This window comes from Amblyraja radiata, chromosome 13 (genome assembly GCF_010909765.2).
Source record: "Amblyraja radiata isolate CabotCenter1 chromosome 13, sAmbRad1.1.pri, whole genome shotgun sequence".
NCBI lineage: Eukaryota > Metazoa > Chordata > Chondrichthyes > Rajiformes > Rajidae > Amblyraja > Amblyraja radiata.
In genome coordinates, this window is record NC_045968.1 from 17181162 (window position 1) to 17286976 (window position 105815).

Below are 105815 nucleotides of genomic sequence, written 5' to 3' on the forward strand. Positions count from 1 at the left end.
GTCGTCACAGGTGCAGTGGGTTGTGGAGTAGTGGAGGTGCTTAGTACAGTGGTCACGACAGGTGAGGTGGTGGGTTGCGTGGTAGTGCGGATGGATGCTGCTGACCGGTTGCATCGTGGCTTGGTTCGGCAACTTGAGCGCCCAGGAGAGGAAAAGACCGCGACCGTGTCCAGAGACAGGGCCGGGCCGGCCTGTGAGGAGGTAGGGCTTTCTCTTCTCTCCATCATGACGCCAATGGAGCGTCGGGGTCACCAATGTGGTGCGTGGGTCTCAAAAGGAAGCACGAAGTCCAGTGTTTTGAGAGGCACCTTTTATTATGTTCCTCCCGGTTGTAGGGAAGACCAAACAAGAGAAAGATGGCACCCAAACCCCTGCCTTTAAACCCTCTGGCTAAGGGCCGCCTCCGGACTGAACCACTCCCGTGCCGAGGGGTTCGACAGTATGATGGCACGACCCTTGGGAGCCGCCACAATGTTTAAGATAAATGCTGAAGTCACAAACCACGGGAATTAATATTCGTGAATTTATAAAGAGTCAGAAATGTACAATTAATGAGATTTGAATTTAACACTTTAGGATCCTTTTCAATTTTAAACCCACGTTTATCCGACATTCACGCTGAAGCTCAAAAGTCGTCAATTTATAATTGTTTCCGACTTTAAACAACAATTGGTGCAGTGACTGTACTTGCCTTATTGAAGTGTGCAGAGCAGAGAGATTGAAGTGACCATGTCACGTTGAGCTTCCACACGACTGTGAAGGATAGACAGTGCATCTGAACACGGCAACAAGATCCTGTCTCACTGTGTTAATCGCAGAGTGGCCAGAATGTGGGCGTCTCTCTTCCTGAGATGTTGATGTTTCTCAGTTGAGAGTTAAGTTTAGTTTATTGTCATGTGTACCGAGGTAAAGTGAAAAGCTTGTTGTTGTGAGCAAACCAGTCAGCAGAAAGACAATACATGATTACTATCGATTCATCCGTAGTCTACAGATACATGACAAGGGAATAACATTTAGTGCAAGGTAAAGCCAGCAAAGCCTGATCAAACAAAGTCCGAGGGTCACCAATGTGGTAGATAGTTGTTCAAGACAGCTCTCTAGTTGTGGTAGGATGGTTCAGTTGCCTGATAACAGCTGGGTGAAACTGTCCGTGAATCTGGAGGTGTACATTTTCTCACTTCTATACCTTTTGTCTGATGGGAGAGGGGAGAAGAGGGAGTGGCCATGGTGTGACTCGTCTGTGATTATGCTGCTGGCCTTGCCGAGGCTGCGTGAGGTGTAGATTGAGTTGATGGAGGGGAGGTTGGTTTGTGCGATGGTCTGGGTGCGTCCACAATTCTCTGCGATTTTTTGTGGTCTTGTGGAGAATTCTGGATTAGGGGGTCTGTCCACATACTGTGTTTGAGGTGTATTGTGTAAGATTCACTGAATCAAAGGCCAGGCTGAGCTTTGGCGTTGTGCTAGTGAGTGGCTTCACTCCCTGTGTTGTGGTCAGAGACGTGGTCCAAGTTGCAGCATGAGTTATGACACTGGGGGCGGTTGTAAAGATCTTTGCGGTGACTACACCTGTAGACCTGGTTGTAGTTGAAACTTCAGGTGTGCTTGTTGGTTCTGGAGTAGTTGGGGTGGTTAGTACAGTCGTCACAGGTGCAGTGGGTTGTGGAGTAGTGGAGGTGCTTAGTACAGTGGTCACGGCAGGTGAGGTGGTGGGTTGCGTGGTAGTGCGGGTGGATGCTGCTGACCGGTTGCATCGTGGCTTGGTTCGGCAACTTGAGCGCCCAGGAGAGGAAAAGACTACAAAAAGTAGTAAACACTGCCCAGTCCATCATCGGCTCAGACCTCCCTACCATCGAGGGGATCTATCGCAGTCGCTGCCTCAAAAAGGCTCTGCAGTTTCATCAAGGCCCCACACCATCCTGGCCACACGCTCATCTCCCTGCTACCTTCAGGTAGAAGGTACAGGAGCCTGAAGACTGCAACGGCCAGGTTCAGGAATAGCTACTGCCCCACAGCCATTAGGCTATTAAACTTGGCACGGACAAAACTCTGAACAATAATAGAAACATAGAAAATAGGTGCAGGAGTAGACCATTTGCCCCTTCGAGCCTGCACCGCCATTCATTATGATCATGGCTGATCATCCAACTCAGTATCCTGTACCTGCCTTCTCTCCATACCTCCTGATCCCTTTAGCCACAAGGGCCACATCTAACTCCCTCTTAAATATAGCCAATGAACTGGCCTCAACTACCTTCTGTGGCAGAGAATTCCAGAGACTCACCACTCTGTGTGAAAAATGTTTTCCTCATCTCGGTCCTAAAAGATTTCCCCCTTATCCTTAAACTATGACCCCTTGTTCTGGACTTCCCCAACATCAGGAACAATCTTCCTGCATCTAGCCCGTCCAACCCCTTAAGAATTTTGTAAGTTTCAATAAGATCCCCCCTCAATCTTCTAAATTCTAGCGAGTACAAACCGAGTCTATCCAGTCTTTCTTCATATAAAAGTCCTGACATCCCAGGAATCAGTCTGGTTAACCTTCTCTGTACTCCCTCTATGGCAAGAATGTATTTCCTCAGATTAGGAGACCAAAACTGTACGCAATACTCCAGGTGTGGTCTCACCAAGACCCTGTACAACTGCAGTAGAACCTCCCTGCTCCTATACTCAAATCCTTTTGCTATGAATGCTAACATACCATTCGCCTTCTTCACTGCCTGCTGCACCTGCATGCCTACTTTTAATGACTGGTGTACCATGACACCCAAGTCTCGTTGCATCTCCCCCTTTCCTAATTGGCCACCATTCAGATAATAGTCTACTTTCCTGTTTTTGCCACCAAAGTGGATAACCTCACATTTATCCACATTATACTGCATCTGCCATGCATTTGCCCACTCACCCAGCCTATCCAAGTCACCTTGCAGCCTCCTAGCATCCTCCACACAGCTGACACTGCCCCCCAGCTTTGTGTCATCCGCAAACTTGGAGATGTTGCATTCAATTCCCTCGTCCAAATCATTAATATATATCGTAAATAGCTGGGGTCCCAGCACTGAGCTTTGCGGTACCCCACTAGTCACTGCCTGCCATTGTGAAAAGGACCCGTTTACTCCTACTCTTTGCTTCCTGTCTGCCAGCCAGTTCTCTATCCACATCAATACTGAACCCCCAATACCGTGTGCTTTAAGTTTGTATACTAATCTCTTATGTGGGACCTTGTTGAAAGCCTTCTGAAAGTCCAGATATAACACATCCACTGGTTCTCCCTTATCCACTCTACTAGTTACATCCTCGAAAAATTCTATAAGATTCGTCAGACATGATTTACCTTTCATAAATCCATGCTGACTTTGTCCAATGATTTCACCACTTTCCAAATGTGCTGCTATCCCATCTTTAATAACTGATTCTAGCAGTTTCCCCACTACCGACGTTAGACTAACTGGTCAGTAATTCCCCGTTTTCTCTCTCCCTCCCTTTTTAAAAAGTGGGGTTGCATTAGCTACCCTCCAACCCTCAGGAACTACTCCAGAATCTAAAGAGTTTTGAAAAATTATCACTAATGCATCCACTATTTCTGGGGCTACTTCCTTAAGTACTCTGGGATGCAGCCTATCTGGCCCTGGAGATTTATCGGCCTTTAATCCATTCAATTTACCTAACACCACTTCCCGGCTAACCCGGATTTCACTCATTTCCTCCATCTCATTTGACCCCCGGTCCCCTGCTATTTCCGGCAGATTATTTATGTCTTCCTTAGTGAAGACAGAACCAAATTAGTTATTCAATTGGTCTGCCATGTCCTTGTTCTCCATGATCAATTCCCATTGTCAACAGCCCATTATCTGTAATTTACACATTATCAGTTTATTTATTCATGTGTGTGTATATATTTATATAATGGCATATGGACACACTGATCTGTTTCAATGCCTATTATGATCTATTGTGCTGAAGCAAAGCAAGAATTTCATTGTCCTATCAGGGACGCGTGACAATAAACTCTCTTGAATCTTGAATCTTAATACAGGCTGCTGTATCTTGTTTGTACCCAAGTGAAGTTTCTGCAGCTGTGTAAGCTCGTCGAATATTCCACCCGGCAACTCCCTTATTCCGTTTCCAAACAACCGCAATTCCACTAATTTGAAAAGTTTATCGAATAATCTCTTTTCTAGTTTCTCGATCTTGTTTGTGGTGAGGTAAAGATTCGTCAGCTGTGGAAGGTTGTCAAAGATCCCAACATTTAGTGTTTCCAGTGGGCTGCTGGCAATGTCAAGGACTGTCAGATTTGTCAATCCATCCAGAGCTCCAATTTCAATTGTACTTAACAAATTGTTATCAAACTCCATCCTGGTACTGCGGGTGGTTAGTACAGTCGTCACTACAGGCGTTGAGACTTGTGTGGTGGTCGGTTTTCAAGGTGGTTCTGTTGACAGTTGAGTTGTCGGTGTGGGAACATGTGGAGTGGTGGTTGAGGCTGTTGTCATCACACAGATCAGGTCATCACCGCTTGCATCAATAACCATCATGTTGACATTATCGTTTAAAAGCGATATGCTGGAGTTTGACGAAGATTAAAGTGTACATGTCAGAGCAGAAGGTTGGATGAATATCTTACTTTTTTTCTTCAACAATAAAGAAACCATTAATCAAAAGACTGTGTTATGAAGATTTATCTTTCGCGAAGCTCTGAAAGTCTCATGGAGAGCTCACATGCGTAATATGACATTCTGCTAACCACATGTTGTCTCCTAAGTAGTTGGAGGGAGCAATCTCTTGAACGATATAATAATCTGCCACTACATTGAGTCGAAGGATACCTGTGACAGGTGTGCCGCATCCCAAAGAAGAGGGACAGAAGATAAGGCCAAGATCTCGGGAGAGATTCAGCCAGAAGACCAGTTCCAGAGGAGGAACTGAAGACAATAGATCTCGGCCAGAGATTGGCTTAGAGGTTTTTCGACTGACATATTTGAAGATTGAAGACATTATCACGGAATCGTGAGTAGAATCGAATATTATACTTTTAAAGCTGGGAAGCTTTAATTTGAACGGCTTCTGTGTTGGGGATTTGAAAGCTAGTCTGATAGCTTGGAAGTTAGCCAACAAGCTTGTTTTTCAATCTATCTGGAGAAATCCAGATGTCCGACTTTGAGTTGTTTTGAAACCAAGATAAGACACATTCCTTTTGAACTAACGTCATTATTAACTTCGAAAATATTGTGGATGTTGTCTGAAAATCCAATTTGTTATATTTTCTTATCTAATGTTCTGGTGTTTATCAACAAGACTAACGCAAATTGAAGATGTCCTTGTTCTTCCAATTTAAAGATTTGGCAATCTGCCGAGACCTGTTTAATCCATGGAGCAAGAAGGAACAGGTGAGTCAGAGGAACCATAAGGTGGCAGAGCCAGGCAAAAGTATCGAGAAGATGCAGATAATACCCAAGCTGCCTACCTGAAAGAAACCCAGAAGGACAGAAACAAGTTATGGAAACAGGTTACCAAATTAAATTGAAAAACAGAAGAAACTAATAGAATCAGATAAGAACACGATCAAAGTAGAATATAATCTGAGCCAACTATTTAACCTCTGCCATGAGGTTGGAAAGAAACAAAATGTGTTGCTGTGTTCACAGCCACCTCTGGAAGAATGCGAAAGACACACCCAGTGGTGGGATGAAAGGTTGAAGTTATTCAATGATTTCATGGAGGAGGAGTGATTATCTGAAATTATACCACAATTTACGCGCTCAACAGCTGGAAGTGCAATGCAACAAGGTGCTAGAAGGGAAGATGAGAATACACCACGAGATAATATCTCAAATGTATCTACACAAGATCAGGACAAATCTGGTTCTATAGCCAGTTCAGCATCAAGGGTTTCTGCACGATTGGGAGTTGAAGCTGATCTAGCCGCTCTCTCAATAGAAGCGGATGCGTTGAAGAAGAAAAATGAGATTGAGCAAGAAGAAGAGATGAGGCGACAAAAAGAAGAGATGATGCGACAAAAGTACAGCTGGAACTAGACACAAAGATGGCGGTGGTCAAATCAAAGAAGGAGATATTGGAAAGTGAAGGTTCAAGATGCAGCTCTACATCATCGAATGCGATGAACTCTGGTCTGAGAGGAAAAACTGCTCCAAGTGAGTCAGCAGTTGGATCAATTCCACAACTGAGGATTTCACGGCTTTGAACACCCATTGGGGCAATATAGGGCCGGTAAAACTTCATCTCAGCAAATGGGAGCTAGACCGAAATAAACTACTTATCGGGCTACTGAAGAGGCTCGGGACAAACCGACAGCTGAGTACGCTTTTCCGAGGCCTGATACGCAGGCTCGAGCAAACCAGTATGAGCCACAGAGACTTGTCTATCGTCCGTTGCCGCCAAACCAAGGTTATCAGGATGGATTATTGGCATTGACGAATAGGCAAGATGAATTCATAGCTCGACAAAATCCCTCCTTCACTCTACCACCAGTAGAAATTCTTACATATGATGGAGATCCTTTGCGGTATGAAGCTTTCATAAGGGCATTAGAAGAAGGATTAGAAATGAAAATTACGGATGAAAAGGAGCGCTTACGATTTCTGGTGAAGTACACAAGCGGAAGTGTAAAGGCACTTGTAGAAAGTTGTCAAAATGAGCCTGACAGCCAAGGCTATAAAGTGGCATGAAGGATGCTTAAAGAAAGTTTTGGTAATGAACAGAGGATTGCTAACGCATACATGGAGAAGGCCCATACTTGCGAACATATCAACCCAGAAGATGGGGAAGCATTGAGTAATTATGCAATATTACTTAGAGGTTGTTGCAGCTCGATGAAAAATCTCGGCCACATGGAGGAAATGAATCTTGCAAGTAATACTAGAGTCATCATTAGTAAGCTATCCAAAAGACCGAGAGAAAAGTGGAGAGATGAAGCAGGCGGAATATTGGATGAGAAGAAGCGAGTAGCCATGCTACCAGATATGATGGATTTCTTGGAAAAGCAAGTACAGTACATGTTAGAGTCACACCACGGGATTATTGAAAATCATAAACCAACTGCAACTAACAAAGATTCTACATTTACCAAAACTGAAGAAAGATCAAGATCTAAGGAAACTGTTTTGCTACCACTATAATACCTGTGGAAACGACAGGTGGAATGAAGGGAGATATATCTACTATCAAGCAAATAGGATTTTGTTTATTATGTGATGAAGTTGGTCACACCATAAGATGGTGTCGAAGATTCAAAATGAAAGAATATAAAGAAAAGATGGATTTCTTGAAAGAGAAGGGAATCTGTTATGAATGTTTGAAAAAATGACAGATGGTGAGACTGTAGGAGTCCTATAATTTGTGATAAGTGCAAGCAATATCATCCTGAAGCACTTCACACTGAAGAGAAGCCACCAGAGCAAATAGAAGAGAAGGAACGGGAACAAAGAGAAGAAAAGCTGTCAGAGCAAATAGAGGAGAAGGAGCAGGAGCAAATAGAACAGAAGGAGAAGTCAGCTACTAGTGATGCTGTTACCTCGCCTCAAGTAACTGCTCATATTGGGGCCGGGGTAGAAGCCTGTATCTTCTCTATCTTACCAGTACAGGTAAGGAATAGCAAGACGAATGCAGTGTTGCAAACATATTCATTTTTGGATCACGGAAGATCGGCTACCTTTTGCACAGAAAACCTGACGAGAAGGCTGAACATGACAGGAGAAGAAACTAAGATTCGATTGCGTACCATGAATGAAGATAAAGAGAGCATCAGTCATTACATTGCAAGTATGGAGATATGCAGTCTGGATGAAGATAATTTTATACCAATATCTGAAGTGTTTACACATGAAGCCATGCATGTTGGTCGTCAAAATATACCCAGATGTGAGGACTTGAAACAATGGCTTACCTGAAGGATGTCAAAATATCTAAAACAAATTCTAGTGTTGACCTACTTATCGGAACGAATGTTTTGAAGCCATTGGAACCTATACAGATTGTGAGGAGCCAAGGTGATGGACCTTGTGCTATGAAAACCCGACTTGGGTCAGTTAACTATGGCTCCTTGAGAAGGAACAACGAAAACGGGAGCCAGAAGTACTACCCTGCCGTTGCTGTTAATCAAATATTTACTGGTAAATTAGAAATGCTGGTGATGAAGCAATACAATCATGACTTCAATGAAAGTATCAATAAGGAATCTGAAGAATACCAGATGAAGGTACATCTCGTTGGAGCAGTGTCATCAGCAAGTTGTGCGAACTTTGCTTTAAAGACGACCACACACACACACACACACAAAAATAATAATAAATAATTAAAAATAAAGAAGACCGCCGATGTCAACAATGTTCACTTTCCAGAGGAGGTAATAACATCTTTGAAAAATAATTTCTACATGGATGATTATTTAAAATCCATGTCTACTGAGCAGGAAGCAATTCAAATGGTAAAACATCTGACTTCTCTCTGCACTAAGGGAGGATTCACGCTTTCCAAGTGGATCAGCAACAATTGTGAAAGCATTTCACCAGATGATAGAGCCAAAGAAACCAGAGAGTTGGATTTGGACCGAGGCAATCTGCCAATGGAAAGAGCATTCGGAGTTACTAATGTTTCACAATTGAAATATGTTAACACAAAAGAAAATCCTGCGGATGAAACTTCTAGAGAACTGACAGCGAACGGCTTCTTATGCGATAAGAGTTGGATCAATGGACTAGAGTCTCTCTGTAAGCCAGACAGAGAATGGCCAAAGCTTGGGCTGGGATTTGAAATCTCTGCTAATGATCCGGAAATTAAATCAAACATAACGGTGAACTTTATCGCTAAAAATCCTGTTATTCTCTCAAAGGATTTTCGCACTGCAACATTATTACTACAGCACATCCATGAGTTGATCAGACATGGAGGAAGAAGTTTCATGCTATCAAAACTTTGGACTTTCATGGTTGGACTACATTCTGGGTAAAATGCCTGATGTTAAGGGTTTGGTACGCACGGTACGGCTTTAAATTAAAAACAGTGTTTTAATAAGACCAATAATCAAGTTATGCTTGCTTCTAGAAGGCGAAGGTGAAAATGGAAGAGTTGCTGAAGAATTCTGAATGCGGATATATAATGCATGCTATTTTTTGCTTTTGGTATATGTTAAGCCTTCATGGCTACTTTTTTGATGTTTATTAGTAATTGCCTTGTTATATACTCTGAACAATTAGGTGCGATATGTAGTGGCCATTTGGCTTTATTTTGTGTGTCATTAATTATAACATTTGTCTTTAAATTTTAGTCTGCCCGTAATGATGTGGGTGGGATTTATTACGTAGTTGGGGGCGTGTTTGCTGCTGGGTTCTCTTGCGCAGAAGCTGTTAGCTTGTTAGTTTAGTTTTGGAGCTCAACATGGTTAGAAGGAAAACCCTTCGACCATGTGGAGTTTTGCCGAGACATGAGGAGTTTTCTAACGTTTAAAAGTGATATGCTGGAGTTTGACAAAGATTAAAGTGTACGAGTCAGAGAAGAAGGTTTTATTCTCTCACGTCCCAGTTGAAATCCTTACTTGCAGCAGCACAACAGAATATGTAAACATAGTACTCTCTAAACAATGTTATAAACGAGAAAACAAAGTGTATATTTATATATGAATATATAACTATATAAATAAATAAATGGACATATATATGTGTGTGTGAGTGTGTGTGTGTAATATATATATATCCACACACACACAATTTCCCTCCTGGAATGAATACAGTTCTATTGTATAGTATCGTGTGTGTAGGAAGGAACTGCAGATGCTGGTTTAAACTGAAGATAGACACAAAAAGCTGGAGTAACTCGACAAGTCAGACAGAATCTCTGGACAAAATCTGGACATATTACGTTTTGGGTTGGGTCTGAAAAAGGTTCCTGCACACCTTTGGAATGTGGAAGGAAACAAGAGCACCTGGAGAAAACCCATGCGATCAAAGGGAAAAGGAGCAAACTCCATACAGACAGCACCCATATTCAGGATCAATTCCGGGTCTGGCACTTTTAGGCAGCAACTGTACGGCCAATGTACTGCCCCATAGTCTTGAACTGAATTAAAACATACAGTAGCTGTAAAGGGGGACATAGCACTTAGAGATTTAAGACTGAAAATGGATAGTTTCTTTTTTTTAGTAAACAAAGTTATCAACGTATGATTTTTTGTGTGTTGGAAAACAAAATATAGTGGCACAGCTGGTAGACTTGCTGCCTCACACGCCAGAGATCTGTGTTCGATCCTGTCCTCGGGCACTGTCTGTGTTGAATTTGTACATTCTGCAAGCATGTGGGTTTCCTCCCACATCCCAAAGACGCATTGGCTTTCGAGGTTAACTTGTCTCTGTAAAATTGCCCCTTATGTGTCGGGAGTGGGTGAGGAAAGTGGGATAATAGAACGTGTGAATGGGTAGTAGACAAAAAAGCTGGAGAAAATCAGCGGGTGAGGCAACATCTATGGAGCGAAGGAATAGGCGATGTTTCGGCTCAAGACCCTTCTTCAGACTGATGTCGGGGGGGGGGGGGGGCGGGAAAAAGAAAGGAAGAGGCGGAGACGGTAGGCTGTGAGAGAGCTGGGAATGGGAGGGGAAGGAGGGAGAAAGCAAGGACTACCTGAAATTGGAGAAGCCAGTGTTCATACGGCTGGGGTGTAAACTACCCAAGTGAAATATGAGGTGCTGTTCCACCAATTTGCGGTGGGACTCACTCTGGCCATGGAGGAGGGCCAAGACAGAAAGGGCGGATTCGGAATGGGAGGGGGAGTTGAAGTGTTGAGCCACCGGGAGATCAGGTTGGTTATTGCGAACTGAGTGGAGGTGTTGTGCGAAGCGATCGCCAAGCCTGCTTGGTCTCACCGAGTTTAATCATACGCGGAATAAACCAACCACATTTTTGTTTGGAAGTGGAAAGAAATAAAGTGTAAAAAGAGTTGAGGTACTTATTATAATTTTGCTGCATGTCATTGTGGTATATATCATGTCTTGATTGGTGAGTATGTTTAGTTTGTGACTTTATTTGAAGCAGAAATAATATGTGAATGCTTCATTGAGCATAATTCCGACTGGTAACTATGCACTTCGTCCGAGCACATTATCGCACGCGTCATGCAAGCCGTCTTAAATGACCACATAAACTGTCATTTGGCAACCTAAAAAGCTGCATAGGTTGCCCGGCTGGAAGCATAGAAAAAAAGTTAAGTGAGAGCACTGATTCAATTCCTTCCATTTGGCATAGAAATTCATGACAAAGTGAGATTTAAAAATCATGTTATATTGTGAATTGGGGCAGTTTGTTATTTGGATACTTAGGCTATTTAAAAAAATATTTTTAGACTTTTCTTAAGAATAGGATATATGTTTAGATTTAGATGAATTTAATTGATCGATGACACTGATATGATTTTTTTGTTGGATATTTACTATTTGTTTTAACGTTACAATAATATTAAAGTTCTGATCTTGACAATATCACATTTTTGAATTTTCAAGGCAATCTGGGTGTTTATTACTATTTCCGTCTCAACGGTTAATTTTGTAATTAGGTACTTACCACCAGGGGCACCAAGGAGATGGCAGCCCTGCCCGGCAGTCTGTTCTTCTTTTCACTCTTTTTGTTATTTTTTAGTTTGTTGAAAGTTTTTGTTTTAATGTTCTTCGGTTTGTTTGGTGTGGGGGGAGGGGGGAGGGGTTCAGGGGAAACTTTTTTTCAAGCTCCTACCTTCCCAGAGATGTGATCAATTTTCAGATCACATTCTCCGCGCTCTGCGGCCTACCATCGATGGAGCTGGAAGCCTCCTCGAACAGTCGTGAACCCTACCGCGGGGCGTGGACTTACATTGGAGCTGATCCCTTGCCTGGGATCGCTATCTCCACGACCACCATGGACTTACTATCAAGAGCTTGCAGTCTCGGGAGAGGCCAATCGGGAAGCTCCAACGTCACGGAAGGTTCAACCAGCCCCGACGCGTAGTTCGATCGCCCGGCGCGGGGGAACTGACATCCCCCCGATGCATGAGCAGATCGCCTCGATGCGGAGGGCCAAAATCCCGCCAGCTACGGGAGTCAAGATCGTCCAGTCAACGATGACCACGACCGAGGAGGAACTAAGGGAAGGACTTGAACTTTATTTTGCCTTCCATCACAGTGAGGAATGTGTAGGAGTCACTGTGGTGGATGGTCATGTTAAAATGTGTTTTTGAGTGATCTGTTACTTTTAATTGTATGCTGACCTGGCCAATGAAATTCCTCGTATGTTGCAAAACATACTTGGCGAATAAAGTGTGATTCTGATTAATTAGGTAATTAACTAATTATATACTTTAATTTCAGGCCATCCAAGTAAGATGTTTTATATTTGTTTCAGAATGCTTCAATCTATAACTGAAAATTTCATTCAATTTCTTAATTTTTAAGAAATTCATGGGCTTTTATGTCAATTGACTGTCCTCGATCACAGCTTTTGGGACGACAGATGGCAAAATGGGCTAAGTGTTCGGCTGGCAACCGGAAGGTAGCCGGTTCGAATCCCGCTTGGAGTGCATACTGTCATTGTGTCCTTGGGCAAGACACTTCACCCACCTTTGCCTGTGTGTGAATGTGTGTTAGTGATTGGTGGTGGTCGGAGGGGCCGTAGGCGCAGAATGGCAGCCACGCTTCCGTCAGTCTGCCCCAGGGCAGCTGTGGCTACAGAAGTAGCTTACCACCACCGAGTGTGACTGAGGAGTGAATGAATAATTCGATGTAAAGCGCCTTGAGTATTAGAAAGACGCTATATAAATCCCATCCATTATTATTATTATTTTGTGTTGTCAATGGAAAACCAATAAGGAACAAGATGCTCATTTCCAAGTATGAAAGTGACCGTAACCTTTTTAATACTGAAGATATGAAAGTGAATTAGGTATCAAATTAAAATTCTTGTCATGCTTTATCTGATGGGATAAATTACAGGCTTGATTTTTTAAATCTTAAAATTTTGTAACGTTCCTAATCTCTGGCGAGAAGGACCCGAAATGTCACCCATTCCTTCTATCCAGAGATGCTGCCTGTCCTGCTGAGTTACTCCAGCGTTTTGTGTCTATCTTTGGTTTAAACCAGCATGTGCAGTTCCTCCCTACATAGTTTTTTCTGAAATCCTTGTTCTGTTGTGAACTCGGCATGGTTGTCAGGCCGAGCCCTACAACACAATAAATTAGTTCTCATTGACCGTTCCATGCTGAAGTCTTCCAGTCAGCATTTTGTCACATTATTATCTATAAACACACACACATATATATATTGTGTATGTATGCGTGTGTGTGTGTACTGTACATACATCCACTCAATTGCAGATGTTGGTGTAGATGCTGTCACTGTTGTAATGTAGTCACTGTTCTGTCCGTGTTGTAGTACGAGCTGCTAACACCACCATCAGTGAGAGTGAATGCTGACCATGAGGGGGGGTAGGGTAGATTTGACCCAGAATCAGGGAAATCAAGAACCAGAGGACACAGGTTTAAGGTGAGAGGGGCAACTTTTTCCACAGAGGGTGAGGGTATATGGATCAAGCTGCCAGCGTTAGTTGAGACAGGTACAAAAGAACATTTAAAAGGCACTTGGACAGGTACATGGTAGAGTTGCTGCCTTACAGTAGAGCAGTAGAGTTGCTGCCTTACAGCACATCCAGCGCTAGAGACCCGGGTTCAATCCTGACTACGGGTGATGTCTGTACGGAATTTGTACGTTCTGCCCGTGACCTGCGTGGATTTTCTCCGAGATCTTCGGTTTCCTCCCACACGCCAAAGACATGCAAGTTTGTAGGTTAATTGGCTTGGTATAAGTGTAAATTGTCCCTAGTGTATATGGTAGTGTTAGTGTGCGGGGATCGCTGGTCGGTGCTGACTCGGTGAACCGAAGGGCCTGTTTCCGTACTGTATCTCTAAAACTAAAAAAAAATAAAGTCCTAACGTGTCCAACCTTTCCCTACAGCTCAGGCCCTTGAGTCCTGATAACATCCTTGTACATCTTCTCTGCACCCTTTCCAGCTGAATGACACATTTCCTAAAGCAAGGTGATCAAGACTAAAACCAATACTCCAAGTGCAGCCTCACCAACATCATGTACAACTGTAACACAATGTCCTCCTTAACACCCTATCTATCTCTGACACGACTTTCAGGGAACTATGGACCAATACTCCTTGAGCCCTCTGATCTACAACACCCCAGAACCGTTGCATTCACTGTAAAGCTCCTGTCCAATTTGACTGAATTAATTGCCATTCGTCAGCCCACTTGCTTAGCTGATCAAGATCTTGGAGTAATTCTTGATATCCATCTTCACTGTCTACAATACCACCTATTTTAGTGTCGCCTGTAAACTGACTAATTATGCCTTGTACATTCTCATCCAAATCGTTGATACAGATGTCAAACAGCAATGTTGGAATTGTTTAAATTTAAATATATTCACAGATAATGCTTGGTCATTCATTGCCAATCTGGATAAGGGCTGTATCCTATCCTTGAAAGATCATTTAAGTTGATCATTTTTCAAAATTTTATGATCAGAGCAAGTTTGTGCATGGGATTAAGTAATCAGTATGTACAGAAGTAAAAGGTCAACTCTTTATCTGAGCTAATTCAATGCTGGTAAAAGATTTATAATTTGGAAATGTTGTCATAAAAGGTTGATTTTCAATGAAGTATAATTTTTCACCAAATGTTCTGCTGACAATGTGAGTTCTCCCACTCCGCACAATTCACAGGCTGACCAACAAATACATTTTAGATTTGTTAAAAAAAATTTATTCTTACAATAAATGATAAATAGCAGAATTTATAGGCCTAATATGATAACAATGGAATTCTTCATTCTTAACAGCATTAACAGCATTCTTTTGTTAATTAATGCTCGTTAATTAAATTACTATAAAATATCTACATAAAGACATAGCTACATCGAATATTTTATACATCAACTTTTCAAGTAAATCAAAATAAGTAGTATAAATTAGATAGAAAATTTCAAGTGTATGTACAAAAATTGTAAAAGATCACAATGCTCAAAATGTGAAACATGTTGGAAGGGTAGAATTGGTTTTATTTGACAAAGTGATTTGGGCATTATTTGCAATTTATAGTTTTGAGCCTGGATGGCATCCAAATTATTACAAATTTAAAAAAAAAAACAAACATCTAAAATTAAAAAATCCCTGAGGGACAAGGTTAGCTGAATTATCTATTCTCAACATTGTGGCAATTGATCATTTTCATTATTTATAACATTGTTTCTGCTGTAAATTTGTATATTATTGAATTTCTTTGCTCCCATTATCCTCCAAATAAACAGAGTAAGCCCAAGAATTAATTGCCCAGGAGACACAGTTCTTATTCAATATACTTCTTATTTATCAAAAAATACAATTTCCCAAAATTCTAGTATAAAGTGAAAGAGCAATTTTTTGAACAGAGCAGCTGGCATTGAACTGGTTTGTAAAAGAAAAATACATCACTTAAAACTGAAAAACTACGTTGATGGTGTTCAAGTGCAGACACTGACATTTAATACAAAAGGTCAAAAACATAACAAGGGGGAATTGGTCTGAATTTTAAATAACATTTCAGAAATGCTTCTGTAATGTAAGGATATCCAGTTGCATTTAAGATTCAAGCCCAAAATATACGATCATCTTTCACAACAGTACTGAAGTTATTCCATTTGTTGGGATCAAGTCTTGATGCTTAAACCATTAAACACATTTATTGATGTGGGGTGGAAAAGATTAAAAAATACCCTGTTGTCATCTGGGGGTGCACTTACTCTCTCTTCCATCACCAGGTGATGAGTAATATCAGAACACTTTGACCAGCTGAAACCACTCAATGCCATTCTTTTAATTAGTGATAACATTTTAGCACAAGAATTGTGAGTTATTCCAACTACTTAACTTCTGAACACTTAGACCCCTTAATTAAGAGCTAGCATCAAAATATCGTTTAAACAGATTCACATGAGACTAGCAATCTCTACCGACATAAACAGCAAACCTCTCACCAATTTACTGGAGCCTCAGGGAAACATCAAAGACAATTCAACAGGAAGCCACGAGAGGGAGCAAGTCGGATCAATGAAGGCCCGGTCACAAAGTCAGCGTGTAGGACGTTTCACAGGAGTGATGCACAAAATGGTATGTAGGCAGTTGAAGGCACAGTCTTCATTGGGGCAAGAAAAGATTCAACATAGGAGGGCAAAGTGATAGATGGACAGTATAACACACAACTTACTGGCACAAAGCTCAATATCAGTCATTCAGCACTCAGACAGCAGATGTTTGGATTTGGTTCAAAGGTGGCAGTTTGGCCAAAGACATCAGAATAGCTAAATATGAAGGTATTCATGGTTTAGATAATAACTTCAGTAGAAGATGAGTTGAGGAAAAGGTGTGATGTTACAAAGATGGATCAAGAGTTTTATTGTCATGTGTCCCAGATAGAACAATGTAATTCTTACTTGCAGCAGCACAACACAATATGTAAACTCACTGTTGCCTCTCACTGCTGGGAGTGGGTCAGTTGTTGCAGAATGAGTGGGAGGGAACAGAATGTGTGGTGGCTCCCGATAGACATTGGAGCAAGTTCACATCCTCACTGCTACCACAAAAACTTGCTGTTTGGTCTGAACTCACCAAGTAAATCAATACACATTCAACCTATTAAACCACTTTAAAATTAGCACTTCTCTCTTTCCTATGGGATATGGGGAGAAAGCAGGAACTGATTATGGATGATCAGCCATGATCATATTGAATGGTGGTGCTGGCTCGAAGGGCCGAATGGCCTCCACCTGCACCTATTTTCTATGTTTCCTCCCGATTTTTAGATAAATGCCTAAACAACAAATATTTTTGCATCTGTTAACAGTCACAAATACTTTCTGCAATTTGCTGGTGTACCATAAGTATGTCCACTCATGCTGTCCCTGCCCTGTTCAATGCTGGCTGCAGGGGGGGCAACTTTACTTTGCGGCACTAATTACCCAATCTGTCCATTTCATCACAAGACTCGCTCACAGGAATAACATTGGAAAACTGATCATGCCCACCTTAATCTTCCACCAATGAAGGTTGATAGACGACAAAGTATGGATTGCACACTGTGAGAGTTGCATAATTGCTAGCACCATTCACCCTGTGCACCTGCTAGATGACAGTACAACGCTGGTGGATCGAACAGGCTTTGGTAAAGATAATCACTGTGAAACTCCTGCTTGTGTGTCAACTCTTGCATGGGAAGCACTATATTCCAAAAAAGGACAGCACAAAATAATGTAGTATTATTCCCAGTGACTGAAAACTAGTCTCGGCTTTCTATTTGTAGAAATTGAACTGGTATTCAGAGTTTAGTCGACTGTCTGCTGCCCTGGAACTTTCTCTGCTTCTCTGACTTTCAGCACTCTTTGTTACTCTTAAAGTATTCCAATCTGATATCATTTTGCAGCCTGAACACTACTGAATGGGGGGAAAAAAGACACAAATTGCTGGAGTAACTCAGGCAGTATCTCTGGAGATCATGGATAGCTGACGTTTTGGGTCAAGACCCTTTTTCAGACTGGGGCAGGGTCCTGACCTGAGATGTCACTTATCCAGAGATGGTGCTTCACCAGCTGCGTTACTCCAGTACTTTGTCTTTTTTTTTGTTAACCTTTTTTGTCTCCACATTAATGGAGAAATCTTGTTATGGATGTTATTCCAAACTACAGCTTATGCCATCCATGATTAATTTACCCCCCCCCCCCCTAGATATTACACAGTGCTATAGTTTAACTATCGTGTCAGCAAATTTACTGAGTCTCAAGAGGATGCAGGAAGTGGCCGCAGGAAGGCAGTTGGTGAAATACCAAGTGGGAAAGCAGTTTGTATCAGCATTGCTAGCCCCCCCCCCCCACATCTTACTAGGAATCAATCAACCCTCCATAAACGGTAACAATGAAAGCAGAGTCTTAAACATTCATGACCTCTAGAAAAATATTATAGACGACAGCTACAATATCTGCCCATACCCTCTCCACACACTGACATCTGCCCTGCCTGTACACTACCACGCCGGGCACTTGTCTGAACCGTGCCCTCCCCACTGACAGTGTTCCTGACCCCACTGACACAGTCCCTGTCCCCATTCCCCCTCCAGCCACGATGCTGTGTGTGGAGAGGGTGGTCATCTCTGGGCCCACGTTGTACGAACCACTCGTGCCGAGATGGAAACGCATTGACCGTCGGACCGTAGACTTGAACATAGATGATGATTTCTGATATATACACCAGTGTTATCTGCACAATCCTATTCTCCCTACACCCCCCTCCCCCCAATTAATCCCAAATAGCTAGTGTTGCCGGTATGAAGCGCAGTTGGTTGGAAGTACTTAGTGTTACGTTATTGTAAGGATTTGACATGCGCTATTTTCAGTGGAGGGTTTATTTGCTTCTGTGGTGGTCTTGGGTTTGGGAGGCCAGTTGGGGTCGATTAGCAGCTCCCGTGCCAGGTACCGATATCTGGCCTTTGGCTTTCGGCTCCCACCACCGAGGACAGATGAGAAGCAGCTCTTGTTCCCTTGCTCCAGCACCTCCTTCAAAAACACAGAGAATAGGTGAAAATTACGATGCTGATCTTTAGTAAAAGAGTCACGTTTCAGCTAAATGTAGACACGAGGAATTACAGATGCTGGTTTGCAAAAGACAAAGAGTGCTGGAGTAACTCAGCAGGTCAGGCAGCATCTGTGAAGAACATGGATAGGTGACGTTTCACAGAGTGCTGGAGTAACTCAGCGGGTCAGGCAGCATCTGTGGAGAACATGGATAGGTGACGTTTCACAGAGTGCTGGAGTAACTCAGCGGGTCAGGCAGCATCTGTGGAGAACATGGATAGGTGACGTTTCCAGAGGGCCTTATGGCAGCAGGTTTAAACTAATTTTCTGTATGGTGATAAAATAGTAGATCAAACTATATTTGTAAAATTAAATTAATGGGATTAATAAAACCAATTCCTTTTGAATATGAAAAATATTTGGTTTGATAAACAAAGTTTCCCTGCATATCCATAAGCCTATCTAAATGCCTCTATGGTATCTGCATCCACCACCACCCCTGGCAGCGCATTCCAGGCACCCACAACCCTCTGTAAAGAACAACCTGCCCACATATTTCCTTTAAGCTTTGCCTCTCTCACTTTAAAGCTATGCTCTCTAATCTTTGACTTTTCCACCCTGTCTCATCCACGCCTGCATCATCTTTCTCAACCAACTTCACTTCCAGGGCAAAACAGAAAGCTGCCCTTTTATACTTCGTGACAATATATTAAACACAGATATACTGAGCTTCTACATGTTATAAAATGCACAAATGGAAATGATGCTAATGCAGAAGTACAGCCTGTAAAAGGTGAAAGCTTGGTAATTTCCTTGCTTTAACTCTGCACCTGACAACCAAGATCAAACAGAACTCACATTCCGTGGGGCTGTGTAATGTGGGGGCCATCACCAATGCACAGTAGGGGGGAAATCATCCTTTGTTTGCACAACAATTTAACAAATTAAATCAAACCATGAGAAAAAGGAGAAGAGCAACCTGCTGGTTATTGGCCGTGTGCTGGTTCAATCCCAGATCCTTCCTCTTGAACAGGAACTTCCACGGGGCCAGATCCAGCAGGACAACCTGAGTGGTACAAACGGGAAGTAAAACGGAGAATTAAAACATTATCTTATGGAAGTAGCCCAACAGGTTATTACAGGAATAGGGCACATTTGGCAAATGTCTGCAGTCATGTCTTTGGTGAGATTTTGCATTTTAATTTGGGGTATTAAATCTTTTCAAAAGAGAAGTATTGCCAATTAACTTTGGTGTTGAGCTGTAAAGAGTCCAGCACCAGAAGCTACTGCCCATGGAGGCAAGCTGCTGGCAACATTGACTTTAGAAACTATCTGATAATTAGAGTTAAGATTCATCAAAGATACATGACTTTAATGAAACAAAACGGAAAAGAATGTTAAAAAATTGCAGACAATTTTTCCTTCAAAAATTCATTTGGGAAAGCCTCCACATTTAAAAGACATTTGGTGCATAGATGGGAACAATATGGGCCAAACGCAGGCAGGTTGGGTTAGTGCAGATGGGACATCTTGGTTGGCTTCAACAAGTTGGGCCGAAGGGCCTGTTTCCGTGCTGTGTGCCTCTATGGTTAAAAATGTAGTGAATGCCAGGAAGAGTCACACATGGATCTCCTTGTTCCATCATTTTTATAGTCGGCAGAGTTTTACAGAGAAAATTTACTGCGTCAAAGTTCAACCAAAACACAGGATATGCATGGGTAAACTAGATTAGCAGTAGGGCATGAGGTGCTCTATGAGTTTATGATGGCTCTCATTCTGCCACAAGTGGTGTCCATTGTCAGTTATTTAGATAATAATAACAGACCATGTCATTATTATCCCTAGACTGACTTTCCACACAAAGTTAAATAGAGAAATAATATTTTAAATCTTGCAAAATTCTTATACATTTTGTGGTGCAGTATTAAAGCAAATAAAAACATAATTCATGCAAAAATGGAATGGAGCTTAAAGGAAATGGCCAAAAATATCTCTATTTTATATAGATTTCCACTTTGTACTAACTGAAAAAGATGATAATTAGATCTCACATTATTAAAAATAGATGACAGCACCATAATTTAATGAACTATTTTAGAAACATAGAAAATAGGTGCAGGAGTAGGCCATTCGGCCCTTCAAGCCAGCACCGCCATTCATTGTGATCATGGCTGATCATCCACAATCAGTAACCCGTGCCTGCATTCTCCCCATATCCCTTGATTCCGCTAGCCCCAAGAGTTCTATCTAAATTCATCCAGTGAATTGGCCTCCACTGCCTTCTGTGGCAGAGAATTCCACAAATTCACAACTCTCTAGGTGATAAGGTTTTTTTTCTCACCTCAGTTTTAAATGGCCTCCCCTTTATTAGACTGTGGTCCCTGGTTCTGGACTTCCCCCAACATTGGGAACATTTTTACTGCATCTAGCTCGTCCAGTCCTTTTATAATTCTATAAGATACCCTCTCATTCTTCTAAATTCCAGTAAATACAAGCCCAGTCTTTCCAATTTTTCCACATATGACAGTCCCACCACCCCGGGGATTAACCTGGTGAACCTACGCCACACTGCCTCAATAGCAAGGATATCCGTCCTCAAATTAGGGCACCAAAACTTACCTCAGTGACAAATGACACAACGGCATTTATTATGATTATTATGAGCATTAGAATTCTCCACTCGTACGGGACACACACCAGCTGAAAGATAATTTGATTCATTTTAGTTTTACTTTCCATAAACCATTTCCATTTACTCCCAATTCATTTCTACTTCATCAAATACCTTTGTTTATTGATTAGAATTTGTAGATTAAGAGATAAGTAAAAATGCTAATCACATATATTTACATATATTGCATAAAATTAAAGATGAGATAAGTGTTGTGATGTGTATCCTGTTCCTCTACGCTCAATACATTGTTGATATCACTTTGGAAATGGAGTTAGCTCATTTATAATGAATGAATGAATGAATGAATGAATGAATAAGTTATTGGCCAAGTATTCACATACAAGGAATTTGCCTTGGTGCTCTGCCCGCAAGTGACAACATGACACAATTGTGTTGGTATCATTGTGTAAATGCCCTGCTGCTGCAGTAGGGATATGAATGGGGGTACATAACAAGGGAATAAGAGTCACTCTTGTTACAATTTCAATGGCCAAGACACTTCTTGAAATAATCACCATTGTCTATTTTAATAGTTTTACCCTTGATAACCCTAAAGAACCTGTCCCACTTGGCGATTTTTTCAGCGACTGCCGGCATCATTGACTGACCTATCAGGTCACTGATGAATTTGCGGCGTGACAACGTTTGACGCGCTTGTTTGTCGTAGCTGGATTTTGAAATGTTCAAAATCTTTTGGCGACACTGATATGATGCCGGCAGTCGCTGAAAAAATCCAAAACTCTCCAATTGATCTCCCCACCTTCCTCCAGAGCTAGATTCGGTCCTTCGAGCCAGCACCGCCATTCAATATGATCATGGCTGATCATCTAAAATAAGTTCCCCGTTCCTGCTTTTCCCCCCTTATCCCTAGATTCTTGCCCGAAGAGCTAAATCCAACTCTCTCTTGAAAACATCCAGTGAATTGGCCTCTGTGGCAGAGAATTCCACAGATTCACAACTCTCTGGAAACATCGTTTTCTCTTGCTTAATGATGAGGGGGGAAAAAACATACCAGCGAGTTCTGAGGCCAATATTCTCATTAAAGCAATTGAGAAAATACTATTATTTCAAGGGAGGAATTGCATGCAAATAATTTTGGACTGGTTTAAGTCAGCTGTATTCTCAAATAAAACTAAATCCAGCTTTCATCCTTACCTCAAGAACCCAATCAATGACTTCAACGGGATACAGCATTATGAACAGCATAATGATATAAAGAACCATCACCGTCACCACAAAAGGATCTGTTACAACAAAGAAAAGCTGCATGGAGTTCAGCCGGCAACTGTAACCTTTAAAATGTGAAGCCAATCAAAGAAAACAATACAAGTGAGTGAAACCATACTCTTCAAAGAAAAGCACGGCAGAAGGGTGGAGAGGTTTGGGGACGGAATTCAAAGGGTGGAGTTCAAGTGCGTCCATAGTGGGGTGAAAGATGTGTTACACAGAGGTGGGAGGGAAAGCTCTCTCCAAAGTGTAAAATGGCTGGAAGTGAGGTTGAGATGAAGCTATAACTTAAAAACTAACAGTAGCTACAAGAATACTCTGGTATAGCAATGACACCAAGTCTGATGGGCTGACATGACTTCAAGCAAGAGCATCAGTTCTGGGTGGGTTTGCAATATCGCAGCCAACAGCTTTTAATCACGTAATCCCATCTACTAATAGATCTGCAGGAATAAAACTGGAAAAGGTTTGGAAAACAAGTGTGAAAAATTAAAAATCTCGGAGCTGCTTGAGCATGTGACTTGGCAGATCAGTTCAGTTGAGTTTACTTTATTGTCACGTGTACTGAGGTACAGGTAAAAGCTTTGTGAAAGGCAGGTCAGTCGGCTCAGGGGCAATGAGTGAAGAGAACCTGGTCAAGGTTAGGATATGGAGGTAAGAGTTTTCATCAGTTTTATTAATGTTATGCATTTCTTCATTTACCAACATTAACAAATGGTTCACTTTATTCATCAACAGAAAACAGGCATTCTTTTGGTGAGTTTAACCAGGAGAAACATACCATTACAAAAGATCTCTAGCTTAATTTAAGAGCTAAATCAATAATGCTACTTACAGTTTTCATAAGAAGGCTGCCGGAATGGTTTTCCTTTGGAAAACACAATGGCCACTATGAGGTACTGAAAACAGGAAATGAAAAACACAGTGGTATTTTCATAGTTCTTAATATTCCTTGCATCTTCAATATCTGTGCTATTGTACGTTAGCGTGATATTCAGCTTTGATGAACTGCAGGTACTGTAATTAAACAAAATACATTTCAATGTTAACACCATGAGGTTGAAAAAGACACCACTGAATGAGAGAAGTGAACTGTATGTGATCACCAACAAACCTTTTTGGTTCAACATAAAGCAAATGAAATTATTTACCAAGATCCTATTCTGAATCACTTAATCTGATCTTATATTAACCATGAGATATTAAAGAATGTGTAGGAAGGAACTGCAGATGCTGGTTTAAATCGAAGATAGACACAAAGTACTAGAGTAACTCGGGAGGACAGGCAGCATCTCTGGAGAGAAAGGAATGGGTGACGTTTCGGGTTGAAACTCTCTCGAGATGCTACCTGACCCGCTGAGTTACTCCAGCATTTTGTGTCTATCTTCACTTTAAACCAGTGTCTGCAGTTCTTACACACCTGCACTATGAACCTCATTTCACAAATACAGCTCTACTCCAATGTAATCATTTTGGACTTACTCTGAATTTGGTGTCCAGACCTCATACCAGGTTTGTTGTTTGACTGCAAGGAACGATGTTACCTGGAACACCGCGCTGATAACAATTTGGGACATTACTGAAAATAACAGTGAAGCAGAGATAAGGCCAGACGGAAGCTTTTGTGGAACCAGCTCTTTCCAGGCCGCATTCAAACTCACTACATCAAAAGGGAAGATTAAAATTAGTTTTCTCCACTGCTCAAAACATGGCAATTAAATACAAGATATCAAACATCTTTCAGTCCAGAGTTCCTTTCCTGATTCTTGGATAGTCGTCTAAGTAAATACTAAAAATATTTTATAATAGGTTGAATTTAAGTTTTCCAATGAAGAAGAAACTACAGGTGCTGGTTTACAAAACAAAGACACAAACTGCTGGAGAAATTCAGGTCAGGCTGATCCACTGAGTTACTCCAGCACTTTGTGTCTTTATAAGTTCTCCAATGGTTATTTAATTGAAAAGAAGTATTATTTAACGTGATAAATTCCAGACAGGAAGATCCCAGGAATGAGTAGGTTAACTTATGATGAGCTTTTGTCGGCACTGGACCTGTACTCGCTGGAGTTTAGATGAATGAGGGGTCCTCACTGAAACATACAGAATAGTGAAATGCTTGGATAGAGTGGATGTGGAGAGGATGTTTCCACTTGAGTCAGAGAGTCAACCAGTGTGGAAACAGGCCCTTCGGCCCAACTCGCCCACACCGGCCAACAATATTTCAGATCAGTCACTAGTGGGAGAGTCTAGGACTAGAGATCACAGCCTCCGAATTAAAGGATGTTCTTTTAGGAAGGAGATGAGGAGGAATTTCTTTGGTCAGAGGGTGGTGAATCTGTGGAATTATTTGCCACGGAAGGCTGTGGAGGTCAAGTCAATAGATATATTTAATGCATAGATATATTCTTGATTAATACAGGTGTCAAGGGTTATGGGGAGAAGGCAGGAGAATGGGGTTACGAGGGAGAGATAGATCAGTCATGATTGAATGGCGGAGTAGACGCGATGGGGCCTAATGGCCTAAATTCTGCTCCTATCACATAACCTTATGATAATCTCTGATTATCTTTGTAGATTTTATTCCTTCACCGGGCCTGGTGTCATTGGCAAGTCTAGTAGTTATTACTCTAATTGGCCAGTGGTACTGGCCACCATCTGGAGATGCCATTGCCACAGTTCTATTGAGAATAGAGTGCCTGAATCAACCACAATGCAGATATAACTAAGTGTTTGCATGTTGGGATGATGTGTGAGTGATAGGCAGTACTGGCGGTGGTATTTACATGAACACCACATCCTCGCTCTGACAGGTATCTGTGCATTGGCGAGCATATATTTTACTGTATTTACAGTCATAGAGTGATACAATGTGGAAACAGGCCCTTCGGCCCAACTTACCCACACTGGCCAACATGTCTCAGCTACACTAGTCATAGAGTGATACAGTGTGGAAACAGGCCCTTTGGCCCAACTTGCCCACACCCGCCAACATGTCTCAGCTACACTAGTCCCACCAGCCTGCGTTTGGCCCATATCCCTCCAAACCTGTCCTATCCATGTACCTGTCAGTTAGTACATGGCCACTATAAAGTAAGAGAGTATTAGGTGAATGCAGCCACTGGAATGACACTCACTGTATCCTGAATAGTGCCAGCATCAGGTGGCTGCCCTACACATCCCCTCACATCATCCCAACATGCAAACACTTAGTTATATCTGCATTGTGATTAATTCAGGCAAAGTACCTGCACTGGGCTCTTAAGATTCACAATGTTTGGAAAGATCTTACACTGAGCCATGATGGTATGAATTGTTGCCAGATATCTAATTTCACCCTCTCACTTTATCAAAAGACACAAATTATTTGTCATAATATCATAAGTGATAGGAGCAGAATTAGGCCACTCAGCCATTCAATCATGGCTGGTCTATCGCTCCCTCCTAAACCCATAGATAGGGCTCTTGAAGATAGCTAGCTAGGGCTAGATAGGGCTCATGAAGATAGCTAGAGAGAGCTCTTGAAGATAGCTCAGGAATGGGGTACTGATTGTGGATGATCAGCCATGATCACATTGAATGGCGGTGCTAGCTTGAAGGGCCGAATGGCCTACTCCTGCACCTATTGTCTATTCTCCTGCCTTCTCCCCATTACCCCAGATTCCTGTACTACTAATACTTGTACATGCTTTATGACTAAATAAAAACAAAGCTGGGAGTAATATATCCATCAAAATAATGAATATACCACGAGTTCTGACAAAATCATTGACTATGTCATCTATTAAAAGAATCAACAAACTATGTAGTTTGATAAATGTAGCAGTTTTACCATACTCACTGGTAAACACAATGACCAGAATGATAGCCAGGTCGATGAAAAGGAACTGCAAATCCCCAAGGTTACTCAGCTCCTGGTTGAGGTAGAGAGGGCAATTAAACAACCTGACTCCAGACAAACATACTAGTATGTATTCTTTATTTAACAATTCTCTAGCATGTTAGCTTCATCTAAAATCAATACTTACAGAATAGAGTAAGGTTACGCTGAGATATTGAATGATACTGTACAAGGCCATGAACTTAAACACACAGAAAGATGTCATCAAAGCTGCACGTCCTTCCCTGCTGGACATAAAACAAAGAGTTATCTTCATCTAAATACAGGCAGCAGAACAAGCAAACTGTCAACGTGAAATACTGTATATGCTGCAAATCCTTGGCTAGTCAGGCAGCAAATGTGCACAGAAAACCAAAGTTAACGTTGAAAGGCCTACGAGCTTTCCCCAGCAGGCGTATGATAAGTATGTTTAGTGGCAGAGAGTGGCTGTGTGGCACCAAGCATAAATGAAGGGACAACGATTAACGTTTGTCTTAGGGCAGTGAGATTAAATGTCAAGGATAGCGGACGGAGCAAGTTAAAATAAATGATGGGCTCAAGAAAGAAACAAAACTCAAGCCAACGGAAGTATAAATGGGAACGGCAGCAGCAACAAGTGCTCCCCAAAACTGAAATAGCACAATAGTCATACTACACACTTATTGAATGCAGTAGAAGCTGTTAATGTGTAAAGTGGTCACTAAATATTTCCACGATGCTTCTGTTCACAGGTGAGCAAGCTGGAAGCTTGTACTTCAATCCTATCCTGGAAACTGGGTATTATAGATTTTAGATAAATCTATAATAAACACATATTCCCATTCACCGTGGCCTTGAGACTGTTAGATTACACAAGATAACTCGCTCACTGATAGTCCTTTATGAAAACAGTCCAGCTAGCCACACCAGGAATGGTCTGTTGGCAAACATATGAAAAGGGAGCGACAATAGACCATTTGTTCTTGCGATAAAATTTAATTGACGACCTTAAAAATGACATTTTCGCAGCCCATTGCCACAAGATCAGGGGTGATGGTGGAGACAAAGAACAGTACAGGAGCAGGCCCTTCGGCCGACAATGCCCGTGCTGAACATGATGCCTCTGCCTGCCACTACATTCCCTGCATATCCACGTGCCTATCTAAAAAAAAAATTTGCCCCGCTCATCTCCTTTAAACTCCTAAAAGGTGGAGTAAAAAGTAGTAGAAAACCTATTTTCTTTAGCAGTCATAAGTGATAGTAGAATTAAACCATTCGGCCCATCAAGTCTATTCCGCCATTCAATCATGCCTGATCTATCTCTCCCTCCTAACCCCATTCTCCGGCCTTCTCCCCATAACCTCTGACAACTTTAGCGCAGTGAGCGGTAAAAAACTCAACTCAACCAAGAAGAACAACATACCAAGTCTAGGTGGATCTATCCAGGGAACTCTTGGGCACAGAAAGTTACCTGATGAGATTAGGGACGCAGGCAATGTTTGCAAACTTCGATGTGAATGGAGATGCTGCAGAAGCTTCCAGTTCTGACAGTGAGATTCCACCGTGGGCTTGTTTGAGGGCCTGGAAAAACACACGACGTAAGCATTGTAAGACATTGCCGCAAATGCAGGTAGACATAGTGATAATGCAAAGCCTGATGAAGCCACTTACCCCACAGTCATTGGCACCATCTCCACACATGCCCACATAGTAGCTGGTGGGATCAAGGCAGATAACAAAGGTCAACATTCACAGTTTACTAGATATACATTTTGCTGATGAAGCATTGAAAATATTTGGATCACACAAAACAAATACTTTAAAATAGTCAATAACCTTTTCCAATTGGGTAATGGACTATTGATGGGATTTGCATCAAAACTGATGGTTTATCTAGAAAAACCCAGTTAACGTTTACATTTGTATACAGAACCAGGAAAAAAATAAAAAGATACACAGAAGACTTAAGATTGAAAAGGAAATTAATTCCAAAGGATCTAGAGACAATAATGCTATAGGCTTAATGTATATATGGTAAAGGAATGGTGAACCAGTAAAACACGATCCCTGTATGTTTAGTTTTAGTTTAGTTGAGATACATCGCGGAAACAGGCCCTTTATCCCAAGTCCACACCGGCCAACGATCCCCGCACTTTAACACTATCCTACCTACACTATGGATAATCTATATTTATACCAAGCCACTTGACCTACAAACCTGCACGTCTTTGGAGTGTGGGTGGAATGTACAAACTCCGCACAGACAAGCACCCCTAGTTGGGATCAAACCAGGGTCTCTGGCGCTGTAAGCTTTGTAAGACAGCACTCTACTGCTGTGCCACCGTGCCGCCCTGTGCAATGTGAAAATGCCCTGTGCGTTACTTACTCCATGTTCTGGAACGCTTCCACCAGCTGTGTCTTTTGATTGGGAGCCATGCGAGCAAATACTGTGCCATGTAGTAATAACTGCAATTAAGAAGACTTCATTTAGGTGCATAAGGCGAATGTTATCCCCAGTTACAATGACCCTGAAAACATTGTTTCTCAATGACTTACCTTTGAAAGTAGATCCTGAAAATGCTCAGTGACAACAGAGAAAGATTTGCCGTCCATAGCAAAATGGTAATGGTTCTTCTGATGAGGCCCATCGCCTGAACCCTTATTTTCCATTTTAATATCAATGATCTGGAAAGGAAAGGTATTGGAAATGAACATTGATTTATAACCTATTTTATTATATTCTATTTAATATATGAATACAACACCTTTCTAAGGTATTCATTAGGAGGCAGTTCACTTCACCAGTTGATTTTTTGATTGATGAGACATTTATTCTACATTTCCCTATCATCTTTGACATCTTCCTTTTGTCATTAATGTGGCTGTTCATCAGGGTCAATGGGAAATTCTATCTCCATGCAGCAGCCTGGGGCTCGGCTGGACCGAGCGCTGCTCCAAGAGTCCCAGCACGTGGACCGAACGCTGCTCAAACAAGCCCAGCACATGGAGTCAGCATCACATTTAACGCATCAAAACTCAAATATTGGGAAGTAGTTTGATATCTGCGGTGCAACATCTATACCCACAGCTTGTCTCAAGCTGTCCACTGAGATAGGGTGATTCAGTGATGTGTGGCAAGATTTCAACAGTGGAAACACTATGTCTTTGACCAGATTTGAGGAAAATCAAATAAAATATTATTACACAAAAAACAAGTGTTCAGATTGCTTTTGCTGAGACTAATCCTGGTCGTGACACGCAGGATGATAATGGGTGTGGTAAAGGTATTGAAACCCATGTCCATATCTTTGCAGTCCACATTATTACATTTGATAAAGCATTCACTAATCTATAACTATAAAGAGTTTAGTTCCTTCCTTTGAATTAATTTATACATTTATTGTGAAGGTTAGTATTTTGCCCCAGTTGTCACACCTCTGTAGCCGACTCAAGATGTTTGGAAGCATCGTCCGTGTACAGCCAATGGATCTGTGCAACTTGCCCGTCTTTAGGAGGTAGAGCCTCTGCGATGATCACTTCATCCTGTGGTAAAATCATCCCGCAGTTCCTGGCCACAGAGACAGCTGTTAACATGTTGTCCCCTGGCAAAATATAGAGCGGTGTTAGAACAAGTGTACCCCCGCACCATTCACTCAGACAATACAAGGCAACAGAATCCTTCATTTTTTATTCTTTAAATACACCTCATTTTTATTTTGTTTCACATTTTTGGTGCTGCCAAACAATCCTTATATGAGGCATTTCCCTAATATAAACGCAGGAAAGAGCTGAACAGTCCCGTGGACTATCGTAATGTCTCCTCAAGGCTTTTGAATAAAACATCAAGGTCTTTGCTGACTGGCCATCCGGGTTCCTCCAACACTTTGTAGGTCTTTAGTCATTATTATCTTTGAGTTTGGTCTTCGTTCCTCTTCACTGGTCTTCACTCCACAGCTCCCACCTGCTAGTTGTCGTTAGGGTGAAGCAGGTCGGGCCATTTACTCCACTAAATGCACCTTGTTTGACACAGCAAGACACATTTAGCTGAGGACCCACAGCCACTGCCAAGGAGCAATCTCACCAGTCCCAATACACCCGCTGTATTTCACAGCAGTCCCTTTCCAATGCCCATCCACTCCCCTTGAATTACTTTAGCCACTGACCTACACAAGGGGACAATGCTTACAGCGGCCAGTTAACCTGCCAGCATATATTTGGGATGAGGGAGGAGACACAGTGTGTCTGACAGAAACCCATGCTGATACAGGAACGTGCAAACTCCAGATAGACAGTGCCTAAGGTCGGCATTAGACCCAGGCCCCTGGAGTAATAAGGCAGCTGTTGTAGCTGTGTGCCACCAGGTTCCTGTAGCGTGGCATTTATATATAGCAATGTTACACACTGGTCACTGTGAGGGACACGGTCGTTATCGAGGTTCTGTACCTGAGGGGAGAAGGCAGGAGAACGGGCTAAGGAGAGAGAGAGGTAGATCAGCCATGATTGAATGGCGGAGTAGACTTGATGGGACGAATGGCCTCATTCTGCTCCTATCACATGATCATATAATAAAGCATGGAGTACATTACCTGTCACCATAACGGTACGAATGTTAGCTCTTCCGAGTTCTTTAAGCACTCTCGGTGTATCAGGCTTGAGTTTATTTTGCATAATAATGAGTCCCATGAACTCCATGTTGCTTTCAATGGCGTCCCTGTTGAGAACACAGCCTTGAGTGAGATCTCCATGTAAGTTACTGGAGAGTATTCTGAGGGATAGGATATACAGGCATTTGGATGGGCAAGGGCTGATTAGGGATTGTCAGCATGGTTTTGTACGTGGGGGGTCATGTCTCACAAATCCAATAGATTTTTTTGAAGACGTGACCAAAAAGGTTGATGAGAGCAGAGCCAGAAAAATCAACACTATTACCTGCTGACATTCTGTACTTTATGCCACGTTAGCCTTGATCCTAATTTCTTGTGGGCAAGTGCTATGACTCTAAATCCTTGTTTTGTATATATCTTCAGCACCTCAGCAAAACATTCAGGAACTGAAAAAATAAACAAAGCCACCATCAGAATATTAATAATCAATCTATTTGCAAGCACAATATAAACAAGTCTACATACAATTCCTGCTTAAATGAGGAATTAACTAATTTGAAACAAAATAGATCAACATCTTCATTATGGTGCAGTCAAATGGAACACATTAAGGATATGTAAAGTAACCTTTATTCTAGTAAACAGTGCGTTTTTTGTGACGATACGTTTAGTTTAGTTTAGTTTAGTTTATTGTCACGTGTACCGAGGTATAGTGAAACATGTTTTCTTGTCTGCTATCCAGTCAGCGGAAATACATGATTACAATCGAGCTGACAAGAGTACAGATACAGGATAAGGAAACTAACATATAGTGCAATATAGAGTCAATTCAAGTCAGATTAAAGATAGTCCAAGTGTATCCAACGACACAGATGGCAGCTCAGGATCGCTCAGCAGGGTTTTGGCACAGCGCACTAACCGCTCCAAATTACCAAGAGATTTTCCATTTTTTACCATTTTTAATATTACAAAAAGATGAAAGTTCAAAAAATAAAATGTATTATATTAGACGGTCAAGCCCATAAGCACCTAACGGGATGACAATCCCCACAGATACCAGCAGCAAAGGAATGTTATGCTGACCATCTACTAAACAACCACTGCTTGGAACTAGCAGCAAAATGAAATACCAATACATTTGTGTAAGTTTAGTATCATTTACAGTGCTTCGTAATAGTTAAAAGGAGTTGGCAATTAGCAGTTTGAACGTTACCTGTCTCTGCTTTGCATAAGTTGGCAATGACTTCGGGAGCACCTTTTAAGTAGGCGTCCATTTGTTTTCCACCCAGTACCCTGGCTACAACACTCATTCGTTGCAGAGAGGAGGAGAATGGAAACTGCCTTACTATACCTATTTCATACGTTGTCTGAAACAAAAATAGTTCAAATATTCAACATCATTACTGCTTAGAAATAAAAATAACATCTGAGAATTCTTTCAGTGTTATACTTACTGGGAGATCAAACATTTCCTGGAAAAACAAAGAACTTTGGTAAATATATTGCATTTCCAATTTCCACTTAACACACCTTTGAAGAAATGCTGGTTAAATTTATTGTTGAGTTTAGTTTATTGTCACATGCACCGAGGTACAGTGAAAAGCTTTTGCAGCGTGCTACCCAGTCAGTGGAAAGACTACACATGATTACAATAGATTTATATTCTGAATGTGGAACAGAAGAAACATATTCAGAGTACGGGTTATAATGGTAAAAACCTTCAGGCTGTTTTGTGTAGTCTACACTTTATGTTTAATCGGGTAGATTAATAGTTGAATTATTAACAAGCTCAAAAAGTACAAGAATACATTTTTCAAGGATACACAAGAAACTAGATGCTAGAATCTTGCACAAAAATAAAAGGCTGGAGTAACTCGGCGGGTCAGGCAGCATCAGTAGCGAGACTGGACAGGTGATGTTTCTGGTCCGAACTCTTCTTCAGAATGTTTTTTTTAATGTTAAATCAATGTTAAAAATATTTTAAGCATATCGATGAAGTTAATCATCAAACAATGCTTTAATCATTAAAGATAAAATGCCCGGCATTCGGAATATATGTTTATTGTGGTATTAGAGGGAAGATGCTCGATGTAGACAGTGGAACAATACGAGTAACATCACTGCTCTACACAGACCACTGGTAACATTAGTGGGCTAGAAAGCAAATAGAACTCAAAACAATGAGCACATGCTAAACATAGCCGGTATGCAACATTCATAGAAAAATTAATGAAAGGCACAAATAGAAATGAGTGGACACAATGCAGTCGCCATTACAGAGACATGCCTGTAATTGACAAAGGCTGGGAATTTGCAGACATGTGTACTCGCTTAGAACATATGTTCGCTGATATGACAATAGACTAGTGATAAACAGAAAAACAGATGAGGTATGAAAAACCAAAAAGATTAGCTAATGTGGGACCCTTACAAGATGAAACCAGGTAAATGACAATACTGGGGAATGGTGGAGAAATGGGGGAAAATAACTTGTTTGGGCAACACAGAAGATGACATAGAAAAAGGCCCAGCAATACATCAATGGGGCTAACACACATGAGAGTTCATAGAAGTTAGCAATTGGCAAAGATTGGTATGGGAGGAATGAATGGAACTGAAAGATGACCCCAGGACCCGGTGACTTGCATTACATGGATGCAGCTACGGAGATGGGTGGATGCATGGCATTGTGATGAGAAATTCCAGAGATTCTGCTACGGTTCCAGAAGAAAGGGAGACAACTAATGTAGACCCACTATTTAAGAATAGAGATCAAAACAGGAAGCTATGGACAGCAGTGCAGGTTGTGCTAACAAAGCGCTACGTTTTTATGGGCAGCTCGGTGGCTCAGAGGTGGAGTTGCTGCTTTACAGCATTTACAGCGCCAGAGACCTGGGTTCGATCCCGGCTACGGGTGCTCTCTGTACGGAGTTTGTACGTTCTCCCCGTGGGTTTTCTCTGAGATCTTCGGTTTCCTCCTACACTCCAAAGACGGACAGGTTTATAGCTTAATTGGTTTGGAATATGTTAAAAAAAAGTGTCCCTATTGTAGGATGGTGTTAATGTGCGGGAATCGCTGGTCGGCATGGACTCGGTGGGTCGATGGGCCTGTTTCCGCGCTGTATCTCTAAACTAAACAAAATCACTTGGCACACGGTATGACTATTCTCCTCAACCCTTCTTGTCTGTTAAATCTTTCCATTCACATTGATGATCCTCATGCTTCAGTCCATCTTCTGCAGCTTTCCGATGATTCTGTCGATGCAGCCAGCGAGACAGGGAATGACATGCATATGAAAACGCTTCATGATTTGCAAGTGGACATTAGGTCATCTAAGGAGTTAGAAAGATCTTCACAGCACCTCAGGATTTGTCAAATGACTGCCCTTTGCTTGGCTCCAGTTTACAAATGCAACATAGCTCTTGCATATTATGGGAGTTAACAGATGCTGGAATCCATTATCAGGGAAGAATTTACAAAGTACAGGCACCATGTTCTACGTGTGTTTGAGTTATGTATTTTGAAATAACTCCTTTGTTCCTTTCATCTGGAAGTTTGATTTATGTGCATTTAGAATGACGTGCAAATTTACAGCTGGCAGGATAGTCGTGTAGATGCTCCCCGATTTACGATGGCGCAACTGCTGGGCAACAGCAGCGAGCCGCAGCTCACGTCCGGTCACGTGATCAAATCGTATTACATGCATTACATGCATTTTTGATTAGCGATATTTTCGATTTACGCTGGGCTTATCGGAACATAACCCCATGGTCGATCGACGCACTGTTTTTCAAACACGTAAAACGCAAGGTGTCCTTCCTTGGCAAAAAAAGCAGGACTGGGCAGAGTTAAAGGCAACATGGATCTCTGAAAGGAAACTTATTGGAAACAAAATTCAGTGTGAATTTGTAACTAGCAGAGTTAATAAACAATTAATGAAAGAATTGAAAAAGGGTGCTAGTTATTCTGGCATTTATAAAACATTACATAATTTCAATAAACACGATCATAAACACTAATCAATTGGCCATACGACTCCTAAAGCTCCATCAAAAACGTACCATTTCACAATCCATGCCTGCCTCAACTGCAGGGAGAGGTTGTTTCGAGGGTCGAACCACGGTGGGCATGATCTGATTGTGTAAAGCAGTCTCTTCTTCAGTAGCTTCCTCAAGAACCTTGAATGGAAAGTGTCAGGAACAATATTAACATTGGGCTCACATACATAAACAGTTCGGTGTTACAGCCAGTATCGCCAGCATTGCCACATCTTGGTGCTAGGCTCCTGTATCTGATGACGTGCAAAGCCGTCTCTCTCCCACCCTCCCAACAGAGCAGAGGCTGTGTGAGCTCAGCAAGCAGCTGTGTGCATCCTCAACCACTGTGGAAACTATACAGACACACAGACTCTTACCATGCATGTTAGAATATTTAGACGAGAGAGAAAAAATGGCATTAAGCGAGAGAAGTAAAAATGAGAAGTAAAAACGAGATTCTGGTAGGATACATTTTCTAGCCAGTAATTTAGTCTTGCCAATCGATTTAAAATTAAGTTTGATTTGAAGTAAAAGTTGCCATTTTGCAAGAGTTGTCAGCATCTCTACATCGATGAGACCAAGCATAGCCTTGGCGCTCGCTTTGCGCAATACCTCCGCTCGGTTCGCAATAACCAATCTGATCTCCCGGTGGCTCAGAACTTCAACTATCCCTCCCATTCTGAATCAGACTTCTGTCCTGGGCCTCCTCCATGGCCAGAGTGAGGCCCACCGTAAATTGCAGCACCTCATATTTTGCTTGGGCAGTTTACACCCCAACGGTATGAAAATTGACCTCCAATTCCAGGTAGTCCCTGCTTTCTCCTCCACTTCCCAGCTCTCCCTCAGCCCACTGTCTCCGCTGGTTTATAACACAGACACAAAATGCTGGAGTAACTCAGCAGATCAGGCAGATAATTGTGCTCGATCATAGATGCTGAGGTTATAACTCGTCTCCCCATTCCCACAATGATCTTTCTGTCCAGAGTCTCCTCCAGTGAGGCCACTGGCAAACTGCAGGAAGTACACCTCATATACCGCTTGGGTAACTTACAACCCAGCAGTATGTACATTGAGTTCAAGTTTAAGGTAACTACAACCACCCCCCACACTTCTCTCCCCTGCACCCCACCTAGACTCACACCTACCTCTCTCCTACCTGTCCATCCTCTTCCACCTGCATTCCTTCCTCAATAGCTTCACAATTTGCAACCATTCAAATCTTTTTGTCTCACACCTTGTCTTTTCACCTCTGACCTTTGTCTAAACATTTGTCTCTCCTAACCTCATCTCACCTGTACCGAGCTGTTACTTGCCAGGCTTTGCTGTGCCCTTCCCCTATTCCAGCTTTCTTCCCTCCCCCACCACAATCCCTCTGAAAGGTCCTGTCCTTTAATACTCTGGAGTTTAGAAGGATGAGAGCGGAACTTATTGAAACATATAATTGATATTTGGCTGATTTTGTTTCAATTCCAGAACAAGGGGTCACAGTTTAAGGAAAAGGGGGAAATCTTTTAGGACCGTGATGAGGAAAACATTTTTCACACAGAGAGTGGTGAATCTCTGGAATTCTCTGCTACAGAAGGTAGTTGAGGCCAGTTTATTGGCTATATTTAAGAGGGATTTAGATGTGGCCCTTGTGGCTAAAGGGATCAGGGGGTATGGAGAGAAGGCAGGTACAGGATACTGAGTTAGATGATCAGCCATGATCATATTGAATGGCGGTGCAGGCTCGAAGGGCCGAATGGCCTACTCCTGCACCTATTTTCTATGTTTCTATGTTTCTATAAGATTGCTAGACTAAGTGGGACCCGTTGGGTTCCATGTTCACACGGGAGGGCTGGTCCCCCGACGCAATATTCCACCTCTCCACCAATTCCAATATTGGTGGCCAGTGGGGGGGGGGGGGGAGCTTTCTGGAGCTCTGGTATGGGTGTTGTTGGCTGCAGGGACTACTGGTCTCCAGAGGGCTAGTATGGACATTGTGGGCCAAATGGATTCTTGGGGTGGCAGCTCAGTCCCTCAAGCCTGATGTGCTGGCAACTCACTCACGGCTGGTGGGCTGGCAGTTGACTCATGGCTATTCCTTGAAATTTCATTTCAAGCAGGGTGCAGGGCCACCAAATTCAAATCCATTTTCCTACCATTTCAAGCAGGATGCAAGGCCACCGAATTCAAGTGCAGTTTCCAACCACTTCAAGCAGGGTGCAAGGCCACCAAATTCAAGTGCAGTTTCATACCACTTCAAGCAGGGTGCAAGGCCACCAAATTCAAGTGCAGTTTCATACCATTCAAGGAGCGTGCAAGGCCACCAAATTCAAATGCAGTTTCATACCATTTCATGCAGGGTGCAACGACACCACATTCAGATGCAGTTTCATACCATTTCATGTAGGGTGCAAGGCCACCACATTCAAATGCAGTTTCATACCATTTCAAGCAAGGTGAAACCACCATAAAACCACACAAAACACCACACTCACAGTTCAGTAGACATTCAGTGTATTCAGTTGATTCACAGCTCAGACAGAGTTGTGACCTCTCCCTCCCCCATCATGCAGAGACTGAGCCACACCTACACTTCCGGGTTTTATAATCCCTCCCCCTTCCACCGGAAAAGGTGTGGACTTCATGGCGTGATTGACAGGAGAGAGATTCTCAACATTTTTTAAACACCAATAACACTTTTATTTTTCATTGATGAGAAGAATCCTCTGCACCTGATCAGCAGAGGGGGACTAAGATGGGCAAAAATTACAGCCGTAAGTGGTAGCGTTTTACCTAAAATCAATATTGTGCAAACAGGAAGTTGTCAAGTTTAGACAAACAACCCTTTGCAGTGCATTTTCACTTCAACCCAAACAATCATTTGCAGTGCATTTTTATTTCAACCCGAACAACCATTTGCAGTGCCATTTCACTTCAACCCAAACAACCATTTGCAGTGCATTTTTACTTCAACCCAAACAATCATTTGCAGTGCATTTTTACTTCAACCCAAACAACCATTTGCAGTGCATTTTTACTTCAACCCAAACAACCCTTTGCAGTGCATTTTTACTTCAAACCAACCATATTTTTATTTTCAAACCACTAAGGGCACTCACAGTTGAGTAGACATGTGTTCAGTGTTATTCAGAGCTCAGAGAGACTTGACCCTCTGGCTTCCTCCATCTTGCAGAGACTGAGGCACACCACTTCCTGGTTTTATAGTCCCTCCCCCTCCGTCCAGCAGGGGCAGCAGAGAGAATGGTGATTTAAAAAAAACATTAATATCTCTCTGATTTTTCATTGATGGGAAAAAGCCTCTGGTCCAGGAAGGCGGAGGGGGACTCTGAGCGAGGTGGCCAAAAATGACGGCCATAGGTGGCGGCGTTCTCTCGGAAATCGCAGCACAGTGAGACAAAAGCGGTCAAGATCAGACTTTTAGTAATATAGAAGATTAAGGGTTTGGGCACGCTGGAGGCAGGAAACATGTTCCCGATGTTGGGGAGTCCAGAACTAGGGGCCACAGTTTAAGAAAAAGGGATAAACCATTTAGAACGGAGCCAAGGAAACACTTTTTTACACAGAGAGTTGTGAGTGTGGAATTCTCTGCCTCAGAGGGTGGTGGAGGCTGTTTCTCTGGATACTTTCAAGAGAGAGCTAGATAGGGCTCTTAAAGATAGTGGAGTCAGGGGATATGGGGAGAAGGCAGGATTGGGGATGATCAGCCATGATCACATTGAATGGTGGTGAAGGGCCGAATGGCCTACTCCTGCACCTATTGTCTTTTGTCTAGTGACCCGAAATGTCACATATCCATGTTCTGACCCGCTGAGTTACTCCAGCACTTTCCTTCTTTAACTTCATCAGCAAATATGTATTCCCCGTTCCAAATGTAGTAAACACTCTGTGTACAGGTCAGTTATTTGTGATTAATAAATGCAAGACTCACCCAACCAGTTTCTTCAAATATCTTTAAATCCAATGGGTCACCAGATAACTTGCCCTCGATTCTGGTAAGTGTGTGGCAGACGGCCATGCAAGCCACAAACTGCGACTTCACCAGGCTCTCCCTACAAATGTTATGCTCCGATGGCAAGAAACTGAACACAAAATGAAAACCGGTTCAAACTTCCTTCTTCTGCTTTTAAATGCATTCAAATGGACAGATTTCAAAAGTCAAATCCCAAAATAAATATGCATAACACCAACAAATTGATGAGCATTGAATGCTGCTAAATTCAAATTTGTAAAACCCACTTTTCCCTCAATGAAACTCTCAGCTACTGAGAGTAGTCACAGACCAAGCCCACGTCAATCGTTGAGTAATTTCGAGCAATGAAAATAGTGAGGGAGCACGACGATATGTTCGGTTTCCTCTCATCAGAGTAAATGAGAAGATAAGCTGTGAAAAGCAAAACGTCACGCACCAATGCTCAACTCCACAAAGGTAAGCAACTACCAGGTGGTTGGTTCAACAAGCAATGTCCCAGTTTCCATTCACATGCAACAGACACATTTACACCACCCAACTTTCACCCAAACTCACAAACTCTCACAACTGTATGCAATTCATGATGGTTTTGTGATTGAAGGAGTCTTGACATCAATACTTTAACTTTCAGACCTATTATCTTCCACTCTTTGAATTCCCCAAATGTTCAGACCTTCTTCGGTAAGCGTTCCAGTCTAGAGCCAAAGAAAGGACAAATTATTTTAGAAACAGGTGCTCTAAACCCAAAATTAAAAAAAGTAAACGCTGGAATTGGTGAGAAAGTCTAGCTTTTCACAGATGCTGCCTGACCTGATATTTCCAGTGTAGGAAGGAACTGCAGATGATGGTTTAAACCGAAGACAGACACAAAATGCTGGAGTAACACAGCGGGACAGGCAGCATATCTGGATTTTGGGTTGAGACCCTTCTTCGGACTGAGCCCACTCCTTCTCTCCAGAGATGCTGCCTGTCCCACTGAGTTACTCCAGCATTTTGTGTCTATCTTTCTATACCCAGCCAGGTTCCTGCTATCCCTTTATAACACCTCATTTCACTCTTTCTTTGTCATCATCTAAGACTTTTGACTTGGATGCCAATCATTTCTCTTGTTCGAAATAAGATACTAGATTGGAAGTAATTCATCTTTTTAACCTCTTTTAAAGCTAGTTTCATTTTGTTACTCTCTAATAACCATCAGTAAAGGATAACTGGAAAATGTTACAGATGTATTCATTTATATTTGTTGAACAAGGTGCAGTGCCTGCATGTTTTACCCATACTAAATCTACTGTTGAAACCCGATGTCTTCTCCATCAGCATTTCAATCGTTTAACAGAGTGCATGAAATTCTAACCTTGTCAAAACAAATGAGATTAAGTTGCCCGCAGATATTTATTCTTTGAGGGCTGATGCAGGAAATGCCCAGTTTCTTCAATCGTCTTTGTGCAAAGACAATGCCAGCAGTCATGGCCGCAGGAAGGGCAGGGGGAACTGTGATGGTGATGATATCAAGTGATTTAATAATGATTGTGGCAATTATCACCTGCAGAAGAACAGAACAACATCAACAGGTCATTTATTATGAGTTCAGCAATAAACAAAGACAAATAGCAATGTGCTGAAGTGCATGTTGAGCAACATTTTAAATTTATTTCTTATCACTGAGGTTATAATTAGGTTCTAATAAAACTGTCACAACCAAGTTCCAGATTCTTCCCAGCAACGATCAGACCCTTGAACATTGCACAGTGGACTATGGACTTCAGTTCTGTCACTATTATAGATAACCAAGTATTGCAGTTATTCATTGATTGCACTCTTTATAATTATACAGTCTCTTTGTTATTGAGTTAACGGGCTTGGTAAGCTGCGGTAAGTAGGAATGGCATTGTTCCCTTGTTGGTTCGCATGACAATTAAAATCTCTTGAACTTGAAAAAGAACCAAGACATACCTTATTTAAAATACTGTGGATAATAGTGTAGAGGAAGCCTATTGCTGCCACACCCACGAGGCAGAGCAGAAAGAGGTAGGCATCTCTGTACAGTTTAAAATCTGTGGGCTTTGGATACAGGATTGAACGCACCAGTCTCCCCTTTGTGGTGCTGAAACCTTAGTTTAAAACAAACATGGTCATTGCATCCCCCATCCTCATGCATTACACACTTCACACCAACATTCTCATAAACATATACTTTCTGAACATTGTGGTACAAGTAGAATGTAATATATGCAACGGACATTAAATATAAACAGTGGAACTGCATCGTCTTCAACATGTTTGGGTGCAATCCCACTGCAGGTTCCTCTGTCCCTGGGAGCTGGCGATTATACCTCAGCCATGAACGTCCTTGCCCAGAATCCCACTGTGTTAAACTTGCTTCAGTATTGTTCTTCAGATCTCACAGTAACGTTGATCTCCAATGTTGTAATGTGAGCAATGGTCAGTATGTGGTGAGTTAGCAGATTGAGCTTGGATAGTGTAATAATGTAAGTGTGCAATCATCAATGGCTTTGTCAAACAGCCTGCTGTCTACACCCACACTGTGCTCACAAAGATCAGCCAATGAAAGCACACCTGTAGCCACAAGGATTCAAGGTAAAGGTGCAAGGTGTAGATTAAAGGACTGGGCAAAGAGCCCACTTCACCGCCACTTGAAGAGGCTGCACACCCAGCCATGAACAGTGGTCTGGACGCATTGTGTGCATGTAGCCCTGTGTAACTTCATATTAGTTTTTCTTATTAAGAGATTTATATAAGTCTTGCTGTGAATATGTGTTCTGCATTTGATTTGTTGTTAATGAGTTAGATCATTTTTCCTGTGTGGTGATTGGTTTGGGGGCGGGAGCTGGGAATTGTGGGTAATCGAAGAGAGAGAAGTCCAGAAGAAGACAGAAGAAGCCTAGGCTAACTGCTACCCCTTCAGCTCGGAGGTGTGGATTAAAGACTGTCGCTGTTTGGACTTTGTGATTACGAGGAGAGTGAGAGCAGCGGATAGCTGAGCCCTGGAGACAATGAGGGAGAAGGAAGATTTCTGCCACATGGGGTCCTCTCTGGTCAGCCAACTCCCCGCCATCTTGTGAGCTTCTGCACTGTGCACTTGTCGGCTTCCACTGTATTTGGCCGCGACGCTCTCCAGCTTCGACCAGGCTTGCAACGTGGGGTTATTCTTGTTTTGTTTTTAATGTTGCCGGCTTGTGTGAGTGAGTGTGTGGGCCCACATAGTAATTAATACTTAAAGGTACTATAAAATATTGAAATTAAAGGTGCCCTATTGTCCAAATTAAGAGAGTGCATAAATACTTAAATTAAGGGTTAACTAACACCTATAAGGGAATTAAAGTTTACGAACCTGGGGCGCAGCTCATGTAGAGGGCAAAGAAGCGCTACATGCAAATCACACAATCATTCTGGAAAGTTTCAACTCTGAACTTATGCATGGTGACGGTACACACTAAAGCAGGTTTATAACAAGTCTATTTTGGAGACGGACTCTACCTGTTCTCACTACAAGAGCTTTAACACGTTCTCCAGAATAAAACCGTGTCTGGATGACTGTGGTGCCACAGAAGAGCGTGTGCCGTTTGTGGTTTTCCGGGCAGTAGATTTCATCATCTTCTAGACCTTTTGAAGTCTTCATAGGATTTGGCAAACTGATTTTTGTTTGAGGAACACTTTCACCTTAATTAAAAACAAAAGCAGAGTCAGCAATTTGGCACATTTCAAGCCACCTCCAAATGGAGTTAGTAATGTAACGATAGATGAGCTTTTCACTTAACACCGGTACACGTGACAATAAGCTAAACTCAAATACCTAATTATAATTGAAAGATACAGCATAGAGTGATACAGTGTGGAAACAGGCCCTTCAGCCCAACTTGCCCACACTGGCCAACATGTCCCAGCTCCACCAGTCATAGTGATACTGACATAGTGATACTTCCACATAGTGTGGAAACAGGCCCTTCGGCCCAACTTGCCCACATGTCCCAGCTACGCTAGTCATAGAGTGATACAGTGTGGAAATAGGCCGTTTGGCCCAACTTGCCCACACTTGCCAGCATGTCCCAGCTACAATAATCCCAACTGCCTGCGTTTGGCCCATAGATTAATGAATAAATTACGTTAAAGAAAGATTGATGAATCAATAATGGGCAGCGTCAAGATAAATCTGGCGGATGCTCTGTTTGCATCCTGTAGTATGGTGGTTGTCGGGATCAAACATGCATGGCTGTAGCTACGGCAGCAGCTCCACTCGTTGTGCCACTGTGCATGGGAGATGAAAGAGGGCAATGACAAGTGACGTGGCAACCACACCAAGCTTCACCTGTACAATTCCTCTAAATACACCCACACTATGACGCCATCTATCACAGCTGCCGGACGTGGACATGTACACGTTCCCGATGTTGGGGGAGTTCAGAACCAGGAGCCACAGTTTAAGAATAAGGAGAAAGCCATTTAGAATGGAGATGGGGAAACACTTTTTCACCCTGAGAGTTGTGAGTCTGTGGAATTCTCTTAGATGAGCTTCTTGGTCAGCATGGACAGGTTGGGCCGAAGGGCCTTTTTCTCCGCTCTATGACTTTAATGAAATAACACCCTTTGTCAAAGTTGAGGAATGTTCCTGATACTTAAAACACGGGGGGGAAATGAATAAACCAATGCAAAGATTATAAATGTTCAAAGCAGTAAAAAAAAAACGATTGTTTAATATTTAAAGCATTGAAGTCAACACGAAATAAAAGTTGAATATACTCTTACTTGCCCGAGACCCCCCAATACCCAGTCAGTAAATAGGCTCGAGACCCTGCACCCGGTCCACCAGTTGAGGGTCTCCAGCAAGGGGCGGCATGGTGGCGCCACAGATTTGTTTCCATCCTGACTACGGGTGCTGTCTGTGTGGAGTTTGCACGTTTTCCCCGTGACCACGTGGGTTTTCCCCGCGAGCTCCGGTTTCTTCTCACACTCCAAAGACGTACAGGTTTGTAGGCTAATTGATTTTCATTTGATTTTCATTCAATTTATTGTCATTGTCTTCAGTAAGAGACAACAAAATGCTATTTCCCATACAGTCATATGAATATTTAAAAAAAACACAGAACACAATGTCCATAAGACAAACATCCCCACAGCAGCACCAACGTTCCCCACTGTGAGGGAAGGAACCAAATTCCAGTCAACCTCCTCGCCGATGTTCCCCAATGTTCACCTGTGGTCGTGGCCTCCCGCACCCCCCCCCCCCCCCGCAGTTGCCGTTACGGGCGGCCTGATGCTCAGGCCCTCTCGCCGGGCTTGGTACAATTTTAAATTATCCCTCGTGGGTGTAGGATAGTGTTAGTGTACGGGGATTGATGGTCGGTGCGGACTTGGTGGGCTGAAAGGCCTGTTTCCACACTGTATTTCTAAACTGAACTAAGCTTACACAGCAAGGTCCAGTGCATTACTGATCTCCAACACAGCTTTGATCAACGTCACATCCAGGAAGATCAGAACTTCATGCATGAGTTTAGAAGTCACTTGTACTTGGTTAAATGCCCGCAGTAGCAGGGGAAATGCAACTACAACAAAATGCTCGCCATTTACCTCAACTGTGTGGTCGCTCAACTGAATATGATTTTCCTCAGGTGTTTATTTTCATCAGAGAATTTTACTGAATGAGTCTCTGATGAAGGCCACAGGATGAACGACAACAGATTAAAGGATACCATCTTCTTTAATCCACTGTATCTAATTACCTGTTAACATGCTTTCGTTAACAATGCAAGTGCCGCTCAGCAGTACGGAATCACAGGGCATTATAGTCCCATTCGATGGAATGACTAATATATCACCAGGCACCAGATCTGTAGACAAAGCTTCTTCTATTTCTAAAAGAGACAAGGGATACAAAAGAGATTATTTGTTTGACAAGAGGCCAACATTTTCCATGAAATTTGAAATGCCAAACATACCACAGCAGATGAAACACCAGATGCGGTCCAGGCAGTCACCATTCACTTTCTGTGTAAAAGACTTGCCCTGCGCACATCTCCATGAAACTTCACCCCTCACCTTAAAGCTGTGCCCTCCAGTGTTGGACATTTCCACCCTGGGAAGGAAGGTTCTGACTGTCTATCCTATCTGTGCCTCTCATGATTATATGGACTTCAGTCACATCTCTCCTCAACTTTTGATATTCCAGAGGAAAGATTCTAAGGGGAGTAAGAGGTGACCGTGGCTGACAAGGGAAGTCAGGGACAGTATAAAAATAAAAGGGAAGACGTATAACATAGCAAAGATGAGTGGGAAGCCAGGTGATTAGGAAACTTTTAAAGATCAACAGAAGGTAACTAAAAAGGCAATATGGGGAGAAAAGATGAAGGATGAAGGTAAGCTAGCCAAGAATATAAAGGAGGATAGTAAAAGCTTCATTAGGTATGTGAAGAGAAAACAATTAGTTAAGACAAATGTGGATCCCTTGAAGACTGAAATAGGTGAATTTATTATGGGGAACAAGGAAATGGTAGACGAGTTGAACAGCTACTTTGGTTCTGTCTTCACTAAGGACACAAACAATCTCCCAGATGTACCAGTAGCCAGATGACTTAGGGTGACAGGACCAGATAGACTGATGGGACTGAAGGCTGATGAATTCTCAAGGCCTGATGGTCTGCATCCCAGGGTACTCAAGGAGGTGGCTCTATAAATCGTGGACACATTGGTGATCATTTTCCAATGTTCTACAGATTCTGGATCAGTTCCTGTGGATTGTAGGGTAGCTAATGTTATCCCACTTTTCAAGAAACGAGTGAGAGAGAAAGCAAGGAATTATAGACCAGTTAGCCTGACATCGGTGGTGGGGAAGCTGCTGGAGTCGATTATCAAAGATGTAATTTGGATAGCAGTAACAGGATCGGTCCAAGTTAGCATGGATTTACGAAGGGGAAATTATGCTTGACAAATCTTCTGGAATTTATTGAGGATGTAACAAGTAAAATGGGCAAGGGAATAGCCAGTGGATGTAATGTACCTGTATTTTCAGAACGCCTTTGATGAGGTCCCACACAAGAGATTAGTGGGAAAAATTAGAGCACATGGTATTGGGAATTGGGGATTGACATGGATAGAAAATTGGTTGGCAGACAGGAAACAAAGAGTAGGGATTAACGGGTCCCTTTCAGAATGGCAGGCAGTGACTAGTGGGGTGCCGCAAGGCTTGGTGCTGGGACCACAGCTATTTACAATATACATTAATGATTTTGATGAAGGAATTAAAAGTAACATTAGCAAATTTGCAGATGACACAAAGCTGGGTGGCAGTGTGAACTGTGAGGATGCAGGGTGACTTGGACAGGTTGGGTGAGTGTGCAGATGCATGGCACATGAAGTTTAATGTGAATAAATGTGAGGTTATCCACTTTGGTATCAAAAACAGGAAGGCAGATTATTCTTTGAATGGTGTCAGGTTAGGAAACGGGAAAGTACAATGAGACCTGGGTGTCCTAGTACATCAGTCAATGAAAGTAAGCATGCAGGTATAGCAGGCAGTGAAGAAAGCAAATGGCATGTTGGCCTTCATAAAGAGAGGAGTATAGGATCAAAGAGGTCGTTCTGCAGTTGTACAGTCCCAGTGAGACCATACCTAGAGTATTGTGTGCAGTTTTGGTCCCCTGATTTGAGGAAGGACATTATTGCTATTGAGGGAGTGCAGCGTAGGTTCACCAGGTTAATTCCTGGGATGGCGGGACTGTCATATGATGAAAGAATGGATCGACTGGGCTTGTATTCACCGGAATTTAGAAGGATAAGAGGAGATCTTATAGAAACCTATAGAATTATTAAGGGATTGGACACGCTAGATGCAGGAAACATGTGCCCGATGTTGGGGGAGTCCAGAACCAGAGGCCACAGTTTAAGTATAAGGGGTAGGCCATTTAGAACTGAGATGAGGAATAACCTTTTCACACAGAGTTGTGAACTTGTGGAATTCTCTGCCTCAGAAAGCAGTGGAGCCCGATTCACTGGATGCATTCAAGAGAGAGTTAGATAGAGCTCTTAGAGCTAGCGAAATCAAGGAGTATGTGGAGAAGACAGGAACGGGGTACTAATTGTGGATGATCAGCCATGATCACATTGAATGGCGGTGCTGGCTGGAAGGGCCGAATTGCCTACTCCTGCATCTATTGTTATGTATCTATGTAAGTTTGGCCAACCTCCCCTGAAAGCTGCCAGCCTCTGGCATTCTAGTACAATTCCTTCTACAAAGACTGGAGGGAGATTTATTACCAAAGCACTTAATCCGTTAAACTGGAAATGATCTGGCATGATCAAAAGATTTGTTCAATTATTGAGTTTAAAGGGTGAAAGTTTAAAACAGAGTACCGTCTCAAATTAATCATCAACAAATGTAGTTCAAGTTTCAGGATTTCTAAAGAATACTCATGCCTCTCACAGAGAGTGGCGAGTCTGTGGAATGCTTTCAAGAGAGAGCTAGATAGGGTTCTTAAAAATAGCGGAGTCAGGGGATATGGGGAGAAGGCAGGAACGGGGTACTGATTGGGGATGATCAGCCATGATCACATTGAATGGCGGTGCTGGCTCGAAGGGCCAAATGGCCTCCTCCTGCACCTATTGTCTATTGTCAACAACTTAAACATTCACTTACCATTGTCTGCTCTGCAAACTGAAACTCTGACAGTACTGTGGGCCGCTACCATGTCATGTAACATCACGTATTGCTGAAAGAATAAGCAAATCAATTCATTAAAATGTACTGTATCAAATATTTATAAATATATTACAAACACACGGAATGTGAGCAATCTGCTGTGGTGGATGCTTATGATAACTTTTATGTAGTTGTGTGTCTTGTCGCTTTTTTTTTCATATGGCTGTATGGTAATTCACATATCACTGTACCTTAATTGGTACACATGAGAATAAAGGACCTTTGAAACCTTTAGTTTAGAGATACAGCCTGAAAAAAGGCCCTTCAGCCCAACAGGTCCGCATCAACCAGGGATATCCACACACTAAAACTATCCTACACACACAGGACAATTTTACATTGATACGAAGCCAATTAACCTACAAACCTGTACGCCTTTGGAGTGTGGGAGGACACAGAAGATCTCAGAGGAAAACCACGCAGGTCACGGGGAGAAGGTACAAACTCTGCAAACAGCCCCCATAGTCAGGTTCGAACATGAATCTCTGACGCTGTAAGGCAGTATCTCTACCGCTGCGCCACAGTGAGTGATATTAAGTTGGAAAGGGTGCAAAAGAGATGAATCAGAGTGTTAGCTGAGCAATTGGGCTGACGTTACCGGGAGAGGTGGGATAGGGAGGAGTGTAGGAGGCTGAGGGGGGACCTTATTGAGGTGTACAAGATCATGAGGGGCACGGATAAAGTGAACGCTCACTGTCTCAAACTCAGCTACAACTCTTCCTGCCAAGGCTCAACAATTACTTGGAGAAGCCAAAGACATGTCACAACCTTGGTCCTTCTCAGGAAGTTTAAATGTAAACCAGACTGCTCCAAATGATTTGGACGACAATTTTATATCATGTCACTTGCAATGCATTGCTCCTCTATTACAATGATGTTTTATGTAATTTAACATGTCAATGCCTATATGTCTTTCTTGAGGAGACTTGTAATGTAAATCACGCCTGTTGAGAGGGCTTTGCTAATCTGGACATGTCCCGCCTACAATAAATCACTGAAATAATAGCTCCCTTTCATTCTTAAAACAAATTCATATACGACGATAGACACAGAGTGCTGGTGTTACTTGGCGGGTCAGGCAGCATCTGTGGAGAACATGGATAGGTGACTTTTCACAGAGTGCTGGAGTAACTCAGCGGGTCAGGCAGCATCTGTGGAGAACATGGATAGGTGACGTTTCACAGAGTGCTGGAGTAACTCAGCGGGTCAGGCAGCATCTGTGGAGAACATGGATAGGTGACGTTTCACAGAGTGCTGGAGTAACTCAGCGGGTCAGGCAGCATCTGTGGAGAACATGGATAGGTGACGTTTTGGGTTGGGACCACGGATAATGCTGCAGACAGAAGTTTACCAATGCGTTAACCTCTTACCTTTCTAACAGTATGTAGCGTGGTCACAATCGATATAATTGACATTATGATAATTGCCACACCGTAATAATAATAGCCATTAAAACTCCAAACAGTTATACTAAATATTTGAAATATGTAGAAAGGATTGAGCACCTAAAAATGAAACAAAATGTGTATGTAAGTTACATGCAGTCCATAACACACCTCTGGATTTAACAGTCTTAAATGAACAAAACCTCAGATTTACATATATACGGCCACATTATTTACACATATCTGATCGTGACCAAATTAGTTTAAGATAGATACAAAAAGCTCAAGTAACTCAGCGGGACAGGCGGCATCTCTGGGAGACGTTTCAGGTAGAGTCGTCTGAAGAAACAGGCCCATCGGCCCACCGACCAGCGATCCCCGCACACTAACACTATCCTACACACACTAGGGACAATTTACACTTATACCAAGCTAATTAATCCACAAACCTGCACGTCTTTGGAATGTGGGAGGAACCGAAGATCTGGGAGAAAACTCAGCCAGTCAAACTCCATGCAGATAGTCGGGATGGTAGCCGGGTCTCTGGCACTGTGAGGCAGCAACTCTACCGCTGCATCACCGTGCTGCCCGTGACAAAGTTAAATGGGAATCTTGACCTGTGAAGCATGTAGAACCTCCAAAATGATGGAGCGTTGAATAGTGTTCAATTGTTTCCTCCCCCCCCCCCCCCCCCCCCCCCCCAGTAATCAGTCACGAGAGGCAGGGTAATACCTCACTGGAACACAAGGGTTTTTTCTTGTGAACCTCAATCTGTTCTCCTTCATTGCCACAGATAGAGTCATAGAGTGATACAGTGTGGAAACAGGCCCTTCGGCCCAACTCGCCCACACCGGCCCAACTACCCTAGTCCCACTTGGCTGCGCTTGGTCCATAACCCTCCAAACCTGTCCTATCCATGTACCTGTCTAACTGTTTCTTAAATGGTGGGATAGTCACAGCCTCAACCACCTCCTCTGGCAGCTTGTTCCATACACCCACCACCACCACCCTCTGGGTCAATAAGTTACATTAGAAATGTGCATACAACTATATTGAATACTTTTGCAATTTTTGTCCACGGTGTAACCTGGCGACTCTTTGCATACTTGTGAATTGTATGCAAAACAAATAAAATTTCACTGTAGCAAGTACATGTGACAATAAAGTATCAATGCACTAGCAGAAATTCCCCAGAGACATGGAAGAGTCATTGAGATTCAGGTGATGATTAAAGTGGAGGAGCATTCACACAGACGTGTGGATGAACATGTGTGGCCAAACAGAACGCAAGTGGCCAAGGGTCGTCCAGTTCCAACCACTAACAGATGTCGGTGCAAGTGCATCATCTGCAGTCTGCAGGGTGGTGGTTCACACAAGGAGAATGCATCCAGGGAGCTATAGAGGCCACCCATGTATTCCAAGCCCCTGTGGAGTCTCAGTCACGTCCACTGACAGCTCTGCTTGACGTCAAGGGGAATGCTGCTGTCTCAAGAGCTCAAATGTGATAGGAGCAGAATTATGCCATTCGGCCCATCAAGTCCACGCCAACATTCAATCATGGCTGATCTATCTTTCCCTTTTAACACCATTCTCCTACCTTCGCCCCATAACCCCCGACACCCTTAAATGAGAGGCAAGAGTGTTGAATTGTCATATGTCCCGAAAAAAAACAATGCAATTCAGCCTTGCAGCAGCACAACAGTAACTGGATCCAGACTGTTGAGGAATTAGACCACGGGACTCCAGTCTCTGATGACAGGTCCCTGCCCAAAGGGGATGTCCAGAAGATGGAGAAATTTTAATAAAGAATAGTCAGCAAGAACCAAAGGCAATGGGACTGAGTTTTTAAAAGGTTGGGTAAACTTGCATTAAATTGTGTGCAGTGATAAAGGGCATTAAAAATAACCGAGGCATTTAGAATAAGGGACGTCACTGAACACAAACTAATTAAATGACCATCCAAAAAAAACAACTTCACATGGAGAGACATGAACACAGATTGCATTGCCCTGAAGAACTCAAATATAGTCTTCCAGGTGTTAGAAGAGAGGATGGTAATTTAATAAAAAAAGATTATGGAGAAAGGCAGGGATTGTGTTAAATTCTAATGTGTATTGTGCAATCTTTTTTTAAGTGTATCACTGCTGGCAAATTCATTTCACTGCACCTTCGGGTGCATTTGACGAACAAATTTGACTTTGACTTTGATTACTTTAAACAGATAGATCTGCCACAATCTATGGAGATGGTGCAGCGGCTTAGTGAGCAGATTGATCTGTTCTTGATGCCACAACTTAAACACCAGCTACCAGTCTAACCTCTGCACCTTAACATGACAGGCAGTGGGGAGACGGAAGAAACCGATCAATGGATATCAGCATTACACTACCATTTTCTCAGGGTACCCACCTCATTAATTAATAGCTTAAATACAGAAGGAACTTCGACTTCAACTTCATTTGCTCCAAAAAACAGCTTGCTGCACAGAAATAAAATCAAAAAATATATTTAGTACAAGGAATGTAGAAAATAATAAATTAAAACGATCGTCCATAAATATTTCAAACTCACAGTGGCAATAGTCTGTGGTCATGATGTATTCCTTTTCAAGAGGGAACAACCATTTTATATTCAAAATTATCTTGGATATTAAAAGGATTTTTTTAAATATTGAATTGTACTTAATTAAGACAAGCTACTGTGCCATTCCATGAGTTACATAGTCACACATGTAAACTGGAGAGCATGAATCAATCTCTGGGAACTGCCAGAAAGTTAGGAGCGAACCTTCCAATCCTTATACATCTGTTAATCCAGAAAGGATGATTTCAATATGGGGAAATGTCATTTATAACAAAATAATGCGTTTTGTTTAAGATATCGGATAGTGACAACAGTACATCCCAAAGCACTTTAAGCGATTCTTGGACAGGATCAATGTTATCAGAAATCAATTGAACAAAACTCATCGCAACACAGCAACAGTGAAAACTCCACATTCAGAAATGGTTCTGTTCTTCCACCATGATCTGTTTATGATACACTAAACGTTATCCCCTTATCATAAAACATTGTACACTGTAAATGGATTGATTGTAATCATGTATTGTCTTTCTGCGGACCGGTTAATACGCAACAAAAGCTTTTCACTGTACCTCGTTACACGTGAGAACAAACTGAACTGAACCAGCAGCTAAGCATTGCTGCTTTCCGTTTTGACCCCTCATTCCACAACTATTGCAGTTCCCTGTTGTGTGGAGGACGTGATATCATTGCAGTCGGCTTCTGATTGAGAAGCAGAGGTGCTGCCAGATAGCTCATCTGGCAAGATCAGTGGTCTGCCCGTGCAAGACAGGAATTACTCGGGGAAGTACACTCTTTCACAGTCCCTTCGCCCACACGTTAGATGGCTTCTAGATAATACATCAACCATTGTGAAACACACTTAGCTCAATAAATATAAAACCATGTGGAATGTGAAGAAAAACAAATGGCCATCCCAAGATAACAATCTGAAGCGATCACAGTCGTTCCTGCAAAGATAGGCAATTGTAGCAAAATGCAGACATTGTTTATGCAGGAGGTGAGTGCCTGGAGTGGAGGTGGAGACAGATATGATAGTGACATGTAAGAGGCTTTTAGATAGGCTCATGTTTGCAGGGAATAAAGAGTCAGGCAGCATCTGTGGAGAACATGGATAGGTGACGTTTCATAAAGTGCTGGAGTAACTCAGCAGGTCAGGCAGCATCTGTGGAGAACATGAATAGGTGACGTTTTGGGTTGGGATCCTTCTCTGCAAGATATGCCTACTTTGAAGAAACTCAACTCCTTTCTCTGGGTCTGAAGAAGTGTCCCGACCCAAATCGTCACCGATCTTTTTCTCCAGAGATGCTGCCTGTCCCGCTGAGTTATTCCAGCACTTTGTGCCTATCTTCGTCATAACCCAGCATCTGTACAATACTTTACCGATACTCCTCCAGATCTTTACTCAGCCCGTTACTGTAATGCGTGTGTATAGCTGACCATGAAATGCCCTCAGTCAGACCCCTGGGAAATCAAAAGAGACAATCTCACAGTTTTCAATAAAAACAAAATCACATGCAATTGTGATATCGCAGGGTTAATATTTATGCAGTTATTCCTAAACTATTCAATTTGGTAAAAAAGAATCAGATTATAATTTACACAAATAATTAAGATTCTTGTAATCTGTGTAAATGATGTTGCCCATTTCTTTAGCCAGATGCTGAATATGTGGAATTCAGTGCCACAGCTGGTGGTGTAGGCCAAGTCATTGGGTATTTTTAAAGTAGAGATTGATAGTAAGGGCTTCAAAGTTTACAGAGAGTCTGGCCGGTGTGGGCAAATTAGGCCAAAGGGCCTGTTTCCACACTGCATAACTCTATAACTCAATGAGAGAAGGCAGGAGAATGGGGTTGAGAATCAATGACAGTCATGAGCGAATGGCAGAATAGACTCGATCGGTCAAAGGGCTTAATGTCTACCGCTTATGATCTTATCATTTAAATGGTAAACTTACTTTAAATCTTTAAAGTTTTGTAAGTCATTGTTCCAAAAGTACGTTACACTATGGTGTTCAAAATAACGAACCTAAAAATAAAATAAGAATATTGTTATACATTGTGTATTCAAGTAAAGAATTTCACAGTGCCTAGTCACATGACAATAAAGCATTCCTATTCCTAATTAAATTCAACCAAGTATCAAAGTGAATAATGCCATTATTCTGTTGTGAGTGTGGAATTCTCTGCCTCATTATTGACTGGTACGGATATTCCCTCCATTGACGAACTGTACACTGCAAGGGCCAGGAAGCGAGCGGGTGAGAAAATCTCTGGCCCCTCTCACCTGGCCACAATCTCTTTGAATCACTTCCCTCCGGAAGGCGACTCCGGACTGTCAAAGCTGCCACAGCTAGACATAAAAACAGCTTTTTTCCACAAGTAGTAGCTCTCAACAACCAAAATCTGTAGCCTCCTTTTGCTCTGGTGTTTTATTTCATTATAATGTTTTATTTTCAATTGTCCACTGTATATCGTGTTGTTACTTGCGAGCAAAGCATCAAGGCAAATTCCTTGTATGTATACATACTTGGCTCATAACATTTATTCAAATCAATCAGTAAAGGCATGAAGGAAAGGAAACCAAGTTTTCTAATTGGACGCACAAGAATAAAATTCATAAAGAAGGAAGAGAGAAGGAGTGGAGACACTTTTAAGAAGCCAGACAATTTTTAATAAGCCAGAGATCCACAGCTGTGAAGTTCGGCGGGCATTTAACATTACCGGTTGGTTATCCTTGGTTCTGAAAACTCGTGCTTATGTTTTATTCCCCCAATGAGCCAATGAAACTGCCCAGTCAGCAAAGGCGATTAACTAAAACCACCTATGACTACCTCGACTACCTATAACTACATGGCGGCCCCACTACAACTGCACCTATGCCTACAGGTTTATCGATTTTCACCATGGCGACCAACATGTGAAAAATTTGCGTCGACCATACTGAGGCCGCGACTAGTTCCCAGAATGCGGGAACTCCTCGCGACCATGAAGGAGACTCACCAGAGACCACCAGCGAACATGTGGCCACCATGTGGCGAGCGCAGAGTCTCTCCCACTCACCTAAGTGAGACAGGCCCTTTAATCTGTGGAACTCATTGCCACAGAGGGCTGTGGTGGCCAAGTCAGTGGATATTTTTAAGGCGGAGATAGATAGATTCTTGATTAGAACGGCTGTCAAGGGTTATGGGGAGAAGGCAGGAAAATGGGATTAGGAGGCAGAGATCAGTCATGATTGAATGGCGTAGTGGAATCGATGGGCCGAATGGCCTAATTCTAATCCAATAACTTGTAAATTTATGAGTACAAGGGATTTATGATTAGAGCAGATATTCATTAAAAAGTTAGCAGCAGCATGTTCCCTAGGGGAACTGGCTCTTTTAAGTTTGAAGTTGGTGATTCTACAACTTCTTACCATCAGTGCTTGATTTTCTGATATTTTCCTGAGAAGCCTCTTCTTGCTGTGTTCAACATGATGCTGACCTGGGCACAACACTTCATCGTTTTTCACTGACTTACTGATTTGGGATTCGGAATTTTCCATGGAGTCCATTCCGGTGGTCAATAACGTGTAAACCTTTGCACGGAACCAAGTCCTAAATTCATCCTGAAACAAAATAAGTAAATTTTCCCCAAATAGCTATGCTAAACTTTGGGCAAACATTAACGTTCGCAATCTTCAATGTTAAAAGAAATGCATCTGAAAAAAACATCATATTTCATATGGGGTGGTGCAACGGTAGAGTTGCTGCCGCACTGCGTCAGAGACACCGGTTCGATCCTGACTACAGGTGCCATCTGTACAGAGTTTGTACGTTCTCCCTGCGACTTGCGTGAGTTTTCTTGAAGTGCTTTGGTCTCCTCCCACACTCCAGACGTACAGGTTTGTAGGTTAATTGGCTTGGTATAACTGTAAATTGTCCCTAGTGTGTGTAGTGTGTGGGGATAGATGGTTGGCGCGGACATGGTGGGCAGAAGGGCTTGTTTCTATATTGTATTTGTAAACTAATTTCAAGCACAACAGACCAGTAACTTGAAGAGGAAGAGACGACCGATCCATGAATCACAAAGTTGCTGGCAGCTTCTGGCTAAAAGGCACCACCATTATTAGCTTCATGGATAAATCAATTGACTGCGATTGTATATTAAGTTGTTGATTAAAGTCATTGAAGAATGATTCATCATTTCAATACTTACAGTGGTTCTCAGTAGCACAATTTGAGCCTCTTTGAGGGCTGTTTTGGTGCAGGTTGCTTTCACACTCCACTCAGGCATCCAGTAAAGTAGGAGCAGAAGGGAACCACCAGAGCAGACGACCCCAACAACAATCAGAAGCAACTTCCACACACATCGTTTATAACCGTAGATCTCCTGCAACAAACATACAGCATCATTATTTGGGAATAAGACTATTTGTTGCCCAGATAGTGCAATGTATTTAAACAAACAAAAATAAAATGTTGGAGGAACTCAGCAGGTCAGGCAGCATCTGTGCAGGAGATTGGAGGAGAGCAGATCTTTTTTTAGAGAAAGTGGTTCATGTCACTCATTGTGAAATTCCCAGCTTCACTCTGAAGAGATTTGTTTTCTCCTCGAGTGCTTTCATTTTAACCTTTATTACACAGAATGTTCCTTCCAACATTTCTAAATTAGGGGCATAAAGAATTGATGAGAGGCCAAACGAAAAGGCCCATCAGTTTCCATGGCACTGCTTTGTAAACAAGTTATTTCCAGGATCCTGAACAATACTATCCTTCAGCCAGATTCCGCATTGATATCTCACTGTTATTATACAGCTACTTACAGGAGCTTGTTGTGTACAGTCAGTGCTTTGTTTTCATTATGGGAACTCCATTAAGCTGCAACACACTATGAGCTGGCATAAGGTTATGCAAGAGTTTCTATAAACACATCACACCTAAAAGCCTGGAAGACTTTGATGTCAGGAAATGAATTGCTTCAGTAAATGAACAGATGGACACTATGTCGTCTTCTCCACTGTGGGGCCGCGGCTGTGGACCGGGAACGCGGCCGGAGGCCTTTATCAAGGCGCCACGGTCTCGATGCCTCCCGGATCGCCGCGTAGAAGCCCGGGTCAGGGCCTCACGGGCCGGTGGAGCGGCCGACGGAGCCCACGGCTGGGGCCCGGGTCGGTACCACGGAGGCATGAAGTGCAGCATCGACAGCGGTGAAGCCTCGCGACGATGGGGCCTTGGCGGTGGCGAAGCCTCGCGATGGCGGCAATGCCTCGCAGGTCGACGGTTGATGATAGTTTGGAGGACTGCCGTGAGGGGGGAGGGGAAGAACAATGGAGGGCCCGGTGTGGGGCGACTGCTTAGGGGGGGGAGAACAAAGGAGGAGCCGGCGTGCTTTGTAACTTTGTCAGCATTCTATCTCTGAAGCAGAGGCTAGTACAGACAGACAGGTAAAACAGAATGTCTAGTTTAGCTATTTCAAGCTCCTCAAATATATAAAAGTGTAGAAACACAAGAATCCAATCAAAGCTCTTCCTACATCACATAGAGGACTTTGTACAAGAACGCGGATAAGAAATTTGACTTTGAAAGGAATGCTGCAGACTGATTGGATTGTTAGAAAGGCTTCAATACAAGTGGAGATTAGGATTGTATTCTTTGGAAAAGGTGGTTTGATTGGGATTTTAGAAAATCTAATAAACAAATACAACTAGAAACAATAATCCACAATGTCCACATCCTTCAAAATGACACTACTAAAGAAATCAAGAGAAAAACTAGTTCAAGATTCAAAATGTGCATACATTTTAAATAGTTTTACAACAAAAATGCAATGTATCGCCCATGACAGATTTATATAAAAGGTGTTGAAAGGGAGATGGGTTAAAGAAAAGAAAGCAAAATCAGAAAGGTGGCAATCTGGCACGTTATTTTACCATCTCATCTTCACTTTCCTTGTGGACATAATTCTTCTCTTCTTTTCCCATTTTGTCCCACAAATCCAGCTTCTCTCATTTGATAACTGCTGGAAGAAAAATAATATTCAGCAAATTGTCAATGCAAGTTTAGCACGATACAACATTATAACTGTACCACAGTAATAGCCTTGTCTATGATAATTTTATGATATTTTACACCAGCTTTAAGAACCATCGTATAAGCACCTAAACTGTAGTTCAATATTTTATATTCAAAACATTTCACTGGAGACTGTAAAACCACCATCCAAACCGGTTGCAATTATGCAAATGAGGATATAATTCTCCAGTAGTCTCCAGGCGCTTCTACAGTGAAATGTAAAATCAATTGTTTTTTTTTTTAAATTGGTAAATTATCTTCAAAGCAATCGAGCCATGGAATTCTCGGGTTACAGCATGAGATTCAGCCATTCGGCCCATCGTGCCCATGCTGAATGTCTACTAGCACAATTCTCTGTTCTACTCATTGGAACCATCTTCATTGCTAGAGTGAAGCCACACACAAGCTGGAGGGGCATTTTGAAACAATATGGCCCCACTCTGTCTTGGTTTTGGAAACATTGGCGGTGGGTGTACGGAGCAAGCTGCCAGAGGAGAGAACAGGGACTGTCCCAACATTCAAGAAACAGTTAGACAGGTACATGGGTAACACAGGTTGGAGGGATATGGACCAAATGCGGGCAGATGGGACAAATGTAGCTGGGACATGTTGGCCGGTGTGGGCAAGTTGGGCCGAAGGACCAACTATAACTCTGACTCTCTTTGAAGAACCCTTTCATGATCTTGGTTGCTTCCCACCAATGAATTGGGGAGTAAAAAAGGATGTCCTTAATGTTCTCTGGGGTCTTTACGTACAATTTCCACATCCCCTGTCTGTGATGCTGGCGGACATCGGCCGACAACTAGTTTTTCCACCTGAAATTGCTTCCACCAACCTCAGGCCAGACTTGGTGTTCTGGTCCCCTTCACAGAAGACTGCTTACATCATAGAGCTCACAGTTCCATGGGAGAACTCTGTTGAGGAGGCCTATGAGCGTAAGAAGCTGCGTTACGCAGAGCTTGCAGCAGAGGCAACGCAGCGTGGCTGGAACACCAAAGTCTATCCAGTTGAAGTGGGATGCAGAGGATTTGTTGCGTCATCTACCATCAGACTGCTGAAGGAGCTTGGAATCCACGGTCAGGCTCTGCGGAAGACCATAAGATCACTCTCAGAGGCGGCTGAAAGAAGCAGCCGGTGGATTTGGCTCAAGCGGAAAGACCCATGCTGGGCCCCAAGTATTTCAGGGTGAATCTTTGGGACGGTTTGACACGGGACACGCGCTGAGGGCTGATCATCCTGCAGCGGGCCGCCCTTGTGGAGGGTGTATAGTGTTAAAAGGCCGAAACACCCAGTGATGCAAGGGTACACTACTGATGATGTGTCCTGTGCCCAACTGTCCTGAAGGTTACCCAGGCCAAGATATACGTATCCACTCCCCCCCCCCCCCCCCCCCCCGCCCCCCCACCGATGTTGAGCGTCTACCACTCTCAACAATCAACGAATGTCGTGAAATGCTCCCCACCTATTGGCACAAGGGACTTCTTAACATCTTGTCCTGTGTATTTGATTCTGATAATCTGGACTCGTCCAGTGACTGCTGTGAAAGGACAGCTGACAACATGGGAAAGTCCACGTGACAGCTTGGAGAGACAGCTGACAGGAGGGAACAGACCCCACTGGGGCCGTCATGGGCTAGCTACCCATGATAGCAGTCCCCAACGCTGTTTCAGTTAGTTGGAGACACCCGCTAAATGCTACTAAAAGTAAATTAAAGAGAATACCCCTAGAGCCTGCGAGAGCGGGGGCGGAAGATGGCTCACCGATTGATAACACGGTTACAGACCCAGGAACGGAAACGACTACGGACAAGGAGAGCATGGCACATGAGACATCCACAACAGCTGCGGGACACAAACTTCAGGTGTGCATTTGTGGTTGGGAGAAAATTACATCAGTGAAGGGCTTGAAGATCCACCAAGGGAGGAAAAAGTGCTTGAGAGAGCAGAGACATGGGCCTCGCATTGACCAGTACTTCTTACGAAGCAACCAGTCAAATCAGTCGAGTGAAGCACAGCGACAGGACTCAAACCAAAGTTCGCAGAGCATCAGCACCCATGTCACTGAAGAGGGTGATACAAGCACAGAAATGCCGGTGGAGGAGCCCACGCAACAACGACAAAGACCTCCATTGGAGGGAAAGATCAAAGGGCACAAACCTGGAGTGAAATGGCCCAAAGCTGTTGAAAAGAAAGAGTGGGAGACGGTCAACAGTGACCTTATACATATCTTGGAGCAACAAGCGGGCACAGCAGTGGAAAAGCTTGAAAGGATGGGCAACACAATCTACAGCTATGGAGAAGAACGGTTTGGGGTGAGTAAAGGGAGAGGTGGAAAGAAATTACCAACACCAATCAAGTCCAGGAGGCAGCAGGAGATCGAGAGGCAAATCAGAGAGAGGAGACAGTTGAAAAAGCAATGGAAAAAAGCAACTGAGGCAGAGAGAGAAGGTCTCATGCTACTCCAAGAGGACATCAAGAGCCGATTGGCAACCTTGCGAAAAGCAGAGAACTTGAGGAAACTTCGCAAGAAGAAAGAACACACAAGAACACGGTTCTACAAAGACCCTTTCAAGTTCATCAAAGACCTCTTCGCAAAGGAAAAAAGTGGAACTTTGAAAACATCAAAACGGGAATTGGAGGAACACCTGGAAAAGGCCCACCAAGACACGAAAAGGCATGAGCAGTTAGTCATCCCACATGACATCCCGCCTATTCAACCACCTGAATTCAACCTGGACACCAGCCCTCCAAGATGGAAAGAGGTAGAGAACACTGTCCGGCGAGCAAGAGCAGCATCAGCTCCGGGGCCAAACGGAGTACCATACAAGCTCTACAAGAACGCACCGGATGTGTTACGCTTTCTATGGAAGCTCATGAGGGTGGTGTGGAAGAAGCAAACAATACCTAAGGCGTGGCGAAGGGCCGGCGGCGTGCTAATACCTAAAGAAAAGGATGCGTCAGACATCAGCCAATTCCGGCCAATATGTCTCCTCAACGTCGAGGGAAAAATCTTTTTCAGCATTGTATCACAAAGGTTGTCCACCTATCTGGTAACAAACAAGTACATTGATACATCTGTACAGAAAGCAGGAATTCCAGGATTTTCGGGCTGCTTGGAGCATACAAGCATGATCTGGCACCAGATCCAAGCAGCTAAGAAGGAGAAGAGAGACCTACATGTGATCTTCCTCGATCTGGCCAATGCATTTGGTTCAGTTCCCCATGAACTCCTTTGGGAATCTTTTGCCTTTTTCCATGTACCAGAGCTCATCACCACACTGGTCAAGAGCTATTTCCAAGACCTGCAGCTGTGCTTCACAACAGCTGACTTCAGTACAACATGGCAGCGCTTGGAAGTAGGCATCATGGCAGGCTGCACAGTCTCACCCTTGGCCTTTACAATGGCCATGGAAGTCATCATCAGGGCCTCAAAATGGGTGGTGGGCGGTGAACGAACCAGGGCTGGGCTCCGTCTGCCACCCATCAGGGCATACATGGACGACATGACCACACTAACCACTACTGCAGCATGCACCAAGCGGCTACTTGGAAAGCTGCAGGAGAACATCAAGTGGGCCCGAATGAAGATCAAACCAAGTAAATCTCGAAGCATCTCCATAGTCAAGGGGGTGCTTAGAGACACAAGGTTCTGTATCGGTGACGACCCAATACCAACAGTGTCTGAACAGCCAGTTAAAAGCCTGGGCAGATGGTACAACGCAAGTCTCAAGGACAAAGAGCAGGTGCAACAACTAAGGCAAGAAATTGTCAATGGCCTGGAGAACATCAATCAGACCCTACTGCCTGGGAAACTGAAGCTCTGGTGCCTACAGTTTGGACTCCTTGTGGCCAATGTGGCCACTGACCATTTATGAAGCCCCAATAACAACTGTGGAGAAGATGGAGCGAACCATAACTTCATACGCGAAGAAATGGCTCGGGGTCCCACGATGTCTAACTAACATCGGCCTATATGGCAAAGGGGTCCTGGAACTACCTCTCACTAGTCTAACAGAGGAATACAAGTGTTCTAAAGTAAGACTTCAGATGACACTGAGGGACTCTAGAGACAAGACCATCAGTGCTGTTGCGCCGCCCCTAGTAACTGGCCGGAAGTGGACACCATCTGATGCAGTACAGCAAGCTTCATCAGCCCTGAGACACAAAGACATCGTGGGGCAAGTCCAGCAGGGAAGAGGAGGCTTTGGCCTTACGACAAGTAAACCAACTTGGCGAAAGGCCACAACATCAGAGCGGAGGACATTGGTGGTCGAGGAGGTGCGGCGACAAGAGGAGGCCGCAAGAAGTGCAAAGGCAGTCTCTCTTGCCAAACAGGGGCAATGGATGCAGTGGGAAGGTGTGGAGCGGAGGAAGATCAGCTGGAAAGAACTATGGGAAATGGAAGCAAGCAAGATCAGCTTCATCATCAGAGCGACTTATGACGTGCTTCCATCACCAAAGAAGCTCCATCAGTGGTACGGCGAGGATCCAACCTGTGCCCTCTGCCCAACTCCAGCGACCCTCAAACACATCATGGTAGGCTGCAAGACCAGCCTCACGCAAGGGAGATACACACGTGGCGGCATAATCAGGTACTAAAAGCCTGGCATCAGCCCTTGAGAACAGGCGGTGTGCGACCAACTCCTTGCCTCCGAGAGCAAGCAACCCCCCCCCCCCTAAGGGCAACAACCTTTGTCCGAGAAGGACAGAAAACATCTAAACATCCTTCCACCAGATCAGAAGGAAACCTATGCAGGGCCCGCGACTGGAGGATGCTGGCGGACATCGGCCGACAACTAGTTTTTCCACCTGAAATTGCTTCCACCAACCTCAGGCCAGACTTGGTGTTCTGGTCCCCTTCACAGAAGACTGCTTACATCATAGAGCTCACAGTTCCATGGGAGAACTCTGTTGAGGAGGCCTATGAGCGTAAGAAGCTGCGTTACGCAGAGCTTGCAGCAGAGGCAACGCAGCGTGGCTGGAACACCAAAGTCTATCCAGTTGAAGTGGGATGCAGAGGATTTGTTGCGTCATCTACCATCAGACTGCTGAAGGAGCTTGGAATCCACGGTCAGGCTCTGCGGAAGACCATAAGATCACTCTCAGAGGCGGCTGAAAGAAGCAGCCGGTGGATTTGGCTCAAGCGGAAAGACCCATGCTGGGCCCCAAGTATTTCAGGGTGAATCTTTGGGACGGTTTGACACGGGACACGCGCTGAGGGCTGATCATCCTGCAGCGGGCCGCCCTTGTGGAGGGTGTATAGTGTTAAAAGGCCGAAACACCCAGTGATGCAAGGGTACACTACTGATGATGTGTCCTGTGCCCAACTGTCCTGAAGGTTACCTAGGCCAAGATATACGTATCCACTCCCCCCCCCCCCCCCCCCCCCCCCGCCCCCCCACCGATGTTGAGCGTCTACCACTCTCAACAATCAACGAATGTCGTGAAATGCTCCCCACCTATTGGCACAAGGGACTTCTTAACATCTTGTCCTGTGTATTTGATTCTTACTGTAGGTAACAGCCAGCCCAAAAGAAGCATTCTCACTGAAGAATGCCAGTGTGGGTGCCTGAGACACAAAGAGGAGGCCCATCCAAGATCACAATGAGCCATCCTGTCTCAACCATGTGAATTGTTGCCATCTGAAGACGGATCCTGACCGGAAACGTCACCTATCCATGTTCTCCACAGATGCTGCCTGACCCGCTGAGTTACTCCAGCACTCTGTGAAACGTCACCTATCCATTTTCTCCACAGATGGTGCCTGATCCGCTGAGTTACTCCAACACTCTGTGAAAAGTCACCTATCCATGTTCTCCACAGATGCTGCCTGTCCCGATGAGTTACTCTAGCACTCTGTGAAACGTCACCTATCCATGTTCTCCACAGATGCTGCCTGACCCGCTGAGTTACTCCAGCACTCTGTGTCATTGAATTGCTGCCGTGCTCCTGATCTGGCCAGATACCACAACATAAGCCAACAAATATCATATGTAGCCAGAAGGACTGCCTTTTTGATCACTCTCTCCCCCCTGCTGACTTTGGTCTATTTTATCATGAACCTCTGAGATCTCTAACCTCATCCTTTATAATGGTTAATTTGCATTTGGAGTATTGCGTGCAGTTCTGGTCATCTCATTACAGGAAGGATGTGCAGGCTTTGGAAAGGGTGCAGAGGATGCCTGGATTATGGGGCGTCAGCTACAAGGAGGGGTCGGACAGACTTGGATTGTTTTCTCTGGAACGCTGGAGCGTGTGGATCTGCTTGTGCATTCTAATATTCTGCCACCGAGTGCTTACAGCAATTGAACAAGACTGTGGTTGTACAACCTTGTATTGCTTCTTAAAAACCATTTATATCTTATTTCAATAAAACAGAAATTAGCATTGGGTTTTATTGTTGCCAGTCACAATGGTGCTATAATTAGTAGGTTGGTCCGTTACCTTTGACTTGCTGTCATACAACTTCGGATTTTTAAATCATTACTGACGTCTATAAACAGATTTCAAATGCCACTTTCACCAAATACGGTCATATTTGTGTTGGCACCACATATTTTCAGACAAATTCTCGTACCAAAGAACATATGTACTCATATCTTCCGTGCCCCCAATACGACACGCTTTAAAAATCAATTATTTCTGATTCTCCATAGCAGTAGCTTATTCACAGCCTGGGTAAGTGGTGAGGCCAGGCACACTCAAAATCCATCCCATGAATCACCCACACGTGGAAGCCTACATACCTGGTGCTGGTAAATGGATTAGTATCTATCTATTGATGGTCAGCATGAAGAGGGTGGGCTGAAGGGCCTGGATATGTTCATAAGTTCGTACGTGATGGAGCAGAATTAGGCCATTCGGCCCATCAAGTCTACTCCTCCATTCAATCATGGCCAATCTATCTCTCCCTCCTAACCCCATTCTCCTGCCTTCTCCCCATAACCCCCGACACCTGTACTAATCAAGAATCTATCTATCTCTGCCTTAAAAATATCCATTGACTTGGCCTCCATGACCGTCTGTGGCAATGATTCCACAGATTCACCACCCTCTGACTAAAGAAATTCCACCTTATCTCCTTCCTAAAGGAACGACCTTTAATTCTGAGGCTGTGGCCTCTGATCCTAGACTCTCCCACGAGTGAAACAAGCTTTTCACTATTCAGTAATATCATTTACATAGCTTCTTCCCAGCTACCATTACCACTCTCCACAACACTAACCTCAGCAAATGGACTGTGTCTATGGTTGCACCAAAGATAGACATAAAATGCTGGAGTAACCCAGCGGGTGTATGGAACAAGCTGCCAGAGGAGGTAGTTGAGGCAGGGACTATCCCATCGTTTAAGAAACAGACAGGTACATGGATAGGACAGATTTGGAGGGATATGGACCAAATGCAGGCAGGTGAGACTAGTGTAGCTAGGACACGTTGGCCTGTGTGGGCAAGTTGAGACAAACAGACGCTAAGACAATTACTCTAGGACAATTTAAGACTGGTCACCTGGTCATGGACAGGTGCAGAGTGCCCAGTTACAGCGGTATCTGCGGCAACTTCCCGCTTCATCCACTGTCTCACTGCCGTGCCTTTCTCCAGAGGTGCTGCCGGACATGCTGAGCGGCTCCATTTCTTTGTGTCTCTCTGTTTCTTTGAGGAAAGCAAGTCCAGGGAGGCGGGTGCAGAGGGGAATGGGCCCAATGCGTGCAGGTGGGACTAGCAGAGATGGGGCATGTTGGACGGTGTGGGCAAGTTGGGCTGAAGGGCCTGTTTCCATGTTGGAAGGAACTGCAGATGCTGGTTCAAACCGAAGATAGACACAAAATGCTGGAGTAACTCAGCGGGACAGGCAGCATTCCCGGAGAGAAGGAATGGGTGATGTTTCAGGTCGAGACCTTTCTTCAGACTCAGACTTCGATTTTGCATTATTATAGTTACCTGGTATTACGGTGATTAATTGATTATATTGTTGTATAATTATTATCTCTGCGTTATTGTGCTTACGGGCCTGCCAGGCTGCAGCAAGTTAGAGTTTCATTATTTTGTTGTGGGCACACATGACAGAGCAAGAGCAATGAATCATTTGTAACCTGTCAATGATTAGCCACAGTAAAAGTATGCTGACATAAACAGGCTGCTGTGATCACCATTAACACAGCTGAAGTGCTCATTCAAGAAAAGACACAACATTCATCATCTTTGAAAACATTAGCGACACAGTGGTGCTGGTTTCCAACAGGAACGGTGACACACATCTCTGTCCTCCAGTTCCTGCGGACTTCCGCTGCTGGAAGTATAGGGTTTTGGTGTATGTGCTTTTATCGTCATTCCTTACAATGATATGTACGACAGTGATCGCAATTTCTACTGAAGTGTGGATGACTGTTGGCTCGCTAGAAGCCCATCCGCCCTTTGACAGGTCTTGTTTTTGGTCCTGCTGGGGGTCCACAGCCCCCTCCTCATCTGGCAAACCAGGTGGGGGAGACGGTTTAGTCATTGACAATGCAGCAGGTAGCACAGGATTACATGGTACCCGTGGCGGGTGAGAACTCCCCCCGACCTAACCTGGAAAAGTGCTGGAGTAACTCGGGGGAACATGGATAGGTGACTTTTCAGGTCAAGACCCTTCCTCAGGCAGGGCCCCGACGGAAGCCATGATTCCTTGCTTCATCCTGAATCCCAAACTCCAGCTGGGGGGGGGGGGGGGGAAGAGAAGAGTGGGACGGGGGGAGAGAGTGGGGGTGAGGCGTGGGGGTGGGGCAGAGGGAGCGTTGGGGAGGAGTGGGTGGGTGGGGGAGGGAATGGTGCGGGAGTGTAGGGGTGGGTGAGGGGAGGGGAGAGTAAGAGGCGGGTGGTGTGGGGGAGAGTGTGTGTGTGGCGGTGGGGTAGAGTGTGGGGAGGGGGGGTAGTGTGGGGTGGGGTAGAGTGTGGGGGGGGTAGTGTGGGGGTGGGGAAGTGTGTGTGGGGAGGGGTGGTAGTGTGGGGGTGGGGAAGTGTGTGTGGGGGTGGGGGAGAGAGTGTGGGGAGGGGGGGGGGTAGTGTGGGGGTGGGGAAGTGTGTGTGGGGGAGGGGGGGAGGGGTAGTGTGGGGGTGGGGAAGTGTGTGTGGGGAGGGGGGGTAGTGTGGGGGTGGGGGAGAGAGTGTGGGGAGGGGTGGGGTAGTGTGGGGGTGGGGGAGAGAGTGTGGGGGGGGGGGGTAGTGTGGGGGTGGGGAAGTGTGTGTGGGGGAGGGGGGGTACATCCTCATGGACAGTACGGGCACCTGACCCTGCGGTGAGCTGTGTGTGTGTGAGCGGCGGCTCCTGGCTGATCCGTCCCCATTGTCCCCATCGCCTCACCCACCCGCACTGCTCAACAATCCGTGTGTGTCTGTGCCGTAAATACACCCACTGACGTGGCCGCCACGGCCGCAGATTCACCCCGGCCCCGGGCAGTGTGAAGGGCCGGCACCGACCCGGCCCAGTCCCAGCCCCGAACCCCCGCGATGTGTGGCCGCCGGGCTCCGGCCCCTGGTCACCGGCCACCGGCCCCTGGTCACCGGCCACTCCACTCCGTGTGTCCATCCCTCCTCCCGGCCCGGCCCCCCCCCCCCCCCTACTCACTCACCGCGGGCCCTGCAGTCCTCCCGCCGCCGCCACCGCCGTTACCCGCTGCCCACCAAGATCATGGCCACGTGTGCGACCCCGACACCATGCGTGCGCGACCCCGACACCCGGCGCGCTCGCGTCACCGCTCGGGGGCGCGCGCACCAAGTCCCGCCTGGAAGGTAGACAAACGTAAAGATACTCTAAAAGCAAAGGCTCCTCTAGTATCTCTGGACTAAAGTGCTGGAGAAACTCAGCGGGTGAGGCAGCATCTATGGAGCGAAGGAAATAGGTGACGTTTCAGGCCGAAACCCTTCTTCAGACCAAAGATTATAGAGGAGCTCATCTATAATCTTTGCTTCAGACTGATGTGAGGAGGGGGAGGGGGGCAGGGAGAAGGAAGAGGCGGAGACAGTGGGCTGAGGAAGAGCTGGGAAGGGGAGGAGATAGCAAGGACTACCTGAAATTAGAGAAGTCAATGTTCATACATGAAGCCCCTTCATACTGCTGGGGTGTAAACTGCCCAAACGAAATATGAGGTGCTGCTCCTCCAATTTGCGGTGGGACTCACTCTGGCCATGGAGGAGGCCCAGGACAGAAAGGTCAGATTCGGAATGGGAGGGGGAGTTGAAATGCTCTGCAGTTGTATAGGGCTCTGGTGAGACCACATCTGGAGTATTGTGTACAGTTTTGGTCTCCTAATTTGAGGAAGGACATCCTTGTGATTGAGGCAGTGCAGCGTAGGTTCACGTGATTGATCCCTGGGATGGCGGGACTGTCATGAGGAAAGATTGAAAAGACTAGGCTTGTATTCACTGGAGTTTAGAAGGATGAGGGGAGATCTTATAGAAACATATAACATTATAAAAGGACTGGACAAGCTAAATGCAGGTAAAATGTTTACCGAGTCACCAAATCAGGCCGTGATGTAACCAGTCAATCTAGTGTACACCTTTGGAAGTCAAAATGAGTATTTGTTGGCTTACCAAATCTCATCCGTTTTCTCAGGAGGGAGAGGTGTTGATGAGCTTTCTTTACGATTGCATTGATGTGCTAGGTCCAGGACAGATCTTCACAGATATCCATGTCCAGGAACCTGAAGATGTTCACTCTCTCCACTGTCAAACAATCAACGAAGACAGGTTCATGGATGCTTGGCTTTGTTTTGCTGGTTTCCAATCAGCCCCTTGGTCTTGCCAATATTGAGAGCAAGGTTGTTCTTGTGGCAGTACACAGTCAGTGTTTCAATCCTCCTCCTGTACTCATCATTACCACTCAGAGGTCCAGTGGGTGAACACATCACAGTCGCTAATGCACAATACATTTCCACTGTCACTTGATTTCAGCAAGTTTTCCATTGTTTATGTAAAGACAAGTGTTATTTTCATTCAGGATGGAAAATATTTTGATTTCCCAATGTACATTTGGGGTGGAAGATTGCAACCTTCACGTGGTCTGTGAAAAAGCTACTTTCCTTAACAACAAAACAGGTTTGCTTCTTAATAAACAGACACCACACAAACTGTTTGGTAGACCAGTTCAAAACTTTACTTATTATCGGCCGATGGAAGGGAGCGAGAATTCCAGCCAAGTGACCAATACAGACACTTGACCGTCCTCCGTCCACTTCTCTGAACAACAGAATTACATTGCCTTAAATAGGTTTTTTTTGTCCCCTTAGCACATTCCACAGACATTAGTCATGGTCAGAGGTACAGGAAAAGGTTTCCACAGAATGCATCACATCAAAGGCCTTTTGTTTACATGGTACAAGATATACTAAAAACATTGGCCATTTGTTTTAGGTCATTTTATCTTCAAAGAGATCACCCTAGCTCTTTCGCTGCTTCCTCTCTGTCACTTGGTCCCTCATAAACATAGGCCATTTGGTTTATGGCATCTTATCTTTCCACTTCCCTGGTTCCTCTCTCGTCACTTCGCCCCTCATCAACATAGGCCATTTGTTTTACGGCATCTTACTTCAAAGATGTGACTAGCTGTTTCTCTCTTCCTTTATCGCCTCCTCCCCCATAAACATTGGTCATTTGGTTTACGGCATCTTATCTCAAAGAGATCTCTCTAGCTTCTCCTCTCTGCTTGTCACTTGGGAGACAATGTTATAGGATTTATTATCTCACACACCGCAACCTGAGGCAAGCCTAATTTGAGACTAAATATAAGCTGTAAGCTAGCCCAGAAGCCAATTTAATATCTTCTTATATTTTTAACCAAAATTCGGCTTCATCAGTCTGCCCTGTTTCGACTAATGCAATCAACTCGACGTGCACAGACGGAAGATCAAATAGAACAAGTTGTCCGACAACTTTAGGCTATGTACGCCACATGAAAGAAGAAGATGTACATTTGAAGCACGTTTCACCGAGTAATGATAGGATCAGTATTTAGATTTTGCATTCAAATCTAACCCATGCTAACTGTGAAAGACAGATGTGAATTTACATAACGCCTGTGACTCAAGTCTTTGACTGCTTGGCCAAGTGCAGCTCGATGTTTACGTCAGATATTAGCAGAGCTGGCCAGATCAGCAGCAATGCTGAGACGGAGTAGGGTAACACATGGGGACTGAGTGTCACCATCACCTTGGCTCCAGCACCATGAGAGACTTGCTCTCCCTGCACCATCACTGTTTGTCATTGGCATCCAATTGGTCCACTTGCCTTGGATCCCATGGCTCCATTCCCTGGACCAGCCTTCATATGGGATCCCATCATTGGGCCGTATTGAACAGCCATGTAGACGACTGCAGCCCCACTGTCCACTTCAAGATATTTTGTCCACTTCAGGATCTCCCACTCATAATGTCATTAGTGATAGGAGTAGAATTAGGCCATTCAGCCCATCAAGTCATGGCTGATCTATCTCTCCCTCCTAACCCCATTCTCCTGCCTTCTCCCCATAACCCCTGTCACCTGATCTTCTGTTCTCCACTTGTCCCCCTCCCCACCTCTGGCACCATCTCCACCCTTCCCTCCCCCACCCGACTTATCTGCCAATCCACCCCTCCCCATCTAGACCCACCTGTCACTTGCTAGCTCTTGCTGCACCCCTCCCCTCCTGCACTCTATTCTGGTGGTCTCGACCCGAAACATCCATTATCCATTTCCTCCAGCAGCCTCCTGCTTCTGCTGCAGATTGCAGCCTCTGGTGCACCACTGACACTAACACAGGAGGGCAGAGCAGAGAGAGGGCAGCCATGTTGACTATCTCTGATCACTCCAACAGTCCACGTGCACAGAAATCCTGTCTTTCAGATTTATTTCCAATACAGTCCCTCACACTGACGTTAGACTCACTGGGCTTTAAAACCCGGCAAATCCCTGCTGCTGATGGGACTACACAAGATCCTGCTTTCATCTGGGACCTCGGCAACTCTGCCTCAGTGATCTATGGGAAGTCTAACCGGGACCTAAGCAGTGAATGGCAAAGCCTTAGTAAGTCATAGTCAGAGAGTGGAAACAGGCCTTTCAGCCCAACTTGCCCACACCGATCAACATGTCCCATCTACACTTGTCTCACCTGCTTGCATTTGACCCATATCCCTCGAAACCCTTCCTATCCATGTAGCTGTCCAAATGTTTCTTAAACATTGCGATAGTACCTGCTTAAACGTTGCCATAGTATCTGTGTTGTAGAGCAGGGAGATCTAAGAGTGCAGCTACATAGTTCCCTGAAAGTGGCGTCACGGGAGATAGGGTGGTCAAGAAGGCTTTCGGCAAATTGACCAGGTATCAGGGTGCTGAATGCAGGAGGTCATGTTCAGTGGTACAGGACATTTAGTCAGGGACAAGCAAAGGATGGTGGGTAAATGTAATGAGCTTCCAGTGTAAGTAGTTGAGGCAGGTATTATCATAACCTTTCACAAACACTTGGACAAGCACATGGATAAGACAGGTTTGGAGGGACATGGACCAAACGCAGGCAGGTGGGACTAGTGTAGATGGAGCATGTTGATCGGCGGAGGCAAGTTGGGCCGAAGGGTCTGTTTCCACACTGTTATGACTATGACTAAGACCTAGTCTTAGCTCACTGTCAGATTCTCCCACGCACAACTTTCCTATCCCTGCTACTCTGTATAATCCCAACAAATATCACATTCAATTTCTCCGACTGGTTGGCTTATCAGCCGAACGTTCAAGATACCTTTTGAAGATATTTTTCTCTCAATATTTTTACAGTAATTACAAATTCCAAAAGTTTCAGATTTATCGCAAGAGCATGAGTTTAGTAACAATCTGTCTTTGAAATCATTAATTTCTTTGAATGCGGCCTTCAGAAGTCTAGGCTTGCATTGACCACTGCTGCATTGCCCACTGCAGGCAGCTGTGACCACTGCACTGCCCACTGCTGACTAATGGCCACTGCAAGGTTACTCCTGTGAGACTGGGAACCCAACACTCCCATAACTACACCTGAAAGATAATTCTTTCACTTTCTTTACCGTTTTTCACAATTATAAACAAAAACAAGAGAAGTAATTTCCAAAACATTTCTGTGACTATTTTTGAAAGCAGATGATTGTGCAGCTGAGCGTCGATACAATGAATATTAACGGCCAAGGAATGAAAGTACTCAGAGTGCAGGAAGCATTGCAAAGTACAGCGTTAACTGGTGTGAAATTGTTCGCTCGCTACAGATCAGTAACCAAAACTATTTAGTGCACACAAACGCTTCTTGCAAAACATTATTGCTGAGGGTTCAGAGTCTTCCTGAAGACCTGCTGGTGTTATAGGTAAACCCAGTGTAGATTAACCCTTACTAATCCATGCCGTCTATAATCTCCACTACACGTACGTGCATGCCACCCTTTACATGGTATTACGGTACTACAAGGTCAGCCAAATCTCAGTAGCCACACCCAAAGATCCTATAGGATCTTTGGCCACACCAAGCTGGGTATGAATGGCTGGCAGTTTAAATGTTCCAGATTACTTATGGAATAAAGATGAACTTTTCAGCATGTATATTGTCGTGGATCATTCACAAATACCCCGTTACAAAAATAAACACATAAAAGACAGGAGCAAACTGAAAATAAAATATGTGGAGGATTTAAGATTTATTTGCTTCCCTTGTCAGGAATTAGACTATGAAGAGATACCCAAATATATTAAGTGTAGGAAGGAACTGCAGATGCTGGTTTAAACCGAAGATAGGCACAAAGAGCTGGAGTAACTCAGCGGAACAGGCAGCATCTCTGGTGAGGAGGAATAGGTGACGTTTCGGGTGTGAAGAAGGGTCTCAACGTCACCTATTCTTTTTCTCCAGAGATGCAGTCTGACCCGCTGAGTTATAACATATAACACATATAACAATTACAGCACGGAAACAGGCCATCTCGACCCCTCTAGTCCGTGCCGAACACATAGTCTCCCCTAGTCCCATATACCTGCGCTCAGACCATAACCCTCCATTCCTTTCCCATCCATATAACTATCCAATTTATTTTTAAATGATAAAAACGAACCTGCCTCCACCACCTTCACTGGAAGCTCATTCCACACAGCTACCACTCTCTGCGTAAAGAAGTTCCCCCTCATGTTACCCCTAAACTTCAGTCCCTTAATTCTCAAGTCATGTCCCCTTGTTTGAATCTTCCCTACTCTCAGTGGGAAAAGCTTTTCCACGTCAACTCTGTCTATCCCTCTCATCATTTTAAAAACCTCTATCAAGTCCCCCCTTAACCTTCTGCGCTCCAAAGAATAAAGCCCTAACTTGTTCAACCTTTCTCTGTAACTTAGTTGCTGAAACCCAGGCAACATTCTAGTAAATCTCCTCTGTACTCTCTCTATTTTGTTGACATCCTTCCTAAAATTAGGCGACCAAAATTGTACACCATACTCCAGAATTGGCCTCACCAATGCCTTGTACAATTTTAACATTACATCCCAACTTCTATACTCAATGCTCTGATTTATAAAGGCCAGCACACCAAAAGCTTTCTTTACCACCCTATCTACATGAGATTCCACTTTCATGGAACTGTGCACAGTTATTCCCAGATCCCTCTGTTCACCTACATTCTTCAATTCCCTACCATTTACCATGTACGTCCTATTTTGATTTGTCCTGCCAAGATGTAGCACCTCACACTTATCAGCATTAAACTCCATCTGCCATCTTTCAGCCCACTCTTCCAACTGGCATAAATCTCTCTGTAGACTTTGAAACTCTTCTTCATTACCCGCAACCCCACCTATCTTAGTATCATCTGCATACTTACTAATCCAATTTACCACACCATCGTCCAGATCATTGATGTACATGACAAACAACAGTGGACCCAACACAGATCCCTGTGGCACCCCACTCGTCACTGGCCTCCAACCTGACAAACAACCATCCACCATTACTCTCTGGCATCTCCCATTCAGCCACTGTTGAATCCATCTTGCTACTCCGCCATTAATACCCAACCATTGAACCTTCTTAACTAACCTTCCATGAGGAACCTTGTCAAAGGCCTTACTGAAGTCCATATACACAACATCCACTGCTTTACCCTCATCAATTTCCCGAGTAACATCTTCAAAAAATTCAAGAAGATTAGTTAAACATGACCTTCCAGGCACAAATCCATGTTGAGTTACTCCAGCTTTTTGTGCCCAACTATATTAACGTTGGTCAGTGGACAACAGGAAAGCAAAAAATAAATCGGTAAACATTTAAAGATGCACATTTTTATCAAAAAAGGTCATTTATTTACATTAAAGTAATCGAGATCTTTTTTTTCTTTGTCCAGTCCCGTTTACCTCTTCTTCATATTGCGCCAAAATTGCTGAGGTTCTCTCTTCAGTGACGATTCCTGTGTTCAAGAGGCAGAAGATTGGAGATATGAACAGCAATGAACAGAGAGAATTCATGTACTGATTGCAGGTGCGTGATCGTGACAACCAATGTACTGATTATGGGTGTGATCGCGGGTCCGTTGCCTGACTTACCAGCACTCCCTGGGCTGTGTCGTAAGGAATTCTCTTCTGTCTCCTTACTCATCCTCCAACGTTCCGGCATGTCTTCAAAATCCCACTATAAAAATAAAACACAGCGATGTAACGGGAAGCTTCCTTTATTAAAAGTTGTTCCATTCTTTGGCATTAAAACCTTCAAGTGACCACTAGCAGCTCTACCATCAAATATGCCACACATTAGAGAGATTTAAATAGTGACAGTTCTCACACAGTCCAAGACATTCGGCTTTAAGAAGCAGCTGCTGACTTGAGTGGACAAACCCCATGTGAAGGCTGGTGGCTGCCAGGTGCAGAGCTGAGGAATGTGTGCGGGGGGGGGGGGGGGACAGGTACTAGCCATGTGCAGCCATTGGGAAGCACTGCAGTCTAAGGCTCACTCACCTGGCCACTGAGAGTGGGGCCCTGTGTAAAACACAGACACCTGATGAGGGACATTGTCTCAGGTGGCCACAAGTGACAGAGATGTCTTGTACATGGAACGTGTTCATGAATTGGCCACACCTCAAACATAATGTGCAGGAAGGAACTGCAGGTGCTGGTAGACACCTGCCATTTTGTGTCTCACCTGTCAAGGATTACACTGTGAAAGCAGAAACTGGGTGATCTGTGAATGTAATGGGGACCATATACTGTTTTGTATTCCGTATGTGCATAATTTATGATTTAAGTTTGTTTAAAATGATTGAAATAATTTAATATACAAATATTTATAAACCATGAAAAATACTCACACTGAAAAAGCTTTGGATAAATGGAGTTTTTAAATATCGCACGTGTAAAATAAAATCATGAAAATGAAACAAACTTCTCTCAATAGGGAGCATTTTCTTCATGCTTGAAAAAGTCCAGATTCTCATAAAATGAAATGTTATAAATCCGTTTATCGTAAGCAGACAAGCAGGTGCAGTATTAGCTGAGGCAGGCCAGTGTGAATCTAGTCCGCGATCTGGTTTGAAACATTTATAGGCGCCAGTGGATAGTACCAGCACATACGGTCACAAAGAAAGCACTGGCATCAACTGATGGGCATCATCTTTACAAACAGCCGGTGTCATTGACTGACGTATCAGGGTCACCGAAAGATTTTCAAAATCCAGCGGCGACAAAAAAATGTCGAGGAAACACCGCATGTCAATACGCCGTCACGCCACGACTTTTTCGGTGACCTGATACGTCAGTCAAAGATGCCGGCAGTCGCCGAAAAAAAATCACCAAGTGGGACTGGCCTTTTAGTTCTTGTGCATTGCTGTTACTTGTGTAGAAATGGCTCCAAGCAATTTCCCATGGATGGAAATTGAATAGTCACAGTAGTTTCTCACTCGCCGAGACTGTATAAAGTTTTTTGTTTTGACAATCAACCTTATTTCTTAAAAAAAAAAATGAATGAAGCTTATTCATAAAGAGCAGCAAAGCTTTCTCGTACACAATCGGGAGAGGAAAGCTGCCCCTTTGTTAGGTTAGTATCGAGTGCAGTTGTATCGGTTCATACCTGTTCTGAATTTAGGGCCTCCAAGTACTTTTGCTGCAGAGTAAAACACATCGACAGAACTCAACAACTGTGGTCAGCACCTTCAACGCAGATTCACAGCCAGATGACATTTCAGTGACATTAAACACAGCTGGAACTCACCATAACAGTAGCTGCACCCCAGTTTATCCCAGAACCCCAGAAAACCACTGTGAACTCACAATTTCAATTGAATATTTTCCAAAGTGCTTGTCCATGAGGAATTCCGATTAGTCAACGCAAACAGAATGTTCCCCACATTCGGAGTCATAGAGCCCGCCTTGCCCACGCACAGCTTGCCCACGCCAACCAAGATGTCCCATCTAAGCTAGTTCCATTTGCTCACGTTTGGTCCAAATCCACTAAACCCTTCCTATCCATGTACCTGTCTAAACGTCGTTAAAATGTTTGATAGTCCCTGCCTCAACTACCTCCTCTGGCAGCTCGTCTTATACACCCACCACCCTGTGTGTGGAAAAGTTGCATTTGGGTGTTGTCCTGATCTAGGTGGTGATTATGTGAGTAACTGCGTTCCATGTAAGAACCACACTCGGGGTCCAGGTCAAACATATAAATCACCACAACATTTCATTCTGTTTGGCCAGTGGGAATTGCACGAGATTGAGATGATCGGAAGTCAACCTATTAAATATTTGTTGTTTATGAAACAACACAGATTAAAAATCCAAATATTTGTGAACTGTATGTTTGGCAATTTAGAAAAATATTAATATCATCACTAGATTTTATAAATAAAAAGTAATTAAATTTGAAACTTAAACATGCTATCAGCACAAATTTGCATTTGGGAATATATTATTTGTTCAAACAGAAATGAAGTCAAAACTAAATGAATTGAATATAAAACAACACAACACAAAGATGATGAAATAGCCGTCCATGGAGATGAAACTTACAATCTTCAAAATGATAATCCAAAAGATTTGTTCAAACAGGAAGTGTTCCTCAAACAGGAATCGTTACATAATTCTGCCCCTTAACTAACAACGTTAATAATAGCAAAAAAACTTATACTTAATTTTGGAAAAATACAACTATACCAACGCTCAAAATGTGGATTATAAATATGTTGGACACAGCACATCTTGAAGAAATACGACTCCTCCTAATAGATAAACAAGATCAATTCTTAACGAGTTGATCTCCATTTATTGATTTATTGGATTCATGTGGTGCAACTGTATCGTAAAAACCAATTGTTTCAGGTCTGGGTGAAAGATGATCAACAATATAAAAACTCATCTCCTATCTCCCATTTGCTAATCTCTCTCCTGCTCCTTCTTCTTTCTTCTCTTCCTCACTATCTTTCTTTTTTTTTATACACACTACACGTTTTTCTACTCTCTATTATCTCTTTCTCTCTCATTTATTTCTTTAAAAAAAAAATAAAAAATGAAGTTGTACAGAGAATGTATCATGTCAACATATATTTGGCACCTGAAAAAAGGTACCACTGTATTGTACTTACTTCTAATAAATAAAATTTAAAAAAACAAAAAAAAACGCCAAACGATGCAACCGTTACAAATCCAATCCAATTCAATTCTCAAATTCAGCCCCACCCTCGTAGCTAGCAAACTTCAACTAAAACTGAAAGCTTTCAGTCTGAAGAAGGGTCTCAACCCGAAACATCACCCATTCATTCTCTCCTGAGAAGCTGCCTGTCACGCTGAGTTACTCCAGCATTTTGTGTCTACCTGAAAACCCACAAACTGATGTCATTCACATATCCCACTGCCCCATCTTTAACACTGCAGCCTCCAGCATTGCATAAAGGTGGGCAGACTGAACTGAGACCCCAGGACAAAGTATGGCAGTAGTGGAACGGTGCAAGATGACACTCAAGGACAATCTGTTTCTTGTAGAATGAACACACAGTACTTACTTCAAGTTCAGAGCTGATGGAAGTGTCATCGGATGAGCTGCAGGAAGACGGCACATTTGCGTGGATGACGTGTTGTGGAGGGAACGTTGGAGGCTCATGGACAAGCAAGCCGTCCATTTTAGACTTTCTCGCAATACATATCTGCCCATCTCCAGGTAATCTCTTTACACCAAATCCAATCTACAATTATAAACAGCAACAGCTCACACAGCTAAAGACTGTCGATTGTCAAGATCAGGATTGCAATCAAACTGAATTTGAAACAAATAAAAATGAACAAACAAATGTTCATTTTAAGTGTTTGTGATCCAATTTCACTTCCCCATTTACTAATTTTTAATAATACATGAATTAAATGGATTAATTATTGGGATTGAAATAATATCTACAACATCAAAGATGCAGAGTAACAAAGCCTTTTCTATAAATGTGTCTGAAATCTTGTGCCACTTTTTTTTTCATTCAGTGATATCTTGGTTATAGCAACATTGGTTCAAATTGGCATTTAATGAATAAAGGTTAAATAAAGCAGAAGCAACAATCTACAAGGAAGTCCCTGGGCTTGTGGACTTGAGTTACAGGGAGAGGGTGGATAGGCTGGGAATGTGTTCTTTGGAGCGTAGGAGGCTGAGGGGTGACCTTATTTAGGTGAACAAGATCATGACGGGCACGGATAAAGTTTGGGTCAGGACATGTTCCCGATGTTGGGGGAGTCCAGAACGAGGGGCCACAGTTTAAGAATAAGGGGTAAGTCATTTAGAACAGAGATTTTCACACAGAGAGTTGTGAGTCTGTGGAATTCTCTGCCTCAGAGGGCGGTGGAGGCCGGTTCTCTGGATACTTTCAAGAGTTAGATAGAGCTCTTAGGGATAGCGGAGTTAAGGGATATGGAGAGAAGGCAGGAACGGGGTACTGATTGGGGATGATCACATTGAATGGAGGTGCTGGCTCGAAGGGCCGAATGGCCTACTCCTGCACCTATTGTCTATTGACCTAGTCTGGCTTTGTTCCATCGTCTGCCCATTCCCCCCACAGACGCCGCCTGACACGCAGATTTCCTCCAGCACTTTGTATTTTGCTCAAGATTCCAACACCTGCACTTTCCTGTATTCCCATCGTAACCTAAAGCAAAATGAAATAATGACAATAAAAGCCCCCCCTGAAGATGTGGTTGGGGTTGAGATTGACTCCGAGATCATTACTCTGGCATTCCGCTCAGCACAAATACTTCCCCATTGGTAACACAGTTGGAACACTGAAAGATAGTGGTGACAAGTTTTCAGACACCCCTTGTTCTACACACTCGCCTGTCTGTAGCTTCACAAAAGTCCCCGGTATTACAGGTGCATTTAGCATGCAGGAAAGTACAGGCAAGCGTGGAAACAATCTACAACGGGCATTACAAGTTCAGTCCACCAACATTTTTCAGTGTGTGTGTTTAGCTGCAGGAACACCACCTCCTATTGCACGGGCAGCTTACAACCCGGCAGTATAAATACGATGTCTCTAACTTCAAGTAACCCGTGCTTTCCCCACCCTAGTTCTCTGACTAGTTTCACTGTGGTACTGACTACATTTCACAGATTGTAGGCCTCCTTGTCACCTTCCCCTCAACCAACAATGATCCATTCTACACTTTCCTTGAGCAGAGTCTGCTTTGATCTGTCGTTTTCACACCTCACCCTTCCATTTCTCTGGTAGACAAAAATGCTGGCGAAAATCAGTGGGTGAGGCAGCATCTATGGGGCGAAGGAATAGGCGACATTTCGGTTCGAGACCCTTCTCCATATCTCTAGTCTCCCTCTCCCCTGACTGTCTGAAGAAGGGTCTCGACCCGAAACATCACCTATTCCTTCTCTCCAGAGATGCTGCCTGTCCCGCTGAGTTACTGCAGCATTGTGTGAATATCCGACGTAAACCAGCATCTGCAGTTCCTTCCGACACGTTATTTTCTCACCTCTTGAACGGGCTCAATGCTCAGATCCAGGTAGTGGCCTATTTCTGCCATCTTGCGTAGGTATCTGTTGTTCTGAGGTATGTTGAGCGGCACCCAGTCCGTGCTCTGCAGGGAATCACAAACAATCATCTCACGTCTATTCTACTCTCAGCTGTAACCAACAAGGGAGCTCAATTATATTTACAACGGCAAGATGAATACATCTCATTTAAAATTGGACTAGGAATGAAAATCCCCCAAAGAAATGAAATCACTTTATTTAAATCATAATATTTACCACATCAAGTGACTCTTTGTGAAGAGTCTGGAGTGTTTTATTGCCATGTGTACATGGCACAAGCACACTGACAATGAAACTATTATACTCGTACTTGCTGCAGCTTAACACGCCCACTAACTCAATAACACACAGATATAAATATATATACAATAATCAACAACACACCTAATTAATAACTAGTTCATTGTAATAAATAATTTGGTGGGCGAAGTCTGGCCCACCCTGTCCGCACTGACCAACAAGCCAATCTAAATGAAGAAGGGTCTCGACCTGAAACGTCACCCATTCCTTCTCTGCAGAGATGCTGTCTGTCTCTGTCTCTACTATACTCCATGTACACTCACAGCTGCATGGCCAAATTTGGCCCTAACTACATCTACAAGTTTGCAGACGACACCACTGCGGTAGGCCGGATAATGACCAGTGGATAACAAGCAAAACAAAGCATTTTCCTTCCCTCTCTAATGAAATTATCCATCGGGCATCTTATCCGACACGGATAAAGTCAACTGCAGGGAAGTGTCAGTCGCACCTCAGCTTTAGACTTTACCGTTAGATTTTAGAGATACAACACGGAAACAGGCCATTCGGCCCACCGAGTCCGCACCGACCAGCGATCCCTGCACACTAACACTATCAGACACACAAGGGACAATTTACAATTTTTAACAAAACTCATTAACCTACAAACCTGCACGTCTTTGGAGTGCAGGAGGATTGGATGTCAGCATGGATTTACGAAGGGGAAATCATGCTTGACTAATCTTCTGGAATTTTTTATAGATGTAACTAGGAAAATGGACAAGGGAGAGCCAGTGGATGTAGTGTACCTGGACTTTCAGAAAGCATTTGATAAGGTCCCACATAGGAGACTAGTGGGAAAAACGAGGGCACATGGCATTGGGGGTAGAGTGCTGACATGGATAGAGAAGTGGTTGACAGACAGGAAACAAAGAGCAGGGATTAACGGGTCCCTTTCAGAATGGCAGGAGGTGACTAGTGGGGTACCGCAAGGCTCGGTGCTGGGACCGCATCAATGATTTGGATGAAGGGATTCAAATTAACATTAGCAAATTTGCAGATGACACCAAGCTGGGTGGCAGTGTGAACTGTGAGGAGGATGCTATGAGAATGCAGGATGACTTGGACAGGTTGGAGGAGTGGGCAGATGCATGGCAGATGACGTTTACTGCGGATAAATGTGAGGTTATCCACTTTGGTAGCAAAAACAGGAAGGCAGATTACTATCTAAATGACGTCAAATGGGGAAAAGGGGAAGTGCAACGGGATCTGGGGGTCCTTGTACATCAGTCTATGAAAGTAAGCATGCAGGTACAGCAGGCAGTGAAGAAAGCGAATGGCATGTGGGCCTTTATAACAAGAGGAATCGAATATAGGAGCAAAGAGGTCCTTCTGCAGTTGTACTGGGCCCACCTGGAGTATTGTGTGCAGTTTTGGTCCCCTAATTTGAGGAAGGACATTCTTGCTATTGAGGGAGTGCAGCGTAGGTTTACAAGGTTAATTCCCGGGATGGCGGGACTATCATATGCTGAGAGAATGGAGCAGCTGGGCTTGTACACTCTGGAGTTTAGAAGGATGTGAGGGGATCTCATTGAAACATAAGATTGTTAAGGGCTTGGACACACTAGAGGCAGGAAACATGTTCCCGATGTTGGGGGAATCCAGAACCAGGGTCCACAGTTTAAGAATAAGGAGTAAGCCATTTAGAACGGAGATGAGGAAACACTTTTTCTCACAGAGTGGCGAGTCTGTGGAATTCTCTGCCTCAGAGGGCGGTGGAAGCAGGTTCTCTGGGTGCTTTTAAGAGAGAGCTAGTTAGGGCTCTTAAAAATAGCGGTCAGTGGATGTGGGGAGAAGGCAGGAAAGGGGTACTTATTGGGGATGATCAGCCATGATCACATTGAATGGCCCTGCTGGCTCGAAGGGCCAAATGGCCTACTCCTGCACCTATTGTCTATTGAAACCGGAGAAAACCCACACAGGTCACGGGGAGAACGTACAAACTCCGTACAGGCAGCACCCGCAGTCAGGATGGAACCCGGGTCTCTGGCACTGTGAGGCAGCAACTCTACCGCTGTGCCACCGTGACACTGCTAACATTCCTGCTGCCACGTCGGTAAGCAGAAGGTAATCGATGTGATAAATGAAGAATGATCGGGGGGGGGGGAAGGGGGAGGCCGGTTTATTATTTATTTAGACAGTAGACAATGATACATTATATGCAATGTATTTTATGTAATGTCATCTCTTGCCTGGACCTTGATTCTGAAATAAAGTTTAATAATAAAATGAAAACGTTTTGGGTCGAGACTTTTCTTCAGAGTGCCCATAATATATATAATAATAAGCAGGGCCGGTGCTAGGAATTGCGGGACCCAATTAGAAAACTGATGGCGGGGCCCCTACTCTAGAAAAGTAAAAATTTATGTATGTTTATATTTCGTGTAGTTTCGGGAATTTTAAGGCAAGCTGGTTGGTGATTGGATGCAACCCTCTTAGAGACAGCGTTTGATTGGCCGCCAAATAAATGTGTCAAATCTGTAACAAAAATCGCTGGTCGGTGCGAACTCAGTGGACTATCTGGTTGTATCTCCACACTAATCTGGTTGTATCTCCAAACTAATCTGGTTGTATCTCCAAACTGATCTGGTTGTATCAACCAGACTATCTGGTGGTATCTCCAAACTAAACAATATAATATGCAGGTACATTCATTTAAAATTAAATTCAGTGATTATTTCACATGATTTCTCACTGTGTAAAGCTCAATATCTGACCAATTTCTGTTTAACACGTTTGGTCTGCCGTGAGCATTTTTCGTTGCATCTCGTTGCATCTCCCCTTTTCCTAATCGGCCACAATTCAGATAATAGTCTACTTTCCTGTTTTTGCCACCAAAGTGGATAACCTCACATTTATCCACATTATACTGCATCTCCCATGCATTTGCCCACTCACCCAGCCTATCCAAGTCACCTTGCAGCCTCCTAGTTTAGAGGGGTTTAAACGGTTTAGAGATGTTTAGAGGGCTTCAGATGGGTTCAGGTGTGTTTACAATTGTTTAGAGGGGAATAGAGGGAAATAGGGGGGCTAGAGGGGGTTTAGACGTTTTCAGAGGGTCCCAGAGGGGTTTAGAGACGTTATAAGCCCCCCGTGAGAAATTGTAATTCTCTGAAATTGAAGATAGACATAAAGCTGGAGTAACTCAGCAGGACAGGCAGCGCAGCGACTCTGGAGAGAAGACCCTTCTTCAGACCGAACTGAACGCGTTGATGAGAGTACAGGTACTTGTGATTGTCTGAAGAAGGGTCTCGACCAGAAACACAACCCTCTCCCCAGAGCCGCTGCCCGTCCCGCTGAGCCACCTTCAATTTCAGAGCCAAACAAAAAACACAGAGTGCTGGAGGAACTCAGCGGGCCAGGCGGCTGCCTCGCCCGCAGGGTTTCTCCAGCATTTTTGTCTACTGCAAAACGTCAATGATTCCGGGAATGCTGAGGGGACAGGGTGATAGAGAAGGAGTGGGAGAGCTAGAGAGAGACAATATGGGGAGCGGGAGAGAGAGCGCGAGAGAAAGAGGGAGGGAGGGAGGGAGTGAGCAAAAGACAGAGAGACACAACCAAAGATCCGCTATAAGATCTTTGGACACAACGTGGGTCGGTAGGTGAATGACAAACCTGCACACCAGGAAGAAGCCCCTTCTCGCGGTCCGGGGCCCTCACTCATGATGGTGAGTTAAATGAAATTCTCAACGTGTCATCGATCTACATTCCTCAGTAAATGTAATTGTGTTTTAAACAAGTATTAATGATGCCGCGTGAATTTTATTCAAAGGAACACGGCGTCATTAATACTTGTTCAAAACACTATAACATTTACTGAGGAATGCGGATAGATGCAGATTCATGACATTGCATAACAAGGTGTTAAGTACTTACCGTTAAGAAGTGCTAACAGCACTAGTTAACAAATCGTTTGTGTATGATGGCAGTGCAGCGGTTGTTATACATGTTCGTTTAAAAAAAATCCGGATGGCGAATTAAAAAAAATCTTTATTTAACAAAGAGAATTCGTATTTCCGTACGAAATACTGAACATTAGTGCGGGGCCCCGCTTAGGCGCGGGGCCCAATTAGGAGCAATCGGTCAAATCGGCTTAACGCCGGCCCTGATAATAAGACATGATTTATTCACTTACCTGTGTCTCAGTCTGCAGCTCATCGTCTGCCACCTGCTGGCCAGGTGGTGCCAGCAGGGAGACGGTGTCTGATTCCACCATCATCTCTAATCCCCACTTCTGCCGAGTGCCTTTATTCCTCAGCAGGTACAGCAGGTACAGCACCTTGCAGGATTGGTGAAGGAAATCTGCAACTGTTCACCAACTCAAACAATCTTAAACCAATATGTAGAGGAACCGACCAGAGGGCAGGCCATCCTAGACTGGGCATTGTGTAATGAGGAAGGATTAGTTTGCGATCTTGTTGTGCAAAGCCCCTTGGGCAACAGTGACCATAATATGGTGGAATTCTGCATTAGGATGGAGAGTGACGGATAATTCAGAGACTAGGGTCCTGAACTTAAAGAAAGGGGACTTTGAAGTTATGAGTTGGAATTGGCTAGGATAGACGGGCAAATTATACTTAAAGGGTTGAGGTGGAGATGCAATGGCAAAGATTTAAACTACAAAAATTGTTCATCTCTGTCTGGCGACAAATTAAAACAGAGAACACGGCTCAACCGTGGCTGACGAGGGAAATCAAGGGGAGTGTTAAATCCAAGGAAGAGGCATATAAATTGGCCAGAGGAAGCAGCAAACCGGAGGACTGGGGGAAAATTAGTACTCAACATAGGAGGAAAAAGGGGTTAATTCAGAGGGGGAAAAGGAGCATGAAAGAAAGCTTGCGGTGAATATAAAAACCGACTAAAAGTTTATTTAGATATGTTAAAAAAAAAAGTAGTGAAGACAAATATAGGTCCCTTACAGTCAGAGACAGGTGAATTTATAATGGGAAACAAGGAAATGGCAGAACAGTTAAACGAGTACTTTGGTTTTGTCTTCACTAAGGAAGACACAATCTCCCGGAAATACTCCCGGATCTAGTGGGAGGGAGGAACTGAAAGGAATCCACATTAGTCAGAAAATGGTGTTAGGTAAACTGTTGGGACTGAAGGCAGATACATCCCCAGGGCCTGATGGTCTGTATCCCAGAGTACTCAAGGAGGTGGCCCTAGAAATTGTGGATGCATTGGTGATCATTTTCCAATGTTCTCTCGACTCTGGATCAGTCCCTGTGGACTGGAGGGTAGCCAATGTAACTCCACTCTTTAAGAAAGGAGGGAGAGAGAAAATGGGGAATTATAGACCAGTTAGCCTTTCATCGATAGTGGGGAAGTTGCTGGAGTCGATTATTAAAGATGTTATAGCAGCGCATTTGGAAAGCAGTGACAGGATCGGTCAGTCAGCATGGACTTATGAAGGTGAAATCATGCTTGACTAATCTTCTGAAATGTTGTGAGGATGTAACAAGTAGAATGGATAAGGGATATGGAGAGAAAGCAGGAACGGGGTACTGATTTTGGAGCCATGATCATATTGAATGGCAGTGCTGGCTTGAAGGGCCTACTCCTGCACCTATTTTCTATGATTTTCTAATGTTTACTCCATGCTCCAGAGCTGCTGTATGAAGGTTTGGAGGGACATCACTCTATGACTCTATAACAGATTATAGACACAAAGAAAGACTGAGATGGATTTTGATAGAGAGCTGCTGTGGAGAAGTTGTTTTCATCTAAAGCAGAACGAAGGATTATGAACAAATCATCTCTACTGAATCCAACATATAATTAATCTCTGCCTTGTGTACAGAGTGCTACCTTCCCACCCGTCTCTGAAACCTGTTTGCTGAGAGACAGGTTGGGATGTGGCACCCTCCATACCACAAGGATCGATGAAGCATAAACAAAAGTGTCAGACCAGTAAGAGGGTCTATTTTCAGTGTAAACCAGCATCTGCAGTTCCTCCCAGCACAGGGAATAAAGGGAAATGTTGATGGGCTTTGAGGAAGAACAGTGAAGAGCACATTTGTTCCTCGATTCACAATGCTGTGATCACAATCACAATCACAGTCTACCCCACGACAGAAGGGGGAGGAGTTGTAGCAAAGGATCTCCTGTGACTTTCTCTCTCTCTCCATCCCGCCTCGATCCGAGTTCACCGACTGGTTTCACTGTCCTCCTGATTCAATATTACTCTGTGTGCCTCGTTGTCACCTTCCCCACAGCTAACAATGAACAATTCCACATTTCCATCCGCATCGACCCCTTTATCTGTGTTTTCACACCTTACCCTTCCATATCTCTGTCTCCCTCTCCCCTGAATCTCAGCCTGAAAAAGGGTCTCGACCCAAAATGTCGCCCATTCCTTCTCTCTAGAGATGCTGCCTGTCCCGCTGAGTTACTCCAGCACTCTGTGAAACGTCACCTATCCATGTTCTCCACAGATGCTGCCTGTCCCGCTGAGTTATTCCAGCACTATGTGAAACGTCACCTATCCATGTTCTCCACAGATGCTGCCTGACCCACTGAGTTACTCCAGCACTCAAGTCAAGTCAAGTTTATTTGTCACATACACATACGAGATGTGCAGTGAAATGAAAGGCACTCTGTGTCTATATCTGCAGTTCTTTAACGTTCCTACATACTTAAAGTACATCTTTCACTGTTGAATCAAAAATGTCAAAACACATTGTTCCAACATATCAATTTTCAACTATGCCCAATAAGGGGTAGGCCATTTAGGACTGAGATGAGGAAAAACTTTTTTCCAGAGAGTTGTGAATCTGTGGAATTCTCTGCCACTGAATGCAGTGGAGGCCAATTCACTGGATGTATTCAAGAGAGAATGTTTAAACAGAATCAAGGGATGTGGGGAAAAGGCAGGAACGGGGTACTGATTTTGGATGATCAGCCATGATCATCTTGAATGGCCGGTACTCTTGCACCTATTTTCTATGTTTCTATAAGGAATAGGAGTAGATTAGGCCATTCGGCCCATCAAATCTACTCTGCCATTCAATCATGGCTGATTTATCTCTTCCTCCTAACCCCATTCTCCTGCCTTCTCCCCATAACCTTTGACACCCGTACTAATCAAGAATCTATCTAACTGCCTTAAAAATATCCACTGACTTGGCCTCCACAGCCTTCTGTGACAAAGAATCCCACCTCCTGTTCCATTTGTGTACAGATGGTGTCTGAAGGATACAGAGATGTCCATAGAGCCCCCTCCTAGGTAGATGAGCAGCCAGGGCAAAGCTCGCAGGATGTATGCAGGCGTTTTATCCCAACTGAGAATGGCCACTGCGTAGAGCATGCTGGCCAACACCGTCATGATCAGAGAACTCTTTTGGCCGCAGTCGGTAATCTGCCCCTTCGACTGATATTCAGTGGGAAGAAAAAAATAATTTCAAATGTTAATATCATAAAAAAAACATTTAATATGTAATAAATGGGAAAAGCTGTTGGTCAGAATGTGAACTGTAGAAAGTTTCCAACATAATAATGATCAATATCATCACAGACCCTCTCCATCCTGGCCACGTTCTCATCACAGACCCTCACCACCCTGGCCACTCTCTCATCACACTGCTACCATCGGGAAGAAGGTACAGGAGCCTGAAAACCGTGACCTCCAGGTTCAAGAACAGCTTCTTCCCAACAACCATCAGCCTCTTGAACACCGCACAACACTAACCCCAGCAACTGTGATCGTCTATCATAGCAGGGAATGGAGGGGCTATGGATCGCATGCAAGCCAAGGAGATGAGTTTAACTTGGCATCATGTGCAGTGGCTTGCAAAAGTATTCATACCCCTTGAACTTTTCCACATTTTGTCACGTTACAACCACAAACATAAAAGTATTTTATTGGGATTTTATGTGATAGACCAACACAAAGTGGTGCATAATTGTGAAGTGGAAGGAAAATGATACATGGTTTTCAAATTTTTTTACAAATAAAAAACTGAAAAGTGTGGCGTGCAAAAGTATCTGTCAGCCCCCTTTACTCTGATACCCCTAAATAAAATCCAGTGCAACCAATTGCCTTCAGAAGTCACCTAATTAGTAAATAGAGTCCACTTGTGTGTAATCTAATCTCAGTATAAATACAGCTGTTCTGTGAAGGCCTCAGAGGTTTGTTAGAGAACATTAGTGAACAAACAGCATCATGAAGCCCAAGGAACACACCAGACACGTCAGGGATAAAGTTGGGGAGAAGTTTAAAGCAGGGTTAGGTTATAAAAAAATATCCCAAGCTTTGAACATCTCACGGAGCACTGTTCAATCCATCATCCGAAAATGGAAAGAGTATGGCACAACTGCAAACCTACCAAGACATGGCCGTCCACCTAAACTGACAGGCCAGGCAAGGAGAGCATTGATCAGAGAAGCAGCCAATGGTAACTCTGGAGGAGCTGCAGAGATCCACAGCTCAGGTGGGAGAATCTGTCCACAGGACAACTATTAGTCGTGCACTCCACAAATCGGGCCTTTATGGAAGAGTGGCAAGAAGAAAGCCATTGTTGAAAAAAAGCCATAAGAAGTCCCGTTTGCAGTTTGCCACAAGCCATGTGGGGACACAGCAAACATGTGGAGGAAGGTGCTCTGGTCAGATGAGACCAAAATTGAAGTTTTTGGCCTAAATGCAAAACGCTATGTGTGGCGGAAAACTAACACTGCACATCACCCTGAACACACCATCCCCACTGTGAAACATGGTGGTGGCAGCATCATGCTGTGGGGATGCTTTTCTTCAGCAGGGACAGGGAAGCTGGTCAGAGTTGATGGGAAGATGGATGGAGCCAAATACAGGGCAATCTTGTAAGAAAACCTGTTAGAGTCTGCAAAAGACTTGAGACTGGGGCGGAGGTTCACCTTCCAGCAGGACAACGACCCTAAACATACAGCCAGAGCTACAATGGAATGGTTTAGATCAAAGCATATTCATGTGTTAGAATGGCCCAGTCAAAGTCCAGACCTAAATCCAATTGAGAATCTCTGGCAAGACTTGAAAATTGCTGTTCACAGACGCTCTCCATCCAATCTGACTGAGCTTGAGCTATTTTGCAAAGAAGAATGGGCAAAAATTTCAGTCTCTTGATGTGCAAAGCTGGTAGAGACATACCCCAAAAGACTTGCAGCTGTAATTGCAGCGAAAGGTGGTTCTACAAAGTATTGACTCGGGGGGGCTGAATACTTTTGCACGCCACACTTTTCAGTTTTTTATTTGTAAAAAAATTTGAAAACCATGTATCTTTTTCCTTCCACTTCACAATTATGCACCACTTTGTGTTGGTCTATCACATAAAATCCCAATAAAATACATTTACGTTTGTGGTTGTAACGTGACAAAATATGGAAAAGTTCAAGGAATATGAAAACTTTTGCAAGCCACTGTACAGCACAGGCATTGTGGACGGAAGGGCCTGTTCCTGGGCTGTACTGTTGCATGTATGCTCTATGGACTGTGTCGTTGGTTACACTATGGACCCCAAGCCTTCCCTGACGTCCACTGAGCGAGGGCTATATGTATATATGTATGAAGTTTGTTTGTTTATACTATTCTTATAACAAATGTAAAGCACTTTGGCCAACGAGAGTTGTTTTTTAAATGTGCTACATAAATAAATGTGACTTGACTTGACTTGACTTCATTGTTACCCAATATTAGTTATTCATTCATCATCGTTTTGATGATCATATATATATTTATTTGTGTGTGATTGCATTAATGGGCCTGTAAAGCTCCAGCGTGCAAGAACATCATTGTTCCCTTGCCAGTACACATGACCATTAAACACACTTGACCAAGTGGGCAAGTTACTGCAGAAGACCAGAGACAATCTCAACTATTGTCCACTCCCCATCACGGGGACAGAGAACTCATTCGCCTGCAGTTAGATCATGTGATAGGAGCAGAATTAGGCCATTCGGCTCATCTAGTCTACTCCGCCATTCAATCATGGCTGATCTATCTCTCCCTCCTAACCCCATTCTCCTGCCTTCTCCCCATAACCTCTGACACTAGATAAAGTCAGATTAACCTTATCTAGTTTAGTTTAGCTTAGAGATACAGCGCAGAAACAGGCCTCACCTACCAGCGATCCCCGCACACTAACACTATCCTACACACACTAGGGACAATTTACATTTACACCAAGCCAATTAACCTGCAAACCTGTAAGTCTTTGGAGTGTGGGAGGAAACAGAAGATCTCGGAGAACGTACAAACTCCGTTTGGACAGCACCCATAGTCGGGATGGAACCCGGGTGTCTGGCGCTGTGAGGCAGCAACTCTACCGCTGAGCCACCGTGCCACCCTGGTCTACTTGAAGACAAGTCACAGGAAAAAGACATAGCCTCAAGATCAAGTATAAAACGATCATATGAACAGGTGGTGATACACTGCACTTTATTTAGTAATCCCACTTCATGGAGAAACAAAGAGTTATGGCGACAGTCGGGGCCCCTCCTCCCCCCCCCCCCCCCACTGCTTCCACTCACCGCCTTTAGCACAAGAGATAGCTTTGATGTCCAGCCAATTAAAATCGCAGTCACACCCAGTGCATATCCAATATTTTCTGTGCCATCCTAGAAATAAATCAGAGTTTAGTTTAGAGATACAGCGTGGATACAGCCCCCTCAGCCCACCGAGTCCGTACCGACCAGTGATCACCCCGTACACTAGTTTAGTGTAGAGATACAACGCAGAAATAGGCCCTTCGGCCCACCGAGTCCGTGCCGACCAGCGATCCGCGTATAGTAGTTTGCTCCTACACACACTAGGGACAATTTACAGAGGGCCAATTAACCAACAAACCCACGTCTTTGGAATGTGGGTGGAAACCGGAGCACCCGGAGAAAACCCACACGGCCACAGGGAGAACGTGCAAACACCATACAGACAGTACCCAAGGACAGGATTGAACCCGGGTCTGCAATGCGGAGAGGTAGCAGCTCTACCCGCTGCGCCACCGTGCTGCCCATTAAATAAATAAAACCATTCATGGAAGAGGCACGTCACAGGGCAACGACTTCACTCCAAGGGCAGTCTGTATCAGGGGAGGCGATAGAAGAGTAGACAGAAGATATATGGACAGCATGGGTTTAGAGAGCTATGGACGGGCATATGGAACTAGCTCTGTGTACCAACTTGTTGGGCATGTACGAACGAGATGGGCCGAAGGACCTGTTTACATGCTGTACACCTCGGTGACCCGTCCCCCTGCACTGACCCGTCCTTGCAACAGATCGGCCATCACGCTGCCCTCAGCACCCAAGTGGCTGAAGAAAGGTTCCAATTCATAAATACCATCTGTCCATCTTCTCCACAGATGCTGCCTGACCTGATGAGTTCTTTCACCACTTTGTAATTCACCCCGCCCACACTTTGTTCAAAGCAAACACAAAGTGTGTTGTTGATAAGATGTGGACTGCTTGATATTCTAAGCACCCTGTGAAGTATCCTGGATCACTGCCAGATCTTTCCCCTGTACAATATTTAAGCTTGGTCACAGTACAGTCAGAAGCAACTTCTTCACACTTTGATGGCCTGCTTTGTCAGACGGCCACTTGTATAGCTGGGCCAGGGGCAGGTTTCACCTGCGATCTGGCGAGCCCATGGGCACTGACCACCACGCACGCTTTACCTGAAGTAACGAGGTGAGTAACTTCCTCCCTGGGCCATGGACATCCACCAGACCAACAGGAGATGGCCACAGGTAGTAACCTGTGCCCGCAACAAAAGGCAGGCAAACTAGGAGCAGAGTAGTCCGTCCCTTCCTCTTCCTCGTGCGTCTCGATCGCCCTGAGCGTGAAAACAGGATGAGAGAGATGAGAACCTTCCCTTACCATTGTAGTCCAAGCACAGGGCACGACACACATGTGCCACACGCAAGTGTACATGGGTACAACATGTGTCTGCAACACGCAAGTGTACACGGGCATTCCGCATGATGCAACTCACTGGAATGGCATCGGGTAGTCGCAGGGGAATTAACCAAAACTTTCTTCCTTGACTCACTTACATTTTTCTAATTCTCTTTAGTTGCCTCCTTTGATAGATGACAGAGGCTTCAGTGCAGAAGCCATAATGTACACAACAGACATATCTGGGGGTCCCTAAAGGTGGCAGGTCAGGTGGGCAGGGTGGTGGTCACAAGAGTTGGCACTTTTGTAATGGCATTTCTTACATATCTGTCCAATTGTCTTTTAAAATAAGTAACTGTACTGTGAAAGCTGGCCGACAAAAAATGTTGGAGTAACTCAGAGGGACAGGCAGCATCTCTGGAGAGAAGGAACGGGTGATGTTTCGGGTCGAGATCCTTCTTCAGACTGATGTCAAGGGAGTGGGCAGGACAGAGATAGAATGTAGTCGGGGACAGTAAGACTGGTGGGAGAACTAGGAAGGGGGAGGGGATGGAGACAGGGAAAGATACAAGGTACAAGAGACATTTATTTGTCACATGTACCAATTGGTCCAGTGAAATGTGTGGTCGCCAGACAGCCATACGAATAATAAAGAGCACAGAACACAATAGTTTTTAACACAGACATCCCCACACAGCGGGATCAAAGTTTCCCACAGTGAGGGAAGGCTCCAAAATTCAGTCATCCTCCTCTGTTGTCCTCCAGAGCAAGGGTTATTTGAAATTAGAGAAGTTAACGTTTATACCGCTGGGGTGTAAACTACCCAAGCGAAATATGAGGTGCTGCTCCTTCAATTTGCACTGGGCGTCACTCTGGACATGGAGGAGGCCCAGGACAGAAAGGTCAGATTGGGAATGGGAGGGGGAGTTAAAATGCTGAGCCACCGGATGATCAGGTTGGTTAAGGTGGGCTTAGCGGAGGTGTTCAGTGAAACGATCGCCGAGCCTGCGCTTGGTCTCACCGATGTAGATACAGTAGATGAGGAACAGCGGATACAATAGATGAGGTTGGAGGAGATGCAAGTGAACCTCTGCCGTACCTGGAAAGACTGTTTGGGTCCTTGGACGGAGTCGAGGGGGGAGGAGGGTGGTTTTTGTGGGAAGGGACGTTGACCAGGGATTTGCGGAGGGAACGATCTCTGCGGAAAGCAGAAAAGGGGTGGAGATGGGAAGATGTGGTCAGTAGTGGGATCCGTTGGAGGTGATGAAAGTGTTGGAAGATTATATGTTGTATGTGATGGCTGATGGGGTGGAAGGTGAGGACAAGGGGGGCTCTGTCCTTGTTACGATTGGGGGGGGGGTGGAGGGGGGAGCAAGAGCTGAGCTGCGGCATATCGAGGAGACCCTTGTGAGAACCTCATCTATAATGGAAGAGGGGAACCGCCGTTCCCTAAAGAATGAGGACATCTCCGATGACCTGGTATGGTAAACCTCATCCTGGGACCAGATGCGGCGTAGACGGAGGAATTGGGAGTAGGGGATAGAATCTTTACAGGAAGCACGGTGGGAAGAAGTGTAGTCTACATAGCTATGGGAGTCAGTGGGTTTGTAATAGATGTCAGTCGATAATCTGTCCCTTGTGATGGAGACAGTGAGATCTAGAAACGGTAGGGAGATGTCGGAGATGGTCCAAGTGAATTTGAGTACAGGATGGAAATTAATTATGAAGTTGATGAAGTCAGTGAGTTCTGCATGGGTGCAGGAGGTAGCACTGATACAGCCATCAATGTAGCGGAGGTAGAGTTTGGGGATAGGGCCATTGTATGCCTGGAACAGTGATTGTTCGATGTACCCTACAAAGAGGCAGGCATAGCTTGGGCCCATGCGCGTGCCCATAGCTACACCTTGGATCTGGAGGAAGTGGGGGGAGTCGAAAGAGAAGTTGTTGAGTGTAAGGACCAGCTCTGCTAGGCGGAGGAGAGTGTTAGTAGATGGAAATTGATTGGTTCTGCGGTCGAGGAAGAAACAGAGGGCTTTAAGAACCTTCCTGGTGGAGGATTGAGGTGTAGAGTGACTGGACACCCATAATAAAGATGAGGGAGTGGGGGCCTGCAAAACAGGTCATTGAACAGATTAAGGGCGTGTGAGGTGTCTTGGACATAGGTGGGGAGGGATTGGACTAGGGGGATAGGATGGAGTCGCGGTTTGTGGAAATGAATTCAGTGGGACACGAACAAGCAGAAACAACGGCATTCTAGACTAGTCCCATTTGCCTGCATTTGGCTCATATCCCCAAAACTCCTCCTATCCATCTTTGACAGTAGAAAAATATTGAAAATAGAATAGACAATAGACAATAGGTACAGGAGCAGGCCATTCGGCCCTTCGAGCCAGCATCGTCATTCAATGTGATCATGGCTGATCATCCCCAATCATTACCCCGTTCCTGCCTTCTCCCCATATCCTCCTATTTTTAAGAGCCCTATCTAGCTCTCTCTTGAAAGCATCCATAGAACCGGCCTCTCAGGCAGAGAATTCCACAGAATGAAGGAATTACACACAATACTGCAAATGCTGCCTCACCAAAGTTCTATAAAGCTGCATCAGGACTTCCTGTCTCGACCGATGAAGGCAAGCGTAACGTATGCCTTCTTCACCGCTCTGTCTACTTGTGTGGCCACTTGCTGGGTGTTATGGACTTGGACTCCAAGATCCCTTTATACATCAATACTGGTTAGGGGTTGTGCAATTAATTATATATTTTCAATTTATATTTGAGCTCCCCAAGTGCAACACCTCACACCTGCTCAGATTAAACTCATCCTACTATTTCCCTGCCCCTTGCTGTAGATGATCGATATCCCGCTGTATATTTTGACAGCCTTCCTCACTGTCCGTGACCCCAGCAATCTTGGTGTCATCTGCAACCTTCCTAGCCAATCCATCTAATCAATGTTTTATTATTAATGTTTAATGTTTTATGTATCATTCCTAACTGTCACTGTGTGTCATGTTGTCACTTGCGGGCGGAGCACCAAGGCAAATTCCTTGTATTGTGAATACTTGGCCAATAAACCTATTCATTCATTCATCTACGTTTACATCCAAGGTACACAAAAAATGCTGGAGAAACTCTGATTCTACCTGATTTTGACCTTGAGCCACAAACGGGGAACAGAATCAACACAAAATGGAGAATGTCCACGGCTGTCATATAAGCTGCTGTAAAAACCTGCAAACAGATCAAGGGATAAAGTATTAGTCTTCTCAAAGAAGTGTTCTTTACCTGTACCCTGCCTGAACAGCACGAGGGTCGAGGTGTCCATGTTTGCTGACTGGGGAAGTGAATGTTGGGCAGGCTCAAGGAAGTTCCCTCGATCATGTCGGCTGCTTTCCCGAGGCAGCGTGAAGTGTAGATGGAGTTGATGGTGGGGAGTGTGGTCTGTGTGATGGACTGGGATGCATCTACAATGGTGGGGAGTGTGGTCTGTGATGGACTGGGCTACATCTACAACGGCAGGCAGTGACTAGTGGGGTACCGCAAGGCTCAGTGCTGGGACCCCAGCTATTTACGATATATATTAATGATTTGGACGAGGGAATTGAATGCAACATCTCCAAATTTGCGGATGACACGAAGTTGGGGGGCAGTGTTAGCTGTGTAGAGGATGCTAGGAGGCTGCAAGGTGACTTGGATAGGCTGGGTGAGTGGGCAAATGCATGGCAGATGCAGTATAATGTGGAAAAATGTGAGGTTATCCACTTTGGTGGCAAAAACAGGAAAGTAGACTATTATCTGAATGGTGGCCGATTAGGAAAGGGGGAGATGCAACGAGACCTGGGTGTCATGGTACACCAGTCATTAAAAGTAGGCACGCAGGTGCAGCAGGCAGTGAAGAAGGCGAATGGCATGTTAGCATTCATAGCAAAAGGATTTGAGTATAGGAGCAGGGATGTTCTATTGCAGTTGTACATGGTCTTGGTGAGACCACACCTGGAGTATTGCGTACAGTTTTGGTCTCCTAATCTGAGGAAGGACATTCTTGCCATAGAGGGAGTACAGAGAAGGTTCACCAGACTGATTCCTGGGATGTCAGGACTTTCATATGAAGAAAGACTGGGTAGACTCGGTTTGTACTCGCTAGAATTTAGAAGATTGAGGGGGGATCTTATAGAAACTTACAAAATTCTTAAGGGGTTCGACAGGCTAGATGCAGGAAGATTGTTCCCAATGTTGGGGAAGTCCAGAACAAGGGGTCACAGTTTAAGGAAAAGGGGGAAATCTTTTAGGACCGAGATGAGGAAAACATTTTTCACACAGAGAGTGGTGAATCTCTGGAATTCTCTGCCACAGGTAGTTGAGGCCAGTTCATTGGCTATATTTAAGAGGGAGTTAGATGTGGCCCTTGTGGCTAAAGGGATCAGGAGGTATGGAGAGAAGGCAGGTACAGGATGCTGAGTTGGATGATCAGCCATGATCATATTGAATGGCAGTGCAGGCTCGAAGGGCCGAATGGCCTACTCCTGCACCTATTTTCTATGTTTCTATGTGTGGTCTGTGATGGACTGGGCTACATCTACAATGGTGGGAAGTGTGGTCTGTGATGGACTGGGCTACATCTACAATGGTGGGGAGTGTGGTCTGTGATGGACTGGGCTACATCTACAATGGTGGGGAGTGTGGTCTGTGATGGACTGGGCTACATCTACAACTCTGTGCAATTTCTTGTGGTCTTGGGCAGAGCTGTTGCCAAACCAAGCTGTGATGCATCCTGATAGGCTGCTTTCTACGGTAGATCTATTGAAGTTGGGCAAGTCAGTGGAGACATGCCCAACTTCCTTGGTCTTCTGAGCAAGTAGAGGCATGGGTGTGTTTTCAATGTAGTTGGTGCAGGACAAACTGTTGGTGATATTCATGCCTGGGATCTGAAAAGGTCTTGACCATCTCCACTTCAACACCGTTGATGACAGGGGCATGTATACCACTTGTTTCCTGAAGTCAGTAACTAGCTCATAAGATCATAAGTGATAGGAGTAGAATTAGGCCATTTGGCCCATCAAATCTACTCTGCTATTCAATCATGGCTGATCTATCTCTCCCTCCTAACCCCATTCTCCTGCCTTCTCCCCGGACACCTGTACTAATCAAGAATATATCTATCTCTGCTTTAAAAATATCCACTGACTTCTGCAGCAAAGACTTCTGCACATTCACCACCCTCTGACTAAATAAATTTCTCCTCATCTCTTTCCGAAAAGAACGTGCTTTAATTCTCCTTCATCTTGCCAATACAGGGAGGGGTTGTCTTGGCATCATGTTACCAAGCTGTCTATCTCTTCCTGTACGTGGTCTCGTCATTGTTTGACTTCCAGCTTCTAGTTGGTAATTACATTTTCTTAACATACACACCCAATCTTTCACATCAACCAGTTATCAGTACATCTGTGTCCAAAACAGTTAGCAGAACAAATCCAAGATCTGTGAGCTTCTGAAGAGAAAATGTCTGCTCCAGAAACAAACTAATTCATTAAGTCATAACCAGCAAGAGCTCCACGAGGAAGAGGAAATGACTGAATGTTTCTTTGCCAAAACAAGACTTAAATCAGAAGGAGTTGTGATAAGGAAAACAAAGGCAGTGGAACTGGTTTTGGAGAAACTAGAAACAAAGGTTCTTGGAGAAACTGGCGAGAGAAATCTTGTGGAAAAGGATCAAGGGAGAGGAAACCAAGTGGAGATTTAATAAATGATAATCACTCACCTGGATACTCAGCTGATTTGCCAGAAGTGCCCCAAGCATGTTGCACACATTGCCCAGAAAAGCATAGATGACACAAAACAAGGACTCGTGCTTCCAAAGACTCCGTTTGCAACGGAAATAGATCATCCTGGAATTAAACAAGACAGTGACTGCAGCAACTCCAGGAACAAGCAGGAAAGACACACCTGTGTTCAAAAGGGAACTGCAGATGCTGGAATATCGAAGGTACACAAAAAATTGCTGGGGAAACTCAGCGGGTGCAGCAGCATCTATGGAGCGAAGGAAATAGGCGACGTTTCGGGCCGAAACCCTTCTTCAGACAGGAAAGACACACCTGTTTGATCATCGCTGCAGTGTGAAGGTGCGTCTGTAACACAGGCACGATTCACCTGGGCATTACCTACAGCTTTAGAGTGAGAGGGGGCAACGTTTATAGATATACTGGGCAACTTTTATACACACAGTGTCATACGGGATAGTAGAATTAGGCCATTCGGTCCATCAAGTCTACTCCGCCGTTCAATCATGGCTGAAACACTTTTTCACACAGAGTGTTGTGAGTGCGGAATTCTGTGCCTGGTGGAGGCCGGTTCTTTGGATACTTTCAAGAGAGAGCTAGATAGGGCTCTTAAAGATAGCGGAGTCAGGGGATATGGGGAGAAGGCAGGAACGGGGTACTGATTGTGGATGATCAGCCATGAAAACATTGAATGGCGGTGCTGGCTCGAAGGGCCGAATGGCCTAATCCTGCACATATTGTCTATTATCTATCTCTCCCTCCAAACCCCATTCTGCTGCCTTCTTCATACAACACCTGGCACCCGTACTAATCAAGAATTGATCTATCTCTGGGTGGTGGGTGCCTGGAACGCGCTGCCAGGGGTGGTGGTGGAGGCATATACGATCGTGGCATTCGAGAGGCTTTTAGATGAATACATGGATGTGCAGGGAATGGTGGGGTTTGGATCATGTACAAGGGGAGGAGATTAGTTTAACTTGGCTTCCAGTTGGGCATGGATATTGTGGGCCGAAGGGCCTGTAACTGTGCTGTACTGTTCTGCTCTATATTCCAAATACATCACAGTAATTGAGCCACGACCATTCACCAGGGAGGTCTCCGAGTTCATGCTTTATTCACACTAACTCAAATTGGAATGAACCTCATTACCAGTTTAGTTCAGAGATACAGTGCGGAAACAGGCCCTTCGGCCTACCGAGTCCGTGCTGACCAGCAATCCCCGCATATTAACACTACCCTACACACACTAGGGACAATTTACATTTATACCAAACCAATTAACCTACAAACCTGCACGTCTTTGGAGTGTGGGAGGAAACCGAAGCTCTCAGAGAAAACCCACGCAGATCACGGGGAGAACGTACAAACTCCGTACAGACAGCACCCGTAGTCAGGATCGAACCCAAGTCTCTAATGCTGCAAGGCAGTAGCTCTACTGCTGTACCACCGTGCCGCCCTAGTTGTAAGTGCCAGGCAAATGGTTAGCAACACCTTTGTCCCAAGTTACAGTAAATACTGAATGATGCTACTGGGGAAACTGTGCGTGAAATCAGCATGGGTGCGACTCACACAAGGCAAACATTGCTTAAAGAGCTGTAGCACATGATGGGAAACCACACATGGTGGAAACCGGAGCTCCTGAAGAAAACCCACACGGTCACAGGGAGAATGTACAAACTCTGTACAAACAGCACCCGTAGTCAGGAATGAATCCAGATCTCTGGCGCTGTTAGGCAGCAACTCTACCAGCTGTGCCATCCTTATGGCTTTGATAACACTGCACAGGGCTCCTGTACCTTCTTCCCGATGGCAGTGCTGAGATGAGTGTGTGGCCAGGATGGTGTGGGTCCTTGATGATTTTGGCTGCCTTTTTGAGGCAGCGACTACGATAGACCTTTGATGGTGAGGAGGTCAGAGCCGGTGATGGACTGGGCAGTGATCACAACTTTTAGCAGTCTTTTCTGCTCCTGGATGTTCAAGTTGCCGAACCAGGCCTCGATGCAGCCATGTCAATATGCTCTCTACTGTGCACCTGCAGAAGCTCAGGAGAATCCTCTTTGACATTCAGAATCTTCTCAGGAAGTAGAGGCGCTGATGTACTTTCTTTACAATTGCATCAGTGTGCTGGGTCCAGGAAAGATCTTCGGAAATATGCACGCCCAGGAATTTGAAGTTATTGACTCTCTCCACCTTCGTCCCATTGATATAAACAGGATTGTGGGTCCTCATCCTTCCTCTTCCAATATATCTTCCAGGCAGTGAAGAAGGCGAATGGTATGTTAGCATTCATAGCAAAAGGATTTGAGTATAGGAGCAGGGAGGTTCTGCTGCAGTTGTACAGGGTCTTGGTGAGACCACACCTGGAGTATTGCGTACAGTTTTGGTCTCCAAATCTGAGGAAGGACATTATTGCCATAGAGGGAGTGCAGAGAAGGTTCACCAGACTGATTCCTGGGATGTCAGGACTTTCATATGAAGAAAGACCGGATAGACTCGGCTTGTACTTGCTAGAATTTAGAAGATTGAGGGGGGATCTTCTAAATTCTTGCTGGACATATACAGGAAGAGATGTATCAACAGAGCCATCTCCATCATCAAAGACCCCTACCACCCATCGCATCACATATTCTCCATCCTGCCATCTGGGAAGAGGTACAGGAGCATTAGCTGCAAAACCAGCAGGATGCTCCTCAGCTTCTTCCCGCAGGCTATAAGACTGTTAAACGGACTTTGCCCCCTGCCAAAGTATCGCGCACCAACCACCAACCTGGACAGAGCTACTGTCGTGCCGCTGCCGATCGGAACGCCTGTTGATGTTTAGTTGAGAGTAGTGTTAAACTTGTTCATGATATGTGTATTTTTATTTCTATTTATTTTTTACTGCACACTGAATGGACACTGGTTTGAGTAACGTTTTTTTGTTTCCTCTGGGTATGCGAGTACTCAGGAAAATAACAATAAAGATATACAATACAATACAATACAATTCAATTTATTGTCATTTGGACCCCTTGAGGTCCAAACGAAATGCCGTTTCTGCAGCCATACATTACAAACAAATAGACCCAAGACACAACATAATTTACATAAACATCCATCACATCGCTGTGATGGAAGGCCAAAAAAACGTATCTCTCCACTGTACTCTCCCCCCCGATGTCAGAGTCAAAGTCAAAGCCCCCGGCGGGCGATGGCGATTGTCCCGCGGCCATTAAAGCCACGCCGGGTGATGCAAGGTCGCACACCGGGTTCTTGATGTTAGAGCCCCCGGCGTGCGCTCGCAGTCCCGCGGCCATTCCAAGCCGCGCGGGGCGGTGCTGTAAGGCCCCGCTCCAGGAGCTCTTCAACCCCGCAACTCGGGTGGGAGAAGTCGCCGCTGTGGAAGCCCTGAAAAGCGGACTCCCTCCAGGGACCCGCCGGCTCCCGGTGCCGCCCGCCAAACCCGCAGTTGCAGCCACCGAACCTCCGGAGGTCGGGCCGCAGCAGCGTCCACCACCGCTCCACCCGCTCTGGACTCGGCCAGCTCCGCGACGGTGAGGTGAGTAGTCGGCACCAGAGCCCCCGGTCTTCCTGTTGGAGGCCGCTCCTCGTTGCAGCCCCAACGACAACGGAGACCCGACAAAGAAAAGGTCGGGTCTCCCGTGCAGGGAGAGATTTAAAAGTTACCCCCTCCCCCCCACACCACCCCCACCCCCCCACACACATACCCCAACAAAAAATAACAAAAACTACATAAAAACATAGACATAAAATAATAAAAACGCAGACGGACTGCAGAGGCCGCTGCTGACGAAAGTCGCGCCGCCCACCGAATACAATACAATCTTATAGAAACTTACAAAATTCTTAAGGGGTTGGACAGGCTAGATGCAGGAAGATTGTTCCCGATGTTGGGGAAGTCCAGGACAAGGGGTCACAGCTTAAGGATAGAGGGGAAATCCTTTAGGACCGAGATGAGAAAAACTTTTTTCACACAGAGAGTGGTGAATCTCTGGAACTCTCTGCCACTGAAGGTAGTTGAGGCCAGTTCATTGGCTATATTTAAGAGGGAGTTAGATGTGGCCCTTGTGGCTAAAGGGATCAGGGGGTATGGAGAGAAGGCAGGTACGGGATACTGAGTTGGATGATCAGCCATGATCATATTGAATGGTGGTGCAGGCTCGAAGGCCGAATGGCCTACTCCTGCACCTATTTTATGTTTCTATGTTTTATTACAAATAAAGTTCATTTTGATATAACATGGCAACTCGAACAACCAGGAACAAAGGTGACTACAGAGAGTGGTGGACACTGGCCGCTCCATCACGGGTACTCACCTCCCCACCATCACAGGGATCTACAGGAGGCGCTGCCTCAAAAAGGCAGCCAGCATCATCAGAGACCCACACCACCCTGGCCACGCTCTCATCTTGCTGCTACCATCGGTGCAGAAAGTACAGGAGCCTGAAAACCGTGACCTCCAGGTTCATGAACAGCTTCTTCCCAACAACCATCAGGCTCTTGAACACTGCAAACTCCAACTAAACTCGCTACTTCCTTAAGTTGCACCAAGTACTTGGATAGAGAGGAACTGCAGATGCTGGTTTAAACCGAAGGTAGACACGAAAAGCTGGAGTAACTCAGCGGGACAGGCAGCATCTCTGGAGAGAAGGAATGAGTGAAACTTCCAGTCAAGAAAGGGTCTCGACCCGAGACATCACCTATCCATGTTATCCACAGATGCTGCCTGACCCGCTGAGTTACTCCAGCACTCTGTGTCTGACTCATGACTTAGGGGTTTGTTTTGTTTTTCAACTAGAGTTTTCTTTAATGTATTGAATGTTTTGTTAATGCTATCTATTGAGTCCTGTGCTGTGTTTACAAACCTGTTGTGCGGGTTGAAGCAAGAATTCCACTGTTCCGTTTCGGTACACAGTGAAACTTCCCCTGATAAGCGGCGCGGCTCTCTGCTAATCCTCACTGTACATCAGACCAACCCCATCTCTCTCCCCCCGCCCCTCTCTCTCCCCCACCCACACTAGTTGAAGTACTCACATGATGTGCGCGGTCACCCACAGCAGTTGAGACACAGCCCAGATCGCCAGGTAGCTGCCCAGCCGCTCCTGCACCCAGACGCCCCAAGTCCCGGGGGGAGCCGGGCCGGGGAGACTGGGGTGGGGGAGACGAGGGGTGGCTTCCATCCTCAACGCATCTCCTCAAACATCAGCCAGTTCCCAGCTCCGCCCGGGACCCTGATTACAAGCGCTCCGGGTGCAGGAGGGGAGAATGTAGACGGGGTTTGGAGACCGAGTCCCGGGCACGGCCGCCACTCTCTGTCTGCCCCGCCGCTCACTGTTTATCCTGCTGGCTCTGTCCCACCCAGCGCTCCCTTCCTGCAATGACGACAGTTGCCCTGGATCCACCGTGCAGGCGGCGTCTCAGTCCCGGCCACTCCCTGTACTCGCATTCCTCCGCAATTAACAATCCAACCTCAATAAAACGTCCAGGTTGCTTCTCCCCAACAACCACGGGCTCCACAACCACACAACACTCCCCACAACTTGTGGATCTATAATACTCAGAGACACACCAACCACAACTATGGCCTTCTCTGGACAGTGTCTTTGGTTGTGGTCCAGTTCGGCCCGTCTAGTCTGCACTGACCATCGATCGATCACCCGTTCACACTAGTCCTTATGTTTCCTCATCCACTCCCTACACACTAGGGCCAATTAACCTACAAACCCGCACGTCTTTGGGATGTGGGAGGAAACTTTTAAGAACTTTAAAACTTTGTTGGTGCCAGTCACATGTTGTCTTTTTGTCTACCTCCGGCAACAAACTACATTTCCTATGACAACTACAATATATCTAATGAAGCTAATGCCTTTGGAAATAAATAGCAGCTTCCGGCTTCAGTAACAAACAGCAGTTGATGCATTTGGTAACAAATTCCTCTGACTTTTTACAAAGATATACATTACATATTATGCGTGTGGTAAATATTTACAAAAAAAGACAACACTGCCAAAGCATTATGCTGGAAATACACAGTGGTTGTCGGGCACCTACACAGTGGCAGCCCGACTCCAGACTGATGTCACTGTATCCAGTAGATACAAAATGCTGGAGTAACTCAGTGGGACAGGCAGCATCTCTGGAGAGAAGGAATTGGTGACGTTTCAGGTTGAGACGACTTCTTCAGACTGATGTCAAGGGATACAGTAGATAAGGAAGTGTAAGGTGTGAACATAGGACAAAGGGAATGGAGATCAAGGAACATGTAGAATAGATCATTGTAGAACAAGAGGAAGAAGCTTGAACTTTATTGCCTTCCATCACAGTGAGGAATGGGGAATCCACTGCGATGGATGTTTATGTTAACTTTTATGTGGCTGCGTGTCTTGTTGATTTTCACTTAGTATGGCTGTATGGCAACGCAAATTTCACTGAACCTTAATTGGTACATGACAATAAACTGACCTTGAAACCTTGTTAGCTGGGAGAAGGTAACAACAAAGCAAACAGAGATAAAATGTAAAATAGACACAAAATGCTGGAGTAACTCAGCAGGACAGGCAGCATCTCTGGAGAGAAGGAATGGGTGACATTTCGGGTCGAGACCCTTCTTCAGACCAAAGATCCTATAGATCCTATAGCAAGATGGACCACTCCTGCTAAATGCAATGGGCTGACGTGTAGTACACGACGGAACGGAACGTGGGCCTTTTTTTCATCCATTTCCGTGACTGGACCCGATGTGTGTGTGTTTGTGACGCATGTGTCTAAAGTAGACAAGTATGGTACAGTCACGTCAGCTGCTCAGCAATGTAACGGATGCTGATCCTGTCAAATCTCTGGAGAACGTGGATAGATGACGTTTCAGGTTGGGACCTTCTTCAGACTGATGGAGTAAGTCTGGAAGAGAAAGCTGGAAGAGAGGAGAGGGCAGGACAAAGCCAGGCAAGCGATAGGTGGATATGAGTGAGGGGGAGAGGGGTTGGCTGGCAGACGAGTGGACAAAGGCCAGAGATGAGGGAGGACCACTTTAAAATGTTGCTTCTGAAGGCCTGGAGCATTACAATAATCCCTGTTATTTAGAGAGATTCTCCATAGGTTTCAGCTCAGTTTAGACAAAATCAAAGAGGTGCTCACTGGATTGAATGGGGCCGAAGACTTAGTGAAACTTTTGGAGCTACTTTAAGGTTACAATAGCATGCTGGTTGCTGCTGAAACAGCATTCAGAAGCCAGGACTATTATCATGAACCATGAAATATTCAGCATCTGAAAAGATCTAGCATTAATTTACCTTTCAGTGGACCATTTCTGAAGAAGCGTCTCGACCCGAAACGTCACCTATTCCTGCGCTCCATAGATGCTGCCTCACCCGCTGAGTTTCTCCAGCATTTGTCTACTTTTGCTCCAGCGACGTGTGTCTGACTCCCGTCGATACAAGTAGAGGACTTTATACTCACATGATTGAACATTCAAAGCCTGTCCCTCAGAATGTCTCATGTCATTAATTAAATCTGTAATACAAAGCTAGTATTGGTAATAACTCCAATAACCAGACGTTGGGTGTCAAGGAGCAGTGGTGGTGGAAGTGTTGGTGAGGAACCCTTTGCCAACATCAACCACAAGTCTGTAGGATTTATATGTGATGGGAGCAGAATAATGCCATTCGGCCCATCGTCAACTCCGCCATTCAATCATGGCTGATCTATCTTTTCCTTTCAACCCCATTCTCCTGCCTTCCACCATTACCCCCGACACCGTACTAATCAAGAATCTATCAATGTCCACCTTAAAATATCAATTGACTTGGCCTCCACAGCCGTCTTTGGTAATGAATTCCACAGATTTCCCAACCTCTGACTAAAGACATTCTTCTTCATCTCCTTCCTAAAGGAATTGCCATTTATTCTGAGGCTATGACCACTAGTCCTAGACTCTCCCACTAGTGGAAACATTCTCTCCACATCCACTCTATCCTGGCCTTTCACTAGCCGGTAAGTTTCAATGAGGTACCCCCTCATCCTTCTAAACTCCAGCGAGTACAGGCCCAGTGCCGACAAACACTCATCATATGTTAACCCACTCATTCCTGTAAATCTCCTCTGGACCCTCTCCAGCGCCAGCACATCCTTCCTCGGATAT

At 44.4% G+C, this 105815-nt stretch overlaps 2 protein-coding genes across 7 annotated transcripts; both read right to left on the reverse strand.

The window, feature by feature from the left end:
- Positions 1 to 14631: 14631 nt before the first annotated feature.
- Positions 14632 to 67431, reverse strand: atp13a3 (ATPase 13A3). Of its 3 annotated transcripts, none has more exons than XM_033031318.1 (33): positions 67342 to 67431; positions 57596 to 57681; positions 55882 to 56055; positions 55100 to 55291; positions 53643 to 53713; positions 53069 to 53149; positions 51512 to 51581; positions 49088 to 49222; positions 47655 to 47727; positions 44746 to 44877; positions 42506 to 42688; positions 40961 to 41118; positions 40362 to 40550; positions 39641 to 39702; positions 38966 to 39116; positions 35056 to 35172; positions 32448 to 32465; positions 32207 to 32360; positions 31319 to 31439; positions 30976 to 31100; positions 29825 to 29991; positions 28946 to 29074; positions 28776 to 28855; positions 28061 to 28103; positions 27861 to 27970; positions 26559 to 26655; positions 26372 to 26444; positions 24016 to 24193; positions 23369 to 23550; positions 22462 to 22550; positions 21252 to 21332; positions 19612 to 19698; positions 14632 to 18614 (listed from the first exon to the last, which is right to left on the reverse strand). In XM_033031318.1, the coding sequence occupies exons 2-33, from the start codon at positions 57644 to 57646 to the stop codon at positions 18417 to 18419; spliced, it is 3771 nt and encodes a 1256-aa protein (XP_032887209.1). In that variant the 5' UTR covers positions 57647 to 57681; positions 67342 to 67431; the 3' UTR covers positions 14632 to 18416. The 3 variants fall into 3 exon arrangements, with proteins under 3 accessions (XP_032887209.1, XP_032887207.1, XP_032887208.1); XM_033031316.1 differs by having other exon boundaries at positions 26559 to 26658; XM_033031317.1 differs by having other exon boundaries at positions 26559 to 26658; positions 57596 to 57684; positions 67342 to 67428.
- Positions 67432 to 74001: 6570 nt separating this feature from the next.
- tmem44 (transmembrane protein 44) lies at positions 74002 to 103209 on the reverse strand. 4 transcript variants are annotated; one of them, XM_033031319.1, is made up of 12 exons: positions 102713 to 103205; positions 97660 to 97786; positions 95045 to 95132; positions 91682 to 91839; positions 90537 to 90623; positions 87238 to 87408; positions 84172 to 84315; positions 79676 to 79780; positions 77719 to 77898; positions 75795 to 75827; positions 74279 to 74363; positions 74002 to 74142 (listed from the first exon to the last, which is right to left on the reverse strand). In XM_033031319.1, exons 1-12 carry the CDS (start codon positions 102856 to 102858, stop codon positions 74045 to 74047), a joined length of 1422 nt encoding a protein of 473 aa, XP_032887210.1. In that variant the 5' UTR covers positions 102859 to 103205; the 3' UTR covers positions 74002 to 74044. The 4 variants fall into 4 exon arrangements, with proteins under 4 accessions (XP_032887210.1, XP_032887212.1, XP_032887211.1 ...); XM_033031321.1 differs by lacking the exon at positions 77719 to 77898 and having other exon boundaries at positions 102713 to 103209; XM_033031320.1 differs by lacking the exon at positions 75795 to 75827 and having other exon boundaries at positions 102713 to 103206.
- Positions 103210 to 105815: the final 2606 nt, after the last annotated feature.

What these genes read in the sequence shown, in the direction of transcription:
- tmem44 (XM_033031319.1), bottom strand. Translation starts at nt 102,858, where the DNA reads ATGGAAGCCACCCCTCGTCTCCCCCACCCCAGTCTCCCCGGCCCGGCT. An exon ending in TGGCTCAAGGTCAAAATCAG is followed by an intron (nt 91,840 to 95,044) that starts GTAGAATCAGAG and finishes TTTCACGCTCAG; the next exon opens with GGCGATCGAGACGCACGAGG. An exon ending in GCATTGAGCCCGTTCAAGAG is followed by an intron (nt 77,899 to 79,675) that starts GTGAGAAAATAA and finishes TTATAATTGTAG; the next exon opens with ATTGGATTTGGTGTAAAGAG.
- atp13a3 (XM_033031316.1), bottom strand. Translation starts at nt 57,646, where the DNA reads ATGGGAAAAGAAGAGAAGAATTATGTCCACAAGGAAAGTGAAGATGAG. An exon ending in CAAAACTTTAAAGATTTAAA is followed by an intron (nt 53,150 to 53,642) that starts GTAAGTTTACCA and finishes TTGATTTCCCAG; the next exon opens with GGGTCTGACTGAGGGCATTT. An exon ending in TCGTACCGTTATGGTGACAG is followed by an intron (nt 29,992 to 30,975) that starts GTAATGTACTCC and finishes ATATTTTGCCAG; the next exon opens with GGGACAACATGTTAACAGCT.